Here is a 144,179-nt window from a genome sequence, read left to right on the forward strand (position 1 = left end):
CACCATGAATGCTGAACCATGACTGTTCTCTAGAAGATTACTATCCGTTTTGGTTTGTGAATAGCCATTTGTCTATCTGAAACCTTTTGTTGACTGGTTTTGAGGTGGGTTGACCCTGGCTGGATGCCAAATTCCTACCAAAGCTGCTCTATCATTTCCCTCAACTGCACAAGAAAGAAAATGTAATGAAAGGCTCACGGGTCAAGATAAGGACAGGGAAAGATAGCTTACGGGTAAAACAGACTCGAGGAAATTAGTTTCATTTGTTACCAATCAAATCAGAGTAAGATGATGAGAAATAAAACTGAATCTTAAAAACACCTTCTTGCCACCTCTCCCTTCTTCCTGGGCTTAACTTTACCCTGGATTTTCTCTATGGCCTCCCCTCCAGCAGCACAGGGGGATGGGGACTGGGGATTGGGGTCAGTTCATCATGTTTCTGCCACTCCTTTCTGCCCAGAGGACTCCTCACATTCTCACTCTGCTTCAGTGCAGGGTCCTTCCCATAGGAGACAGAACGCTACCAATGTGAGTCCTTCTTAGTATCTTAGTAAGATAAGAATATTAGAGGGGACTGTCCAAGGGACTCTTCAAAGCTAAGTCCGTATTCCAATTCTGACTGCTGTCATTGATCGAGATCTGTTTTTTTAACCAAGACCCTATAAGAATACCAGTGATCTTAGAGCTCGTAAACCTCACCATGGATGGGATCTGCACAATGTGCTGTGTCGACCACAGGTCTATCTAATACTGTATGCCTGGGGTTCCCAGCATCAGAAATAAGATTTTATAACTGGCTATCACTTTTTTTTGGCTACTAATGAATAGCTATCTTCTTTTAAATGCTTGTATATTTCTTATGGGGTGTGGAAGGAAAAGATACCTCCTCAGTGCAAAACGCCCTTCAGCTTCCCATTATGCGTACAAGAAAAATCTTACCTCTGTTTAGTAACCTGAACGAATTTAACCATTAAAGGTATATGTTATGTTAAAGTTATCATTAAAAAACACTTTTTCAACCCTCCCACACAGCATGATGAACTCTTATGATGAATTGCACATCCATAGTACACTTGCGAGCAGCACACATAGTAATATTGAACTGTGGCAAATACTACAGTGGGGTATTTCTCGAACCCGAAAACCACCTCCATTTTCCATAATGCAAGAAAATAAACCATTGCACTTCAGTGGAAAATTCACAACCAGGTCTTCAGTCTTTCTTTATATTTTTTTACTATTTGAAAATGAACAGCATGCTGAAGCTCCATTTTAACTGTTTTTCCTCACTAATTTGGCCTCATTTCACAAACGTAGACTGCTTGTGCCAAGATTTTATAGACTGCTTTTTCTTTCTCTCTCCACTGTGCCAATAAAAATGTTTTTCATTTGAAGTCACATATTTATTACTTTCAGTGTCACTTAAAGGAATAAATCTATTACAGAGTAAAGTGCAAGTCAATAAAGTAATGTATATACATCAAGCAAACTTTATATCAGCTAAGGTACTATGGTACAGAAAATAGAATTCTCTGAAATACATTGTAGAGTAATGTTTTTAACTGTAACTGTAAATTCCACGGTGAGCCAATAAAAGTGCGCTTTTATGCTCTAATAGATGTCAGTTTTTAAACACCCTAAGATTACTAAACCTGTTTTAACCTCATCCCTATAGAATTCCTCCTTTAAATTAAACAAGAAATATATTTTATCTATTTTCCCTTCAAAAATAAAGAAAAAAATCTGTATAGTTATTACAGCTTCCACAGAAGATCTGTAATGAAGACCTCTACCTCCTAATAGCTTTAGACTTACTGCAACTCTATGGCTACATAAAATAATTATCTGGAAGGCATCTGTAGAAGTAAAAGAAACATCCACAGCTACTCATGCAGAGTATCCTCTCCTATTTGTCTGGACAGCCCACTGAAAGTGAGAATGAGCTGCATTCAGGCCAGAACCTTACCTTAACAGAGTGATCTTTTGACTACCTAATGTGGTTGGCAGGAAGGTTTAACCATACGTTTTTCAAATGTTTTGATGGTAAATTAAAAAGCCCCAACAGCCAAGGAATCCATTTGGTGGACTGAACTCTCAGTGTGTGGGCTGACTGGTTGGCTAGACAATCTTCAGGCTGGCTTCTATCAAAAATTTTCATGGAACCATCATGCTGTCCATGCGAACACAATACAATCTGCAGTGGACAGTACAAGTGCATTTAAAAATAGGCAGATGAATATGTATACATATAGATTTCTAAACTATTATTATGGTCAAGAAGATTCACCTCAGTTCACTTCCATTGTCAGGCAGGCATTTTCTGTTCGTTTTTCATATAGAACCTCTCCGTGACTTCTTTAAAATAGAACATAAGGAATGCTAGGGAAGACTTGGGTATTGCTAATAGCTTCTCTCAGACAGACCATATGTCCATGCCACACCACACTGATTTCAGGCTTCTCGGGATGCTGTGAATCAGTAACTTTCTGGTCAAATGTGCTCAGTTCACATGCAAAATGGTGTTTTATTTGCATTTTATTACTCCCAGTTCTGTCAGATCATCCTTAAATCTGAAAGCCAAGCTACTTTTTTTTTCCAGCTCATGCATTTTCCAGGAGAAATGAGGTCTCTGATGATCTCATGGCTTGAAGAGATACTAATGTTGTCCTAGATAAAGTCTGCAACCTGTGCGATTATACAGAAGGTGGCAGATGAGGAGATTACACACATGAAGCCAAATATATTATGTCACTGGATTTCCACAGGTAAAACCACATGTCAAAACACATACCACCCCCCTTCCCCCCCAGCTTCAAAATTATGATCATAGCACATAAGAAAGTAAGAACTGACAACCAGATGTAAACCATCCTCCTTTTGGATTAGTACAAAGATCAAAAACAACAAAAAGAAACTGTAGAGCTTGCAAGATTTGCTCCCTTTAGATGTACAACAGGAATACTTAGATAAAGCAAAATCAGAAGTCTTTTTACCCAGTCACTTTTCTGACAAAGTCTTAGTAACAGTTTGTGTAGTTTGACAATGATCTGTGTAAGTTCATCAGGGTTTTTTTATAGTTGGGTTTTTTGGTTCTTTTTAATATGGCATTTAACACAGTGCCTCCTTTAATACAGAACATACTTTATGCCGTTACTGTTTCTAGTCCTTATGAACCATTCAGCTTCTTTAGACTGATGTACAAAGTCTGTAAGTACAACATACAATTCTTCAAAAAAACCCCAAACAACTAAAATTCATTTAACTGGTTAACATTATGGTAAGAGCTGAGGTAGGCAAGTGACTACAGATATGTGAATACTCAGCAGCTAACTTTCAAATATTATAAATACTGAGATTTTTTAATATTGAAGACAGTAGAAAACCAGAACTGTTTTTTACTCTTATCTGTCAGCTGAAGATGCTGCCAAGACTTTCAAGAGCCTGATGATATCGCAGTGAGACAGGTCAGAAGATTAACCAGCCAGACCAAATGGCTTTAAAAATGGACATTTTTTTCTTTCAGGAGAAAGAAGGCTGATTAATTTGCAGATGTAATTTCTAAAAGCAAGTATTCTGCTCTAATGTTCTGCTTCAACTATATCAGTCAAGCACAATTTGCTAGCAAAGACAATACATACAAACCGCTAGTGACAAAAAAGAATCAAAAAGATCCTCAGTCTCTACATATGCAGATACTCATCAGCTCTTCGCTGGAATGATTTGTGCTCAGCATTACTATTTGTGCTTTTCAGTTGTCCAGAAGCTCTGATCATTATTGTTACCACTTTTGTTAGTATGATCCAGAAGGAAATCATGCCTGCTTCAAACAGCAGACTACTTTAAAAAGAAAACATAGATAACTGATATAAGATCAGTATGATTAACCTCGCTTTACTGATTGTAATCTGAAGTACTACTAGATCTGTTTCAGGATGCTGAAAAAGCTAGAAATGAAGCCCATCTCAAAGCTCGGCCTGGGTGACAAAACTACCCTCTCTCATCAGTTTTTCTTTTAACTGTTGTTAGAACAAAGACTGACAACTGAAACCATGCTGACAGCTGCATCTGGTCTTCTGAATGATAACATACTGTTATTACACACTGGGGAACTGGGTAGCTAGTTGACTGGCTACACATTTCAAATTATTTGATCCCATATGAACTCGCTTTATAAGCCTTCACATCAGGATAGGGGAAGTTTGGGTATTACTAATTGATTTGTAATTAGAACAGAATATAATTTATGCAGTGCTACTGACTTACTCTGCATACACTGCCTTAAAACTTCCACTGATGACACCAGCTTACAGATCACCAGCTGACTTCGGGAAATAGCCTCGTTTAGTGGATATAAGATGTTCAGACTTTGAAATAGGCACACAGATACTTGCCAAAATATTTGACACCCATCTTCACAACTGTTCCTGGATTTTGACCTTAAACGCAAATCAGGACCTCAGTAGAGTGCTGGAGTTCCAGGGCATAAGTGGAGGGGAAATGTGAAGAATAGCCTGACCTATTTTGCCCTGCAGGCTGGGATGCTTTCAAAGTGCTGAAGCACAGATTTCTGAGAAGGAAGACACCACATCCCTAATCCTCATTTCAACCCTCAAATTCCAGACTGTGTTCGCTTAGAAGCAAATCTAAGAAAAGGGCTTCTACCAGCCCCAAGATAATTTCAGCTTTTTATAGGATCCCTCCCTTCCTGCCCTCCTGCAACTTGTCTGTGTTTAATCTTTCTCCTAATGCTGTCCCCTGAATTTGGTCACTGGCAAAGGTGGAGGCTGAGAAATTGTCATTCACTCCTGGGAGGAAAATGTTCACTTGTTTTAATTTTCTTACTGGATGACTCCAGTGCAGTGTTCAATTTCAGGCTAACACTTCATTTTCATTATGAAATAGACGTAAGATATTGGTCAGATCAGAAATGGAAACAAACCTCTGTATTATATATTTACAATGTTGATACTACAGTTATTGGCCTTGAATCTTCATTTTTCTTTTTAGAATTTCCAGTAGAAAAATTAGACCTTTTCTCCAGACGGAAAATTCTGCTTTCTGATCAAGTTTATTTCAAATTGTCAAAATTAAATCCACAGCATGCAGAGAAGTCTGTGTTCCAGAAAAGCACCTTCCCTAACTCAAGTACTTCTAATGACCATTTGGTTCACCTTTGTTCTCTTCCTCTATTTCACGAAGATGACGTGAGTAATGATTATTATATTAGCTCTGGTACCATGAATGCTACAACAGACTTGCAGCATAATTCTCTTCCTCCTTAGGGAAATGATATTTTTATTCACAGCACAAGAAAACCTAGTTTGTGGACAGAATTTTTTTTCCCCATTTCTGTTTCTTTATATGGTGTTTAAATGCAATAAATTTATTAGATAGACTAGCCAGCAGTTTCATAATCCTGTTCTGAGCCTACCAGAATTAATTACTGTTCACATAATACTATTCAGGAAGTACGTTTTAAAAAGCAGAATACTCATTATGGTATAATTTTCAAGGATGCCATCCACATGTTATAATTCCCAACAGTTATGGAGGTGGATGCTTGCATATTGCAAAAGGGCAAGATAGTTATTAGATGAGGAGTTATCCAGTAATGCCAGACAGTGAAATGTGTGGTCCTGTGTGAGGCATAGTTTTTCTCCCCCATCAGATCAGATTACACCTGCCCTGAGTGTATCAGTGTTATGCCAATGAGTGCAGATGAAGCTAAATAGCTGCAGAATGTATCTGAGCCCAGTGAAATGAATAACAGCATTGCCACTGGCTTCATACATCTTGTGTCTGGCCTTCAGTGTAGTCCTTTGCACAAAGTTTTGATTCCATTTCCTTGCCTCAAATAATCCAAGGTTCATAAAAAAGGCACACGAAAGTCTACTGATCTGGAGACCCCTTTATCAGCTTGTTTGCTGTTTAGTAAACAGTTCTCAGCATCCACCACTGATGGTTGGATACTTTGATAGTCTGATAGTTGCACTTACAGGTTGCAAAACTAGGGATTCCTTTTCATCTTGTTCAGCTTACTTTTAATACTGCACTTTTCTGTGGTCTGTCCCTCAACTACTGAAGAGGAAAACCTCAGATCTTGTTAATAAACAAATACAAACAGCTTTTGCAAGAACTTACTAGCACACCCTAGACTTCTTTATGATGGCTAAATTTATTGTCTAGATCAACACTGACAGGTTTTCTTTCACTAAAATCTCTCTAAGCTCTAAAAGTTAGCAAGTGCTGACTCAAGTCCTTTCTATTATGACAGCCTCACTGGTCTTCGTAAGTTTATCAGTGAAGCAAAAGGGTACTTAACCTACTTATATAGTACAAAATTTGGAACATGGCATCCATGGCATTCCTAGAGATGAATTGTTTGGATGAACTTTCAACAGATGGATTTCATGGGTTCAGAGAACTATTTCAATCATTGTAGAGATAAATGTATTTAAAGAAAGAAGCTTCCCAAGCAAGAAGCCTAGGAAACCCTTTTCTAGATCTGACAAAATTACAACAATTACTTAATTTGTATTTCTTATACAGACAAGTGATCATATTTGTCTTTATACAGGCCTTATCATTGTCTTTGAAATGTTATTCTTTTTATCACTACACAAATATTTGCAGATGATATCTGGGTGATATTTGGAGAAGAATACACACATTATTGGTTTTGGTTACAGAGACAAAAAAAGCCTTGAAGTAAATCAACATTTATATTCCCTTGTCACTTTTGTTTTGCACACTGCAACTATAGTGATACCCTTGAAAGAGCATCTACTGCACACCTGAAGAACTATATAGCTATTAATGACCAAAACACATTAATATCATTGGAAGGGGTAGGGAATATAAAACACTGTTACAGGAGAAGAGGTTGCCACAGTATTGGTGTATACCTAAATGTGACAAGATCTTCAGAGGCTATTAGGTTGATGCTGTATCATATTGAACAAAGTAAAGTTAGCCAGTGATGACTCATGTCCTTTCCATCATAACTTAATAAATTGGTACAGAAATTGTATTGATTTTCTTTGATAAGAGAGTAGATCTGAAATGTGAAAACCCAATGAAATATAAATTATGGAATCTGGACCATGTGTGATGATCTCATAACAGGGTGAAAAGTTCATCACTTGGAGAAAGTGTGCAAGACTGCAAAGATTCATTTTGACACTATCACAACAGGTTTGGGTTCTTTTTCGTTAAATAAAGTTTGACAAACTTCTCCTTGTAACGTTAGGATTCTCCGAAGCCTTGACACTAATCGTGGAAAGTTCTAATGTGGAATGCCTACTTTGTCATAAAGTAGAAAGTATTAATATGAAAGGAGTAATGTGAAAAGGACAACTTCAGTCAATACTACAGAATGAAGAAATATGAAAGAAAAACTAAGTATTTGCTGTTTTTAAATGAGACCTCGACAATCAGCTTCCAGATTCATTGCAATTAGAATCATGACATTAAAATTGATTTGAACTAAAAAGATTTTTTTCTGTAATAGTTTGCTCTGAATTTACTTTGTAGGGGATTTCAACCAATATGCCTCCACAGCCAGATGTTTCTACAGAGATTTATTCCTATAAAATCAATTTTCTTTTTTATAAAGCAGAACATTTTTGTTCAATTTCCATCAATAATGATTTTATTATTTTTTAAATAAAATTTGTGCCATGGATTTATTCACATTCACTACAGAGGAATCCATCCCTTTCCAGAAGGCTTGCTTCTGTTCTCCAGGACCTTGGACATTACAAATAAACATGCAGTGTGCATGCACAGGGGAAGCACCAGGGAAGATATGTGCAGAATATGGCTTTTAATACTTTAGATCTGCCAGTTACTCACCCCAAATTAAAGCAGACCACATAATTAAGTCCTGCATGCTTTCCTGAGAGATCACTAGCAGTTTTGGATGGATCATGTAGCTTGGGACAGTACCTAAGGAGAGACAAGAAAAACAAAATTTAAACTAAAAATTTATTTCCATTTAGATATTCCTACAGCAGTATTTGCAAATAATTTGCAAGTTTTCAAACATAACTTGCTGTTATTTTATTTTCCTTAATACGGATAGGAGAATTATTGAAGTACAGTATTTTACTCTATACGTAACTTAACTAATACCGTTTTCTGATGTTTTTAACAATTAGACAAAACCAAATTCCTGAGCTAATATAGCACCACAACATATCTGTAGCCAATTCTGCCAACTAAGACCACTACTTCTAGGACAGCTCTCATGCAGCCACTTGGCTGCAATCCCTTAGTCCATCTTACTAAGAAACACTCTCAGGTTTTCCATATCAGGCAGCTGGCACAGCCACAAACACTAAGATGTTTTGCATTTAATGATTTAATCAATCTTTCTCCCTGCTCAGAGACCAGAAACATGCATCTTGTATATTCAGAATTACTTTCTTCTTTCAACTATGGCAAAATAATCCTATATTGCCAGTGTTTTTCTAAAGGAAGGTTCTGTTATTAGCATTCTCTCTCTACAGACAAGAAAGAGGACCATGTGTAGAGAATTGCATGCAACAAACATTGGTGGAATAGAAGTCAGGACAATGAAGAGGGGTAAAATGGAGGTAAAGCAGTATCTAAAGATAGAAATAGTGAGAGATTATGACATACTGAAATGGATTTATCTCTATAAATGGGAAATTTAGTCTGAACGTGAATGTTTAAACAAGACATATGAAAGAAAGAAAAATCAAGAAATCCCTGAATAAAACTGGATGGTTCTGTTGTGAGTGGGGTTGCTCAACTTTAGTGCAAGACAGGAGAACATACTGGTCTCATGTAAAAATCTTGGCAGGAGGAAAAGGAGAATCTACAAAGAACGGAGGGGAAAGTAGCCTAATATTCATATTTTTGAGGAAATAATAACAGATAGGAATAAGAAAGTAGTAATTATGCATTTTTAAGTACAAAGGCACTTTCCTGCCACCATCCCTTGACCTCAAACAGGCACACTCTTGATCTTTTAATAATTTTATTAGTTATATGTATGTTAAGATTTTAGTTTCCAAAAATCCCCAACCCAACCGAAAAAGTACCAACAATCAAAAAAAGTACCAACACTATAAAAAGGCATGACTACCTATCATTAACCACTTGGCCAAAGTTAAGCTAAGATGATACGGCAATCTAACGTTCCTGATTGTATCAGATGTATCTTTAAAACTCTCTAAAATTCCAGAAAAAAATGTATACATATGACAAATGAAATGACCAATTATTTTCAGTTTTATGACTGAAGCAGCTATATAGAAGACAGGAATTACAGCTTTTTGCATTTTTTTGAGTCAGATAAACTCATGCTTCCAGCTAGATATGGTCTACAGATAGATATCATTTGACATTCAACCCTAGAGATTTGAAGGCATTCCAAGTTCAGAAACTCATGAAGCCATGGGCCAGCTTCTGCAATATAGTGTTTGACAAGAATCATTTTAACAAACAGATATCCTTAAGGTATTCCACGCATTTAAACACAGAGTATGTTTTGTTTAAGCCCCTTACATAGAGCTTTCATTGTAGTAAGTGTAACTGGCATTCTTGCCATGATGAGTATCCGTTTTGCTTAGGTTTAGCTAAGACAAAATATCCTGGGTGTTTGTTTTTGAAGTAGTATCCTGGGAAATATACCCTCTTGCAATAAAAATAACCTTTGCCAAACGTTCTCTAGGAACAGAATAATTTCCCCTTTCCTTTTGTAAATTTACACACATTTGTCCAGGTTTCTACTAATCAAACTTTTTATCTAGGAATTCTTATTTTTTACATTTCTAAATTTATTTTTGTTCTGCATGTCAGCAGTCCTCTTTCCTTCCTTCTTGAACAAAACTTTCCACTCTTGAAACAACTGAAGCTGTAACTCAACAATACAGTCTCACGAGATTATTCAGTCTTCTTTGAAAAGATGAAGGAAAAGCTACTGATAGAATTTCCAGAGAGGATGATATTGTATTTCATGGATGCTATCCATTAAACTAGCTACTGCTGGGCTTTGTGTGTGCATTGACTTTCCCCTTTCTCAAATGGTCCACTTCAGGAAGTTGCAGGGAGAAGGGAATGAAAAGAAAGGAGGAAAACACAACCATTTGGGATCAGTAGCATGTTCAGGTAGTAACAGTTGCCAAAGCTCCGTTTTGGGCAGAAGCATGAGAGCCAAGCCTTCAGAGTTCCTGGCATCCCTAATATTGATTAAACCTCATTGTGAATGCAAGAACAGTAGTTGTAACTGGCATTCCTGCTTCTGCAAGGTAGGGAGGATCACAAATAGCTTAACTCATGAAAAGAGACATCAGTATGTGTCAAGAAGAAAATGAATTCTGTTTCCTGCTGAATCAGCCACCTTATCGCTGCAGAGCTGAATTAGCAACAATTGACATCTGCAACTGAATTAATCCCAGCTTTCCAGGAATTAGAATCATGAAACAGCGAGGAGTCGCTGGCACGCTGCTACCTCTGTCTGCATTACTGAAAGTCGTAAGACCATGGTAGTTCTTACTGTGAAGGGAGACCTGTGATGAAGCTACTCCTTGTTAGAGAAGCAATCCCTTAAGGTGTAGGGAACCTTAACAAACTTGCACCTGGAAAACACTACCATTCATTTACTCAAGAAAATAAATCCATGGAGATCACCGGTTTAGTGTTACATTAGGTTAGAACAGCAGTATGATATTTGGTTTAGCTTATTCTGGAGCTTCAGGATCACAGCTTATTTAATTCCAGCCAGAGAACTAGATCATGTTAATGAGCCATACTGTCCAGTCTTTCAAACTAAATGCTAAAAGGCCAGTATACAAGGCATGGAACACTATAGGTATAGTAATGCAGGATACAAATGAAAGGTAATTATTTTACTGTGCAAATCCCGAGCATTTTCCTTCATTGGAATGCTAAAGTTTAGCCATGCTTGATCGAACAGGTCCATGCTTTTGCAGGTTTTGATTTATTTGCAGTTAGCTGCCAGCTGAGCTCCAAGTTTTTCACCACCTCACCCTACTCCTCTTTCTCAAGCTGTATTTATACAAACAAGCCATCTTCATTACAGAAACCTTTTACTTTAAACTGTATCCATACACAAAAAGTGCAAATGTACACAAATCTGAAACACTTTCTGCTCAAGCAGAAAGGCCAACATCCAGCTGCCCTGGGATCCAGTTGCCAGCAGCTGGCCAGAAAGACAGTAAGCCAGAAATGTGGAATTTTACAGGAACACCACTGCTCACCACCCCTTGTGCTTCCAGCAATGGGCAGCTTTTTGGAAGCCTCTGATTTGCAGGAGCTCTGGTTGAAACAAAGCCAGAGCTGTGAAGGACTTCTTTGTGCATGAAACATGTTTGTTTGTGGGGATGAAGGAGAAGACAAAGGTAGCAAGGGCAGCAGCACATAACTGTTAATCCTCCATACTAAAGCCTGAGAATTAGGATGATTCCTTCTTTGAAGGAATTTGATGATTATTCTTTGAAGGGAGCCTATAAGGATGCTGAGGAGGGACTCTTCATTAGGGACTGTAGTGGTAGGACAATGGGTTCAAACTTAAACAGGGGAAGTTTAGATTAGAGATAAGGAAGAAGTTCTTTACTGTTAGGTGGTGAGTCACTGGAATGGGTTGCCCAGGGAAGCTGTGAATGCTCCATCCCTGGCGGTGTTCAAGGCCGAGTTGGACAGAGCCCTTGATGACATGGTTTAGTGTGAGGTGTCCCTGTTCATGGCAGGAGTGTTGGAACTTGATAATCTTAAGGTCCTTTCCAACCCTAACTATTCTATAATTCTATGATACTTATAGAGCAGAATTAAAGATCTAAGCCACTGGATATGAAGTCCTCAGTGATTCTTCAGTTTCCTGTGGCTGTAGCCTGCTGTTTCACTACAGCCTGCAGGGTCTCAGACCTTGCCTCTCTCTCCTCGTATCTGGGTCAGAGAACTCATACTACAGAGTATCATCCCGGTTGTCCTCAGCCAGACATAAATGGAGCTTTTTCTTAGTGGAAACTTGAACTAGGATCAGATCTGGTGCCTGCGCATGAGGATGCCATGAGCTGGAGGCAATGTAAAATTTTCAAGCAACAAGTCTTTGCAAGGCCAGCAAGGAAATGCAGGTCAGAGATTCGGGGATTTGTTACTTCAGTTTATGTCCCAAAGAGACAGGCCTTGCCAGCCAGGAAGTTCAAGCAAGGTTGGGAAGCACCAGTGTAAGCTAACCTTCCTGTGACAGACTTCTTCTTCTAGGGAACTTTGGAGTGGCATTTAAAGGATAACAATTTTCTCCCAGGAACTATATTTTCTATTTTGAGGTTTTCTAAGTAGTATTGTTAATACTAGCAAGAATGGACTAGAATGGGTTAGCAAGAAAAACTTGAAACATTAGCTGCTGACATCCAACAGCCTGTGGAGCAACCCAAGACAATCTTGCTCCTGTATATTTCTGATGTCCCTTTCCCTCTGCTCTTGAATTTCTGTTTCAGTTAATTGTGACTCCATTAAATTACTGTCCACACAGTTCAGCCAGCAGACGTGAAAGACATCATCTCTGAACACACACTCATGTCTTGCACTGCAATTGTATTCCTCCAGGCCAGCAGGAACAGACTCAGTTACTTATATGAGGTAGATCTTGAGTAATGTAGCCAGCATCCGCATTGCCTCTTTCTTTGTTCTTGCTAACAAATTGCATGATTTGATCAGAACACATTAAGAAACAGAATAAGATTATAAACCAAAGGTGTTATGTTACTTTATGTTAGGTTGTGTTGTTATGTTGTTATGTTTTGCTTTGTTTTGTGCTACTCAGTGATTTGCACTAGAGCTACTTAGATAATCAACAAGTTGAGACACTAACAAAAACAAACACTGAGTGACAGGCAGGAGTCCTTGCTCTGCTTAAGAATCATTAAGTCCATCCCAGAGAAGGAGAGAGAAAGACATCCCTACCACTCACAGCTGCCAGAGAACTCTCACCTCTTTGGCTGACACGTAGATCCCATGTCTGAGCCTTAGGAGGCAGCAGAACCTGAAAGGAAAATAGACTTACTGGTGAATTGAGATGAAAAAGAACGGTGTGGCAAGGTACAAAGAAGGTTCTGTATGGGGCCATATCATTGCTATAGGAGATCAGCAAAGAGATCTCAGCAGCACTACAGAGTTGATTTCACAGCATTACAGGGTTTATGAAACATGATTCAAACATATCAGGAGGAGCAAGGAGGAGCTGCAGTCCTCACTGCCAGCAGAGTTAGATGTTCAAAGAAGAGGATCGAGGCAGGGTAACATAGCAGGATACTTGCAATAACAGTCATAGAATTATCAAATTGGGATAACAAGGTAAGGAGTAGAGGAACAGGATAAGCATTGGTAGAGCTGAGAAAAACTGAGAGAGGCATTGCAAGAAGTGCTTGGAAGGAAACATTCTCCTCAAAAGTTAACAAGCAATGTTCACTTTGTCTCTGACAGCCTAGATGGTCCCCTTCTGTGGGTAAGTACAAATACCTCCAATGACAAGAAGAAACAGGAAGACACAACCCACAGCTCAGATTTCACAGGGAAAGGAAGGATTCTGTCAGGCAACCTCTACTGCTGAGCAGACCTAGTAGTCAACAGTCTTTATTGGTTATCACATCTTCTTTTCAAATGTCTGAAAGCAGCTGAGAATGAAATAATGTGTGTCTGTGCCTAGCAGTCATACTTTAAGAAAGATTTTAGGAGAAAGTAACACTTTGACTAAAGAAGTACAATCTGTACTCCCTCTCACATGGTTAATGATTCACCAAAGCACTTGATCAACCCTCCTTGCAAACGTCTCCTCCTTGTTGTTGAAGTAGTAGTTAAGAGGAAGCAGGAAAAATCCTATCTGAAAAATTACTGAGTGAATCTCATGACATTCCTGAACAAAGTCTGCCTAGAAAGTCTATAGAAAGTTCCAGACGGTGAAGATTTTGATGAAATATATAAGCACAAAACAAGACTAGAGAATCACAAAGGTCACAGCAGAAAGCAAATGTTCAGTGCATCTTTCATGTGAGGTACAGTGGCAAGGCTTTCATAAATACTGCTGGTGTTTTTAATATACAGAGACCCCCACATCCAAATGAGGTTGTATCATCATCTCTGGTAGACAGGGAAAAGAGATGCTTGTGCTCTAAATTAATCTCCTGCAGTAGAGGCCACCTAGACTTTAAGCTGGCCATACATCTGACAAGAATATCGCTGTGCACTTGCTGCTACCCAGAGAAAGAAGTGGTTAGAAATCTGACTCAGCTGTGAATTCTGGTGAACCACTATTTTTATCCAGCAAGATTAAGTTGCTAACAGGAGCTGTTTTAAATTATGTCCTTGCCATAAATGTGTTTCTGTAATAAAGCTTTAGAGTTGTCAAAATGCTCATCTTGGCAGTTGTGTTCAAAACACAATTTACTTTCTCATTTTGGGACAGAACTGCTGCTCACTTCGAATTAGTATTTTGCATCTGGTTTGAGAATTAGGCTTCATTAATTAATGCACAGTTTCATTCTACTGATTAGTCTGATCCAAACCCAAGAAATATTAATAAATTGGGTCTGTAGCCATGAAGATTTTGATGAAGAACTAGCTTTAATGGGATTTTAAGGGGGGAGTGAAGGGGAGGACACATCAGGTTATTTTTGTAGATACAAGATAGCACAGTTTAAGAATGCTTAAAAAATCTGTGAACTTGCAATTTTTGTGCTAATATGTAAAAAAATGTCCTGTGGCCATTAAGAAAAACCATTTATCTAAAACATTTTGTTCTCTTTTTTTTTTTTTTTTTGTTCTTTTTATTTTAAAGCCACTTCTGCTATATGTTACATTTAAATGGATTATAATAGAAAGAAATTAAATTACTTTGGCCCTCCTTGGCAGAACTTGGCTTAACTGTCAGTCATACTGCATTGCACATACAGCCACAATGGCATTTTGCACTGTGCAATGCAGCACTATGCAGAAATACCTGAGTTAGCACTGAATTAGCTGGCTTCAGAGCTGGGCAGATTAAGGTGGGAATCATGCCATTCTAATTGGGGTATTGCAGTTCAAGCAAGCACACCTCGCTGTCCCCTGCTAGGTAGACCACTAACTTGCAAGTAGTTTGGGAATTTCTAAGGGGCATCGTATTTTACAGGCTAGATACTTGTTCTTAGACACTTGGATAATGAACAATGGTACATCTCCTTCCTTCTCTCCTTTCTCCTGCTCCACTTTTTATTTTGACTTCTATTAACTTTGTGGGTAAATGGTATCTTAGATGCTGTTAAAGAGGGGTGAAGTGAGCTTAAAATTTTTCTAATCACTTCCCTCCTCTAGTGCATCTTACATCTTCTCAAATGCTTTAAGCATCTGTACTGAATCCTTTTCCAGAACTACAGAATAAAAAAACCATTAAAAATATAATCCTATTATAGTCCCATGGAAATTGGCAGAAGCTAAATAGCTTAAACTACTTTTGGAAGCCAATAAGATACCAAATTGATAGAGCTCTAGCAAAGTTATTTAATAAATTATCCATGTGCAAGCCATTGCAAATGATAAATGTATACAATTCCTTTTCCTGCTTTCCTACTTTCAGTTGTATAACAGGGCAGCTTCAGAGAGAGCATCATCTAGGCTCATGGGCAAATGACATAAGAGTTTTACATATGAGTGGGAAAACTAAAAAGAAAATTAAAATAATCATTGCTGAGAAATGAAGTGCGCAAACAGCTGTAACTCAGATTTTAAACAGCTGTAACTCAGATTTTAAACAGCACTTCATGACAGCAATGTATAGAGCCCTATCACTCTGGTGAATGGCAAAATAGAGCCCAAAGGGCAACTATTACAACTTAAATTTCTTTTTTTCCCTTCTAGGCTTGTTCTGAAATTGACTAGTGACACTAAATAGTAATCAGATTTCAGACTGGCCAAAAGTGATATTTAAAGTGTTTAAAAAGCAATAACGAGAAACACATCAGCATTTAATGATCATATTTATTCACAAATTGATAGGCTAAAAACCATTAAGTTATCCAGTGATTTAGCTACCTTATGGAACTGCTCAAATTTACCCATTTTCTTTTGTGATTTGGCAAAAAATTGCCTTAGACTAAAAATTACCTTTGAAAAGCACCTAGCCCTGATTTGAAAATAACAATATTTTGAAAGCTTTATATTCAGCTGAACTATTCTCCTGATACTTTTGTATTCTTTAAATTAGGAAATAAAACCTTGCAATGTAGCTAAATTATGATGCTGGAGTGTCCTGGATTCAGCAGTAGCAGTCATTTTTCTCCTTCTTGGTAGCAGATGCAGTGTTGTGGTTTTGACTTTCAGCCTGGGAATGGTGCTGATAACACTGATGTTTTTAGTTACTGCTCAAATGTTTGGTCTGGTCAAAGGCTTTGTGAGCCTCATGCTCTGCCACGGAGGAGGGGAAGCTGGGAGGAAGCAGAGACAGGACACCTGACCCAAACTGACCAAAGAGGTATTCCACACCACAGCACATCATGCCCAGGGTGTAACTTAGAGTTACCCGGAAGGGCTAGGACTGCAGGGTTGAACTAGGTATCAGTCGGTGCTTGGTCGGACTGGGGGGGACGAGTTATCAGCTGGCGGGTGTTGAGGTGTCGCATTCTCTTCCCTTGTTATTTCCTTTATTATTATTGGTGGCAGCAGTAGTGATTTGCGTTATACCTTAGTTACTAAGCTGTTCTTATCTCAACCCGTGGGAGTTGCATTCTTTTGATTCTCCTTCCCATACCTCCAGGAGCAGGGGGAGGGCAAGAAGGGGGGGGAGTGAGTGAACGAGCTGCGTGGCTGGGTTTAAACCACAACATAGAGAAAAGACAGTCCACTTTTCAGAGTTGTTTCATGGATGTACGAGTTATCAGGATTTTGCAATAAACATTATAAACTTTTAATGCACTAGAAGTTATTAATATTTTGGTTGCCAGAACCTTGAACTATGCATAGCTAGGTTCTGAGTTACAATACAATTCTCGTAATTTGTTAAAATTCTAAATTGTTCAGTTGCTTCATAATGCCACTGTGTCTTATGTTCATACATTGCGGATTAAATCACACTATCAACAGAGTGAATGTATAATAAAGGCCATAAACCCAGTCCCAGAACTGAGTTCTGTTTCTATCATTTAGAAGGCCCAGATGAACAACTGCAAATTATGCAGTTGCCAGCTCTGGGAAGCAATTATTTTAAACTGAAAGTGAAATCACCATTTCCTGAAAAAATAAGTATGCTTCAACTGAAAGGGACAGGGAGAAGTAGACAGATTAATAGCTAGCTTCTTAGCTGGCACTACAGGAAGCACCTCTTAAGCAGCATCACAGGGCTTTGTGTTTTCTTTCTTCAGGACAGAAAGCAGCAAGTGGCTGCAAGTATGGTGAAGACAAGTCTGGAAAGTTTCTGCAGATAATTATGAAAATGCAGTTTGGTCTCAACACAACTGCACTTACTCTTTTTTTTTTTTTTCCTTTTTCCCAAAAGACTTTATTGATGAGATGTGCAGCAAAGATCAGCAGAATGCCAGGAACAGTCACTCTATGTACAATTTTGGCAAATAAAGCAGCATAAAGCATGTCAAAAAAGTGCTGCGTAATTTACTAAAGACAGAATTTGTTTTGTTTCCTTCTGCATGCTGCTGATTCCATGGCAAAAGAGATGGTGTTGTGGGTGACTGGAAAGTTTAGCAGTTTGAATATGAGTATTTTATTTCAATGTGGCTTTTGGAGCTGGCAAGCTAACAAAGTTTTGCAAAGGCATAAGAAAAAGATCTTTTCATTGCCTATGTGTGGTATTCAACATAAGATTCCCACCTATTTGGAGGGTTTCATCCCTGACTATCCATATGTCATTTTTGAGACAGGAGGAGACTTTACACTTGGGAAAACTTGTAACATCTTTCTAATTTTTCCCATCTTCTTTTGGTGGCACAACACTTGGCATCCAAGATGATTCAGACAAACTTGAAATCCCTCATATTTACAAGATAGGAGTAAGTTAAAAGCATATAGAGCTGAAAGGCTTTGATTACTGAACATGTTTTAAACTTCTCATTGAATTCATTACAAGTTTTGGTCATGCTCTTCTCTTTCTGCATACCATCAGCTTTACATGAAGAAAAGGTTGAATCTCAGGTGCCATGGGGATTTTCTCTGTTTCAGAATGTGCTGTACAGTACAACCAGTTTTAGCTCACAACTCAACTTGCCTACAAATGTAGAAAAAACTAATTATTGGCTCGGAAGCCTAAAATCCACATAGAAAAAAATCTGTATCAGTCACACAAATAACTGCTGTTAAATCTAAAAAGTTGGTAGCAAAGCACAACAGTGTTTGAAATAATTTCCCATTGCTATCTGAAAGTTTTTTTGGTAAGAAAGGTAGCTATGAAATTCATCATGTGTTTTGAAATCCATAGTAATCTGAGATGTACTGACTTCAAAATCTGGCTATAAACATCCAAAGGGAAAATATTTATCAGTACATCAAACATATATATATATATATATATACATGAACTCTAATAGAGTTCTGAGAAAGATAAGTTGACTGGCAAACCATCAAATGCATACGAGATGTCCTTTAAACCTATCCGTAACGATCTATCTCATCTTAAACGAAAGCATTCACAACCACACAAGTAATAAAAGAAATCTGCAAACTGTATTTGTAGAAAAAATCCTTAACAACGTGGCTTTGAAGAACAAAGTCTTCAAAGTGGTCCTTTGAAGAGGTCCAAAGAATCACCACAACACATTTTTAGTGACAGTAATGTGAATTTGACTACAGTACCTTCTAGGGCAGTGAGAGGAGGGAACTTTCCAGTACATATAGCAGTATCTATCTATACCTTTATATATGGCTATAGATCGATACATTAATAACATGGCAGTAGAACATTTCTATTCTTGCAAGGGAAAGCACAGACCAGGAAAGCCTACAGAGCCTTTGGCAGATAGGAAATCACAGGGACCCAGGTCTTGCTCGCACTCACCAGCCGGTAAGTTACTAACCCGGAACGACCCGAAAGCATGGGGCTGGACGGCAGCCGCCGCTCCGACAGCCTCAAGCCCGCGGCGGGAGGCGCCCGCCCCGACGGCAGCGAGCTGGCTGCCGCGCTCCGGCACCTTGGCAGCCCCCTTCTCAGCTCCGGCGGCCGGCAAAGAGGGGCGGCCGCTGGAGGGATGCCAGTCCCCTCTCCGCCTGAAACCAAGCTGCGGCACGGCAGGACCCGCGCCCCACGGCCCCGACACGGTGGGCGGGGTCTCCTCCCCTGCGGCGGGGGATCTGTCTCCGTCGGGGCCTGTCGGGGGGGGATGGCGGAGGCGGTCCCAGGCGCCCGCCTGGGCCGTCCCTCTGCTGGGGAGCAGATATAGGCAGGGCCACGCCAAAGAGGAGAAGTCGTGGCGGGAAGCGGTGCGGAGTCAGGCGGGAGAGCGAGCGAGCCTTCCTTCCTCACTGGCGGGCATCGGCCTGCCTTAAACGCTTCTTGGAGGGGAGCGGGACAGGCGCTATGGGGTCCGGAGGTGGGCTGGGGCTGGCGGCGGTGCTGGCTGCTGCCGTGCTGTGTGGGCCCGGGGGTCTCGCTGGGCGCGTCCTCAGCGGTGAGTGCCGGGGCTGGTGTGCTGCGGGAATGGGGCTTGGCATGGGGCCGGCTGCTGTCCGGCGTCGGTGCGGGGCCGGTATGGGGGATTCATCGCAGAGAGGAGCAGGAATCACGGAGGGGAACACCTGGGAGCGAACCCACTCGTTAAATGACCCACTCACTGGAGGCGAGCTGTGAAGTCTGCGGAGTGGAGCAGAGCTCCTGGCGCACCCCCTGCGCCTCGACAGGTCCCGGGAGGCTCCGGCAGCAGACCGGGCATAGGGCAGCCTCCGCTGGCCCCGCGAGGCCCTCCGAGGCTAGGGAGGTAGATGTTGACTCAGCTCCTACCGGTACGGGTTCCTCTCTTGTACAGGCAGAGTTTGGGATATGATTGATCGCCTGCATAGTGTAGCTCCGTTTTAATTATTTAAAAATACGCTACAGCGTCTTTCTGAGGAACGGCTATACATTGAGATTTGTTTGCATCTATACAGGAATGTTTTTTTCTTTGTTTATAAAACAACTAGAAGGAAAAAGCAAACTTCTAAGAGCATACATTGTAAATAGTTTTGTTATGTGCAGATGTGTCTACAACTGTCAAAACCGAGAGGAAGACAGAACTTCAGATATCTGTATCTAACATTTGAGCTTAGGTTTAACTGAAGAGCTGTGGGATCACATTGTGTGTTTCCAGCACACAGGTGCATATGTTTAGAAGCTGCTGATTTTTTATTTTTTATTTTTGCAAGTTGTGCTTTGGAGCAAACCCTGCAAGCTAGAGCTGACAGGCTGTTGGGGAGGCACATTGTATGTGCAAGCACATCCGTACGTTTGCCTTGAAACAAAGATTTGCACACTTGACTGCACTTGTTAACAAATTGTGTGGGTAAATCTTTTTATATATGTAAGAACATGCCTTTTTACAGACTGATTCCAGGGCAATGCACATGATATGTATACAGTTGTTTCAGAGGCTGTAACAGTAGTATGTCGAGAAATTATTTTATTTTTTATTTTATTTTTTTGTAGCAAACATTTGGTTCCTACATTCAGATAATTTTTGTAGTTGCTGTTGGAGTACAGTCACTGACGGTTTTGGTGATGTCTTACTTGAAGCAGGTTCCTGTGCAGAACCGAGATGTGATGTTGGGCTTTTGGTGACACTGTATCTTCTAGGAAGCAATAACTAAGTAGCAGTGCCTGAAGTGTACCCTGGAATATTTCATGTACCTCCGTTATGTGAATTATACAGCCATATATGATACAGCAAAGCTCTTAGTTTAACAATTTCTATGGATACTATGTAATACTGTTACTTCAATGAAAAGTGAAGATTACTCATCCACAAGATGCATTTTGCATTATTAGCCTCAGCGCAAGGGTCCATGTGTGGCTAGGGAAGTCCCGTCCATTTATTTTCCAGCTGAAGCAAACTGAGTAGATGTGCAGCTTTTTAAACAATGTGTAGTATATGTATTGTGCTTAGTCAAGCTGTTCCTAGATGCATATAAGGCTTTGGGGTTTTGAAAGGGTACAGGCTCTACCCCGTATTTCCCTGAAGCATTTCAAAGCATATGATGAGTCTCATGTCACTGTATTATGCAGCTAATACTTGGCTGTTAAAATATAGGAGAGGATTTTAAGCATCTTACAGAAGGCACCACGTATGTGCTATCAGGTATTAGCTGAAGTTGTATTCACTAGATAAAGATTCTTCAGATTATAACAGCCAAAGATAACTAGCATGCTTATGCCAGAATATCCTGACAGACTGGCAGGAGGACTTCTCCCCAACCACACACCCCTCCCAAGGGCCACACCCCTTTTCTGTCACATGCACATGGATGGGTCTACTACTAGTAGTAGAAATAGTAGTTTTGAATCATCGGGCAGTGTTTGCTGTCTGCCTGACTTCCGTCTGGTTTATCTGTCTGTATTGTAGAAGAACCATCAGTTTGGACTTAAGCAGGTTCTCATTTCAGATTTTTAAGTCTACATCTTAACAGACCTGTTCCTGACAAACTGCTGGTTTATACTTCAAAGATAATCTGGAATAAATAGAAATCTCGCTGTTCTCATTCCAAATAAATTAAATGTGTAATTCTTATTACTCACATTAAAAGTACACCCGAAATTGACTTGAGTGCTGATTGGACCTTGTGGAAAGCCCATTTACTGCAGAAAGTCTGTAGTAGGCCTAAATGCAAATTTGCAACCATTGTAACCACAGTGTCAAGAGAGCAGAGAAGGAAAGATCTAAGTTTTCAAAATACCGTTTCCTTAGGTAAAGATTTTCTGTTTCTTTTTTCAAAGCTTGTTAATTTTCCTAGGTTGTAATTTAGATGGTTATTGGCATCAAACAATTCACATTTAGGTGTTATTTTTTTTGTCATCTTTAATTTGGGAATTGTTGGAGAGAAGTAATACAAATGCCTTGTAATTTTTAGTGCAGTTAGGTAGATGTTTTGAGAGCAGTGCTTGCAAGCCTCCACATCAGAATATTTAGTGTTGCCAGAGAATTGATTCTTAAAGAAAAAAATCAAAGCAGGCTCAGGAGAAACTGCTGAGTCTGCCGTGCTGTCCCATGACATCACAATGAACATGAAGTGATGATAATGCAATTTGCAAAGATGCAATTACTTTAAGTATCTACTGGGCAGGAAAGATGCAAGCTAATCTTATTACTAATCATTTAACTGCCTATATATTAATCATAGATGTTATAGCTTAATGACTGCTGTTTGCTGTCTTTTTTATTTCTATGGGTTTTAAAATTGACTCTTTGTTACCGTTATTCATCACTGGCAGATTAAGAACTGTTACATTATTTTAAAGCAATAGGTATCTATTTTGGTGTAAAGTATTTGTGTGAAGTATTACATGAAGAAAAAAATTTGGTGAGCCATGAAACAGCAAGAGTTGCCCCTAAACTATAGGCTTACTTGCTGCAGTTGCCTTTAAGGATGCGGATATGTTCATTCGCACAGCTTATGACCAGATTTGAGTTGGTCATAAAATATTGTAAAGTAAGATAATTAAAGAATTATCTTTATTGGTAATGAATTGAATAGAGATAACAAACCCTTTCTTAAAAAGCACAATTTAAGTCAGTTCAATTGGCTTGGCCTGGTTATTACACCTGAATTTTGTCTGTCAGACTTTCAGTATGTTTGTGGATGAAACCTTCTACTGTTTTTGTTCAGTGGGTTTTGTTTGTTTGTTGGTTGGCATGGACTGTTAACTTTTAGCTACACTTACATTTGTAGCTCAGAATCTGAGAAAGTGTAATTTGAAAACACACTGCTAGTCTTATCTACAGGATACATATACGTTGTTGTGCATTGAACGTAACATTTTGTTGTGAATGGCCCGCATTAATTTCCATACTAGAAAAGCTTTTAATGAACATGCATGACCACATGGTACAGGAACTTTTTGTTCAGTTGTAGGTCTGAGAAATCATTAAATCTAATGACTGCTGGGAAGCTGGGCACTTAACTCCCCAGGATGTCTTTCTTAATTTGTCTCCTTATACACCTATTCTAAGCAGTGCCTGTCTGGGGACAAATCAATGATCTAGGTTCTTAAAGTGAAATAAAGCAATGACTCTTGAATATAATTCATAATTCTGCTAAACACAGCTTGCTGCTAGCTGGGAAATTCCATAATATACTGTGGAAAAACACTTTATATTAGGTAAAATGATATGACTCTTAGATAAGAATGCAGTTTTGATAACCAGAGATGCATGATGGTAGATAAATACTTGGAGGTTTTGGAAGACTGCTATGGGGTCTCCCAAGAGCCTTCTCTTCTCAAGCTTCAACAAGCCTTGAGTATAAAATTTTTGCAGGAAAACATGCTTTGGTTCATAAAGTGCTCTGTACAGCACTTTGAAACTATATTTGAAACTAATGGCTTTCTACTTGGAAATCTCTCATGAAGCAGGAAACAATGTATAGTACTAATGTGAAATAAGTAAGATGAAGCAATGCCTTGATAATTTCTACACTGTAATCCCATACTCATACCTGTCACTCATTAGCTGGAAATTATTTGAGCCTCTTGCTGAAGTAGTCCCTACTCTCACCACTCAGTGGGACCTTCAGTTCCAAGCAGTCTTAAGAAATAATGAGTCCTAACTAAAAAGTTGGCATGGCTCGAACTAAATCTAAATATAGCTGCAGTAAACAGCTAATCACTCTTGACTCACTTTATAAGCAATGAAGGAAAAAAAGAATAAATCACTATTTGTAGGTTGGGTTAATTTCACTTAAAAATAGGTCTGGAAAATACTGCAGCTACACCATAAAAATGCCTGTTTCTTTCATTTGTCTACACAGTGTGGTCAGGGATCCAGCTCAGCTACAGAGAGGTACATTGCGAATAAATTTTGGTGAGGATGAATCCCACTGTATATCTCAACAGTTCCGTCCCATACAGGGTTGTATACGTTACATGCATTAACCAATTATGCTTTACTTTCATTTGACTTTCATAATACAGGACCATTTACCTGAAGAGAAAAATATTCTTAATTCTCTTCCTCTCAAAGGTCCCTTCTGTTTTTGCCTTAAGTGAATTGTCACCACTTCTAAGATCCTATGTGGGTTGGGTTTTTTTTCCCCTAGTTTTTTAGTAGAAGGTGAATGAGCAAGAATTTGCCTGTTATTTTCATTTGAGCTTGAATTGTTGAAACACTGCAGAAAGATAGGCACTCTGTTGAAATCATGTACTAAGATGCATATAACTTGTTCCATCCAGGGAAACTTTAAGTCCATAAACCACAGAAATAAATATAATTTCACATCCATATATATAATTTTTACCTACATCTCATGGCAAATACAAGTATCTTGGTAACAAATCCATGAAAGTACACTTACTCAGAAAAAGGCATTCAAATTCCACTGAAAAACTATAAGAGAATGATGATGCCTGCTCTGGATGATGACTGATGAAGAATATATTTTAACGACTAAAGTTCTATGAACTTTGTCTAGAGACAAAACATGAGCAATCAGCAGGAACTGTCAGAAGTGCTTAAGTTTATGCCCGTGAGAAATCCTGTTGAGGGAGTTTGTTGAGGTATATAAAGTTAGGTATGTGTGAAAATGTCTGCTGGTTTGGAATAGGAGAGTAAGAATATTCCCTGCTCCCCTAGTAAGGTACATATTATTCTTAAACCATTCAGACTTGACAGTTTTTGTCAAGTCCATTCCACAACATGCTAACAACAACTTACTAGCTGTCATATTATGTCTGTCTTAAAAGTATCTGGGAAGCCTGTTCTGGTCTTTACAGCTACACAGAAAGCTACTGATGAAGGGATTTAATTTGCCAGTTTTGTCAGTGCTTGTGTCAGTATTTATCTCCCCCCCCATATGTACATAAAAATACAGCTGAAATGATGGAACACTCTTGTATGTCATTAGGCTATGATATATAGAAAAATTATGTTAGTGTTTGTGTATATAAGACTTTTGGTTTGTTTTTTTTTTTTTTCAGTCCTATGTGAATAATACACATCCTGGAGTAGTCTTGTAGATGTGTAGATCTACCTAACACATCATATTTCATCTCATTTTGAAAAAGCGCGGAGATTCCGTCCACATTTGGGTTTTGTCACTGGCTTGTCTGCTTAAATCTGTGGAAGTGAATAGTGTTATTTATACCAGTGAAGTGTTATACTTTGGGTAGTTTTTCATATTTTTTTTTAACATAATTTGTTGTCAGGGAAACTGAAGTCCTGAGTATGTATGTTTTTGTTTCATGTCCTACTCTCATGGTGACTTTTTTCCTCTTGCAAGTTGAGAAGATGCAGATTGTACCACGTTGAAACGCAAGTCTATCATCTCTGAGGATGCCAATGCTAAGGAGCTTGCATTGCTCACAGTGACAATGTTGCTAGACCATGCAAAGACAGGAGAAAAATATAGCTCTGACACCAGTCTGGGTTTCTTTTTAATATGGGAAAAGAGAAGGCAGATTGCTGTTCTTAGGGTGTTGTCTTAGCAGCTATGTTGGCATTTTTCATGAACCCCTAGGACAGTGCAGTAGTGGACTGGCCCCTTATAAAAACAAGTGGCTCTCTGCCATGATCAGCCCTGTGATATATATATACCAGTAAAGTTCACATGATCAGAAGAATGGAAAACTGCAATTAAGGAAAAGCTAAATGGATTTCAGGCTTTAAATTTATGATGTGCTAGATACCTGAAATGGAGCTGCTGCCAATAAGTGGGTATTTTTCACGTAGAAGAAAGGAAAACTGTCATGGTTTTACTGATCTGACTGGGGAGAAAAAAACTAGTACTTGGGAAACACTTGGTAGTTGGTGTTTTGTTTTTTTTCTGGGTTTTTTTTGATACTGAACTATCACTTGAATCAGTGACTAGAACGGTTTCATAAAAATGAATATTTATTTTCCAGTTGAAAACACCCTGTATTGATTTACCTAATTGAAATTGTATGTTTTCCTGGAAGGGTAATTATGGATGTCGAAGTGTTGATTAACCTCTAATGAGATTTAGACATCAAGCTACTTCTTTACAGCTCCATTATCATTGGCCTGAGATCCCTGCCATGTGTGCCAGGGATGAGAAGCTAACTAAAAAGTAAATGTGTGTATTATTTTCTTTGTTAAATGACTGAATAATCCTATCACTGCTTGGTGAAGATGGCAGCTTTTCATGTGGGCAGGTATTCAAGTTGCCAGCACATCAAGAACAAGCCTTTATCTGAAACACCACATCCCTGATTTTAAAAAACCAGACAAACTTGTCTGCTCTGGGGAAGACAAATCCTCCCAGCACTTTATTCAACATAACAAAAAGCTTACCTGTGTTTTGCAAGAGAAGGATTCCTGGCTTGCATCTTCCCAAGACTAGAACAGTGCAGGTTCTGAGCACATGGAGTCTTTAACAAACCTCCACCAAAAGAATCTATTTAGTTCAGTACTCGTCATCAGTGTTTATATGTAATTTTTTTAGCCATTTATTTTAGTAGCCAACTATCTTGCACCAATATGCAGGGAAGCTATAAGATTTCATTTTAATTGCATTTGCATTCAACCAGATGGCAAAATCTAGGTGTTAGTGATCAGCGATATTCTTTAACATTTAAATTAGCACTGCCCAATGCTCCTTTACAAACAGGCTTCCCTTTCTGATCACTTGGTTTTTGTAAAAATGTAGCTGTCCTGGATCTATTGAGAACAGCTGTGATTCAGAAATAACCAAGACAACTACTTGTCCTCAAAAGCACTTGGAAACACAACAGCATAACTAGCTAGTAAAGACCAACATACAGGGGTGAAAATTTGCTCTATTTCAGAAAAAAAAAAAGTGAAAATCGATTCCCATGGCAAAAGAGAAAGAAAACAGACTGGACTGGGACATGCTTCTTGTGTAGCTTCATATTCTGAATGACTACTAAATCTATGTATGAATGGTTTAATGCAGTACTTTCTTTTTACTTAAAACTTCCATCATGCCCTGTTTTCTCTGCAAGAGTTGCATGAATCCTAGAGATGGTTGTTTGGCTGGTGTCTGAAGACCTCTATCGTAATCTTTGCTAATTCACAAGATATGAATGGTTAATAGCTAAAGATAGTTTATCTGGCCTGTGACAGAGATAATACAAAGAATTTGCCTTTTACCTCTGATTTCACACATGCTGTCTATACATCTATAATTTTTACATGTTAATTCCTAAGAATTTATCAAGAAAGGGTCTCCCTTATGTCAAGTATTGTAAGAAGTCTGGCTGTGGATGAGTTTTGCTTAAGAGAGTTTGGAGCCAGCCTCTTAAACCATCTTAGACATTGTCTACATGATAATGACTGTATGATACGATGCATACAGGTTGTCTGTCTCTACACATGTATACCTGAAATAAAGCTACTTAATAGGCAAATTTGGTCATCAGTTATTTTATCTAAGCTCTTAAAAGGGACTTGAAACCTTTGAATGTTTTTCACAAAAAAAAAAATAGCTTCAAAGAAACTGATATGACAATTGAGCATAACCTCTAATCCAGAAAAAGTCGAAATTGATAACAAATGTATCTTGTCTGTCCGGGCTTGGTTTTTAGGAGTTTGGGAGGAAAAAAAAAAAAAATTAAGGTATGGAAGAGTTAGCTATGAAGATATTAGTACAGATAGATACAGGCTAACATAAGATCTGTATACCAGTTTGTATCTGAATGGCAAATTTGTGAACACACAGAATTCCTTAAGCTGCTCAGAAGCGTGAGCTGAGCAACATCTGTGATTTGAATATTGACTCAACTGGAGAATGATGTGTCTCAGTATTACAAATTTTGGTACAGAAGATGGCAATTTGCTTTTGTCATAATTGAAGGCAATATAATTATGAAATCTTACCACAGTAGTTTTTTTTTTAAACTCATATGAATCATCAGAAAAACCAAATTAAATTCAGTAGCTGGATACAAATATGATGCAGTAGAACATCAACTGCAGTAACATAATATAGCAAAACATGATCAGCAGCTGAACTCATAAAATCTGACTGGATGATACAAAGGTCAATTGACAAGATGCATCAGCTTTGAATCAAAATGTGATTAGGAAAATGTAATATCTTTTAGCCTCTTACTGACCATGTTCTGAAGTGCATTACTGGGCCTTGGCATGGAGCACCCAGTGACACAGAGGCAGGTGTAAACAAATTGTGCCCAGTGTCCTGTGTGTTGGTTATACAGCCTCGGAGGTCAGTGTCACCACACAAGCCCAACACCAAGGCAAGCAGAGAATAATTATCATAATGCAAGCAGAGAAATATCTGGCCAGTGGAAAATTTTGGTTAATTCACATAGATTTCTGTCTTACTATTATTTCATGATCACTTTCACTTAAGCCCTCCTATTTTTATTTTGTTACTTTATTTTCAGAGGCCTCCATCAGCATTATGCTGGCCTTTGGGACTCTGGTTAGTGTTAAATATTTCACATTTCTTTGTACCAAATGCTTCTCTGTTTTCTGCTGAACCCTTTATCTTGAGAAGAAGAAAGTTGCAGTGTGAAGACATAATGGACTTTCCTACATTTGTGCATTCCTTATTTCTTCACATATGCATTGCACATGCAGCAGCTATTCCCCTCTAATCTAGGTGGATGCTAATGGTAGCAGACTCTGGACCATTGGTTATTTTATGAAGTTAAAGAGGAAGAAGGATGGGATTTAGCAGCAGGGAGCTTATCGTCTATCTGACATGTTCAAAACTTTCAGCTGAATCATGTGTGTTACTCAAGATAGCCTTTGTGCCTCCATGGACCTTGGGGATGCAGTGGTTAGGATTGAGCCTGATGCTCTTAGGGAGATGAGTCTTTGAGCCTGGATGTTTTATCAGTAATTTTGCTTTGAAATGACATTTTGTTATAACTTCTGCCAAGACAGACTAAAGAACCTATTATTTCTGTTTAATGAAGCATCATTATTAAAACACAATGGAGACATAATTGATTGAAATAGTAGCTGAGAATTTGCTTATTTCTCCTTTTCTTGAAAGATTTTTTTTTCTTCCTGCAGAAATGTTTTAACCAAGTATCTAGTATTTCAGCTAAAAGCTATCTTTGCTTTAATGTTGATATCAAAACAGTATGAAGCAGCTCTGTGACATGCAAAGATGAAAACTAATTCGTATAGATGGAAATTGTAGCTAGCATTTCCTAGAGTACACTTGCTTTCTTCAGCTAATTGGATGGTGAGACAAAGTAAATGCAAGGGGTTTTCAGCCAGATCAGGTTCTCTGCAGTAGGCAGCTAGAGCTGCTAAGGCTGAGGGAAATGACCAAAGCTGTGTTGTATGGCTGGTGTTCACAGGAGGGATAGAAAGAACAAACCCAGAGACATTTCCATTAAGTACACTGGGGAGATCCAAACTTGCAGTTTTGGAAGCAGGAAAGACAGTAAGAATTAGATCTTACAAAACTAAATTTTTGGGTTTGTGCTGAAGCGAGGAGTAAATATAATAACATGCATTTTCATTTCTGGATAACCTGTGGTGAAACATTGTTTTCCTTCATGTTTTCTTCCATCTCAAGCATCACAGGGCAGATTTTGTGGATGGGTTGTAAATGCCTAACTTGCTAATATTTATTCCCATTGTATAGTATCTTAGCCTGATTCATTCTAATAATAGACTGGCTTACAAACATAATTTCTATTAAATTGTGACAGGAAAAAACAAATTCAATTTATTTAGTTGAAATAGCGAATGTTGCATTAGAATTAATGCTGGAGTCTTGTCTGCTGCAAGATGTTAGAAGGTAAAATAGTTAATAGTAAATGTTTCCATACTTAGCTTGTCTACTGTACAGTGTGGTCCATTATGTCATTTTTCATTGCCAAATTATTTCTGCTTTGTAGTTTAGAAATCAGTAGTGCAAGAAAGCTGTAAAAAATGAAGCTTGGAAACTTGACATCTCAACGTGTTCCGAGAAGAGCACTAAAATGTCAACTGATTTGCCAGCTATTAAGGCACAACTGCAGATTTCCATTAACACATTGAACTAGCTCTGCTACAGCAGATGAAAGTCCCCTTCAAAAGAAGAAAGAAAAGATTCAGACTAGGTCACTGCCTAAACACGGGGACTAAATTAAGTAGAACAGAAAGAAAATCACAGCTTCTTCCAGAAAGCTTACTACTCTGCATCACATACTAATTCACACTGGATTAATGCCAAATGTTTCTTGGTTTCTTGCTGGTGTCTCTGTTGTTTTGTAGAGGTATATTCTTGCACAAGTGACCAGCCTCTAAGAAGGAAATAATTTCTGTTGCCGCAGGCATAGAGAGCAGCAACTGAGAGAAGTAATTTAGGAGTTAGATTGTATGCAAATACTCACTTGTTCAATTCTTTCTCTTTGAAATACTTGATTTTAGAGTTTGGGCCTTCACATCTGCATTCAGTGACAAGCAGTGACACCTATTGAGCAGCTCTGCTGCCATTGTACATCACAAGTGCCTGTACTCCTCCCTGCTCTATACAGTCCCACGTGGTTTCCTCAGCTTGGTGTGAGTGATGGGAGTTGAGCCTTAACACCAGTGCAACTTCCATACCAGACCAGTATACAGCATAACTTATGGCTTATGGACAAAAGCCTTACAGCAGCTCAAACAGCACATGTCATTTGGCAACATGAGTCTCTCTGTGGCTGTGTGTGTTATGGATGGAAAACTAGCTATTTTCCCATGAGTTGGAGGCAAGCACAGAAACTGAGATAGGTAGTGGCCAGCCCACTCATCTCAGTGGATTGAGCATTCCTGCATAACTGAACGCATGACAGGGATACTTTGAGTTTCCTCATAACTTATTACTTGGTGTCAAGGAGGAGTGTGCGTACAGAATAAAAGGAATTGAAAGAGTTTATTTCTAAAAATTGCCTGGGAGATAAAAAGAACATGGCAGTGGATAAAGCATTCTCCATAAATCTGCATACAAATCTTGAATTAATGTTCTGAAGCCAATTTTTAGTTACATGGAGAGGTGTGGTCCCTTTTCCTTGTAAGCAATTAGTGTCATACATAATTCAGTGCTATCCTTTGGATGTTTGCATTGTTATGTGTACTCTGGCAATAAGCCATTGTCACTCACCCTGTGGAGAAGATAAAAATGTTGGTCAGCTCCATCTTCACTGTGCTCTCTATCCTGTCAATGAGACAGAGGTCCTGGGGAAAATAAATGATCATGTTAACAAAATTGGAATTGCAGCATTATAGATGAAGTGAATGAGCTGTGATTTCACATGCAGCTTTCATTCTTGCACCTACTACTTTTGAGTGTTTTGTTATCACTTTGTTTCTTTGATAATGGGGATATTTTTCTTTTTGTTTAAATAAGTCTTATGGAGAAATCCATTGTTTTATATACATCTCTAGCAAAGGGTCTTCCTTTGATTCTTCAGCTAAGACTATGGCTTTTACTACATTAGACTCATAAAAACATAAAATGGTTTGGTTTGGAAAGGACCTTAAGGTCATGTAGTCCCAACTCTCCTGCCATGGATAGGGACACCTCACATTAGACCATGTCACCCAAGGCTTTGTCCAACCTGGTGTTGAACACTGCCAGGGATGGAGCATTTACCAGTTCTTTGGGCAACCTCTTCCAGCACCTCACCACCTTTACAGTGAAGAACTTCTTCCTTATATCTAACCTGAGCTTCCCTGTTTCAGTTTAAACCCTACTGCCACAGTCCCTGGTGAAGTTATTCGTTGATAGCAAGACTTTAGCCTATATGGACAAAAGAAAATGGCAGGAAAGGATCTGGGACATACAGAACATTGTTAGGACATTTTCAGAGGAAGTCCAAATAGGTGCTGTCTTCCTGATCTCAGATCCTGGCTTTTCCATGGTTATGTGTGGTACAAACTTGTCCTTACATTAGTTTATTCTTGTTCCTGTGTTATTTTGGCAGACTAACTACCTATAAGTGACTCTTCAGATATCTGTCTGCCAAGCCTATGTAAGAATGAGGTGGTAAAGACACTTTTCTTACTGACATTCTCCCAGGTGAACTTTAATAGGGTATCATAAAGAATGGGTTTCAGAGATTTTTTTTTGTTCTTTTTTTTCAGCAAGATTCACAGTATCACAGTATGCGAGAGATTGGAAGGGACCTCAAAAGGTCATCTAGTCCAATCCCCCTGCCGGAGCAGGAACACCTAGATAAGGTTACACAGGAACGTGTCCAGGCGGGTTTTGAATGTCTCCAGAGAAGGAGACTCCACAACCTCTCTGGGCAGCCTGTTCCAGTGTTCTGTCACCCTCACTGAGAAGAAGTTTCTTCTCAAGTTTAAGTGGAACCAATGTTCCACTTAAGTGTTCCAGTTTGTACCCATTTTCCCTTGTCCTATCATTGTTTGCCACTGAGAAGAGCCTGGCTCCATCCTCGTGACACTCCCCCTTTATATATTTATATACACTAATAAGGTCACCCCTCAATCTCCTCTTCTCCAAACTATAGAGACCCAGCTCCCTCAGTCTTTCCTCATAAGGGAGATGCTCCACTCCCTTAATCATCTCTAGTTGCCCTGTGCTGGACTCTCTCCAGCAGGTCCCTGTCCTTCTTGAACTGAGGGGCCCAGAACTGGACACAGTATTCCAGATGAGGTCTTACCAGGGCAGAGTAGAGGGGAAGGAGGACCTCTCTCGACCTACTAACCACCCCCCTTCTAATACACCCCAGGATGCCATTGGCCTTCTTGGCCACAAGGGCACAGTGTCGGCTCATGGTCACCCTGTCGTCCACTAGGACCCCCAGGTCCCTCTCCCCTACACTGCTCTCTAACAGGTCATTCCCCAACCTATACTGGAACCTGGGGTTGTTCCTGCCCAGATGCAGGACTCTACACTTTCCTTTGTTATATTTCATCAAGTTATTCCCTGCCCAACTCTCCAGCCTGTCCAGGTCTCGCTGGATGGCAGCACAGCCTTCTGGCGTGTCAGCCACTCCTCCCAGCTTAGTGTCATCAGCAAACTTGCTGATAGATTACAAGAATTGTAGAAACCACTAGAAAACTAAATATAGTTTATCCCTACTGCCCCTATAGTTAAGCTTTCCATGATAAAAAGGGTGCCCAAAATAAGAGTTACTTTCAGATTTAGCTAAAAGCCATTAGCTAATCTTGTTTTTATGTTCCTATATTCATGCAGCTCTGATACAATCTCCTTATTCTCTGCAAATTCTTGAAACTATGCTCTGTGCGAATACAGAGAACTCTTCAGTCAAGTCTTGTGCTCTGTGCAGCCTGCTGTGGCAAGTATACTACTCATCATTAGTTACAAAAATGAAGCAACACTGAAGCAAGAAGAATTAACTTTATTGTGTCTTTTAGGATTTTTTTTTCCACTTCTATGTTTATTCTTTATGTATAGAAAACATTGGCTTAAAAAGCTTAAGTACAGCTTAAGCTATAGGATGATGCTGCTGTTTCCCAGTGACAAATTACTTCTCAAATTATTTCTATATTTATTTTTACTTTTTTTTTTTTTAATTTCAAGGTAAAGCAGGGTAAAACCCCTTCAAAAGTAAAGTCAAAGGGTTATTTGCATGAGTTCTGTATTGCTTAGGAATGGTTAGTTCTGGTTTGCTTAGGAATGGGGGATGAATGCAAGACTTTCAAATGCAAACCTGACATTGTATGAAAACATACTGTCCTTGCTGAATTTCCCAGTCAAATGATAAAATTTGTTGGTTTCTAAGTAATCTAGATAATGCCTGATAGTTCCTATTACTTTGCTATCTTTTAGTAATTCTTGGTTTACAAAAGAAACTCTTCTACTTCTCTAATGACAAGTTTGCATCCTGAAAAAACTTGATTTTACTTGATAGTTAGCTTATTTCCTTGCATTTAGAACCCTTCCCTGTCTCTAAATAAACATACTGCAGTTCAGTTGCAGCTGATAGGTGAGTTTGTTCATTCCACATCTTGTATATGTTGAATAAACTCTAGAGACTCCCACTAGTTGAAGATTATGATATTTTTTCCTTTTTGGGAAAAAGGCATGTGTCTTTCTCATCCAAAGAACTGGAAGGAATAAACATTACTTCCTCATTTGGCTTTTGATTCTTTCTACAGACATAACTCTGAAAGGCAAGGGGAAACTGGTGTGAATGCAGTAGATCTACTGCTTTCTGAAAGCATCACAGGGCTTCTTTACGGTGCCCAGTATTGTCATAGCTACTAGTATCTGGAGTTGTTTGCTGTGTTAAGGGATGTTAAGAGTGTGGCTGCCTCTTCCAGCACCTCCAGTCCCAGGACTCCCTCCTGTCTGGCTGCTGGTGCTCACCATCATACCCAGGCTCCCCCCTGAGCTGAGGAATGTGGATGCTGCTTTTGCATTTGCTGGTTCAACCAGTAGCAAAGCTGAGCAGGTATCACAGAGCCAGATGCACAGGCACCACACAGATTGCACAGACAAGGTGCTGCCTTCAACAGCACTCAGGTGAGGATCCCACATAAGCAGACAGCCAAATCCTCTCCTCCTCATCAGCTGGCAGAGATGGGTTGTCCCTAGGGAAGATGAGCATCCAGACACATACCCATGTGACTGGCCCCTTTCTCTCTATTCCTGCTTTGTTCTTCCCCACTCCCTAACTCTGCATAGCCTCTCAGTAGACTGCATAGTCCCACCAAACCCTGAACATCCTTATCAAGCTGCAAAATCCTGTTTGTCTTCAGTTTCTTGATAGCCCACCAATTAGTGTGTCTGATGAGGTTTTTTCTTTTTCTTTTTTTTTTTTTTTTCTTTTGGGTGGGGGGTGGAGGTGTTTTTTTGTTTGTTGGTTTTTTGTTTGGTTTTTTGTTTGTTTGTTTTTTTTCTTCTGTTATGTTTTCCTGTTTGGTTTGTGCCTGTACATTTTGTTTCTTTGTATTCTTTTTTTCACTTAGAAAGCCATTGACCAGATAGCTTACAGGGGCAGACACTCTGGTTCCATGCAGCCTTAGAGACATGATAGCAAAGAGTAGCTGTGAGGTCCTCCTGAATACAGCCTCTCAAGATTAGGTACCAAAATCAAGAAACTGCTAGCTTCTCGATGCCACTAAAATTGGGAAATTTAAGTACTTTTTTTCTGATCAAATAAAAGTGGAGTTGGTCCATTAATATGAAATAGTTAAGAAAATACCCTTCAAACAGATACTTACTTTAACAGAGGGGCCTGATGGTACAGTCATTAAAGTAGAGAATATTTTTCTAGAAGTTAGTGGGAGTCTTTAGTGCCTTTCACAGGCCTTGGGAAGAAAGCCATGGATTTCTGTGAACGGTATGATATTTGCAATTTAAATTGAAGCTGAATTTTTCAGCAGTGTTGCTGTCATAAGTCCTTTCAGACAGGGTCATAAGAAAAAACCTACTGTCCTCCATCACTGTATACATGTTGTGCTATATATATATATATATATATAATTATTTTTTCCCCAGTTGTGAAATTTGTTACTATGCTCTAAACACTCTCCTATTTATATTTTTCAGGTCAAAAGGTGTGCTATGGTGACTTCAAGCGTTCTTGTTACAAGTTAGCTTATTTCCAGGACTTGTCTAGACGTGTGGGCTTTCAGGAGGCCCGCCAAGCTTGTGAATTTGATGGTGGGTCTTTACTGAGCTTGGAAAGTGAAGCTGAACAGCAACTAATAGAACACATGTTGCAAAACCTCACTAAATCAGGCGCTGGGATTTCTGATGGTGATTTCTGGATTGGGTTGTGGAGAAGCAGTGATGGACAAGCCACCTCAAGTGCTTGCCCTGACCTCTACCAGTGGGCTGATGGAAGTATTTCACCATTCAGGTAAGTGTGTAAAACTGCTTATTAAGAAGGTTTCATGGAACAAAAGGGAGAGTGAAATGCCTAGCAAGTCAAGTCTTCTAGAAAGAAGCTTATAGACTTGCTGCCCCACAAAGTTAGTGGCATCCCTCCTTGACTTCTCCAGATAAAGGGGAGCTGGCAACCAGGGTTTTGAATTTGAAGTGGTGAAAGTATGTCATAATGCTGCTTCAGCCTACAATTCTCTTTACTCACATCTCATGGGTTTGCCTCTGAAAGGCTTTTGGAGTTTTTTCTGCTACACACAGGGTCTTCAGGATGCAGTCTGAAAGCAGGAAGACAAATTGTGCAAGACTGGCCACCTTGAATCAGGGTGTCAGCCACCAAGTAAATTGTGCATGTTACTTACTGTAAATTGCTCTGTTTCTGCCCTGTGTTTTGAAAAGCCTTTAATTTCCTGAGTAAGCCAAAGGCCAGAGTAGCAGCAGTTCACAGGACTTGGGACAATGGGCCATTTAAGAGAGTCAGATAAGAAGAAAAACAGCAGAGCAGCAGGGTGTTATTTCTGCAGAGGTGCTTTGACTGGACAGAGCTTTTGGTTTTTAAAATTCAGAGATGTGGAGCCCAGGCTGTAAACTCCTTTCACAGAGGAAATGCAGCATATCTTGGAAGAGGATTGAGCCACTGGGGCTGGCACATCTTCTCTGATGTAATCTCCTTTCCTTGGTGTCCTGATGAACTTTACTGTCAAAATTTGAAAGTTTGTCTTTGTGTACTGCTAGAAATTGGTATACAGATGAACCTTCCTGTGGAAGTGAAGCCTGTGTTGTGATGTATCATCAGCCAACTGCAAACCCTGGTCTGGGAGGGCCATACCTTTATCAATGGAATGATGATAGATGTAACATGAAGCACAATTTTATCTGCAAGTATGGTCCAGGTAGGTGAAACTAAAGTTATATTTCACAGGTGGGACACTTTCTTAGAAAAACAATTGCTCTTTTTTGTGAGGGAATGTCTTGTGGCCTGTTGTACTGATTCCTTTGGTGTGCGGGTGCCTGAGCTAGCATTAACAGGGGATATAATATGTAAAATCTAGTGATAATTTAAACAAACCTATCTGAACCCAATTAGAATGTTTCAAAGTTTTCTTCACTATCATGCATTCCCAGGTTTACTTTGCTGTAACTCATTCACTAGTTATTTTATTCTCCACAGAGTGATTTAACTGGCCATTTTCTCCTTCCCTTTCTTGCTGTCAAGTAGGATGAGCAAGACATCTTTTGGTCCTACTGTAAAAAAAAAAAAAAAAAAAATGAGGAAGAAAAAGACATTGTCCTTGTAGGTGCAGACTTTCGTTATTTTATACCAACTTACGTTTGTAATGTAATTTGTTTGTTTCAACTTAACGTTTGTTTCAAAATGTTTTGGCTAAAGGAATGAAGTTCTGAACAGCGGGAAGAAAATTCTGCATTCATGCATGCATTTCATAGATATGAAAAGCAGATGCACACTAGTTGAGATGGTGACAGAAAAAGCCAGATCTTAGGCAGTTTGGCTGTACTTGCAGGCGTGACATGGGTTCTGTATATGTCATTAGAGGAAATGTGAACTATAAACTAGAACTATGTGCAAACAGAAGGACCTGAAAAGTAAACTTTCAAGCTGGGCCTGAAATAGTTTCTACTTTTGGTGGTACAGTAAATTAAAACATGTTTATCAGCAGGATCATGAAAATATTTTCAAATAATTTATACTGTGTCTGCTTTTAAAAAATTGAGCTGAAAGTCAGAATTCATGTGAAATCCTACCCTTAGCAGTGATTTGACCTATATAATTCTGCAGTTTCATACCTGCTTTCTCTATGCTCGTGATCTAGCAATAATCACACTCTCTGTAGAGATCTGTCTGTAGAGGTCCAGGCTATTTTCTTCCTCGAATTTTGGTGGGTAGATAGCTTTCTCATAGTCTAATATCTTAATGAAGATATTAACAGTAATTAATAGTGCAAGTAACTATTAAATACTTGGAAGGCTTGATATACCTACACATTTTACCCCCATCACCCAAATATGTTACTAGTGACTGTCACTATCTTATGGTAATCGATAATTATCTTAGTCACATAGGCCATTCAAGGAACTGTGACATATGCAATTTATTACTTTTGCAACTGACCACAATTTTTTTGAATAAAAACACAATTAAAATGCTTTAGGCTGTTAAACTAATGGCATTTTTATATCAGAAAATACAGGTTTGACTAACTAAAGGGCTCAGTTTCAAGTATATTTCATATCTTTAAAACCAAACAAATTTAAATGAATTAATCATCCTGTAATAACAAGTTACTTACCATTCTGGTTGAGATATGACAAATAATTGTGTTTTTCTATTGCTTTCACAACCTCAAAAAAATGTCAGGTATTTTGGATTTGCAGAAAACCAAGTGATAAAAGAAACAATGAAAATAAATTTTTATTTCTTTCACTATGCATAAGTAGATTGCGAGGGTGTAATGACACATATAAGGCAAACAACATATAGGTAGATTATTATGACTGGCATTGTTATGCAGCTAAATACAGTACTACTGAATTGTAGCTATTTATTTCTCAAGTTGCTGGAATTTCTGCTCTTTAGCAAAACAGACTGTTCTCTAGAAATTTATTTTTTTATCACATGGAGGGGTGCATTAATATATATAAGTAGGTACATGGTTTCCCATTCACTGCCTGAAGAAAGTTCCATAATATTTGTAAGCAAATGTAATTTCCTATATAAACCCTAGTGAGACTTACAAGTGACTTTTTTCCCTTGCCCCAAATTACTGTAATGGCTTCAGTGTCAACCATTTGCAGTACTAAATGCATCCATTTTACTAGGAGTATGAAAGTGCTACATGCATGTTGATTTTCACTTTGTTACCTGAGTATATTATTTTTCACAGCTTTTCTGTCCATTTTGAGTATACAGTATACCAGGCACAGGCCAAAACAGAGGTTGTAAGTGACCATGATTAAATTGCATCTAGTTGTATTGGTAGGAAGCTGAAGAGCAGTGCTCATTAGGCAGTCTTACTGAGTAGCAACTAGATTTTTCTAAGCCTTTCTTATAGTCCCTTGACAGCATTTACTGTTGCAATGTTCAGTCTGGCTTTAAATCATATTAATCATTCATCAATCTTAAATTTAATTATAGGTTGGTAATTGCAACCACTGTTAGTTCTTGACCAGCTCCTGTAGGCTTGATTATATAACCAAATAAAAAATTCACCTCCTCTTCTGCTGTCTAGAGCCAGCAACTCAGTTCTTTGTGGTATTTTGATATCTTCCTTTGTATATGGCCAAATATAGTCAGTTCTTACCAGAGTAGATGAAATAATTGTCTTTGTTCTAGTAGTCTTTATTGCTTCCTTGATTTCTCCCAGCATTCTATGTTTATCAGGACACTTGGAACTGCAAGCTCATAGCACTATTATGTTAATATAATCCTATGATAAAGGAATGGTACTGAAACAGTCATTCAGTTTTCAATGGTATGCCCAATATGAAGTAATGAATTCTGTTGCCTTTGTAAACTTTTAGTTGTAACAATAGCCATCAGTAAACTTGCAAGCCTCTGTAATATAGCTCAAAGACATCAATTGGTTCTCCAGTTTCTGATGCATTACAAGAAATGATAGGATCATTTATCTTCTGTGATTTAATTTCCTTATATAATGTATTAGAACCAATTGCCCATGATTTGTATTTTCGGCCACCTATTGCAAACCCAAGCTGCACGAAGATGACATTTAACCTCACAAACCTGTGCTGCTATGTTTTGCTTCCTAGCCAACATTCTGTAAGCATTATTTTGGAAATGTGAATAAGATTTAAGTATTAATTAAGAACACTTCTTTTCCTATACTGTTTTAGGATTGTCTGCACAGATGAAACTTTGAATATGTTAGGAGTTTTATTCAGCACAAGAAATTAAGAGATTGATTTAATCAGCAACCTAGCACAGGTGACCAAGAATTGGAACCAGAATAAGCTATAGTTATTTTCTAAGGAGCACAAAAGTATGAACTAGAAGTGATGTGGCACTAGTTTGCAGATAAGTGTTTGGTAAGCAGATTAAATGCTGAAGAATTAAGCAATTATTGATTTGGGGAATGTATCTATTTCTGTGATACTGCATGCAACATAATGAAAATATCTGTCTTAATACAAGCAGTTTTCACGCTTCAACTTTCCATTTCAATATCGATTTAACAGATACTGTCTTAGAAAAAGAGTTAAGAGACAGAGCGGAGCCAGATTACGGTAAGAAATTTTGAAACATTAAGTTGAATTGCAATGGTAAATACATACTTACAGTGATAGCTTACAAGAACCTCAATTACTCAAGTTTTACAGCCCATAGTTTAGAACTAGAACATAGGAAAAATGAATCCTTTAGAGGGCAATATCAACAAATATATGGCTGGTGTTCAGAATAGCACTGCTCATAATTCTTGTTCCAGATGTACTCCCAGTTTTGCAATAAAATGATGTTTATGTGTTTATATCCAGCAGTTTAAAAAAAAATATTGCTTTTCCAATTTAAATTAAGATGTAATTACTATTAATTTATTTAACAACATAAAAGCCATATTTTTTACTCACTAAAATATCTGGTATCATTTTCAGATATTTTTCCAACAGTGCCATCAGGAAATCCTTATGACACAAGCAAACCAGAAGATCAGTATCATGTTATTGCTACTGAAACAGGTAATGTGATCATATGAGTTTAGTATTCTGGTAAAAATATTAACAGTGGACTCAGTTAAATTAATATTTGACAATTTCCATTATTGTCAGGGGGGAAGAAGTCGTCTATTTCCCCAGAAAATGCCCTGAAAATGTACACTCTTGAATAACATTTCAAGAGTTTTAATCAGTCATCTTTGTAACTGTGGAAACAGATCATTTCCGTGTCTCTGCTTACTTTGATATAAAGCTACAGTCTAGCAGTCCTTGAAATCTGCACTATTGTTTCTGACCTGGTTAGTCTCTGTCAAGATCCAAGATTTCACTAGTATTCACCCAGCTATGGGGCATCTCCTTCTGGGCTGTCGTAACCAGTACTTTGCCTCTCCATCTCCTCCCCGCCTCTTCCCCAGCATGTGTGACAAACATACAGTGCATCTATTATCTTTTATATCTGATAACCAAGGCTCACAAAAAAAGGCACAAATTAATCTTTCCTAACAGGGCATGAATTTTTAAGTTATCTGCAGGGTAGGCATTGTGCCGTACCTATCCCAAGTACCCTGTGTTTTAAGGAACACCACATGCTAAGAGGACATAAGTGCCTTGCTGAAATTTCTATCAGAGATGACACTTGGTATTTTGAGAGTGGATATCCACTGCCTAGGAGCCTTGCTGTAATGCTCCTAGCTACTTTATTTAGCAATTTCTGTCCTGAGTGGAGTCCTGAGTTTCAAGAGTTACAGCATGGCCTTAATTCAAGGAGTTGAATATCTCTAAGGAGCTACTCAGGATTTTACGGGATTACACCATGGGATTAGGGAAAGGTGATGCTCCATTTTCACACTGGTTGGTTGGATATGAGCCAGTTTCCCATTATTTGTAACTCCAGAGGAATGGATATACTGATGAGCTGTATTTTGAAATCAATAACGATATCTATAAAAACCATGCAAAGACTCAAACAAAACCAACCTGAACATTCAGATTTAGTCTTGCTAGTGAAAATATGTTCAAACAGGACAATGTGTAAGAAAGTCTCCACAATTTGCACGTTATATGTATACTGTTAAACATGGGCATATTAGTTATTGAAAAATGGTCCTTTTGGCAGTTGCAGACCTCATCATCTATTGCAGGCAGATAACAGTCTCAGTTTGGACCATTTCCCACTCCTTTTGTCCAGGGACCTATAGAGCCCTGGCTTTAGCTCTCTCCTAGTTAGTCAAGGAGAGTGTATGTTAGTCAAGGAGAGCAGGGATGTTAGTGTATGTTAGTCAAGGGGAGTAGAGAGACAAGAGCAGGGTTTATTCCTCTTGTGGTCCTGCATGGGTGGGAATCCAACATGTAAGGGCAGCTGAGTAGACAGATATGTGGACTGTAAAAATAATAGGCTGTGAAATATACTCTTAAAATACTTGAATTTTCAATTACAAAATTGGAAGTCTTTCATGGATGCATATTGAAAACGTCAGAGTTAATGTTTCCTTAAGATATGTTTTGCATGTCACTGAAGGAGTACTGTTTTATTCTTGATAGTGCCAAGTTATGGTTTCGAAGGAACGTATAAATGTTCTTTTGTTTAATATATTTCTGATACTTTACTCCAGAGTTTTACTCACATGGTTAAGAGTATTTCAACATGGGAGGCATTAATGAGAACTTTTGTCTTGTAGGTATAATTCCAAATCTAATTTATGTTGTAATACCCACTATACCACTACTGCTGTTGATACTGGTGGCTTTTGGGACTTGCTGTTTCCAGATGCTTCATAAAAGGTAAAATATATTAATCCATAATAGTTTTATATCACAGAATTCATGTTTCCATTGGCAAGCTATTCATACTGAAAGGCTGCTTACATCTGTCCCCAAATATGCAAATAAGCATCTTTTAATCTATTAAAATCCAAGTAGTTTACTGCTGTTACAGATTAATATTCACCTTCAGGCTTTTCTACAAAATGCTGAAATAGTTCCATGTTCTCAAAGTATATTGCCATTAGGACTTTACCTGTTTCTGAAGAAGATATCTTTGCTGAACATTTGATAGGCTGAGCTACTACCAGCACTTTTACTTACCCTCTTCCACCATGACTGCAACCGATAGAGCGTCTGGGCTGTGGGAAATAGCGGTGGGGTCCTCACTGACACAGGGTAAACTCAAGGACTCACCTCACTTTGACCTAAAGTCCAGTTTGTTCCAAGGATAAACCTAAGGGGCCTGCAGCTGCTTAATGTTGTTTCAGTGTGCATACCATACGAAAAACAGATGGACCACTGGAGCAGACAAATTGAAAACAAAAAGCAAAAATATGTTTTGAGCCACACACCAGTGCAACTCCTTTGTACATAATGTGTCTGCCAAAGAAAATGTGTAAATATATATGTGTACATAGATGAAATATCAAACAGATATATATAGGAAACACTTCAGCTTATGAAACAGGATACGTATTGATTCATGCTTTAAAATTCTTTTTCTCTTTCTCAAAATATAATATACCAAGATACGATAACATATTTTTTTTCCTCTGAACTCATCTTTCTGAAACTTTCAAGGGTGCTTTTTATGCTGCAGATTTTTTTTCCAGAAGCATTCTCAAGGTAATATAATCCAGAAAAGTCTAAACTGAAATATATTTTATGGATAAACACCTCTTTGGCAAAATAGCAAGATTCACAAACTGTTCTTCTTGAAGAGCAGGAATATTAGTAAGGAATACAATATCACTTTTTTTAGGAAATCAGAAAATAAAGTTTCCTCCTTACTTTTAGTCTTTTTTTTTTCTGTGTGCTTTTTATTTAGTATTTTCTGTAAACAGCTGAAACACATTTTGGGTGAAAAAACACTCTAGATGTCAGGTCATCTTGTATCTTTATGAGGGTATAGTGATCACAGCACTCCTTAGTAATGTGTCTGTTTGGAATAAGTAATTGTAAAGAAAAGATGTTATGAGGTCTCCTTCATAAACTAGATTGTGTCTTTATTTTATGCACTTTCCTATAAAGAAGAGGAGAAAATGTGCACTTTCCAACGTGTTTTATGGCAGTCAAATTTATGCTTGTGAAAGCATGCCCCCTCAACACTGGGGCTGTAGAAGGCCAGAAACTCAAAGGAAAAAGAGTAGTAAAGGAATCATATGTATAACAGCAGAAATTATTTAAGTATTCTAAATCTGGAACCATTATAACCGTGGACCTGGATTTCTTGGTAAGTATGACATACATGTTCATACCTTTTCTGGCAGCTCCTTCTCTCCCCAGAAAAGGTTCAGCTTTCAACTCTTCCTGGGAAAACAGTGAGAGTTATGGCCCACTGAAATCAATAGAAATAGTAGTGTTGACTTCACTGGGCTTTGATCAGGCCTATTTGATGCTATAGCAGGTCATCCAGAAGTAATTAAACTAAACTTCTAAGACTTAAAAATTTTATGACACATACTGGAAATTCAGCTTTGAAAATTGCATGTTTTCTGTTAGCTGATTAGTTTGGTAGATCAAATGGTACAAAAATCAGAGAGAAAATTCTTAAAATCAAACCAGGTTTGGTTTGTGGTTGTGGATTTTTTAATGTGTGCATTCCCCCTCCCTTCCAAGTTTTCATTTTGGGTTGCACCAGAGTTTTTAATTAAAGATAAACAAAATTTACTTTAAAATTCATTTAAGTCAAAAGATGATATTCTGGTATCACTGGAAATGAAGTATTTTGGTTTTTATCTGTTGAGAGAGAACTTTGTTTTTTTAAAAAAAATATTTTCCCATCTGTTTTCAGTACTATTTCCATGTATAACCTACCTTGTCAATCATTTTGGTTCACCACAGATGCCCAGTTCTTGGGCAAAAAGCAAATAAAAAAAAAGAGGCACTTGAACTTATCAGCTGGATGCTATAGAGCTTTAGGAAAGGGATTTTGTCCTGCTGGGAAAGGAGGGATCCCCAACTGTCAAAATGAACCTGACTTCTCATTCTTTTTTAGGCTTCCACAACATGGTGACCTTTCCTCTGAAAGCCACAATCCATGGCCAACCAGGACATGCCTAGCTTGAAAGGTCATGACTAATTTTGCCTAGTGTTGGGCTCTTAAAGGGTAGTAATAAGGCAAAGCAAAACATCACCCCTGTAGCTAGTAGAAATGATCAGCTCATTCATTCTTAGATGCTCTCCCTTTCATTTCTTCCAGGGAAGCAAGGAGAAACTGCTTCAAAGACCCATCTCCATTATCATCTGAATGCCTTGCAGAAAGTTTAAATTCCAACCTGGTATATTTCTCAGTTTTATGATTGCATTTTATGGTCAAAGCAGCAATATAATCAAGCTATTTATTGCATCTTCCTTACCTTTCTTACTAAAACCTATTTTCTGAACCGTATGTATAGCTGTTGAAAATCAGTGTAGGTTTGCTGAAGATAAACTCATTTTGTACAGCTAAAGTTCTGATCCAAGGTATTTAGAAACTGTTCCTGCAATGTGGCAAGGAATCTCCATTCAAAGCATTTAATCATTAATCTACACAGTATGCCTGCTTTTGCTGTATTGGTCTGGAAGGAAGTAGTGAATTTGTTTCATAAAGAAAGAAGTGCGGAAACTACTTAATTCATTGCAATTGCTTTGTTTATAGCATTGTGGCCTGATCTAAAGTCCACTGAAACCAATGGAGTTTTTTCAATTACTCCAATGGGCTCAGGTACTTAATGCATTACTTTGTAGGGCTTCAGAGGTAAGTGTGGGGGGACTAGAAATTACTGTTCTGTCCAGTTCCCTCAAAGTATATTTAAAATCAACTCAGACTCACGTTTACAACCAGCAAAAGGAGTAAAACTGAATGTGTAAGACTGCTGGGATCTTGACTCTCAGGTTTACATCCTACAGAATTATATAGAGCTACTTCTTCTCCTCTGGTTTTTATTTAATTAGGGAAAAAGAAATCACTGTGAAATATTCTGGCCAGAGACTAAAAGATTTTGATTGAAATACAGCTGCAGTTGCTCACAAAGAGCATCTTCAGTAGACTGCAGTGCACTGTCACCTACCCTCTAAGTGAGGGGAAAGGGTGTGATGTACTTGTCACAGCAGGGATGCTAGACATATGGAAAGACTAGCGTCAGTTTACAGAGTACTTCAGGGCTCCCTGTAAAGGCTAGAGTGAACACTTTTGCAGTATTGCAGAGCAAGTAATTTTGTAAATAGTTTAATCTTTTTTTAATTAAAAAACCCCAAACAAACAAACACAGAAACTACTATTGACAGTTTTGAATGAAAACTGGCCTAAGAAAGCTTTCTACCAGTCATTCATTGCCAGAAGTCTGATTCATGTGCCATTACTTCATTAGAAGCTAGGTCAAGCCCTGAAGGAAGCTGTACCAGTATGCACTGGAACCCATGAGCGTACCGCAGTCATGGTGTGCAGCTCCACGATGTGAATGCGCAGGGTTGCTGTAGCTCCCTGGGGTGGGTGGGCTGCACCCTTGGCACATCCAGTGTGGGTTCGCGTGCTACTGTCCCACGTACACCCCTCAGAACAGGGAAGTGCCCAGCCTTCCACCACCCTGGTCAAATAGTGTCTGCAACCATCTTGTGAGAAGATCACCATGTATGAGTAAGTGTGGTTGAACATGCACTGAAAAACCCAAATGTGACATGTCAGTTCTGTTCCTGGGAGCAGCGCAGCTGAGAAGGGTGGTCTGCTAACTTTGGTAATAGTTGCTTACCTTAACCCACCACGATGGTGCTATGCTGGGTGCAGCATGGGCATGACCCTTTTGTTGTTCCCGCATGGGGAACCTATGCAATGAAAGCAACAAAGATGTCCTCCAAATAGGGGGTGGAATACCCAGGTTTGATCGCAAACCGGAATCAGGACTGCAAAGACATGCATGCACTGAAAATACTTTATCTTTTCTTTTTCAGTAAAGGAAGAACAAAAACCAGTCCAAACCAGTCCACACTATGGATTTCAAAGACGCCTAGGAAGGACAGTAGCATGGAGGTATAATGACTTACTGACTGAAAACAAAGCAAAAATAACATTCTGCAGTCAGGCTGTATTATGTTGTCAAAGAACATTAGCTTGGAATGGCTTGAAAATGCAAAGGATCTACAAGAATGAACTGTAAGCTCCCCCTTGAGGCAAATCATTTTTATATAATGTTTGATTATTGATTCAGTAACGAAATATGCCATGCTAAATAAAGGGTATGTGTTTATTTTGCTAAGAGATGTAAGTTAGCTAGTTGTGAGCAATGAAATGAACAGAGTGTTTGAAGTTTTTATGGGGAAATATCTACAATGTATATCAGTTTTAAGACTGTTTGTAGTTAAACAGACCCTTTGTTTCCTTTAGTCTTTCATGCATTGTAACCTAGATGATGTACTGTAAATGGAACTGACAATTTTACAGTGTAACAATTATTTATCTTTGCATAAATGTTTGATACAAAATATTTGTTTAGTATTTATTTGCACACTTAACACAGTTTTTGAGCCTCAGGGACACAAATTATTAAGTATTAATATGGCCGCTAGCAGAGGTAGCCACCATGTTGTGATAACAATCTGATGTGGCAACATTAAGGATTCATGAAAGTCACTTGATGTCATATAATGAATTCAGAGAATGTCTGTAACTTTTTGACATAGTGGCCCAGGGTTAACATAAATAACTTGACAAGTGATACCTCATTAATGAGGTGTCCTTTGAAGACAGCCATTAGTTGTTATTTAAGTAAAATGCTTTTTACTTTTACAAAAGAAAAGAAAAATCACAATGGACATGAGTTTAAGATGAAAATTACTTGTTTGAGTAAATCTATGTGAAAAAGACATTAAGGTTCATTTAAATACAGCTAATAGTTTGTTAGGAATAATGTAAAGTTGGATCGAAGAAGACAAATGGATGTTCTTGGACATGGTACTAATAGATTGATTCAAACATTACTGAGACTTAGCTAGAAAAGTGTTAATTATGTTAATTGACAGACAGATTTAAAGGTAACCTTGATGCACGGAAGGTTTTAAGAATTATTATTAACATTACTAATGTCCATTCTCTTTGGTTCTTTAAGAGCTTTCTGAGCCGTAAGAGAGGTTTTACTAGTCATTAGGAGCAGATCTTGGGGTGGCAGCAATAGCACTCTGGCTGATTTGTTGGTGACAGTCTGGTACTATAGCAGCAAATTAAGAGGTCTTCTGCAGTTGCAGCAGGAGTTCAAGAGCACAAGTTCAAGCCAGCTGGTTTTACATTAACACAGATTCAAAACTGACACTGGGTGGAAGTTGGGGAGAGACAAACAGAAGCAAAACTGTATTGCTGTTTGGATTGCCTAAGCTGTACTAGCTGATGCTGATCACAGCTTTGACTTCAGAGACAAATGTGTATCAATTTCTCTGCGTAAAGAAAAAAAAAAAAAGTAAAGCTCAATGCCAGTAAGACTAATGGTATTCATGCTATTGCTGAAGTGCTTTTGGAAGCATTTTAAAGTTACTGTTATGCCCTGTTTTAACTTGCTTTTTGAAGAAGCTGTCTTCTGTATTCAGTTTAAGTATTGCTATTACTACTTCAAGTATTCTGTAGTTTTTCCAATCACTCACAACTTCTTTGCTCAGTCCCCTACTTCAATTTCTTTTGTAGTGATTGTAAATAGAGAGAAAATACTATGATTCTGTACCAAGATCAGAACTGGTTTTATATCTATTTATTTATTTTTTAAGTGTTGCTTAAGTCAAGTGAGGACAAGAGATTCATCTTTCCTGGGAACATTTGTGGTAAAAAACTTAGCTCTTTTTTATGGTCTTGAAGGATTAACTCCCTTTAACACATTCCCTTCTCTGAATCTCTTCCAAATGACAGCAGTAGGTGAGGCAAGGAACAGAAGGATGAACAGTAAACCATAGCTAGTCCTCAGATGGGTGGCATGGCTTCACTCTGGTATTTTACAAACTTTATACTCCCACCACCCCTATTTTCTCATGGGAAGAGAATTTTTATTATTTTTCTATTTTGCAAGAATCATTTGAGAGAGCAACTTGATTCCTTCTTTAATCTTTTAACCTTTTTGGGTGCAAGCAAGTGTAAGTCAGTATCAAGCTTCTGATCTCTCTTTCAAAGCATTTTGGAAGAGCGACTGGAAAATAATCCATGCAGCCCACATGTTCCAAACCAGTAATGACTGGTTTCTCCGCAAGTTAATGTGCAAGCCACTGAAGTCATGGATGTTGAACGAAGGCTAGAATGTGGTTGTTATGTTATTTTTATATAGACATAAGTTAGATGAAATAAAAAAAATATTTTTAGTCATACTAGTCTATATTACATACAAATTTCTATGCCAGTTTATAATAAGAAATTTTTTATTCTGATGGGATGATTTATTAATGTAAACCTCAGAATACATTTATGCTTTGCATTTTCCGAACCAAAAATATGTGCATATAGAAATATATTACTGTTGGAAAGGACCTTAAGATCATCTTGTTCCAACCTCCCTGCCATGGGTAGGAGCACCTCACCAAATCAATTTACACTGGTGGCAAAATGCACTTGATTTTCAGTGGCTCTTTTCAAGTGAAGGAGAGTAACAGGAGAAGCAATAGTCCACCATGAAACCTAGGATTAACAGCTTTGACATTTTAATGTTAAAAGCTGCATTGTTTATATGCAAAAAGGTGTCTAAAATACCTTTTATTTTCTTTCTGGCTTAATTACAGCTGTCTGTCTTCCTTGTGGTCACAGATGTGTTGATAAACATTTTGGTTTGGGCCTAGTCCTCTAACGCTTATGAAGACCTGAAAACAGTTTGGGACTTGTTATTTATTTTATCAATGACTGCCAACCTGTGTTTGTAAGCTAGCCTTTTGTTCCAAGCACTTCATATCTGCATTTAGTGTTGTAAGCACCAAGTGTGGGAGCTCCTTAAAAAATCATACATCTATGTGTGTATCTGTACTTATATATACACAATGAGTTAGAATGCATTTTGTATTTTCATGTAGTACTTTGGAATTAATATATTAAATATCCTACACTAGTCTAAACCAGAAATAAATGAAATGCATCATATTACACAAACATTAAAACATGATTGCATTTAAGGCATTTCAACAAATAGATGTTTATATTTTAATAGAAACCTACTTAGAAAAGAGCTCAAGAAGATGAAGTCAACCATCATATTCTTTCCTTTTCGGAATGTTGTAATGGGCTATCATGATAGTTTTTAAACAAAGCACGAACTCAGTATTTAAAGTCGCCAGTACAGAGAAGCATATTGAAGGAACTCTATTACCTTTTATTCACTAGAAATAGCTGGTACTCATTATTGTCAGATGTTTTTAAAAGACATTACTGTTTGTAAGAGGATGTTGTAGTATTGCGAGTCTCTGCTTGGATGTACACAAGTGCATATCTATAAATGCTTGACTAATTGCCAAAGCACTTTCCTAAAAAGAAAACTAAAAAGCTATGTTCAATCCTTATTTAACTCTTATTAATTCCAACACATTACACAAGAGAGAACTTTTGGCTTACATTCAATTTATTCATTAGAAAGCAGCATGATATATGATCAGTCTTTGTGCAAAATCCATAAATCTCATTCCAGAGCTTTTTGTAATAGACAAAACAAGAAATTCCAGGAGCCCAGTTTAAACAGATAACATACCTTTGTTTTGATGAGTGGTGAGATTACTGAGAAGAGTTGACTATTCATTGGAATGGAAATATACATTGAAAAATACAGTGTAAAACATAAAAACGTGTATTGTTTGGCCTGGAATTAACAATCTAGACCATTTTTCAAAAAAGCATTTGCAATTTACAAACTTCTTTTATTTTACTGCCCATGGTTTGTAAAGCCCTTCACTGTGCATTTAATACACTCATGTTCAAAGAAACCGTTTCCTCCTGGTCTCATAGAAAAAGTAAAATGATAAAACTGTTTGTTAACAAAATCATAGCATCTGTTTTGGAATATTACTCTCAATTGGTAATGGAGTTCTCAATTAGTAATGTTTTCCTCCCTGAAATTTAAATATTTATTCAGTTTCTCTAATTGTGAGGTTGAAATGCCTGTCTAGTTTACATCATTATCTAATGGCTTATTTTCAACCTTGAAGTTCTATTTTTATCATTTAATAATATCATGCTAATAGATAATGTCTTTGATCCAGTCCACAAACATGGTGACTCGAACATACACTCCTGGTCGTTTGGAAAGTGCACACTTGTAGCCAAATGATGTTACACCAACCAAAAACCATTTGTCCCTGTGTTCAAATGTCAGAGGGCCACCTGAATCTCCCTGCAATAGGAAATTCAGAAGTTAAAAGTGAACACTGAATTCTGAAGCAGAACCTGTTTATGCTGTCTTGTTTGTGTTGATCCTTAATTGTAGACATTGTATACCTGTTTGTCTTGGGCACCAGGAGCGAGATATGAATACTTGCATGTGGAAGAATTCTTGAGATAGATAATAAAATTTATTTTTTTTATTTATTTTTTTCTTATTTTTTATTTTTTTTTAAGAATATGATTTTAAGCTCTTATCAGTCTTTCAGTACAGGACTGGGTTCCAAATTATTTTTCTGCTTCTTACTTTTACATTTAGCCTTTAATCTTTCACAAAGCCTAGGTAAATGTGTAGGATTATTTTTTAATTAAACCTATTCAGCCAACATGCAGTTATATTCTTTGTCACCCCAGACTTTCTGAAACTTCAGATTTAGAGAAAAAATTGCAGTATTACCAGAATAGGAGGTGTCCTTTTCTCAAGGACATCAGCTGAACTTCTCAATAGTTTAACAGATGTAGCATTGCAATTGAATGTGGAAGACCAAATTTGATTCATCCCAGAGCCCAAGTAGGTGATGAATCAGCCATGAGTGCCTTGTTTTGATGAGAAGGAAAGCAATGACTATATTTTTGTTGTCTATCAAGTTAGTTGGGTATTGTGTATCCAGTATTATCTCTGTCTTTTCATAGCCATGTGAATGAATCTTTATGGGAGAGTTCTGCAAAGACTTGAGCATTAAAAGACTTCTGCCCATAACTCTAGAGTGTCTGCAAATGTTCAAATGCTGTGACAGCAGCCTAAAGGCTGACGCACTAGTAGGACTTGTTCATCTTTGCTCATGGTTGAATGGTCATTGATCACAATGCCGGTCACTTCTACTCTATGTCATCTTGTGTGCCAAGCTGATTTTTTTTATTATGAGGTTCAGAAGGAAAAAAGGAAAGAGGAAAGCCACAGAGGCTGAAGGAATGGCAAGTAAATTTGGGCTTGCATACACTCCTAGACTAAACTAGCCAAAGCCACTGTACCTGATGAAGTCTTAGGTCATGAGGGCAAGGCAGTTGCAATTACATGGGAGAGTTCCTCATTAGACTTGATGAGACTCAGCCAGTCTCCATGCCATAGACTCCATATTGTTGGAAGAAAAAGTATGTGACAGCCAGCTCCGACTAAATCCTCAAAGAGAAGCAATGTGCTCTAACCAGAGCTGGAATGGGTAAAACTAGGTTCCCAGGAAGAGAACAATGCAGAAAGGCAACCTCTCCAAAATACTGTGGCATCTACCTACACAAGGTCTCCAGAGTCTACAGATTCTGGGAAAAATCATCATTGATCTCTCCCTTCATGAAGCATTTCTGAGACTTCAGTCTATTTGGTATTTGTTTCTCTGTACTCTGCTTTTCCTTAAGCATGTCCTTTTCTTCATGGAATTACTAAGGAGGAATTATTCAAGGCTTAGTGAAAGCTTAGTGCAGAAAATTTCCAGTCCTCGTATTTATCTCCCTCCAAGGCTGTTTATGTCAAGATGAGAAAAAATTGCTTTTTATCTTTTCAACTTTTATCCTGATAGAGTATCAAATAGGCAAAATACTGTGAATAGAAATTACATTGGTGAAAAGTGATTGTCCTGCTTTTAATGATTGGAGGATCAAGGAGCATTTTATTCAGTAATGAGGTGTGGTGTATGCTAGTATGAAATGAGTCACTTGTATTTACCTGACAAGAATCTACTCCTCCTTTGTCATATCCTGCACAGATCATATTATTAGTAATATTATATTCTGGCATCTGTTGTTGACATTTTTCATTTGAAATGAGAGGGACCTCTGCTTCTTGCAACACATCTGAAGTGGGACCTGATGAAAATACAAAGTACAGTTACCTGCTGTAATAAATATGTACATCCTGCTCAGAATTCTGATGGCTTTTTTCCTGTTCCAGTGTGCCGGGCATGCTATGGAGCACCAGGAAACTGGCTCACTGCTTATAAGCCTGTAACACAGTCACTGATTGAACAGTGCTCATTAACTGAATCTTATCTTTCACTTGTGTAATGGGACTGAATTTGGTTATAATTAAATCAGGATTACTAAAATCAATGACTATGAACTCACTGTGGGGAGTTATAAGGAATAATAAAGGGTTTAGGAGCTTGGATTATCCTTACTATTCATCATGTAACTTTGAGTATTTAAACTTTTAAAATTTTAAATGCAATTTTATTCTGAAAATGTAGAAGTGAATTCATACAATAACTGTGGAACTGAAATGGCATGTTTATTGTTTCACAGAGACTTCAAATCTGGAGTATATGATATACAAACAGAACATACATTTCACAATACAGTCAGTGTGCTTGTCTTCTGGGGAAAACTGCATATTGTCAGAAAGACTAATTTTCCTCCTCCCCCACCCAATACCTGGAAATAGGATGTATGTATTCCATGTTGAGAAAAGTTGTCATCATAAATTCTAAGGGGCTGCAATAAGGTTTTTTTCATGATTCAATTATCTTAGGTATGTATATATTTTTAAACAAGTAAGTTATAATTTATTTTGCTTTGGTGAAGAAGCAGTGGAGGGGGATAGTTCCCAAATTTTTATATGGGGGAGTATCTCTTTAAATTATTTGACTTCAGCAACCCCTGTGGAATCAGGAGCAAGCTTTCCTTCATGACTTCATGCCTATCATAATTTTCCAAGCAAATGACCCACCTTCACTCATAACAGTACCCCAGCCAGCAATGGAGCAGTTAATTCCTGGTAAAAACTGTTGATTTTTTTCTGGTAAGCAGATAGGTTGTATATAATCTGTGAATAAGAAACAAGCAATCCATTTCAACCTTTTCCCTGTAGTCAGGTTTTTATAAAGTCACATAAGAAAATGTTCATTAATTCAAACCTGCTTTCTGGGCAAGATAACCAGGAAGTACTGGACTGCCTCCAGAATGATTAGGTTGAAAAAAAATGTACTACCTCCCCATCACCCTCATGTGCTTAACACAGAGTTTTGTATAATAGAGTAAATCTGCTTTATGGGAAAAGAACAACTCACCTGTATATTGCACTTCGTATTGCAGGTGCATGAGAGCAATATCACTATCTTTTGTAGATTTCATGTAATGAGGATTTATAATTATTTGGTCAATGTTTTGAACTACTGTTGAAGGCTGTGTCATATCTGATTGGTCATACAAACCAAGAACTGCTTTCCACTGAGATGGTTTTAATTGCCTCCTAGAAGTTGCAAGGAATATTCACAATTATGAATGATTAATGAAAGTTTTGAAAAATATGTTAGGTAAAATGCTAATTTTTAACCTCATGGTAATTCATAGCATTTGCACATTTTGTCAAAATAAATAGAATGTAGCAGAAGTGCTTACAATTTTGGCATAGTAATGCTATCTTAAATATCCAGACTCTAGAAGTACATGGTCGATTTTTACGTTAGGCTTATAATGCATTATGTATGAAGAATTAATCAGACAGTAGTGCAGAGGAGGAAAATGCATTAACTAAATTACTCTGTCTTTTTAAACACTGTGAAAAATATTGCTGACTGCCCACCAGGCAATTAATATTGGTCCCAGGTAGAAAATTATTATGGAATATCCAAAGAATAGTAGGCATAAAATGTCATTAGGAATGCTGTAGCTCATAGACTCAGAAAACTGATCTTTAATTTTTTAATCTAAATAATAAAAAAGTAAAAATATGATATAATCTGCATTTTTTTTTTGCTGCAATATGAATGCTACTTTTAGGCTGCCTTTATGTTAAAGAACTTAATTGTTTGCTATTTGTTAATCAACTGGTTCATAGTTTCAAAAATATGTTTTCAGCCTGATTGTTGTACTGAATTGGTTTGACACCAAGAGGTTATCTTGTTCTAAACTACTAGTATTTAAGTTGAATGTTCAGGATTAAGTTGTGAAACTACAAGCTCCCACTTGGGAAAATGCCAGTAAAGTCAAGATGATAAAATGACATTTAAGTGAAAATAGAAAGGTGATTTAAGGGAAACAACCCCAGGTTCCAGTATAGGTTAGGGAACGACCTATTAGAGAGCAGTGTAGGGGAGAGGGACCCGGGGGGCCTAGTGCACGACAGGATGACCATGAGCCGATACTGTGCCCTTGTGGCCAAGAAGGCCAATGGCATCCTGGGGTGTATTAGAAGGGGGTGGTTAGTAGGTCGAGAGAGGTCCTCCTTCCCCTCTACTCTGCCCTGGTGAGACCTCATCTGGAATATTGTGTCCAGTTCTGGGCCCCTCAGTTCAAGAAGGACAAGGACCTGCTGGAGAGAGTGCAGCGCAGGGCAACTAAGATGATTAAGGGAATGGAGCATCTCCCTTATGAGGAAAGACTGAGGGAGCTGGGTCTCTATAGTTTGGAGAAGAGGAGATTGAGGGGTGACCTTATTAGTCAGTTCCAGTACAAACTGGAACACAAGAGGTTCCACTTAAACTTGAGAAGAAACTTCTTCTCAGTGAGGGTGACGGAACACTGGAACAGGCTGCCCAGGGAGGTTGTGGAGTCTTCTTCTCTGGAGACATTCAAAACCCGCCTGGACACGTTCCTGTGTAACCTTATCTAGGTGTTCCTGCTCCGGCAGGGGGATTGGACTAGATGATCTTCTGAGGTCCCTTCTAATCTCTAGCATACTGTGATACTGTGATATTGTGAAAAGGAAGTAAGAAGACAGGTGTGGATTTATTGTGTAAAAACTAAGAGGGGCCTGATCCTTCTCATTTCAGTGTCTTTGTGTGGAATATGTCTCTCTGGAATATAGCTCCTGTCAGCCAATGAGGCATCATTAATGTATTGGCATAGTCTCCACTGCCTTACTACTTAGTTATTTATAGTGAAAGTTCAACTGTAATTTTGAATATTAATATTTCTTTTTTTGCTATTCCATTTTCTAGGTGTCTTCCTCAGCACTTGTTTTTATTATAGATGTTATGGAAGCAAACCCTAGAAAATATTTTCATATGCATCACTTCTTACTTCTTTGAATAGTGCAAATAACACCATCTAGAGGATATCCAATATTGCCTATGGACATAAATCAAGATTCATGCACAGTAAATCTTATCAATCTGTGATAATGTACAGTAGGAACAGCCAATACTGAGTTTACCTTTCTAAGATATGATGTCATCCTTTCTATCACTGGCAGAGATTCAACTCATTAATGGAAGATCACATTAATTATGGGTTAAGTGCAAATTCTCAGTATTAATACCATATACTTAAAGTGCAATTCTTCACTGTTCAGAAAATGCTGCTTAGTTTCCACGATTCTCTGCTTTAAAGTAAGGACTAAGGGTTTACCAGAAAGTAAAGAAGCCTTTAGCTAAGCCCAAAAGTGATTCAAACCAGTAATTAAACAGTGAGCTAGTTGCTTATTTTTTATATTGGTGCAAAAAAATTATTCATAATATGATGCCTCGTTAGTGAACCTGCACACAATAAATGTTTCATTATCATTAAAATAAAAAAGACATGGTATGGATATCATGTCTGTCTCAGCTGGTTGGAAAGATTCCCTAGAGTCATTGGAGAGAAAGCAGCACTTGTGAATTTATATCCATTTCATGCTAAAGTAAACATCTAGAAGAATGCCTTAGAAAGTGTCACACCACAGTGATTTCAGTATGATCCTTTGAAAGAGTGTTTTGCTCTATACAGGATTGATCGATAGCTCAGGTCATACTTTAACCCAGCCTTACTGACAACTGTCCACCACTTGGATACTTGAATGCTGTGAGAGTATCAGAATGTGTTAGCTTCAGAGTACAATAAACATTACCCATATACACAGTGTGCTGCTGTCACCAGCCATTCATCATTGACAAGGGAAGCTCCACAAACAGGTCTGGAATTAAAATGGAGTGAAACTATCCAAGGCCAAGCCTCTCTCCTGGCATCACTTCCACCTACAATCCTTGTTCCGTAGCTCTGAGTTACCAGATATTTCCCACAAGCTAAAAATAAACAATAAAAAAGGCAGCTTTTTAGGGGGATATAGCATGTTTTATTAGACTAGCTAATATTGTTGGAAAAATTGGCTTTGTAGGATCGAAACTGCTATTCAAAAATATTGTTACTGTGGAAAAAAAAAGAGATTTTATAGCAGAAATCAAGATACAACTTTATAACTTGGATTTAGACGTGTTATTTCCTCAGACCTTCTGGATTTTTTATATGTGTTTTCAGAATAGTACCATCTCTAGTGTATACTTAACACTGTAAACAAGCAAAGACTTTAAATTTTCCTGTGTTTATATCATTACGAGTATAGCTTTTATAGTCCCTTCCCTAACCTTTCAATTCAAACTATAAACATTAGGCTTTATGGACTGAACAATTTAATTTCTATGTGAAATATTCCTGGGGTATGTCTACTTACGTTTATTGTTGCATTGCAGATGAACCACCCAGTTGTTCAAACAGAATTCTCTAGAATGAAAATGCAATTAAATCACAGATACCTGCACACCAACAAACACTATATGACTGTCAAGTATACATACATACACATTTCTATATAAATGTCTATAAGCATATATATACTTACACACTTCTCTGTATAAATACATTATCAGTATAACTGTTAAATAAATTTATCCAAAGTTTTAATTATATTATAATTATAAATACACAACATTATATATTGTACTGTATGTACATATTCCTCTTCAATGGACACTGAATTCATATATTTTACAAAAACAAAAGTAGACACCCCTTGTTTTTTAGGGAAGTGAGTCATCTGTGACAGATTCTCAATTAAATTGTAACTGTTTGTGGTATTTTTTCTGTATTTTGAGATGTTTTTAATACCTTACCACTAGAGATCAGTGTGACCAAAGAATTTAAGAGGACAGTTTGATATCATTGTATCTTTACTAAGGTTATAATGCACTGTAAAATATATAGCTGCATTTAAAAGGTTAGAAGTTATTTAGCAGAGATATAAAGCCAGAGTCAACCACAGAGTCAATCACAGATCAAAACTACTCAAGCATTTTTGATACCCGGAGGTTTTAAGATTATCTTCATAACTTGTAATGAATCTGAACACTTCAGACAGTATGTGTACTAGCAATTTAAATCTGATACACATAGAAATATATCAAAGGAAAAAAAAAGTCTGCCAATGGCTAGCTTACAATATCCATCCTTATATGATTTTTAAATAGAAAAGGGGAAGATATTATAGGTATTATATATCCCTCATTATGTTTGCTGTAAAATTTTATTATAATGTATGATGTAACCCAGCATTTTCACAATGGCATAGTGGTGCAAGAAGAACAAGTGGAAACTGTAACCACCCCCCCCACATTCGCAATTAAATCTTCGCTACAATGGCATAAGGATGAGATATGCCTCCAGCCCTGAAAGTCACAAAAAGCAATTTTTCCCTTCAAGATAGATTCATAATTTTAAACTAATTTAACAAATTACAATTTGTAGTCAAGTCTATATCGACTTCATAAGGGTATCCCTTGGTAGTAAGACAAACATCAAAGAGGACAACCAGAAATGCATAAATCCACAAGAAATCAATACAATTTTCTGCATAACATAGGAACTAAATACTTTTGACCAAGCTCCTCCCATAAACTCTAAAAGAATGGTTGGTACTGTGTATTATCTTCTTTATCTGATCCTACGTTTTGTCTTAGGTAGATGCATAAACAAACCAAAATAATATCCAATAAGTCAGATTTGTCCCCATTTCTTTTTACATGGAAACAGGGAGTCACATGTATTGAGAGTCTTTTTCCCACCACCAGTACCTACTGATTGCTTTAGTAGAAATTACTTTATGCCTCTCAGAGTGCTCTCTAAGAAGCAGCATGCTGGTCAGAAATTTGGTATAGCTGGGAAATCTGAGAGTATGATCTTCACTTAGGACTGACAAAAGCAATTATACCTCTGGAATCTGCTCACATATATCTGCAAGGAAGGATTTCTCCCTGTTACAAAACTATTCTGCCAAGGATATACATTGCCTAAGGACATGAGAGAGCAGTTTTGTTGTCTCTACCACCACAGCTTTCAAGTTTTATCATATAAGTGCCCTCCTTTAGTTCAACGATAGTTACACTTGAATAAAGACCAAAGACAATGTGAGAAATAAATTTTATAATTTAATGAATTTGGGGTTTTCTTAATTATCAGTATGTATGATATTGCTACCATTCATTACATGTACAAAAAGTATGTGAATCTCTAACAGTTTCACCCTGTAAAATGATTCCTACCAGCTGTCCAGATGAAACATGGTAGAAGATACCTATTTTTGCAACAGAAGTACATCTAAGATAAATGAACTTATTCCATTTCCTCCTGAATTAATCACTTTTTAGTGTTTAATAGATATTAACAGAAGACATCTTTAGATCATTACCACTTTTTAAGATCTCTTGTGGCAATGCTGGTTTAGCCATCCACTCAAGAGGAAAAAAATAGATTGCAATGATATTCCATTAGTTGAAAATACTTTCACCACCAGTGAGAATGATAACTTCTGTGGACAACAGGGTGACCAGGAGCCGACACTGTGCCCTTGTGGCCAATAAGGCCAATGGCATCCTGGGTTGTATTAGAAGGGGGGTGGTTAGTAGGTCGAGAGAGGTCCTCCTTCCCCTCTACTCAGCCCTGGTGAGACCTCATCTGGAATATTGTGTCCAGTTCTGGGCCCCTCAGTTTAAGAAGGACAGGGACCTGCTGGAGAGAGTCCAGCGCAGGGCAACTAAGATGATTAAGGGAGTGGAGCATCTCCCTTATGAGGAAAGACTGAGGGAGCTGGGTCTCTATAGTTTGGAGAAGAGGAGACTGAGGGGTGACCTTATTAGTGTATATAAATATATAAAGGGGGAGTGTCACGAGGATGGAGCCAGGCTCTTCTCAGTGGCAAACAATGATAGGACAAGGGGCAACGGGTACAAACTGGAACACAAGAGGTTCCACTTAAACTTGAGAAGAAACTTCTTCTCAGTGAGGGTGACAGAACACTGGAACAGGCTGCCCAGGGGGGTTGTGGAGTCTCCTTCTCTGGAGACATTCAAAACCCGCCTGGACACGTTCCTGTGTAACCTTATCTAGGTGTTCCTGCTCCGGCAGGGGGATTGGACTAGATGATCTTTTGAGGTCCCTTCCAATCTCTAACATACTGTGATACTGTGAACTGTTTAGGATTAACAGGTTATAATAAGAACATAAACTGTATCTCTTTAAAAATATTTTTTTTTACTATAGATAAAACATGGCATAGAAAATTAAGAATTCTCTCCTGCTTCGTTACTACATGGTATGTCTATAAAGGAAATGTGAAAGAACACAGACTCGTTCCATCCTCAACATGTTTTCAGCATTTTAGCAATTAGGCAGTAATTTTCTACCTCAGTGCCTTTGGTAGGATTCCAGAAAAATGTGTATAATAACCCCTCCTATAAGCAGAAAGACAGTAATTGAAGTAATTGTGTATATTTTACTTTTTAATTTGAGGATGGCAAGCCTTTCTGCTTCTGGAGGTAAATTCCAGAATTTCCTGAGAATATAATCCTGTTCAAACATTACATTTTCATTTTATCTACAAGAAACTACAAGTCTGTACGACCCTTCAGAATCACTACAGGTGTTATTTGGACTGAAAGAGATCAGAATATAATTGACAGTATGCTAAAGTTCATTTCATGACAATGATCCACATCTAAAGGTGGAGACACATTCAGAAGTCATTTATGAGTGGGACCAATTTGCCTAAATAAAGATACCTGTCTGTTAATTGCTTACCTTAGCAATCCACACGTAGTCCTAAATCCAATAACGTCAATGGAGTATAGAGTGTGACAGTATTTCAAGAAATGCCTTGATGAACCTAGTATGACAACTACTAGGTAACTATGGGCATATGCCACTCCATTTTAATTCTCCCACTATATTATATATTTATAATTTAGAGATCTCTAGATAAGAAATGTTGGGTTTTTTAAATAGCAGTATTTATTGCTTCCACATTAAATATATAAAGACTTCACATAAGGTTGTACTGACTGATAGCTAAAAATGTAGCAAGTACCTCTCTTAATTATTCAAAAAAGGAAGGGGGAAGAAAGAGTTTCCCAATGTTACACAGAATTCAGTAGTAGAAAAAGAATAAAACCTAGATATGTTTATGGTCCAGACCTCATACAGAGGATACTCTTGGATAAACTTCAGCTTGAAATCAGTGTATAAATGATTGCCACCACACTTTAAGTTGTTCTTTGTATGAGGAAGAAACCGCACTCTACCCACCTTTTTGTAAATATTAGACTGTTATTAGTTGCTTTGTCAATGTTGACAAATGGGCCATCTGCAGTGAATAATACTGTCGACGACACATTTGCATCCCTGGAAGGGAAAGACAAACATGCATATTTTTAGATATTTTTATGTGGAGGAATATTTGCAAAATTATTGCAGTACCAATTCTTACATATATGGAGCTAAAACTCAGTATGCAAAACAGAACAGAAATAGCTGAGCCTTGAAATATCACAGTTTTGGGTTTTTTTTTTGAGGGGGCAATTACATCGATACTATATATCTATGTCTAGAGAAGAAATTAAGCTGTATTTTATATAAATAAGAATCTAATGGAATAAATGCTACCTTCCTTAGAAGCTGAGTTTCAAGAGTTAAGGATTGGTTGAAATAAAATAACTGGGGAATAAGTCAAGCATACCATGTTTGCTAGTGAACAAGAAAGTTCTTCTGAAGTGGGGGGCTATTCCTTGACTATTTGTTGTTTGGAAGAACAGCCTTTGAAGAGTTCTGTGTACTATTGCTGAGATTTATTTTTTTTTTTTTTACACTTAGAACCCATACCCAGATTTATTTTATAGCACATTCAGCATCATATACTTTATGACACTGCATATGACCAGCTTGGAACATATACCCAAGAAACATTTGCTTTCTCTTGAAGAAAAGGGGGGTGTGGGGGTGTGGGGTGGGGTGTGTGTTGGGGGGGATTATAAATGCAGTCAGACTAATTTATTTTTTTTTGGGGGGAAACAGCCTATTCCCATCTGACTCTTTAGCCAAACATATCTCAGGAGCAAGAGAACCATTTGTGCAGGTTGAATACACAGAGAGTACCTGCCTACCCAGGAAGTACCTTCTCTTCAGTACATTTCATTCTCCTGTAAAGTATGAAGTCCAGAATCTGCCTGCAAATCTGCTGTGTATGAAGAGTAAGACTAGACATAGGAGAAAGGAGATGCTCAATAGCCCCGCTGTGGCATTATGGGAGCTATGTGACCCACCATACTGGAAAAGCCATTATTGCAATGTTGCTCAACCTAGAAATGACAAAGTCCACTTAATTCTGTCTCTAGATATATAGACATATATAGACAGTCTGGGCACTCTAGTCTAGTGTACAGATTTTTTTCAATGTAAAACACTAATACGTACTTCAGAGATTACCCTGGAATCTTGGGGCTCCCTGGGGAAACTTTTAAATGGTCTCGGAGAGTGGTAAAGTGACAACCCAGGTAGGTGAAGTGAAATTCTACTATAAGGAACTTTGCTGAGATCAGTCTAATCGCTGATGTATGAAAAGTGCAAATGTGTGAAAAAAGCACCAAGTTGTTTCTTGAGAATGTTAGTAAGCAGAAGCTTTTGTCAATGTAAAAAATGAACATGCTACCAGGAAAAGCTTAGCGTATGTACATTTATGAATATTGCTGGCTTATATTTTCCGTGGCACATTATACCAGGAAACCTTCCAATTCATAGCTTCCACCAGCCTAACAATACTTATGAAAATCTCTCATCTTACCTCAGCATCTTTCTTGGTCTTTTTTGCAGCAAAGACTGAGCAAACCTTTTTTCATGCTGCTTCTTTTTCTTTTTCTTTCTTTTTTTTTTTAAATTAATGCTGACATTTCTGTTCTACAGTTCGGAACTTCTCTGAGCTTTTCTGTAGCCACAGGGGCTTTATTAAGGTTTCTGAAATAAAATCTAAGCCCTTTCTTTGAGAAAACCTTTGATAATTTCATTTGGTTTCTTAGTGCGCTGAAGCCCACAATACTGGAAATCAAAATCTCTAAGCTTTATGAATGACTAAATCAACCTGCTACTCTTTAACTTATTGGAAAATGATGAGAGTTAAGCATTTCTGTAAATATAAGAAATCAAACATTTTTTTTGGAGATATTCAGTTTAGTAACAAGAATATAGTTTCCACAGCTTTTTAATTTCTGTTAATAAAAATGATCTTATAGAAATCTTGCAGGTTGTGACACAAATGGTCTTTTAAGACACTAGCCTAGGCGTTCAGGAACCCTCATTCAATTCAACATGCTCACTAGGCAAAACTTACAGAAAAAATACAGAATAGTCTTAGAAGTTTCTTGCACAGAGATATCTGTTACTAAATGTCTCAGATATGATTGGTCTTCATGTACCTAAATACTGCATGAATCACTATGATTTCATTCTTTAACAGTCTCAGATGTGTTCAGGAAAAATAAAAAGTAGCAAATGTTGGGAAAGAATCAGGTGGTGTGGTACCATGTTGAAAAAAATATACAGAATAAGGCTAGAAGTCCAACTGTCCAGCTGTCTGATAGCTACAATTCTTTTCTCTGTTAATAAAAAAAACAAAACCAACCAACAAGCAACAACAAAGCCCCACATTTCTTGTTTGAAGAAAATACAATCATGCATTTTGTAATTTACTGTTTAGTTATCAAGCTGTGGGATGTTTGCAGCAGTGTTTCAGTTTCCCCTGCTGATTTTCTGACAGTAAAAGAAACAATGAAGAATAGTAGCAAGTTACAAATAATGAACACTTTCTTTTGCATTAAAGTTTTTTTTCCACAAAGATTCATATGAAGAGCTGCTGTTTTCTAAATGCTTGAATGCACCCAATTTTTTATGAAAATTTGCAAATTATAAATAAAAGTAATTTCTCTATACTTTCCAGGTTTGAAATGAAGACTCTTAAACAACGGGTGTAAGCCAAGCTTGATGGCAATGTCTGATCCTAAGTGAAGCTCTGAACCTACAAATTCAAAAAGAATCATTGAGATTCCTCCTTTGGCTTTCAGGTCAAAGTACACATTATTACTTGGTGACAGCTGAAATGAAATTAAACCTGTTACCAAATTATTAGGATCTCAATGCTTACAAACACAGCCCAAACACTCTGAGTACCCGGTTCTTTCTTATATTGAGCACATGGTTCTCATTGGCTCTACAGCACAGTAAGACCATGTTATCTGTTTATTATAGAATCATAGAATTGCAGAGTAGTTAGGGTTGGAAAGGACCTTAAGATCATCTAGTTCCAACCCCCTGCCATGGGCAGTGACACCTCACACTAAACCATGCAACCCAAGACTCTGTCCAGCCTGGCCTTGAACACTGCCAGGGATGGAGCATTCACAACCTCCCTGGACAACCTATTCCAGTGCCTCACCACCCTAACAGGAAAGAATTTCCTCCTTATATCCAATCTAAACTTCCCCTGTTTAATTTTTAACCCATTACCCCTTGTCCTATCACTACAGTCCCTAATGAAAAGTCCCTCCCCAGCATCCCTATATGCCCCCTTCAAATACTGGAATTATCCTAATTTATCCATCAGCTTTATTTATTTATTTTTCTGCATAGATTTTTGGAAATCATTCTTACCACTTTCAGGCCCTATGTTTTATTCTCATCACACTGGAGAACCTGGGTCTGACAGCCAAAGACAGGATTTTCTGAGCTGCCACAAGGAGCTTAGCATGTAGCTACTACTGACAATTCATAAGTGGGGAGGATGAAAATCTAATTGACCTGGAAATCTCAAGCAAAACCTTTTATTCTAATGAACTCATTTCCTTCTCAAGAATTTTGTGAGTTCATGAAGAAAATAGACTGCAGAGTTGGGAGCAAGGCCTATACTCTCAGTCTTTGTTGGACTTTTGGATATGGCAACATTGCAAGGTCTACCCCCATTCCCAGGTACAATTCAATAAACACATGGATGGCTCTGGTTCCAGAGAGAGAAGCTTGTTTCACACCACACCAGTATAATTCTGAAAAGCTCAAGTTATTATTTTGTTGGTTCAAGGAAAAGCGATCCTAACAATACTCAGATTTTAAGTGTTGTCAGATGCACACAGTTACAAGTCTACGATGAGCAAAGGAGCTTGTTCAGGTTTCTCAAGAGCATCAATTTGTGCACCTGGCACCCCAGACTCATTAAAAATATTTGTAAATGATTTGCCTCAGCTATATTTTGTAGCTGAACACATAGGCATACCTCCAGATTTGCTTCCTGTATAGCACACACCACAAATGTGACAGTCACGTATTTGAAAAATGGAGGCAAAAGGATTCACATGTGTGATGTATTAGAATCTGTGTGGAACATTGCACTTTCTAGCCCAGCTACATAATCAGGATATACTAGAGGAGTCCTACCATTTTAGTCCTTTTCATGAATTAAACAGTAAATGAAACTAGCAAATGTATAAGCAATTGTGCAAAAGTAAATTGTCCTAGATGAGCCTTAGCTTCTTTCTTTAACAAACATGATTTTAGGTAATTATTCAGTATAGGTGCATGAGCTATACCCTACTTGAGACCTGTTATTATAAACATCCATTTAGTAATAAATATTGTGTCACAGTTATTAATAAATGTGCTGCTACAGGAGGATTCATGGAAGGCAGAAATAGCACGATGCTTACAGGGGTTTTATATAGCTGTATATATGAGAATTTTATCCCGGACTGTAGGACCAGTGACAACAGTAGCACTCAGGATATGACAATATGATGCAATTTCAGTTTAAAAATACTTTCTCTTGACAATCAAAATATGTAATAAACTGAGAAACTGAATTAAAAAGAAGTAACTAGGAAACTTAATAGGAATGGGTTTTTTTCAATAAGTGTATCTATTTTATAGATACACACTAAAATGCATTGACACAGAATGTTATGGAGACAAAAGCATAAGTAATTTTTGAAAGGTAATAAAAGTACCATAGGAGACAAAGTTCACTGAAGCCTATCAAATATAAAAATAGAAAGGAAACCAGCAGACTACAAAATTACTATTGTCCAGAATTTATAGAGGGAAAAGAGTTAGGCAGGGGGGAGAAAGAATTAGAGGAAGAAAGCTACTGGCCACTGTGAAGGACAATGTGTTGACTAGAACATTTAGTCATTAGTTCTTATATGCGTGTGTAAATGAGATCACAATGTACATAAATTACAACCGGGATTTGTGTATGCGGGTATCTGATATTTACATTAATGCAGTACCTACCCAAAGGGAATAATCTAAAACAACGAGTCAGCACACATTCATCTAATGATTAAAGTATTTTCAAATAGCACTTGGATATTTTTCTGAGTCCTAATTCTGTGATTTCTACAATTAATTTATCAGAAGGGAATTTGCAGGCATCCTACTTTGGACAGAGCCCAGCAAAATGAATTGCAAGCTTAGAATTTAATTTGATTATTACTTGGATGAGTGACATTCCCTAAAAACGTCAGCACTGGCAGAAAGCTATTTATTATTCAGTGAACGGCAGTGAATTTTCAGTTATATACTTCCGTCCTCCATTGAAATATACCTCAAGAGAAATACAGTTTGCTCTCCCAATAGCTCATGTCTAACGATAGTTATGAAACGTATTTGGAACCCAGTAGCAGAATACCCAAGTGATTATCTTGAATTTACTTAAAATGAATATTAATATGATGGCAGAACAGCCAAGGCTGCTGCTTACTCCAGCTTTACTCTTGAGTCATTCTCATACACGTGAAGACGAAAATGATGATGTAAAGTGCAAAAGACTAATATCTCCACATTAGTCTCACAGTGTTTTCCAGCATATATCCTCATGCCTAATCTGCCATATTCAGAGTCATCAATCTTTTAATGAATGCCATCAAAATAGGGTTTGCAATAGTTATGAAGTTGTTAGCATACCAAGCAGATCACTTACTACAGAAAAATATACTTGCCCTTTTCTTGAATGGTAAAGACACCAGTAAAATGATGAAGAAAACACCAATATGCAGAGTAAACAAATTTGCAAATAAGTTACAAAGACAATGAATATTTTCACTCACCCGAATCCCAGAAGCTGGCAAACACTATCTGAAATCATTTCATTCCAACCATCTGCACATGTCAGGTACCATGTCTTCCCAATCCTGGCCTGTACCAGCCCTTCAGTGCTTAGAGAACCATTAAACAATCTCACTGTAGACCAAAATGGACAGAAGCATTTTAGCTGGCTCGTAAATGACCCTCCCTCTTCACACCCCCATTGCTCCTCCTGGCCCAAGCAAGCAGAAATGTAATATAAACAGATTTAAAAAAAAAAAAAAAAGAAGAAAAAGATTAAAATACATTTCAATGGTAAGAAACCCAGCATCTCCAAGATGTTGTGTTCCCACAGGAAGGAAATGTTATTGCTATCTCCTTCTATATTTCTGCCACAGGAGGGTTTCACACCCTGCATTTTGCAAATGCCTGACAAATAGACAATAAACAGTATATTTTCCATCAACTCTAACCAATGTTTTTTCTTAGCTATCACTATGTAATTTTCAGATACTGTGTGAAGCTCTAACTACACGATGCTTAGTGAAACTGATTGGAAATGAGGTTACAACCAGAGCTGACAGAAAAATTAGATTTTCCAGTTCCAATTGCTTTGAGAATATTCACTGTTTTCATTGAAGCTTTAGTTAAAACACACTCACACACACAAACAATAAAAGTTCCCTGAAAACCATTTGTTAAATGTCAGTTGTCCAGAAAACCTTTTGCCATCAAAATATTTCAACAAAAATGTGAAGCATATCCACTACAGTAAAAAAAAAAAACAACAACAAAAAAAAGATTGTTAGGAATACCTCTTTGACATCCACAGTGCATGAATGAAAGAGCTGATAGTGATTAATCAATGGTAACCCTCAGTCATAAGAAATTTTTTGAGCAGTCTTGAAAAATTTCAAAATCTCCACATTACAAGAATTCTCCAAATTTCTTTTGACACCCCTTCTCTCTTCTTCTGCTTGAACTATAATTCCTTTTCTCCTCATCAGATCCATATTCTTCTCCAAATACATTGTTAGTAAGGAGTAAGAGAATTATTTAGCACTCAACAACTGCTTCATTCAAGTGCCATATATTCTGAGAATTTTGCAAGGGAAAAGTTATAATTTTCTTTGCAGTTCCTGAGAAGTTTCAGAAGTTTTAGAATTTGAAAACATCAGCTTATCTAGTTCAAATTGTCACTTCTCATAAGAAATTGAAATTGGATCAAGAAAAATGAGCAAGACTTTTGGACACTGAAGAGATTCGATGTGAAGATGTCTAACTGAATTTTTATTTTATTTTAAGGCTTAAATTGATTCAGCCAGAGTTTGAATTAAAGGAGACTTTGGAAACAATTCTCCCAGTTCTTTAATGTGAGGTAATTTGTTATGAAGTAACAGACAATCTATGGCAAAATAAATCTTTGGGAATATGTACATCATGTTAGTTTGGGTGATGGTTACCTTATTCATCTCTTCTTTAGCAATGACTGGAAAAAAAACATTCAAGTCTTCTTTGCTTAAGAAGCAGCTGAAGTCAATTTTATTTCATGCATTTTAAAGGAAGACTATCTTTGCAACAAAATAGCTAATTGCTCTATTGTGAAGAGTGAATCTGTGCCTTTGGACATACACATATGTGTACATATATTTATATAGGTCATATACAGAAATATATGAGGTTTTATATATATATATAATTTTTGCATATGCATTTATATATGCATGTAAAAGATGTTTAAATCAATGAGAATTGTCAGCATACATCCAAGGATCTATCTGGTCCCTAGCAGTCCTCTTTGAAACAAGGGAAGATGATGCTGTACTAAGCTAAAAAGCCCACTTACTGCTTCATAATAAATTGCCAGAACCACCACATTGTCAGAAACATCAATATAAATTTCTGTGCTAGGCCCAACATGCTTTTAATGTCAGTTTTACATTTAACTTACTGTGGAGAGAATGCTATTTCCATGTAATGTGATATGAGGTCACATACTTATTGTACACCTACATTTTGGAAGTAACAGTTTTACACAGGGATTAAGCAGCATCATCCATTTGTCTGCTTGTAGCAACATGCACACCTACAATGGATGGTGCTTTTGCAGCTGTACCATCCTTTCATCCTACGTCAGTGTTTCCACAAGATGAAGTCTATGCAGGCTGGAGGGTGCCATGCGCTGTAGTTTGGCTTCACACTCACAAGACTGTCTGGGAATTTCCATCAAGAAATAGAACTTCACTGCAGAATTTATACTGCTTTGAAACTCAAATTAATTACAGCAAAAAGTGATAGAATTTGGGAATAAAAATGGATACAGGAGGAAAACATGTAATGAGTTTTCATCTCATTTTGGGATGTTATAAGCAGACACGGTTTTAAGGACAGAGAACTTCCTACCTCTTCCAGATATCTTCATCAGCTTATATACACTCTCTCAGAAAAGCAACCTTATTTTTTTGGTCCAACAAAGTCAATGAGCTACTACTGCGTAAACTGGCATGGTCTGCATGCAGCTGCAGTAGTTTACACTTTCTGAGGTTTTGTGGATGTTTTCCTGCATAATTCCTGCTAAATACACATGCACTCCTTCTCTTTGAAAGAAACCTTACTGCACTTTGCTTCATCAGAGCCATCTTCACACTGAGGTAGGTTGTCACAAAGGTTATGAAATGGTATGCAATCCCCACTGCCACACTGATGCTCGTCAATTGCACAAGCTCCTGAAGGAAAACAGGAAAGGAAATTTAATTGGTAATTGCAAAAAAGGTTGATGTTCATTGGAGATCATACAGTTCACCTGAAAGAAAAGTCGAGTACACAGAACCTTTGGTTTCCTTTCTTATCCATTCCTTTTTCAAAATAAAGATTATTTTGAGATAAATAGAAGCTAATTAAGAGTAGACTCTATTGCATTATACTTTGTAGCATCTGGTTTAGTTAATATTGCTCCATTAGTAATGTTCTGTTACATGTAATACATTTTGGAGGGATGAGAAAAATCAAATCCTGGCCAAATCTTGTCAAAAGTGACAAATGGTTTCAAGTTTCAGATGTTGAGTACTTTCACTAAGGTTCTGAGACCTTAAAGTATGTTAATTCAAACATACAAGAGGCATTGAAACCAAGTATCTCCTTTCAGAACTTGCCTGGGAAGAAAGGTGGAAAAGACAAAAGTAACAGGAATGAATGAGAAAAGCATTCACATAAGTAGGATTAAGCTACTTCAGTATCAGTTATGTAACAAAAGCAGATCAAACAGAGAGTAAAAATAAAGTTAATTTTTTTTCCAAGGCCAAAGTGTATTTTTAATGGCTCCATTGCATACATTTACAGGAAATCACAGAGTCATAAACTTAAATTCTGTAGAAAAAATTGTTTATTCTCTTTATTTTCCTTCCTGGACTTACTAACTGAAACATTTAAACATCTAGAAATCTCATTTAGAGCAAGGTAATTGTTTTGCTTCTGAATTTTTAGTATCAATCTAAAATGATTCATTCATCAGACAGTATGGCCTATTGTACAATATGGAAGCAAAATGATATGGTTATAAAAGGCCTTAACCAGAATTTTCACAATATCAGTGGTCATAACTGACGCCAGATTTTCTGTAGAATTTATTGGTCAGGGTTTTTTATTATATTCCATACATTCCAAAACTATTAATGTTCAAATTATGCTTCCTTTTTAAAAATCAATATTTCATAGAAAATTAAAATATGAGGAAAAATCTGCTTTTCTTTTCAAAATTACTTTATTTACTGACAATCCTTTTACCCTTGGGCCTGCATGCTAATGATAATAGTCTCTGTCCTTTGGCTGAAAAGATCATGTATAAGCATCATTCTTTTGCAAATGGAACTTCTTAATATATTTAACCAGAACTGGCAATGGCCACTTGGAGAAGTCTGCTAAGTTTAATTTTTGTTTTACAACAAAATATGGGCAAAGCTGGCTCAGCAAATATGCTGAACCACTAAAAAAAGGCATAGTGTTGGACTGTGCATATGTGATAAGAAGGCGGAATAAGAAGCAGCAAAATGGTCTTATGTCTGTATAAATCTACCTCTCAGTCTTTCACAGCAGGATTAAATGTAGTTGATTTTAAAAAGATAAATCAATAGTTAATATTTTTATTTTTAAGATTAAGAAAAATATTGCTGTTAATCCATACAAAAGATGCAGCTGGCTAAACATGCTGGGAGCCACTTGCCTTTATGATGTTTAAAGTATGAAAGAGAGTATAGATTCTTGTTGACTTTCTGTTAATGTAAACAAATGGTATTTCACACATGTCTGAATACATACTGCTTTTTCTTTCTTTTCTTTTTTTCCGTTGTCAGACTTCCATAGAGGTAATACAAAGCTTTTAAATAATTCCAACAAGATTTGGCATAGAGTTAGTGTATTTGTCCTGCTAAGCATATTGCTGTCCCATGTACTTTAGTGTTTGGCTTCATTTTGCAAGTTTTTGGAGAGCTGATTGCTGTATTACTTATATGTATGTCAAGTCTAATTGCAGTCCCCAACAAAACCTGAGACTTTTAGAAGGGGACTGGCTGGGACTAGAAACTCTGCTGTCCAAATATTTAAAAGACTAACTCTTCTCAGATCCTTCACAAGCTGAGGACCAAACTTTTGAAGGTGCAAGGAGGACTGTATTGCAAACATTAATCAGAGTTACATGTACATTTTTCTTTTCTAGTGGATGTAATTGATAATAAATATTTCACAAATGCATTTAAAAACACATTAGTGACATCCTCAAGTGAGTCACAAAGTGATCTTCTTTTCTGGGGCTTGTATACAGAACAGTTTGTATTTGCATTCTAAACATTTGAATAGCTTTTGGTCAAAATAGTGAGTCATTTTTTCACATAATATTACACAGTTTTTCATAGGATACAGACATTGGTCCAGTTACAATAAAGAAACAAAAATGTCACTTTTCATGCTAGAAAGCAAATTACAGCTGGATAGCTACCAGGCTTTTTCTCTTTAAATTTTTCATATTTCTGTTAAGGACTGAGGGTCAACTTCCACTCTCCACTTTTTCTCAAATGTCTTTGAACAGCAGTATAACCTCTTAAATACATGGGTTCATATGCTTACCTAGATGGTAACCAGTAGTAAAGTTCGCAAGAAATCCCTTCTTCGTTGTAGATTTGTCCGTAAGGAGGATTACTGTCATCTGATTTGTTGTAGAGAAGACATCTGGCCATGGGTCTTGTCCTGTATATACAGCTTTTCTCCAGGAGAACGTGGATATATTTAAGCTACTTTTGTTCTTATGTATTTCAAAATGTTTTGGGTTCAAAAGCAAGTACTACTACCCCATGTATACAGCTATTCCCCCAAACACAACTGCTATCAGACTGCAATGATCAAGCTAAACCCCAAATTTGACATAACATTATAAAAAAGTAAGGTTCATCTAAGAGATTATGCTTCTGTTTGTCCACACAAATGAGCAAGCTTATTTATGAAGAAGTTAATTTTGTTTGGATTGCATAGAAAGCTAAGTGTGTGCAAACATTTAGGAAATATGATGTCACATAGATTATGTTTTCTCAAGTTTTCCTCCTAATTTCTGAGATCCCAAAATATGAAGAAATGTTGAATAACATTAGAGAGTTAATTTCCTTTATGTTATTTCCAACAGTTTGCTCTAGCTGTCTGATTATGTTAATTTTGTATGCTATGCTGTTACTTGCCCAAAAGTAAGGACTTTGGTCCTCTGCCATCTCTGACTTCAACTACATCATAAACATTTTCCAGATCAAAAAACTGAAAATGAAGTTGAATGTTTTTTCCATTTTCAGCATTTAAGTACCACACACCTAGAAAATAATAACACACACATAAAAAATCATCTTTTCAGCTGTTGCATTTACAAATAATTCTGGTTGAAGGATTTGGGGGAAAAACACAACTGTATTAAATTATTAAGATCATCCAAGAGATATAGAAGACTAAATCTTATCTTTAAAAGCAACTTATGCTGTCAAGACCCAAAATTCTATTGACTCTCATCTCTAAAACACTTTTGAAAACTGTATTTAGGTTCTTAAGACACACCCATGCATTTTTTTACCATTCATTACAACTGTGAGTTTCCCTAAAGCAGCAAAGCTAACTCTTTTGTAACTGTGAAAATGTGACAGTCTTGTCACTGAAGATTTATTTGATAGTAAGATAATTTCTATAATCAGTCACAGAAGCCTGCCTTTCAAGTGAGATGTTGTTTTTAGAGTAGAAGTGTTTCCTTCTGTTGAGACTATGCTTTACAATATTTAATCTATGTAAGTGTGGATGCTATCAAAATCTTAAAAGAAAAGAAAAGAAAAGAAAAGAAAAGAGAAAAGAAAAGAAAAGAAAAGAAAAGAAAAGAAAAGAAAAGAAAAGAAAAGAAAAGAGAAAAGAAAAGAAAAGAAAAGAAAAGAAAAGAAAAGAAAAGAAAAGAAAAGAAAAGAAGAAAAGAAAAGAAAAGAAAAGAAAAGAAAAGAAAAGAAAAGAAAAGAAAAGAAAAGAAAAGAAAAGAAAAGAAAAGAAAAGAAAAGAAAAGAGAAAAAGAAATCAAACCCAATTGTTTTATAATCTGTTCAGGGAATGTAAAACATTTTCTCAGTAGTAGGAATCTCATTTGGGAACTTGTGAAATTAATACCTGGAAATCAGCTATAACTCAAATGAGACAGAAACACAAAATTACAACCTTTGTTATTAGCAACACAACACAGTTCTCTAGTGAAAGGTGAAGTGATAAATAATTAACATGTCATTAACAAGTAATGACAGAGTTCTGTTCCTTGTTTTATCCATCAACAGCACATAGTGTACCACCTCATAACATTTTAATTTTTGCCAGCTGTAGCTTAATCTATATCAAGTAGCATCAGTACAGTAACGATGTTTTTCTTAGAGCTTGGTTTGGGTTGAAAGGGACCTTAAAGACTATTTCCAACCCTCCCCCTGCTATGGGCAGAGATACTTTCCACCAGACCAGGTTGCTCCAGGCCCCATTCAGTCTGGTTTTGAGCACTTCAAGGGATGGGGCATCTGACAGTTCTTGGAGCAATCTGTTATAGTGTCTCACCACCCTCACAGTAAAGAATTTCTTCCCTATACTTAATATAAATCTACCCTCTTTCAGTTTAAAGCCATTACCCCTTGTCCTATCACTACTTATATAAAGTCCCTCTCTAACTTCCAGGTACTGAAAGGATGCAATAATTTCTCCCCAGAACCTTCCCTTCTCCAGGTTGAACAAGCCAAACTCTCTCAGCCTGTCTTCATAGGGGAGATGCTCCTGCCCTCTGATCATCAATACTTTTCACCAGTGTGTTAAGAAACACTCTATAAAGAGAGGATCCTTTGCAAAACGCATACACACATTCTTTGGCCCTAGAAAAGCTTAACTATTTAACAGAAGAGATGATGACATTAACCTGGCAGATATGTTGAGGTATAATGGTAAAATGGGGATGTTCAGCACCTTGTCTGTTGTTACATTGACATAAAGATATTTGACATAATAGGCATGACAGAACTGGCCTGTCTGAACCCATTCCAAAGGATTATGCTGGTCTTCATCACTTTTTAATCAACTGGAACATGATCCCTTAACTTCTGCTAAAAGCCACAGTCAAAAGATCCCATTGTATATAGCTTAGATTTTTTTGCTTGATGGCATTTGACTTAGGAAAGCAGATTTAGTATGCCTACTTTTTATATAGCTAAACTTTTTTCAGAAAAGTTGGAGAAGAATGACTTACAAGAAGCTTGATTAGGGTAATTGTTTGGAAAGTTTTCAGAGCTGAAAGTATTGTTTGGCTCCCAGAGTTCAACTGGCCCTCCACAGTCAGCTGTAAAAGAAAAGATTTCAAAAACGTAATAGCCTATTGCTTACTTTTACAAACTGTTGTTAAAAAGATAGCTAAAAAAAAATAATTTTATGAAGAGGAAATTTAAGCTAACTTCATCACTGTAAGGGTAAGAGTTGCAGTGCTATTGATATAGAGCCTGAACAATGAGTTGTGAGAAGCCAACACTCTGGTAAGGCCACTGAGCATTGAATAAATAAGGTTTCTAAGAAATTCACTGTTCTTATTAGTTACAGTGTCTAAGACCTGCTGACACATGCAGTTGGTGCTGTAGTGTTACAGCTATAGTTCTTATATTGCTATTTGTGAAGTGCTAGTGCCCAGATACACAACTGTATTCATGATCATGCCATAAGAAGTCTTCCCAGTTAGTTAGGGGAAGTACATAGTCTGTCTTTCATTTGGTGATTATTGGTCTGCTGTCCACATGGCAGAAAAAATAATAGAATAATGTGATACATTCTTTAATAAATTATAATAAACTGTATAATTTACTATTACATTAATAGAAAAGCTAGAAAATATCAAAGAAACAGATGAAAGTTCCCCCCCCCAAAATATAACCTATATATGCACTTAGCTTTTATGCCTTGCTTATTATCTGATTCATCTTCTTTCAGCATTACCTGATAGCCGAGTATAAGCTCATTTTGACATGTAGCAAATAAGCTTTATAGCAAAAAACCCATTACACTGTCATTTTGATTTCATCGGGACCCAAAAACTTTTACAGTTAAACCTTGGAAATGGTAAAAGTGGCCATTTGCTTTTTCTTTGAAACAACTGATCCATAAGAACTCCTTATTTATTATTTTCTTATTGACATCTTTATCATGAAACATGCATATGCGCTTATGCATAAAAACAAATAAAATGTATTTACAAGCAAATATTGTAGATATGTATGTACAGATACATGTACTCACACAGACAGCTAATTGTACTTTATTTACTCAATATTCTCTTTCAATATATAGTTTAGATGGCAGTTTACATCCAAAATATGCAGCTTCCCGTTCCCAAACTTCACTTCATGTTGAGAAATATTATTTATTTTTAGTTCAGAAGTACCATCTTAATGAACTTTGGTGTTTTCCCACTTCTTTTGTTTACAATTACTTTATTAAAAAATAAACAGTGCTCCTTCAGGAATTAGGAGTTAAGGTGAAAGAAATTTACTTTTTTAAAATTTTGCTTTTTGCTTGTTTATTCTTTGAATTAAAATTGATTTCTTGTTTTTTTTAACTTTCAGAATTTGGCTAAACTTCAACACTTCCCCCTGCCCCCGCATTATGGCTGAAATTTTGTGTTTCATTGTGCCTTATCAGTATTTCATAATCTGAACCACTTGGTTGGAGACAGCATAATCTTCAAGTCCTACTGAGTTTGCCCATTGAATCACGCTGCATGGAAGCTCCTATATATACAAGAAAGATTTCAACTTTATCACTTCATCATGACAACCATGCCACAGAACTTTCTACTTCACCGCATCACTCCTGGCAAGAAAAAGACTCTTGTAAGGAAAAGGAGCTGCTAACAATCACACACTGATTAACAAGTATATTATGTATATAGCTCACAATGAGGACTATCTGTAAATACAATTAACAACAAATATATATTATATTGGCTTTTTTAATAGAATGTTATTGCATGTACAAATAGACACAACTATTCTAAAGCTGCATGAAAAACATATGACTCCTAGTCAGCATAATCTCATAACGTGAGCAGAACATACACAACTTTCTTAATAGAAGAACAGGTGCAATTTATGATGAAATCTGCTCTCGTGTTGACCACATGTAAGCCACATTAATAATGATCTTTTCTTACATGGAAAAACTAGAAATAATTTATTTTACTAATGCATGGAAAAATGTTTTAATAATTTCTGGTGATCTTTAAATACAAGTTTATATGGAGTTATTCATATAGCTGTCACTTATTAGAAATCAAATAGTAATCAGCACAAATGGTTTTTTCATTGAGCATAATAGACAATTTTTCTCAGCACTGAAGAAAATGACATATGACTTATTCATAAAGAAAATCCTCTGTGCATCAGCCAAGATTTTAATTTATTTTGACATATACATCTTAAGTGTGTAATCTACACTGTAATTTCCACACTGTTTTTTGTGTTAAAAGACAGGTTATAAATGAATATGAAGATGAAAGCAGACTTTGTTTTAGATGAAAGTGTAAGCTGACAGTCTTGTGCAAAAGACAAAAGCAAATCCAGCTTCTCTATCGCACCACCAAAGATTTGGTTTTACTTTTCGATGAGCTTTGGTGGCAGTGTGAATGATACCAGTGCCTCTTACTAAAGCTCTAAGTCTAGCAGAAGAAATTGGCTTAGCTCACATTCTTTCATCTCTTGTTTATAGACATGATGTTTGTATTGAAACCATTAGTGTTAGAAAGCTTGCACCACATCCATCAAAGTACTTTCATGCTTCTTTGAAGATGACTGATAGCATTCACTGTTTTTTAGCAGGTTACAGACAGCATATACATAGCACACCTCAATAAAGTTATGGAAACAAGTTAGTTTTTCCGCAGCAACAGCTTAGCCTGAGCTATTGTATCATATAGAACAGTATGGATCCTCTCTAATCTGCTTGAAAAGGATGCTACGTGACCACTTCCGTCTTTTGAATATTAAAACTTGATCACCACATTTGGGGTAGAGCCCCGTAGTTTGAGTGACATTTCTCTTGTGTTTTAACAGCAGCACTCAGCAACTATTTACCACAGGGTCATAATACCACTAATCATTAGACTGATGCTAACTTGTTAGGTGTGTTTACCCACAGCACCTGAAAGATGGCTGGAGGTGGCAGACATCAACACCTCTCCATTGTATTACTTTTATGAAAATTGCAATTAAATTCCAAAACCGACTTTGATGATTTATGACTGAAATTACTAGTGTTTTTTAAATATAATTTTGCTGACAGAGACATCTTATTGAACTCTACTTTCCCATGTCTCAAAATGGAGCTCCAAAACCAGAATTTTGCTCTTATATTTAGAAGGTTTTGGTTTATTATCTGTCCTGATGCAGTAGATTTAAAGGTGATAGATTTGATAGAATGAAAATATTAGTATACAGTACTTCAACATAAATACAATGCAAACAGTTTTTTTCTATTATTTCAATTTTAGACCATTTTTATTTACTATATGCTGTCAAGAGAGCAACTAGTTGTGCTTTTTAAGTGACAGTAAATCCAATAGGAGGCAATCCTGAAGCATACTCACTGTCTGGTTTGATTTGAAGCCACCTGTGAGTAGGTCTTTTGTAGAAATCTCTTTTTTATTATTCTTCTTTCACACAAATTACAAAGCCCTATCAGATCTTTTAATGCTTCCACAGGTTCTATTTATATTTGTACCAGTTTTTGCTTTGAATGTGTGTGGACCTGGTTAACATCGTATGCAATTTTTAATTCACCATTTTAGGTATATTTTCCAGATATATAATGATGGCAACAGGTATTTTTGTATATTTTTCTCAGTGAGATTCTGCTAACTAGCTCTGTGAAACTGGCATGTTTTGAGGAAGCTTACATGTCTGTGCTTTCCTCTAAATGACTCTGAAATTTGATGGGTCTGGATCAAGCTATATAACCTGTTTGGAGAAGTGCATATGCACTTTAGGTAACAACGTTTCACATTCCATTAACTTCTACTTGACTTGGAGCTGATGGCACCTATGAACAAACAAAATAAGCTCTCCTCTTATTTCCTTCTCCTTCCCTGAACCTGGGATTTGGAAGAGGTGAAAAGAAAATAGTGAGATGAAACGAGATCAAGCAGAAAAAAAGCCCTATCCATTATTACTAGGTCAATCACTTATTCATCACTCCTGCCTTACTAGTAGTTAGCAAAAGCAAATTTGAAGAAATCAGGCTTCGGTTTTGAGAGATTCAATAATTTATGCATATCTTGAAATCTCTCATTAGATAAGAAAGTGGAAAGAGTCCCTTGATTGTTTTCTGGGTTGGTTTTTTTTTTTTTGGTCCACTCATTTCCTCCAAAACCAGAACTAACTGCCATGGTATTCTTTCTGTTTCCCTATTTGGATTTTTATAAAGCAAATATTACTTTATTTTATGTAATCAGATACAGTAGGAATAACTATATGGCCAAATATATATTGGAAAGAGCTCATTCATTGTGATAATATCTCCATTTTAGGTATTAGACATTCATGTAGATCATGCTCCACTCTTAAAACATTCTTGCACTATTTTATAGACTCATTCCCCTAAATGTGGGAGTTTTCAGTGTGCATGTGTTCTCAGACCTCGGCAAATCGAGACCTCTAGTGATATTTTCACGTGACTTTGCTCATTCTCTTGTTATCCTGCTACATTACTTATCATTCAAATATAGAGGTCATAATCTTCCTTCTTTTTCATCTTCCTTTCTCTTCAGTGGCTTTCTGGCAGCTTTACTAATTAAAGCTTTTAAAGACAATTTAATTATTCCATTATTCTCCAGGCTTCAAGCTTTGGAATATACTGTACTGATATTAGCTTAAGCTGTGAATCTACCAGACCTGTTACTATCAACAAAGTTATAGGCAGAGAATCTGACCCCTAGTATGTTATCCTGAAGATAATTTTATAATGCTGAAGAGAGATTTTTATAAAACTGAAGGCAGAAAATTCTGAATTGCTCATACCAAAATACTAATAGGAAATGGCAATCAACTAACTGTAATTTAGTGTTTACTTACTAGGACCTGAAGGGACAGCAGTAACAGATGGAATCACACTTGGCTCTACATAAATACTATCATTACACTTCCCCTTTGTCAGGCCAATATCATCCACAGCAATATCACTGAGACCGGGTCTTTTAAAAGCATCAAAAATAACCTGAAAAAAAACCAGAATTTTATATTTTAATTAAATATTTTTCACCTTCCTATGCTGAAACATTTTGTCTTTCTTGATTGCTCTTATTTCCACTGTAACCTACACTGGTCCACCACTCAAAGAAGGGCATCAAGGAGAAAACAGAATTCCTTGCAAAAAAAATCCAGCACATGCCAACCGAGTAAATCATTCTTAAGACTGCAGGAACTCTTCATATAAATGATGAACATGATTCAGTAACTTTACTTTTATATATAAATATATGCAATTTTTGAAATGCAAATTATGTATCAGCTGTCAGTCCAAACTTCTGATCCAATGGCATATCTCTGTGAAAAATTGAAATTGATCTCATTTGTTAATATCCACAGATCTAAAGTAACCCTGCTACCAAGGAATTTGTGTTGGTGAAATACAGCTAGGTACAGTACTCTTCCTGAGATCATAAAACACACAAATCCAATGCAGCCAGGTCACAGATGCATTTACTTCCTCAGATAGTAAATGTCTCTTTCTGGCAGCGCTTTTGCGTCAATCAAAACTACTATGGCAAGGCAAGCCACCCGAAATGCCTATAAAAAGAAATAGTTTTCAATAGAGAGTTGCTGAAGGAATTATCTAGCAGAAGTCTCCTCCTTTTTGCTTACAGATAGATCTGTTTGGTTGTTAACCATGCAGCACCAAATACATTTTCATCTGGAACACACTTTCAGTGTGTGATTCTCCAATCAATTAGTGAAAGTACTGCTTCAGATTCTGAAGTCATTTAATTTAAATATTCTCATGCCTGAATGCTTCACATCACATTCACTATTGAGATTATAACCTCCACTTCAGATTTTGATAGGCTTTAAACACCCTTGTTTTATGGAAATCTCTCTGTTGTGATAACACTGATTGTCCCATGACATTGCTAAGGTTTTCTGTTTTCCAGAAAAGTAATACTTCAAATTCCAGAGTAGTGAAGAAGGAAGTGGGATGGCAATTCAAATGGGGACTCTAGTCTTCTGCATGCTAGCATGTATTAGTAAATAGTACTAGATATTATATTTGGAGCTGTGGATTATTGGGTTAATTTAGCAGAAAATTCTGATATCGGTTTAGCTAAAATAAATTTTAAAAAGAATTAGTAATATTGCAAACCTTAAAATCAGACGATTCATTTAAAGTTATTTGTCCATAATTCCAGTTTTTCCCATAGTTTCCTTTTTTCTCAAAAATGATCTTTTCCAAACCATGCACATTACTTATGCTCACTCTTAAACAATAAACATTATCACCATACATGAAATACCTAGAGGGATAGAGGCAATTTTGGTGTTATTAGAACAAAGTGAGTTTTCATGAAAAAAAAAAATCAAGCTTCTTATAAATGGTTTTATGGAATTAGGACAAATTTGTAGTTAGCATGAAAATAAAATTAATCATATGTTTAGATTATACCTGGAAGTTTTACTTGGTACTGGCTATATTTTCTGCAGAGACCTAGCTAAGCTTCATTACAAGAAATATTTCAGGGATTCTTAATGTAATTTCTGTATAGAAGTGAATATTTGATCCAGGGTGAAAAAGAAAATACGTCAAAATTAACTGCAAGAATCAAACTTATAAAAGAGTCAAAGTTGCAGGCCTGGAGTTGAGACAGACCATGGAAATACAAACAGAAACAGGTGTGTATTCCTGGCACACTGATTTGGATTAATAATATGTATGAAGAAGGCTATTTGGTTTTATTCTTAAGCAAAGTATATATTTAAGTGTTATGTAGGAATACCAAAAGCTTAGACAAGATAAATTTGAAGAGTTCAAAGGCAGACTCAGAATCCGGACTCTCTCTTCTCTGTATGCATGTCCTATGGGTGTTGAAATATAAAATCCTGCAAGATAATGAGGACATTTTAGTCAGAATTACAGACTTTTTTTTTTAATGAGGGTTTTTACATTTTAAATAATAATAATAATTATTATTATTATTATTATAATATCAAGCACAAGTAGTGTTCCATGACTTGAAAGATTTCTGACACAATAAATCTGAATGATTATCACCAGTTATATTCATCAGTCAATGGCAGATTAAAATGAGCTTTTAAGCTTGTTGGACGCTCCACAGAACTAGACATGAAATGGGAAATTAGTCCTTTTAAAGGCAGTGGGAGATCTGCCTTTTATTTAGTGAGGGCAGAAATTCACATGAGCAATTTCTATTTAGTTTATAAAAATGTCTCCCAGTTTGCATTGCTTGTGATTTTACAGAAGAATTTCCTGGCATGTTTATAAATTGTTTTACACATAAAATTTTTCATGCAAAATATGGGTTGTATATTGAAGGGGTGAGAGAATGACTACATGAATATTTCATACCAAGGTGAATCATTTTAAACAAGAAAATTGGGGGTTTAAGTTTTTCTGAGTTAATCCCTTGCAGCTGGGAATTTGGACTTCTGCTGCCATATGGAAATATAATTTGAGTCCAAGCTACGGAAGCACTGTGATTTGTCACAGGAAAAGCAAAATTAGGCAGAGTTAAAAGTCCTAAAATAAAATCCTTGTTTTATTGACATAATGAATATAATCTTAGATTTTATCCTATAGATCTTTTGATTGGTCTATCACATAACATATGCAAATATTATATTCACAGATCCTAAAAATAAATGCAATGATATAATTTAAATTATATATACACTATTCTGTAATTTATACTTCTAGATTAGCTAGCTTTTTCATGTGGGATGTTAAAGTATCTGACAATTAGTCTGAAATCTGAACCAGGCCTTTTACTTCATGTGCTGACTTAGAAAGCATGCATTCTTGCATAGAATACATATAGTCATTGCAAGAGCCAAATTAATGTAATTAGTTTTAGCTGGACTGACAAATCAGCTGAGAAAGACTGGGCTTTGTTTTGAAACAGGAAAAACCTTTCGGAGTCTAATTCTGAGATAAGCAGTCATTATAGACATATAGTCATTATATTAAATCTGATTCATATCAGTATGTCTCTAATTGAAGCACATGTTTGATATGATCACTTACAATTAAGTTGTTTCGCTATGGCAGTTGCTGGAGTGTTTGTGTTTTTTATACGTGTTTTAAATTATTTTAAAATAATTTAGTATTTTAATTAATTCATTAATTCATTAAATAAATAATTTAAATAATTCAGTGTTTTTTGTACATTTTTTAAATTATTGTGTTTGGTGTGCAGTTCTAACTGAGGACACAAGTGCCCTCTGTATCCTGCAGGTCAACTTTATGTTAGATCACAATTATTCCGTGACAACCATGAGGATGTCACCTGTAGACAGGGATGAAATAGAAGTGATTTCCCTTGAAGGTAACTATGCTTGCTTTTTTCCTTAAGGTAAACATGCAGTTATTTGACCTATAAAACTGTTACATAATAGAAATCCCTTTCTCAGATAAGGCACTTTGTCATACTGTTAACATTGACACTTCAATACTTCACACTTTAATCCCTTTATATATTTCTTTATTTCTTCTTTTGGTTTTGGTACATTTCCACAAGATGGCAACCAGCAGCATAAAACATTTTGTCTGGTGGCCCTGACTCACTTTTATGGCAGAATAAAATTACATCTTGATAATACCACTATGAAGAATCCATTGTATAGTGATATAACATAAACTAAATCAAGTTTTTCCTTTTTATCTGCAAGCAACTTGTATTTGATCTTACCTGACATATTGCCAAATGTATGATCAAAATCAGGACCAGTCATAGGGGGAAAAGTAGGACCCTGAATTCTCTCCCAGTCTGAATCATCATCTAAATCTTGTATCCAATAACAAAAGCTTTCTTCAAAAGTGCAATTGATTTTCTCATAATCTGGGAAAAAGAACCTCTAGTAAACAAAAATGACAGAGATGTGAAGTACTTTCACAGAATTATGCAAGGTGACAAGTATTTTTAAATCTGTTTGAAAACTGGAGCTCAGTGACTCAATTTTGTCTATGCAATGCAGCATAATTACTCAAATAAATTTGCCATTTGTACTTGTTAACAAAGCTCTATTGCTGAAGGTGGTTCTACATGCTCTTCCATTCATTCATCAGCCTTCTTTTTTGATCCTTCACCAGTAATGTGTTGTGGGAACAAGAGAGGACCCTTTGCTTAGTTAACACAGAGGGCTAACCCTGTTCTTTTCCTCTTTTCTTTGCCAAGGCCTGGATTGCTTCAGCTGAAAGGGCCCACCACCAGAGCTGAGTGCTCACATGAGTGCTGTGTTCCATGTACCAGGGATGCTCGTCTCCATGTCCTTGTCCTTCACTCCCTCTTTGCTCACATGTATTTACTGCAACATCCTAATCAGTTAACTTCTTATGATATTTTGCTCAATGTCTTTTCATGGTGCCCTGGAGAGCAGGTCTGCCCCCAGTAAGGGCTTCCACATGGCAAGAGCTTGCCGGCACTCTGGATATTTCCTGAATCATTTCCCTTCCCAGTCACATTCCCTATTCATATCCTGCTCAAAATTTAGCAGCTGAAGAAGCCTTCACTTGTCCAATCTGCATGCAAATTTTTCCTCAACTACCAAAAACCACCAATTCATGAGTCACATTGCTTTTCCTTTGGTTGTCACTGTAGATTTATTGCATCTGGACTTATTTCCAGTGCCCATTTATTGAAGCAGGAATTTTCCTGAATGTTAATTTTGCCTTTTGGAACAACTACTTGTGGCAACAATTCAGGCCATCAGAAACCCTGGTGAGCAGATACTGTCAGGTGATAACAGAATAATGATCAGTGTCAGTGATTCAACAGTGCTCATTAGTGAACAAACTAACTGAGAAGAATCTGATGGAGATATGGCTCAATTAACTTTGTAAGGCATCACCCTACTGCTAGATACAGGCCTGAAAAATTGTGGACTGAAATCAACAATTTTATCTTTAAAATAGTATGAAATTTCACAAAGTGAATCTAATTAGTAGTCTGCGGCCAGAAAATACTGCTTCGCTTTTCATCTCTATTTTGTCAAATTGAAAATACACTTTCACCAGGCTCTCAGGATAAAAAAAACCCACACACACACTGAAGTGTAAAACCACACACACAAGAAGAACACTTACTGTTTAGTTCATTTGCATTAAATGTAGAGTATGTTGCATTAAAGCCATTGTAATTTTCAGAATAATCTGATATAAACTGCGCTGTAGCCTCATGAGAAAAAATGTAAATTGTCTCAGGATTAGTCCCTGACAGAGAAGCTGTGGACAAATAAAGAATCATATAGTCAGAGAGAAAACAATCCCATGACATTAAAAACCCTCAGTGCTGTCATAAAAATATAGTTGATTAGCTTTTTGAGTCTTAAAGAATGCTTTCCCTCTCATACTATGATCCTGCCTACAGTACCTTGATAACTCTGAAGGCATTTAGTAGCTTGGCTACCATGTAAGTATTCTGCATATCCCATCTCTCATATCTCTTACAGTACGCATATTCAATACTACAAATTTCATGCCCATGGTTATTATACCGTAAAAGTTTTCAAAATTTACAGGTATGCACTCTGAAACTCTAGAATCACAGGACTGATAACATAATTTTGTTATGCTGAGCTCGTAATGAATTTCGGGGAACATCACCGTACTCCCAGCAGTTTCAGTTTACATGCTTTCATTTGATGTTACTGTGTGTGATGTTACATGTTCTTCTGGCAATATACTTCCCATGAAAAATGGACACCACAAGACCATGGCTCTGATCAAGTTATCAAATAGTTCAAATAAGATTTAAACCCAAGCAGATTTCTTAACATATTAGGGAATCACTTATCTGGTCACTTTGTATACTAAATGTATACTAAATGTATACTAGATGTATACTAAATGTATAATAAATATATACTAGATGTATACTAAATGTATACAAAGTATGCATATATGTATACTGAGATGAATTGCCTAACAGGGTAACTACCCAGATGCATTCTTCTATTTAAACATACTCATGCTGGTTTTTTCCACTCCAAAATGCTTATTTTGCCACTTAGATTTTATTAATGGAAAATTAGTATTAGCTCAAAAATAACCTTACCTCTTAAAATCTTGTTCTGTCCTATACCTTCAAAAATATTTAAATTGTCTGCATATTTTTGTGTTTCGAAGGAAGTGAAGTTCAATTTAATGGATAGCCCTTGAGGCACGCTAAGATAACAAGAGAAAAATAAATCTCAACACTTAAATTCATGTTCCAGTCATTATTTATTTATTTATTTATTTATTTATTTATTTATTTATTTACTTACTTATTTTAACTGCAGTAAGCTCATTGTGATTCAATGATGTTAAATTCAGAAATAATGTGAAATTACATTAATCAAGATTACTAACTTATCTGGTTAATTTTTAGTTTGTAAAATTACCAAAGGAACGGGGCATAAACCTTTTGTAACAGTATAACTACTCCTTTACTTACTGTAGGTAACTGTATTTTGGGAACTGAATCTTCTAAACTCTAGAATGAGATATTCATATGAACAGCTTTTTATGTTTTGGATTTTTTTAGGGTTGGGGTTTTTTTCCCCTTCTGCATTTCATTAATCTACAGTTACTTTTTAATACACTAGTAATAGGTAACATCTCACTACTCAGGGAGACTTCCTAAGGTCAGAGGATTGATATCATGGTATCAATAAGAACAACAACAAATTAAAATCTCTCTCCTGAAAGTACAAAATAATGTCTCTTATGACAAAACAAGGATTTGCATGAAGATTTAAAGTTCTCAAACCCACTGTTTGGGAACATATTATCAAACCTAACCATCACCCAATAAGTTTAATAACAAAAGTCAGTTTAACCAAAGTATAAAAAATGTTGGGGTTATTTTGCTGATGCTATGTTCTTTCCATAAGCTATATTTAACCAGTTCTCCCATTGCCTTTCCAATAAGCATATCTAGTAGTCCAAATTCTAAAACTCTATCATCACAGTCCATTTCCATTTAGCTTCCTATACCATGACTTGTTTTCCGGAATTGAGAGACCCAGTGAAAGGTAGCTTTTCAACAGCAGCCTGCTGGTGCTTACCAGTACTGATTAGTACAGGAGCATGAAGCAAACATTTGAGTATTTGTATTTGCACTTTTTTTGGTTATATATTTCTCTATAGGGAAACAACATCTGCGGTTTGTAAAGGCTAAAACATAAAGTTGAAAGGAAGCTAATGTTTCAGGGAAATATTAAGCATACTGTTCTTTTAAAAGGAGAAGAAATTACATCTTCATATGGGGAGGAGTAAAATGGGATGAAAATATACAAGATTTTCCTAAAGGTAATGAGGAAATCCTTCTATACAAAGAAAGGCACAAGAGAAATAAAATCTTGGATGTAATGTAGAATGACTTTTAATACAAACACACTCTAATATGGGTAATAAAAATAATGGGACAAAATCTCTCCTATTTATTAATAGAAAATCTCAAAAGTTCCCTCATAGAAACAATTCTGCTTAAAAGGGAGACGAAATTTGAGTGCCACATGGAGTTTTTTATGCCTTTACTGTCAGTGTTGCCAGATTTTTTTGAAAGCAGATAACTGGAAATTAAAGCCAAATGGATGTTTTTGTCATTGATTGATATGTAATAACATAAATTTGCAGCACCTGTACTATATTAGTTGCATAAATCCTTCCAAAAATAAGTTTTTGTTAGCTACATGCCTGGTGCAGCTATCTACCTAATACAATGCTTTATGCAGCTATAGCAGTGTTTTAAGCAAAATTAACATCTTAGAAGTAAGTAGTACAGTTGAGACGATTAAATTACCATGTTTAAATTCTGTGACCACAAATTGAGGAACATGCTTATATCCTGAAGAATAAAATTTTGTGCTTTTCCTGTGACACACCTATTTCTCAAAACCCAAAGTCCCCAGTAATAATTGGTGAACAGTATTGCTGAAGGTGAGAAGGAACAGATGTATTCAACAGAAAGAAAAACATGACTTTTTTTTTGAAAATGAAAGACCTGAACAAACTCAAAGGCTAGCACTTTCAAAGGAGCCCTGGAAATGAAATGTCCAAATTTTATCCAGTTTTAAAGATATTTCCTTAATCTCCTTTGAAACTTTTCTACCAAACCAATACTTCTCAGAATCAAAGAATAGCCATTGTTACAAAGCCATAATAAGAATTACTGCCTTTCAAAGCATTAACTTCTGAATTGGCAGTCATTGTAGGGATTTTCAGGAGCTTCTAGGTTGCAATCATCTAACTTAATTTAGATGTGTACTTTAGAATGAGATTTATCACATACTATGGCTATCTTTTTTCTCCCTGGTCTATGAAGTAGATCTAGAATGTCAAAGTCAAATAGCTGTCCCTCCATGTAGGTATAGATTCTCAATTAAATCAATTCCACTTCTTGTGCCTAGGCTTAAAAGGCATTTGGTGCTATTATGTCACGTAATACTCATGCACTTTTAAAACATATTCTTAAATTACTTAGAAGCAAAGGTGCTGTTAACTCCCAGAAAAGCATACCCATAAATGACAAGGGAATTCTTGAAAATTCCATCTATTAGTAACAGTTATATCATATAAACCCATTATCTAAAGACTAGCATTTACTGTAATACTTTGAAACAAATATCTTGCAATTATTTTGAATTATGTGATTTATTTTGAGCTTAAAAATATATTCTTGTGCATGTATACAATACACAAGATTTCTCAAAATCATGCCTAAGATTTTTTTTATGTGGGAAAATTATTGATATATTTGTGGGGTTTAGGTATGTAAGTTTTTAAATAAAAGTTATGTAAATATAAAGGAGAAAATGCTATTACATATTTTCTATACCGGGTGTTTGGGAATACAAACAAATGGCATAAAATTGATGTGCAGGAAACAATATCACTTCATAATAAAAAAAGCAAGGTAGAAAATTATAGGAAGATAGCTTACAGTATAATCCATTGGCAAATGGTGTTTGCATTATATGGTTTTGGATAATTCATAGAGTGAAAAAACCCAGAGGAATCAGTCAACATAAATTTTCCATCACAAACTGCAGCTGTAAAGATACAGTGAAGCACATTTGTCAAAATGCTGTTCGAAAAACAGAATCAGAGCCAAAGTAAGAGTGAACTTAAACACTGGTTTACCTGTATTAACTTGGAAATGATTTGTAAGCAACAATGGGAAGACAAAGTAAAACACACGACAAACTTACTCCCACTTAAAATTTCTATGGCTATTTGATCTCAAAGTACTATAGGAGAAGAAAAGCAGTACAGATAATTTACTTTAAAATTAGAGACTCTCTAACTAATCCAAACTAGTCCAAGCCAAATACTTCAAATTCAAGTTAGACTCAATTAATCCAAATCTCTTTCTTTGGTTTTATTTTATACATGTGTAAGGAAACAGGACCTTGCCTTTGCAGTTCTCATCTACAGCTACTTTAAATCAGGAAACTGTGTTTACACTACCAGAAACAATATGATATTATGTGGATAAAAGCAAGAAAGGATATGGTTGACTATTGTTATCTCTGCTTCTATGATATTCCTCATCCCTCGCTTTGTATATTACTGAATACTCAAAAGAGGTAAGTGGGTATCCCAAGTTTCCTGCAAGCTATTGAATTCATTCACCTGAGGTAAATGTCATCCATCATCATATAGTTTTTCAAAAGCTTTTATTAGTTTGGTCTCCTTGGTGCTGCTAGTCCATTCTACACACATTCTTCAGTTTATAAAACTGTTATTTAAAAAAAAATCTTTTTAAGCCTCAGCAAGATTAGAAACATTGATTCTTGTAGAGTTGCTTTTTTTCAGCAGGCACAAAAGCACTGATGAAACTTTTGCTGCATCTCTTGAACATTAAGAATAAGTCTAATGTTTTTTCTTCAGTTATTCAAATAGAGCTTTCAAATAAGAATAAAATCAGTACCATACATGATTACCCAGAGAGGTAAGGACAAGTTCATCAATTTGAGGCAGATAATCAGAAATTAGATAGAGTTTTTCATTAACATCAGAAATGAAATCCTACCTATAATGACTATCCAAATTATGAATAATCAATCATATTGGTAATTAAATGGAAATTTTATTGAGTGTAGTCCTCCTGTGGGAAATGCTATATAAAATGACAAATTGGGGCTCCTTGGCTGTTCATTTTCTAAGTGTAAAATTCTTTCTGACTACCAGTGTAGCAAACACATCATAAAAATCAAGCTTTGTTTTAGTCAGGCTTAGGCATGTACTGTTAATAAAGACAGTGCAGAATGAACTTTAATAATGATGATATGTCTAATGCATGAGCTGGAATACAGAACACATAACATTTTAAATACATAGAGAAAAAGACCCATGAAAGAGAGTTACTATTCTATATAACCCTTTTTTTTCAGAAAAAGCTACAGCTTTAGAGCCGAGTATTGGTATAGAAGTATTTTTTCTTTCCATTTGAATTCATGTGTTTACCAATGGACTGATATTTACAACCACTTCCCATTGAGAAGAATAAAATCAGTGTAGGAAGAAGGAAAGTGCCCAGTTTGTTATTAATGAAGTATGCAAAAAAGTGCTACTGTTATCAAGTGGTTAGCTATACACATCCTGAGCTAAAAAGGAGTTTATAGCACTGTCAGCAATAAAAATACATATAGCGTATTGCTGTAATAAAATTGATAAAAGTTTGCTGTAGTCAAAAATTCATTTCTGCTTTTCTTGTTTCATCTTATTTATTTCTTCTTATATCTTAAGAGACAGTAAGCAACTTGCAACAGGACAGCAAGATTCAGGCAAAGGTCCTTAGGCTGCTCATCCAGAGTCTAGCAATAGCTACTTCTGAGTGTCTCAGGAATGAGCAGGAAGATAGCTGGGACTGGCGTTACATCTCTCTGCCTTTTTCTAGAAGGTGTATAGAATGGAAACATTTGTTCTCTACCTCCACTCAGCCTTTCAAAAGCAAAAAAAAAAACCCCAAACCTCGGCATGTTACCCAGGTCTTGTGGAGATCTATGTCCCAGGTACATAATGCCAGGTTGGTTGGGCCTTTGAGCAACCCTGTGTAGTGGAAGTGTCCCTGCCCATGGCAGGGGAGTTGGAACTAGGTCCCTTCCAATGCAGGATTCCATTCCATGTTTCTATGATTCTGTTTCCTTGAAGAACTTCCTAGAAGTTCCTTGTTACAGAAACAGGTGTGGTCTAAGACGGGAAGAAGTCATTATACTTCTGCCTCCTCCTGGAGCCCTGAGGAAAAGCTTATTTGTTCTGCTAATCAGACAGGAGACATCTTTTGTAGGAACCACTTTCCCTGCTTCCCCATCATGCACGTTGCTGTACATCCCTGTTTACTTATGTTACATACAGGGCACATTAGGAAGACTTAATCCTGTTATCCTTGAATTGAAGGGAGAAGCTCCCCAAACTGCTCAGATCAAGCCCACATATTTCACTTGACAGGACCTTTCTCTGCCAAGGGCAGTACATTTCTTCCTGACTTACATATGATTGATCTCTTATTACTGTAGTGCTGTGAGGTAGGTAATCACAAAACATTAGCCTAGACATATGATAACTGCAAAGAAAGTCTGCAGAGAGAAACACCTCCTGTGGTCAGCCTCCAGTCTCCCTTTCCTCACACTTAGGCTCCGCATGGCTGTTTTCAGCAATGCTAGTCATTATTAATAGATGCTGTTCAGACTTCCACATTACTCTAAAGATCCTTTCATTTAAATTGCCAACCGCACTTTTGCAATACCTTTTGTTACTGCACTGCATTGCAGAGCCACAAAGAAACCTTTTAAGGTAATTTTAATTAATAAACCCAAAGAAATGAAGGTTTTCAGTTGCCTGAATCTCTGCTGAGTATCTGAGATTATACTGAATTCAGTCTAATGCAGGGGAAAAAACCCTATTAAAATTAATCCTTGCATCCTATATTTTAAAGCTACTAACATATTCTAAAATCAGAATTACTAGAGGGAATAATCATCAAGATGAAAAAACAAACCAAGTTGTTTAAAGGGCAGCAACTTTGTTATGTGCAAGAGCACTTATAGCATGAAACATGAATTGGCTGTAAATATCATTGTGAAACTCTGAAACACTCCTGAAAATCTAGGCCATTTTAGCTTTTATATGACTGTATTGTTAGTCTAGGCTTTGGACATAAATTAAATATCAAAGAGGTGGAAAAATTGGCAGGCATCCCAAACACGCATACTGCTTATTGCCACTCATTCCACTGGTTTTGCAAAGTCTGCTAAAAATCTTAAATATATAAATTTAGAAAAGCTCTGAGTTTTTGGATGGAAAATTTTAAGACTGAAAAAGTAAGAGTCATGGAGCAACAATTTGTCCTCCAACCAGAATTGCGTTTCTGAAAGGTTATGAGCTGAAGCTGAGAAACTAATGGTAGCTGAATGAATTGCTTGGAAATACCAGGCACCAGTGAAGATGAACACAGGCACATCATCCAACTCCCTGAAGTGGACTGTAACTGTAGCTGGTTTCCTTCTGACAGTCTGTCTACTTTTACTTGTATGCACATTCCTTAAATTTCCAGTTCAGTTGTGCATATTCTTTAATGACTGTTAAAATGCTGATTAAGAAATAATACCCTCAGTTACAAAGGAGCAAGGCTTTCACAATTTATGTATGGTAGACATTCAGGGAGATACCTGAATTGAATCCAAAAGCCATGAGCTATGCCTCAACTGAAAATGTCTACTCAAGCACAATTCATAACTTAAGCCACTGTGTAGCCTCCAGGGCAGAGCTAAGTCATTTCTACAGAGCTCTGACTGCAAGTAGGTGAGCTTATTTTTGTCTGTATCTACCAATGTAAACATCAGTTAAATCCTTTCCTATGTAGCAGGCCTGACTGTAACATCTTTAATAAAACGTGAGCAAAACTTGTGCCTGAAAAGCAGTCATTTTGATGAGATATATAATACTACTTCTTAACTATCTGGAACTTTTTATTTCGCTTATCTAAAATAAAAAATAAAAAATAATCTATAAAATAAAATAAATAAAATACCAAGCAAAATTCATGTCTCAAAACAACTGTATGATGGTAGAAATGAATGACTGAGTAACTGTTTGTGGCTGTACCACCTTAATGCTTGCAGTGGAACAAAGGTCTAGCTGAGTTTATTTTAGGACATTCTGATTTCCTCAGCTGTGAAGGGACCTGCTCAGAGCCCATCGTTGTTATGATCTAGCTGGATGCGGCTGTTACGCTAAATAAACATTTGGATGTGTTTCAGTGGATATTCTACTGAAATATTTTGATGGATATTTTCCCCAGACTTTAAGCTCAGTCTCCCTTCTGAGTTGGCTGCCCTCAGAAAAATGAAGGTAATGGGCAGGTCTGCGATTTTCTCTGAAGAAATTTCCACTTCTGGCAGAAGGGGTCAGTCTGTCACCAGCCTTCAGAAACGAGCTGGCAGCTTGTTTTAAAAAATTGGTCTTTTACTTGCTCGTTTGTTTTCAAACCAGAGCCCAGCATTTTATGTTTCGGAAAGCTCAGACCAGACTGCCCTCACCATTACTCTCAGGAAAGCTCAGAAGGCGTTCTCACAGCAGAAGGGAATAAGCTTCCATATTTCTAGCAACAAATTCTATATTTAAAAGAAAAAAACCCACAAAACAAAACAAACAAACAAACAAAAAAAACAAACCAAAACCGAAAAAAAACCACACCCCCCCGCACACCCACACCCCCCCCCCCCGCCAAAAAAAAAACCCAACAAACAACCCTACCAAATAATGCACTCGGAGTTAATTGCTCCATTGTCTCCTAAAACATCTGCGAAGTTCTCTGCATTAAAACTTTACAGGCTTTTAACCGAGGCTGTGCAGATCAATGCAGACAACATTAACCTACACCCCTTCCTGTGTACCAAAAAGCTGCACACAAGCTTTGGTAGGCAGCAACCTAGTCAGATTGCTTGGTACAGCTTCATATTGTTTACACAGAGCAATGGCTGCTCTGCACAAAAAGGTGCTCAGGGAAACTAGCCAATCAGGTATGAAAATAAACCCACTGGCACTGAAGGATATAAACTTTTTCCATTAAAAATAAATCAGGTGTCAGGTTTGTAAGGTTTTCACAGGAAGGTTGAGGTTGGAAGGGACCTCCGGAGGTCATCTATCCCAGCCTCCTGCTCAAACAAGGCCACCTAGAGCTCCTTGCCCAGATTTTTACATCATCATCACCGAGGTGACAGCAACTCAAACATTCATGTCAAAGTCATATAGGCACTCCCATTTCCTGACACTGTGTAGTGAGATGCAAGTGGGTAGCAAACACAGAGAGTTATCCTGCCAGGGCTACATCCTGCTGTGGCGGCAGCAGTCATGTTCACCCGCTCTAACTACAAAATGCTGCCAGGACCTGACCCATCTAAGTTTCTGGATGTACAGTATCGATGTAGCTGACTATACACAGAAAAAGCTATTTGCAGTGTTTTGTATGACAATATTAATGCTGGAAACAAAAAAGAAAACTCTCTTCTGGCTCCAAATATGCAGTTAGGGGGTTTCTGATACTAGGTAATGTGGATTTGTATCTTTACAGGGTCATAATTTTAATTTATTTTGTATGAATATTATTTGATATTACTGGTACACAACTTTATATGAAATGTCTATATTATTTCATCATTTTTGTTCAATTTATATATATTATTAATATTTATGTAGCAAGAAGTTATGTCTATATTGTATATTAATATAGTCAGATTGTAATATTTCTTCATTAGTTAAAAAGCATATTCTTAATTAATGAGAAGTTAAAGAAATTTGTTTCTATTTACAACATAAAGATTATAAGAATCACTCTAGTTAATATTTTTGTAGAATTGATTTCTTTAGAAAACACTGTGCAATTTATTGCCTATAAACTATTTACTAACTACTGACAGGTTTAAGCATGTTTTAAAAGACTTATTTACAGGGATTTACATTCTTACCACATCTTTTTTCAGATTCATCAGAACCATCCGGGCAGTCCGAGATTCCATCACAAAATAAATCATTTCTAATGCAGGTTACACCATCATCACAAAGTTCAGCAGGTGGCAAACATTCAGCTGAAATAATAAAGAAAATAGCAATAACAGCAGAGCAGTAATGCAGTTTCACTACCAAGGAAAATTGACTTACCTCTGGTTACTTTAGCACAAATCAAATCACCCACTCTATTGTGTTTTACAAAACTGAATTTTCAGAAGCCTGGAATGAAATATCACACACTAAAAAGATAAATTTGGCACAGAATGGAGGAAGTTCTCAGAATTGACATAGTTTTTGAAACTAAGCTTGAAGTAGGGCTGGGAGAAAATTTCCATGAATTCCCATTTACTTCCTCCACAGAAATAAACTATCTTATACAATATAATAGATGATATTTTCCTCTTGAATAACATGAGAAAATTGTACTTTGGTTTAAATACGAGTGAAAAATCTCTGGGTTTAGCTGAATACAATTTAGTTTCTTCAACTTTCAATTTCTCCAACTTATCATAAATAATTTTGGTTTTTAACCAGCATATCTGGAAAATTAAAGACTAAGACTGGATTTCAGAATACTAGGAATATCAGAAACCCTATTCTTTTCAGATTTTCAAACTAAATTTGTAAGTTCAGAGAAAATTTCTTCAAAAATAATACATGAGCTGGTCCTTAAAATTGTGGAATCTCAGGATCAGTGCTTTCTTAGAGCATAAATGTTCATCCACTGCAAATATTATCTTTTAGTCTTTCGATTACTTTGGTCTTAGACATCTGTAGAATTCAAGCAGGTCCTATTAAAGTGAACAAAAATATGCAGCTAAAATGAGCTTTGTATTACTACTAATGTCAAAATTCTTGATAATTGCATTAAATTCCATGGAAACTATTCACCTGGTATTATTCACATAGTTTCTTTACTTTGGTAAATGCAAACTGGAAAATTTCAACATTGTAAGAATGAATGCCATTAAAATTGCACTTGCAAAAGTGAAAATGAAAAATATTAATTTGCAAAACTGAAATAGAAGCCTCTAAGCATTATTGCTTGATTTATTTCTTTCATAAAACTATAAGTTCTGTTATCCAATTAACTAGATGTTTGTATAGTATTGTATATCAGTGTAAGTGACAAAGACTGAAATTGGTTTGGATGTATTTGGAAGTATTGTAGCATTTCAAAATGCTTTAGAAAACACTTCCAGTGCTAGCAATGAAGGCAGTGTAGAGAAAAAGAGCTGCCATTTTGCATTCAATTGGTAATCAAAGCAAACCATACTTTAGTCAAGTGTTAGAGACACAGTGCCAAAGAACGAATTGCCACATATGAACAGAGACGAAACTGCATTCTAGACCCAGAGCAGAAACCTAGACAATGAGCAATGAATATGTTTTGCACAAGCCCAATATGCAAGAAAACATTGTTTACATACAACATGATTGAGTCCAATTTATTCTTACACTCAGAAAACTAAACAGTATTGCCACCTACTGGATAAAGAGAAATTAACATTTTCTAGTTAGATATTTTGATTTTTATTTTTTTTAAACAGATTATCCTGAAGTGCAATGTAATTGCTATACTCGACTACAAAATGGCAGTAAATATATTAGATCCATTTGAAAATGCTTATAAATAACGTATGCTTTGGCATTTAATAACAGCTTTTTCATTTGTTTGGTTTTTTTTGTTAAAGCCTCAAGAAACAATAGGAAACAAAAATGACTATGAATGTCAATATATATATATCAACACACACACACATATTATTTTTGTAGAATGTACAGTCTTATAAGTCCCTTCTCTTTGAAGAGGTCTTCTTTGTCAAATCAAAGGTAATGTGGGATGTGAGGGATGTGAGAACTTAATGATGTAAGAAGAGGTTGCACAAAAACAGTGTATTCTAAGTGATTCTAAGATCTCAGACTATTTCATATAAACTCCCTGCTTCTCCCCATACACAGTTACCTACCTGCAGCTGTTGAGGGCTTGTTTGTAGTGAGCTGTCCTGAACCTGGGAAAATACAACCCAAGTTTAGAACTCTCCTTCTTGCTCTCTGGGAGCCCTTCTGTAGTTGCTTAGGCAGAACTAAGCAGCAGCTAATCTGCTCTTACATCTACACTATTTGCTATATCCCCAAATCCCAGCTTATGTAATGGTATAGTAGCCCAGCTTGAGTGGCCTTGATCCTGAAGGCCAAGTGTCATAATAAACATAAGAAAAATAATGTTGAATCCAAGTGTATTTTAAAATTCATTCTTTTAGCTCTAGTCACATGTTTTACACTAACTTCAAAAGACCTTTTTTTCTTGTCTGTTAGTTTTTTCAGTTAAAGTGACAACAATTCTTTCTTGTCTTCCTCTGGTATGTAAAAGTTCTGACCTGAAGTTGGTGTGAAGGAGCTTGTAGTTAGACTCACGGGATCTGTTGAATCTGAAACTGAAAAGTTAAAACAACTTCAATATTAGTACTAAAATATATATTTTTTTATAAATAACTCCACAAATTGCTCAATAAATCAATTATTGCTGTGTGAGGAGAGGAGCCTCAAACTATCTAGTATTTGTATATTTACATATATACATGCATAATTGCACATGAACAAATACCTAGGTACATAGGTAGATTTGTGTTAGTGATAGTAAACTGCAAAACACTCTGGAAAAATGGAATGCTCATTTGTGATGGCTCCAACACAACTTCAATTTAGTGGTGCTTTTAATAGCAATCACTGAGGATCCCCCTGCTGTTTCCACTTCCAAACAGTCTTTCTTTTCCTCTTTGAATTTGCATTAGCACCCCTGTTTACTATTTTCACTTTCTACATAGACTTAAATATGAGAGTAGGATGGTGATGTACTCAGCTCAAAAAGATCCCTATGTCACTACAGTTAATTCATCTTATCCCTTAGTTTATAGGATGAAAAGCAAGAAGGAATAAAGTGAGAGACATAGTAAGGCCTCTGTAGTTTGTTTCTATCAGTTTTTCTGGCAGAAGTTGCTGATCATCAGACATCACACTTTTGTTAGATGTTCCTGCTCTCCCAAACCTAGAAGTGCACAAACTTGCATGAGGACTTCCTATCAATTTTCTATTAAAGCATGCTTATCTAGCAAACACCATTAAGCTAAGCTAGGTCACTATGTATTAAATGGATTACAAAGCATACTATGTCAGCAAGTTTAAGAACACAGTTCCTCTGGCAGAGAGAGAGGAGAGTCCAGCAGAAGGTGCAGGGAGTGTGCAGCTGGACAGACTGTTCTCAGTTACATTCAGAAAAGGAAGCTTGATTCATACCTTCACAGTAGTTGTCAAAGTGTTATATACATATACACAGACATATACGTTATATACCTATACATGTGTTTAGTTACCTAACTGTCTAAATAGTGTCTAAAGGATCACTATTTTGGAAGGAATTAAACATGCAAAGGCCTAAAACATGGATACCTGCAGAAGCAAGCAGTTCTAACAGAACAATTATCAGGTAGCTATGTCTTGAAGACTGTTGAAAGAGATCTGGATTGCTACAGGCACTCCCAATAGTGCACTTACAAGTTGACAGCAAAAAACATGCAAGAAAAAGCATAAGAAGGTGACAGAAGCATCAGTGGTATAAGCACAAATCAAAAATGTTCAATTACTGTGCGATCTCACAAAAGTAACACATAAGGTGGTTAAGGATGGTTTTAGGGTCAACAGAGCCAAAACCCAAGCATCCAGGAGATGTAAACATACCACATACGTTAACACTTGGGTATATTGTGGAGTGAAAAAGGAAGAACAAGGAAGCAGACACTGTTAGCAGGCACAAAAATGACCCCAGGCAAACCCAAGACCAAAGGGAGGAAAAGGAATCCACACCAGGAACATTTTCCTTCCAGCCTGGGGTGCTGACAACTCCTAGCTCCCTTCCTCTGTCCTTCCTCTGTCACTTTCTCTCCCCCCCCCAGGAGCAGGAATAAGCTGCAGTAGTTATACACCTTGGACTCTACATGTTAGTAGGCCCATAACTAATAACAATTCTTTCTTCATTATGGCTATAATTAGATTATCAACAAGTACTTGGCTCCTATATTCATAGGTGCATATCTTTAGCTCACATAAGTTGCACAAAGCTCCTGGTCTTGCACACTGTCCTGGAAAATTCGTACATGATAATTTGTACGCAGTTTGAACATGGCAACCCTACCTGTATCTACAAAGCATCTACTGTATTATTCAGCTGTCTGGCTGACTTTTGGTGGGTTTGTGCTCTGTAAATTTGTGAGATCAAGATGTGTCTGCTTCATATTGTCATAAGACTTCCAGTAGTAGTGAAAGGAAAATCAATCAATCAACATTTCCCAGTATATTCATAAACACAGCATAAGAGTAGGACTCCCCAGTCTCATCTACCTGCTTAAATCTACAAAAACTTCAGCTTGCAACTCAGCTGGTTGGTGGAGACTCAGCTTTTCTATTTATCCAGTAATTAAGCTCCCAGAGCTTTTGTACACACTCCAGATCTCTGCTTTCTCAAATGGTCAAAAATGATGGGGGGTGGATAACAATCACTGAATGGACCCTCTTTTTCAAGACCCAACTACAGCCAAGGCACCTTTACTAAGTTATACCAGCTGAACAGCAAGTTTTATGTTTCTTCATGTTGTACTGGTGACAAAAAAAATAGTTTCTGTTTATTGAAAGATACTGACCTGAAGTTAGCGGCATCATTGTAGTAAGATTTTCAGCAGTTACTGGAAAAAAGCAAATTCATTATAAATTCTTTTTATAGCATTGTATCACCATTTGTACAACTCAAAGAAAGGAAATTAAAAAATATCAATCAGATGTGACTATTTCTTTTGAATCGTTAGCAGTGTCCCAACTCCCTCATTATGATCACCTTACCCTGTTCCCAGTCTTTTCTCAAACTCTATGATCTTCCTAAGGAAGACAGGTTTATACCAACACCTTTCATGCCTCAATCCCAGTTCACTGTATTGCATATAAAAGGTCTTCATCTGGGAAATATCTGTCTTGGCATTTTTTTATACTATGCAGATTTTCAGAGCACCTGTGTCTTATAAAACATTATTTAGATCAGATAAATGAGTTAAAATCAACCTGGGATAATTTGCAAGAAAGTAAGTTACTTTTAATCACTGTGCAAACCATGATTTCAATCAAGCCACACCTGTGTTGTAGTTCTCTCCCTCTCTGAAATAGGAATAAGGCTTGAAGAACACATTGAGATATAGGATGCAAAAGTGCCATATACGATTATAAATGTTAATTAGTTATGGTTGTTATTTCATTCAAGCACTGCAGATGGAATGGACAGATGATATCTCAAATGAAAAGGGGATTTTAATGATCCACAGCAAGAAAAGTTTAACTACTCCAAAGTTCATCAATAGATATACAACCTTTTAAAAAGCTCTTTATAATTCTTTTTGGTGGCATTTTTAAAGTGCAATGAGCAATCACTTTCCACAGTGATGTGCAGGTATTCACAACAACTTTGGAAATGTGGTACAAATAGTAAAGAAAAATAAAGATGCCAAGACTCTGAATTTAGCTTTCAAACATCTGATATACTTAGCAAAAAATGTGCATTTTAGAATAGAGTAAGAGACATTGCACATCAGAGATCCCACCCCTCATAAAGCAATCAGCTGCTACTTAATAGTATCACCAGCATGTCTTCAGATGTCAGCTAATCAACTTCCACTTCAAAGGATTCAAGTTATTTTTTATCCTCATCCTCAGTAAAGGTCTGGTTTGAAGCTTTTGGGGATAAAACCAAGGAATCCCATTGACCTTGTTTGGCTTCTACACAGGCTTTGATATATTTTCTAGTACTTACATAAAATCACTATATTTGTATATCTGCAAAATTTAAAACTACTTAAAAGCCACATTCTTTTTCTTCTATTTACATTTTACATATGCTTTAGAGCAATATGAGGTCAATTCCTTGGGCATGCTTCTCCAGAAGCCACACTCTACTTGGTATGTTCTGACTGACATCTTTTCAATAAATGAGTCTTCACTCACTGTAAGGCTGAGCCCTTTTCTTACTCTTTAGAGAAACAAAACTGAGTTTATTTATGAAACAACACTGTTGAGGCTTAATTGCTTTAATTTGAGTGATAATGAAATCACAAATATTATACTACATTAAAGAGATGAAATCGAGTGATTTTCCCTGAGAAATCACTACTTTATCTTTACTGCCTCCTTAATGAACGTACCCCATGCTGACATACTTTCTAACTGACAAAGTTGTAAATGGTTCATTTAGCTGTTACTGTAAGCTCTCTAATGGTGAAGGAGTGCACGCATGACCATAAGTAACAATCTCTTTGCTGGTTGGGAGTGTAAATTTTCATTCCTGTTACCTGCAGTTCTCAATAACTTATATAGAGAAAAAAAATGTTTACCAGTCTTACCTGTGACTTGTATGCTGTTCACATCAATTTTCAGTGTCTGAGTAAGATTAGTTTTATTTGAGTTGATATGCAAAACCAGCTCATTTTTTACTTTCTCAACTGTTATCATGTGGCTAAAATAAAGGGTGAAAATCACAACAACACTAGCAATACAAAAGAGAGAAGGTTATTAGTTAGGCAAGCTAATGACGTAAATTTGCTATATGACTTATCACCTAGATAATATTTCATTCCAACACAGGTTCCATTTGTAAAGTCAGACTATCTGTAAGTTTTGGCTGGCAAAGATCACACATGAAGAAACACCTCTTGATTATCACTAGATCTGAACATTGAAGAAACAGGGTTTTTTCTTTATCTGCTCTTATTTTCACAGTGGAAAAAAAAACAACCCACCAACATTTATATCAACTGCTGCAACAGAGATGAATTTTTAATAAACTGAAGAAGTAGGTTTATTGTTATTCAACAGGCCTTCTAGATTAAGCCCTAAAATATTTATGGTAAACCTTGAAGTGTCATGAAAATTATGTAATATATTCATGATGCAAAACTATAATACAGAGTGAACACTTCTATAAAGCAAACATCATCTGTGGATTCTGCATCTGTGAGGATCTGCTGTACGACTGAATAGATTCTCATAGGGAAACAGTAATGGCTAAAAGCACAGATGTTTTTAAATCAGTGATTAAACTACATCTGACTTCTAAGGCACCTGAGTTCTATCCAGAGTGTTTTCTGTTTGCTCTCTCCCATTCCTTCTACATACTATTATTAAGTTTTATATTTATAGCTAGACTAAGGTAGTGTCAAACTATGATGCTTGCTGAAGTTTTATGTAAATATAGGTACAAACTTTGAATTGTTAAGCATGTATACTACCCGATTGCAACTCACTCAGGAGTGGTTTTGATAAGAGGAGATTAATCCTGCCATTTTGCTGATCATAGTTCACAGTTTGCAATATATGGAAAAACTCTCCTCTTTAATTTCTTACATGCCTCTGATAATCTCTTGGCCATGTGAGCAAAAAAAAGCTTTTATTGCTACCCTTGTGACTCAGCAGAGTTTTAAGGGTGATGTAACAATGAGATTGCCCAAAGGGGCAAACATTTTAAATGAAGAGTCAACTAGAAAAAAACTTCTGAGACAAAATAATACTTCAAGTATTATTGCAAAGAAGAAATGAAGACAGATCCTTACTGGTGTATTCAAAGCCATATCCAACATTCACTGACATCAGATTTTTCTGTGATTTCTGTGATATTTGTGTTAAGGTACTGGGTGGAATTGATTTTACTCAATACAGATGTTTACAGCGCAGATATCTACATTCCCGTTGTAGATGATGGAAAAAAAATAAGCTATTCTTTGGCATAAACTACCTCCTCCTAAAAAGGGCATCTAGATTGACCAGACGAGAAAATTCTAGAAACCCATGTCTTGAATATAGAGTCTTGAGCAACTAGCTCAGAGATGTCTCCATCTTTGATGCCCAGATTTTGATAGGAATAGTCTTATTCTGTGTGCAGAAACTAAATTGTGCACTACTCCAATCAAAAGATTGCTCTAATTCACATGTGCTTCCTATTTTCAACATACATGTATTCATGGTTGGCTAATACCCTTTTTTGTTTTGCAAGCACGGTCATTCAAATGAACTAGCACCTCTGAATATTTATCCATTTTATGTATTTACAGAAAACATTGGTATCACAAGAGCAGCTGGTATCACAGAATTGCATCATCTGCTGTCACAAGAGTTCATATTTCTTTAATTTTGTTCTCTCACCTATAAAACAACTAATTATATAATTAATTTCTTGACGTATTCCAGTTCTACAGCCTTAATCTTTTTGTTCTCTGCTTTGTTTGCCTATCATAGTGTGTCATTAGGCCTTCCTTTAATAAAACTTAAGTTGCTAATGACAACGTCAGATCTGCCCCTCAATCTATGTAACTTTGCACAAGCAAGCTAAGAACAAACAGATACTCTTTAATTTCTAGCTAATTTCCTACCTACTTTCTTGTCCATCTTTCTGTCCATCTTTACTGTCTATCTTTCCCATTTTTCTTCCTAAATTGACAGTCTCAGAGACTATAACTTCTTTCTTTTTTTTTTTTCTTCTAATCCCAAAGGATGTTTTTGGAGGAAAGATACGTCTTGAAGCTTCATGTGTGCTTTAGAAAGCCTTGCCCAATCTCTAAAGATGTATTTTCATATCTATTCACTGTCTACATAACTTTATAAATTAATAACATCATCGTCTCTTGCCCACTTTGTCATTTGCCATTACCGAGTCTCTGGCTTCTTGAATTTTTCAAGGCCATCTTCAGATTTCCTGTAGAAAAAAAAAAAAACCACAACCCAAAAACCTATAACACAAAACAGCACAAAAGCATACAATTCCCCTTGAGTTTATAATGTTGTGGATAATGTGGAAGCATGTTCTGAAACTGTTTGATAATAGAAGACAATATTACAAATGTTTTGCTGAATCAGGACCTTATTAAGAACAGACATCACTGCATATACTGGTCTTTTTTGCCAGCTGCATTCATCAGGGCAACAAACATAATAGGATAATGAAAAACAAGGTCAAACAAGACTAAATAAATAAGGCAGATCTTACTGTACCTATTTTATGGACTCTTTAGGACTTACAGGGTATAGCTTTACCTGTGTCAGATGCTAGCCTCACTTGGCAACACCCTAAGGAATAACAGCTAAGTGAATACAGGTCTGTAAGGACAGAAGTGTATTTCCATTCATTTCAGCTTATGCCAGCAGATCTCTAACCTGAATTAGATGCAAGGGCCAGCAATCCTGCAAACACAGCACAACTAATAAATCTTGAGGGGAGGAAAATTTTTCGATTCTCTAAAATACAGAAATTTTGTGAGCTGGTCTTAGGGTGCAGCCTGTCTGGTTTGGTCAAGACACAGCTATACAGGAGTTTGTGAATGAAGTTTGCTCAAGGAAACACAATGGTGTCAAACTTCCAACAGCAGCACTTGGAAGACATAAGACATGAAAGAAATAATACCAGGTGTTTCCAAAGATCTCTTGAAAAGCAAGGTATTGGTAAGCACTCCTGAGATAAATACCTAAGTGAGGACCTTGATGTTTATTTGCAAACTATACCTACTTGAACTGGGAAATTTCACATCTCTCAAATTCATTTTTCAGATCACTTGCTTGAAAAACTTCTTGTACCTATATGGGAAAGAGAAATCTTGAGCAAATACAGGAAGTAAAAATACACCCAATTGCACATTGCATTTGTGGTTTTAATACTAAATAAATTTTCCATCCCAAATCTAGACTACAGAAGCAAACTTCCTCTTTGATGCTTCACTGATTTTCACAAATAAGGAATACACTGAAGTCTGAAGGGTTAGGACTTGAAATATCTTATTTTAGAGAGGGGAAAAAAGCCATCAACAGCAGGTCATGTTAGGAAATTAATGTACCTACAATGCTTTTGAATTAGCCAGAGACCAATAGGTTCTTACCAGTTGTTCAACATCAAAGGCAAGGACTTTGAAATCAGCTGATGATCTGTTTTGCAAAGCAGGGGTGAATGATGTCCCAGAGAGTATTTTAAACATTCCCATGTAGCCATGTGTATTCCCATTTGCCTTGGCTAGATAATTAAAATAAAATTCAATGTTTTGAATTACATAGAAATAAATTAAAAACATTATATTAGATTTTATTCTACACAGATCAACAACACAATAAGTTTTAGCTTTCTGTTTTCTTTGCAACCAGAGGTGTTTTACCTAGTGCTGATTTCAAAAAAGTGATAGAAATTTTTCAATGTTTACAATAGTTACAACTATAAACATAATTTAATGAATACTATTTCTCCTTAGTTCTCATTACTTTCAATTCTGTTTCAAATGCTGGTTTCCAGAAGCAGTGTAAATGGGTAAAGGGGACAATGTTATGCCCAGCTGTGTCTGACACAAGGGACAAAGATACAGGGGAAGAACAATACTTAGTGAATTATGAGGAGGTTTTGTGTTTTGGATTAAAAATTCTAAGAACTACTACTCCACACTTCCTTTTAAATGCTGCTCATTTTTTATGTAAAAGTATTCTGGTTTTGATGACAACACTGGAAACACTAGTGTCAGAATAGTTAAACTATATTTGACCTGACATTTCTTACCAATACATGCATAAAGTGCACGGAGAATTTATGAGGAAACTAGATAACTGGTCCTTACAGCAAATTTCATCTTGATTTTTAATATGCTACTGCATATGAGTCATATATAAAGCAATTCATTATACATTAAAAATATTTCCTCACTGTGTAACACACAGGGAATTTTCAGAATTAATGTGGTTGGTTGATTGATAGAAAAATGCTTTTAGCATACCAGTTACAGTACCATTGGTATTTGTAGATTGTGAAGGCATTAATATCAAGAAGTTATCACAATTTTTAAGATAAAAGCAAATAACTAATAAATACTGTGATAAACATCTTATAATGGAAAGCACAGCCTAGTGACACAATTTGCTATCAACTAGTAACAGCAGACTACTAAGGACTTCTTTGAAAGCCATTTATCCTTCCAACAATTGCAAATCTGTTAAATCTGTTTAAATAAATGTTTCTAAAGAGCAAAGGCCTTTTTCCTATATGTCAAATATATTTTTTATTTTTTATAATTTTATTTGTACATTATTAAATTATTGCTATGTTCTAAATAGACAACATACCATCATTACCTTTAAGCTCATTGTGTTTTATTGTGTGATAGTATTCTGGTAAGAGGGGAAGAAACTCAGTAGGGAAAACAAATTTTAAAATCTGGAATGAAAATCAATAGCAATTGAAAGAATAAACATGAGTATTCTGACAAAGGTGTTTTTTTTTTTTAAATATGGTTTACTGTAGTTTAGTCTTCTTGTTCTTCAGTATGAAATAGTATGGACTTTTGGTTAATGACTGCCCAAAAAATTTCCTTCACACTATTTCAAAATATCACTTTGCTATTAGCTCTGAGGGTTTCACAGACCTAAATATATTTCTTTCCAAACAAAAATTTAGATCACAGAAGGGTTGAGGTTGGAAGAAAGCTCTGTAGGTCATTTGATCCAACCCCGCTGCTCAAGCAAGGCCACCTACAGGTGGCTGGCCCAGATCATGTCCAGACAGCTTTTGCACATCTTCAAGGATGGAGAGCTCCACAATCTGATCAGTGCTTCACTGAACTCTCTCCAGTAACTCCATATCTCTCCTATGCTGAGGAGCCCAGAACTGGACACAATACTCCAGATGTGGCCTTATCAGGACACATCTAATATATATCCACAAGATCTTTAAATCAACATTTCAGTTCCATTTGAAAATCATGACATTTTTTAAAGATAGTTTACTTTGACTCTTAGTAGCTTGATTCTATCACGTTCTAAGTATTGGCTAAATGTTAAGAGCAACTATCTTTACTGTCTAATGTAGGATCTCTCTCACATTAATAGACGACTTTAAAATATGGTGGGTTTTTTATATAAAAAATGAAAGATTCCAAGAGATGCAGAACACAGAATTATCATTGTCCTTCTGAATCAAACCCCATAAATGATTGTCATATTACCTTGTGTAGTTGATGGTTACAACTGAATAACCAAAGCTTTGTAGCTTGGATTGCATTCCAGGGGTCTCACCCAAATTCTAAACCATGAAAATTATTTTCTATGGTTTCGAGACATGCTTCAGATGCTTCTATTTTTGTCTATTTTTTTCACATTGATTTCCAGGGGAGAGGAGGAAAACAAATATCTCCAACCTCTCTTCCCCCTGCATGAAAAGCATGGCATGAAATATGAAAAATAATCACAATGACACCACCACTGACTTCAAAGTCTGAACGTCTACTGAAGAACTCCTGGAAAGATTAAAGGTTGGCTGCTTACCTCGTTCTAACTCCCGGACTGACAACCATGAGAGAACAATCAATCCAACACAAACACACACAAAACCTGCAATGAGAGAAGCAAACAAAATTTCATAGTAACTAAGAGAAACATGTTTCTTGTCAGATGCTTTTTGCAGCTTCATTTCTGACTTGAAGGCTCTACAAATTAAAGGCTGACAAAAGACACAACCTAAAACAGAGGGTAATAATCCACATGAACAGATATTTATAGGAGGTGCTTGTAAACTAATTACACCATAAAACGTCACTGACATAGGTTGTTACAACATTCCTGAACAGTCATACTCATGCACAAGATATGCAAATGTGAAGAAATCACTTCAGAACAGAAGGACTTATGTCTCAAATAAAGAATAAGCAAAACCACAGAAATCTAAGGTTGATCAGTAGATTTGCACTATTTCTTGTAATCTGATATTTTTAACTGAAAATTCATGCAGAATACCAGTGTCAGATTTACTTCTTGTACAGGTTTTTTGCTAATTCTTCACAAATGCAGTTATGAGGACCACAGAGAAAGTTGTATCTTTCATTATTCTGCTTGAAAAAATTCTTTAAAAGTAATTTGTTTTATATAGGAAAGGCTGGCGAATTAGTTGTTTAGTACTGTGCCAATAGCTGAGCGCTGACCAGTAATTCAGCAATAAAAATCTGATCTGCGTAAGGCATGGTTCTTTGACCACATATCTGAGGAACTAACCAAAGAAGACATTATGAAATGTATGCTTCTTTTATATTTTCTTGCCAGGCATAAAAGTGCCAGGGGATGCAAGCCCTTGATAAAGTTAAAGCAGTATGGATAGCCAGTGCTGCATCCTTAATGATGGAAAAATAAATTAAACAAAAAATGTACTATCCACTCCAAAACTTTCAGTTACAAATTTAATCTGTCAAAATTTTTGAGTAAATCAGCTCCAGAAGAGTAAAATCATACTGATTTTATGTTTCATATCCTGTGAGATACTGTTTGTGACTCTGGATCAGAGATCCTAAATCCAAATTTATGGTATGGCATTCCTTAGTTCTGACAGAGCTGGAGATTCTGAGCAGACCAACCACATTCACAATCTTTGGACAAGAGAGGCTCTAGCTACCTGTAAATTGACAGAAATTGAGATAGTAAAAGTTGGGAAGAACTTAGAAAAGATCAAAATAAGACTCCTGCATGATATACAAGTTCTTTGCCCAGTCTTTGAGAACTGCTATGTTTGAAAGCATCTTCCACACAACTGATCAGACTTAAAGCACTCTAAAGCACGATCAAAATCTTGGCCTGACAGTAGATGCTTTAATTTAGTGCGTTATCATAACACGATGTATGAAATTCTGTAATATTTCCCATTACTGACAATAAAAAGTGATTTATTTAAAATCAAAGCTTTTAAAACAAAATTTTTAGAACAAAATTCGGGGCAGCTAAATCATACTGCCCTTGCAGAGCAAGAGTAAACGAAGTCCTGCAAATGGATGCAAGCTTGGAATCATCAGATGAATTAGAGTAAGAATTGTTTTTCTATATACTGTGTATGATACACATATATATGACCATAAATGTCCATCTTTTTATATATATATACACTGATGAGCATATAAAAGCAGACTAATTTCAAACTCCTCTGTGAGGAATGGCCAGGGTTGTTCTGTGCCAGACACAGCTGGTTCCAGCCAGATCCAATGGATCCACCACAGGCACCATGCCCAGATGTGAGAGGAAAATTGTAAGAAACACACTGTGAGCACCGCAGGGAGAGTGGCAGGAGGCGAAGAGGTGATCTGGGCACCCCAGCAGGGATCCCTGGCAGCCCCTGGAGTTACTACACTGAAGCAGATGTTTCCCTGTAGCCCATAGAGAGACCATGGTGGTGCAGTTACCCACACTGCAGTCATGGAGGACCTCACCCTGGAGCGGGAGCATATTTTGTGAAGGAAATGCAGTCTGTCGAGAGCCCAGGCTGGAGCAGGTTTATTCTGAAGGACTGCAACCCATGGGAAAGATCCACAGCAGAGCAGGGGCAGAATGTGAGGAGGAAGGATTGGCAGAGAGGACCTCTTATGGACTGACCATAATCCTCCCAGTTGCCATTTGCTTGCACAACTTGGGGATGTCAGTAAATTAGATTATTTTTCCCCAGGCTATCGGTTTTGCCTCTGATGGTAACAGCCTTTATCCCTGTCTTTACCTTGGCCCATGAGCTTTCCTTTCCTGTTTTCTCTCCTGTTCTGTGAAGGAGTAGAAAGTGAAGAAAAGGCGGGGTGGATACCTGGAAGCTAGCCAAGGCTGTATCACTGCAATCATCCATGCTGAATGAAACAATACTAGTCTTATTCCTAACAGGTCATTTTCCATTACAAATCTGAGGAGTTTTGCACAGATGGGTTTTGGATTCTTTTATCATATTTCGCATAATTTAAGTAGTTGCATCATTGACATTGTATATCTCTAGTAAAAGATACAACACTATTACTCAAAGATGTCACTGCATTTTGAAATTCTGATTTTACGCCCTAAAGGTGAAGTGATTAACCAGAGAAGTGAAAGTTGTGGACATTTACAGTTCAGTTCTTTTTCTAGCACTGGCATGTGATAGTGGAGTCGCACATGCACTCATACATATTGATTACACTCTGGCCAAGGACATAATAACAGCATGGGTAGTTTCCAGCTAAATTTGGGACTCCAAAAATGAACTCATTTGCTAAACAATTCTAGCTGGTAACAAGGTCATGGTACTGCTCAAGCCAGAACTAACTGAAATTAGATCAGGCTGTTCAGGGCCATGTCCAAGCAAGTTCTCATTACCTCAAAGGGGAAAAACCACCTGTTCCATCATTGAGTACCTGCAGAGTGACTTTTCTTTTTTTTTCCTTATGTTTTATTTGAATTTCAGTTGCTGTAATTTGTGTTTATTTCTTCTTGGGCTTTCACTATGCAATTCTGAGAAGAGTCTGGATTCATCTTTTCTACAATCATCCCTTAGGTAGCTGAAGGCAGAAATTAGACGCCCATACCTAGACACTCCTACCAGCTTCTCAGCCCCCAGCCAGTGCTGGTACATACAATCATTCCATCCCAGGTTCAGGATTTTGTACTGGTGGAACTTGGTTGAACTTTATGGGGTTTATGTCAGGCCATTTCTACATCTCAATGACAAGTACATCCTGTAACTGAAAATTTGCCTCTAGCCATTAACTTCACTTGCTTCTACTCTTTTATTTCTCACTTAGTTACTTGTCTTCTGGTTCATTCTCCTTCTGAAGTCTTGGATGTATATTTTTTTATTTTGCTTGTAATTCTAAAATTTATTTTTTGCCTTCATTTCCTCTATATACTGATAGGACTTTTGAAAGTTAGATTTGGTTGGTTTGCCAAATGACAAAACTGATGAAATGGTATGATCCGTTCAGGAAAAGATATTAACTGATGTTACTACCCAATTAGAGAGAATTTCCATCTACTGCAAGTTGTGAGTATTCACTGGTCATGAACAGCCTACAGTACAGAAATTATTCACTGCAGAAAATAACATAAAATTAAAAATAATAAACTCACTATTCAATCTACTGGCAAAAAAATCACAAATAGAAAACGAAAGAAATACACTGAATGTTATTTTCCAAGTTCTAGTATGACGATACTGCTTGTGAACTGCATGATAAAACAATTAAACCATGATTTAAAAACACTTTAAATGGTACAAAGGCAAATACTCTATTAGTGTGTTCAAAAAACAGAGAAATATGGCAACTAATTTAAGTATTGCTAATTGATTTTTTTTAATTATAACTGTATTCATACTAGTGAGATATGAGATTAGACAGTTCTTAAAGACATAGGTTATTGAAGTGGTAGAAGCCTAACAGACTCAAATTTTAGTTCACATTGCATCCACACCTGCAGCTTTCTTATGGCAGCTGTTTTCCATTGTCTAAGTGATTGGTCCCTTTTGCTATGCAGACTTCTACAGAGGGAGGCGAAAACCAAATCAACGGATCAGCAGTGAAAGTGCAGGAACAGACTATGAGTTCATTTTATTACATCATAAAGAGAAGTTAAAAAGGGAATTCATATGGAAGCACAACTTCTCACTAATGCAATATTTAAAAATTCCAAACCCTGCATATTGATTACCTTTAACTCTTCCAACTGCATGTACTGATGATGAAGAAGATAGATGGTAGTGGTCAGTCAGCTGTTAAACTTTATATGAAATGAAAGACATGGACTTAATATGCTAAATTAGTCATCAGAGTTTTTAGTAGTTAAAAATATAAGATTCTTTGTATAACCCCTTATTTAATATTTCTTGACTTAGTGGCATAATATATATATGTGTTATTCTCTTTTCAAATATCTCCTCATGCATATTTGACCCAGCAAGACATAGGCTGTCAGAGGAGTCATGACTTAGGAGAGGATCACATAGTCTTTCTATACACCCTATTTTCACCTGTTTCCAGGATGATCCAACTTGCAAGAATTGCTGAATATTTAGTTTTCCAGGATGGTATTTCTTATTCTGAGGTTCTTATACAAGGGCACACATGGGAAAGAATGTCTTAACTCAGCTGATAACACTGCATGGTAAAGTAAGCAGGTAAAAGACAAAGGTCAAGATGAAGCAGCAACATTATTGCTGCTGTGGTTGATTTAATGTAAAAGCCAGTGTGGAGCAGTAGCTGAAAACAGCAGTAAATTTTCCACAATGTAATAGTTTCTATGAATAAAAGCAATTACAGCAATAGTATTGTGCATACAGATTTGTGCCTTACAGGCCAATATGGAGGCATAGAAAAGAAAAGTAAAATGGCAGGAGAATGGTTCTCCTCTGTCTTCCTTATCTTTTATTATAAATGATAGAATAAATGCAAAGTTTTTTTGCTACACTAGACACACAGATTTTGTTAGTATATATTTGCTTCTAAAGAAGCTTTGGAATAAAAATTTAGCAGCTGTTTGCATGTTAAAGAAACACAAAACACAAAAAAGAAAAAAAGAAAAAAAAAGACTTAGATATGGGGTAGTCTAACCTCTTTCCATCCTATATAAACCATTTAATGATACTGACAGACTCTGCAAAGTATGGGGGGAAAACACTGGTTTTAAATATCCAGAAATTGTCATTAAAATGCATCTTCATCTTGTTGTGTAGTCTCCAACAATCTTTCCCAAGGTTGTTCATAATAATTAGCAAACTGTTAATTTTCATATATATTCAAACATAAGTGTTTCTATCCTGTACAATCAATACTACGAAGACCAAGATACTTTGTTCATAAGCCTTTGAAATGATTTGGGAAATTTGTATGTGAAATCCAACTTGGTTTTATGAAACATTTCTACTTCTGTGTAGCTGTGTTACGGATGTGACAGGACTCTTAACTGACTGAAACTCTGAAAGGCAGACCATAAGAAACAGACCCTCAAATATCTCCATTATTATGCCATTTGTTACCACCTCACTGGGTTAATTATGGTCTACAATATCATCCAGAGCAAAGAAAAATCAGATATACAGAAAATACGTAGTTTAAAGGAGAAGCAGTAGTGTACCAGAAATCCTTGGAGTTCATAGTGCAGAAAATCAGGAGAAAGCTGAGACAAAAGAATCATAGAATCATAGAACAGTTAGGGTTGGAAAGGACCTTAAGATCATCAAGTTCCAAACCCCCTGCCATGGGCAGGGACACCTCACACTAAGCCATGTCACCCAAGGCTCTGTCCAACCTGGCCTTGAACACCGCCTGGGATGGAGCATTCACAGCTTCCTTGGGCAACCCATTCCAGTGCCTCACCACCCTTACAGTAAAGAATTTCTTCCTTATATCCAATCTAAACTTCCCCTGTTTAATTTTTAACCCATTACCCCTTGTCCTATCACTACAGTCCCTAATGAAGGGCCCCTCACCAGCATCCCTATAGGCCCCCTTCAGATACTGGAAGGCTGCTATGAGGTCCCCACACAGCTTTCTCTTCTCCAGGCTGAACATCCCCAACTTTCTCAGCCTGTCTTCTGTATGGGAGCTAAAAGAGCACTGATAAGCATTTACTTAGTGCTCAGAGTGTCAAATGTAAGCATAAGCTTGCTCTCTCTAAATGCACATATTACAAAACATTTTGACAGCATGACTTTTTTTATATTAAAATTACTCTGCACATCCTTCCAAAGACATTCAGTGTTGGTCTTGCTCCTTTCCTTTTGAAATTTGTGGTAAAGCCTTCAATAGAAGCTCAGCCTGACTTATAGAAGAAATACATCAGTGCAGAATCCTTTGAAAAATCCCCCTTTACACATAACACCAGGACAGCAATTAAGTTTGTTTTGGAGGAAAGGGATCATCGTACTCCATCTTTCAAGATCCCACAAACAAAATAACACATATCAAGTTATATCACTAAATTATTCACACTAGAATAAGAAATCACTCTTATTTTCTTGTCGTCTGTAATTGAGCCACAGGCTAGACCTCTGCGACATTTCATTTAGCTTCTTGCAGCAAATTAACTTTTCCTATTGGACATTTGACAAGATGTTTGAGAAATAAAATAATGTACAATGGTTTCTAAATTTTTTTTTTTTCATTATAATGATTTTAACAGCAATTGACAGATAACACAGAAGGACAAGGAAAATGCTCTTGGATATTGAAAATGAGGTCAACTAGGCATGTAATTACTTTCTCAAAGGTTCATATAATTGGACTTGTCTATTTGAACAGGAGTTCAAATTTTGGTCATTGTGTTCATATTGTTCCTCCTTACCCATTTTAAGTGCTACAAAAATAAGACTCTCTTTCAAACCCATTTAAATTCTCCCAAAATGCTGAATCATAAAATGTTTTATAACTTTCTACTGTTAAAACTATTGATGACTTCTTTATTTTAATGTCTATCCAAAATGGGAAGAAAACACCTGATAACAAATATAACAGAACACATGAAATATTAACGATATTTGGAATTGCATAGCTTTTTTGTATAACAAGCTTTCAGCTTCAATTTGTCTCTGTTTAAAAATCAAAATTGCCACTATAAACACAACAAAAACCAGAAAACTGAGACACAGAACTACTCTGCATAGGGGATTTACATACAAATGCAAATCAACTGACAGATTTGATATGCTCTGGAGAAAAAAATAAACCAAAAACCAAATAATCAAAACCTCACCAAAACAAAACATAAAGAGAAAATCAATTTGAAATGTGGCAGAGTAAAAAAACTACTAGAAACTGGCCAAAGGACAATGCTGTCAAAAAACTGCCCTTAAAAAATTCCCTGTATATAAGACCAATATTTTTGATTTGATACAATATTCTTTCCCTCAGGGGAAGAGAGACAGGGAATGGGAAGGGGATGCTTCAATATGAATCTACAAGAAAATATTTTAAAGTCCACAAATACATCAGCATTTTAGCTTGTATTGATCTTTCTTACTTTTGCTATGTAATTATACAAGAGTTTTAGCATTTTCAGCTAACAAAGATGTCAATTATTAAAATAGAAACATCAAAAACCTGTAATCATTATACAGTCTATAAAACCCATGATTTTTCCCAACTTTTCATAAGGAACCCACTTTGAATAAATTTACCTTTAAAAATGTGTCTTATTAAGTATTAGCCTTGCAAGTGGATTGGAGATCCTCTTCTTCATTTACATATAGAAGCAATGAAACATTACAGAAGTGGAACCAAGCTGGTAATTCTATTGATAAAAAAGAATGTAATTACCTCTCTCATACCTCTGCCAATTCTTTAAACTATAAATGGAAAACTCAACTATTTTCAGTCACAAAATAATCTTAAATTGGGAGGTTGAGTTGCACGTATATTCTAAGGCATCATTTTTTGCATACAACAATATCACAAGTTTGCCTGTCACTACCAACGGTAAAAAAAAAAAAAAAAAAAAAAGAGTCCATATATATTTAAAGTTACTGGAGTTATTGTCTTGGGAAAAAAAAAGCATTTTAGAACAGTCTGCTAGAAACTGGCCTCCAAGGCTGCTTTGGAGGAACAATGACCCATAGCTCCAACATTTTTTCAGAGATTCAGAGTGCCAGTTTAGGTAGGCAGGGCAACAGAGATGTAACATTCAGAATCTGGAAATGAAGAATTAGCAGACTCCCACAACTTTTATAACAAATATTAAGCTCAAGTTTCTTTTTATTTTTTTCCAGAACTAACAAAGAACAGTCATGATAGAGGAGTGTTTCTGAAAGAACAGGCATGAAAATTAAATGTTTGTTGTTTTTTTTTTTCCTTATTTCTTAAATAAAATGCTTTCCTACACTGTAGCAAACACCTGACTTCCTTCAATAAGCCTGAAGTATGATTTGGGGGCACAAATGTTCTGCCTGTATCAGTATGTGTTTTCCTTCCCTTTCCACCCCCTCTCTCCCCATAATATTTATTCTTTGTTATCTTCAAAAATTAATCTTTGAGATCACGTTTATCCAAGAGAAAAAGGAGGTCATAAATTATAGCTAAATTGTGGTATCACATGCATTTTTCTAGTGTTTTCAAAAAAACTATTTTCACTGCAGGTACATGTGATCACATGAATACCCAAATACAAAGGGCAATTTTTCAAAGTGATTTAGTAAAATGACTATTAAATGGTGTAATAATGCAACTATACAAGCAATAATATTTATACAAACTGCTAAAAGGTTAAAAATAAAAGGATAATGAAACTATAAATAGCATTCGTTACTATTGCATAATTTCTCCTGTTTTCTTTTGGCTAGAAATTATGTGAAACAAATTAAAATGCTTAGAGATATTTTTGTTTGAAAATTATTTCTAAACTGTTTTCTAAAAAGGCGTGAAAATAAGATGCTTTCAAAACAGACAGGATAATTAATAGCATTTTTACTGTTAAAGCTGGGAGGAGCAGGTATAACTCAGGAAAAAGATCCTGGGAGAATTAGCAGCTGTCTGAAGTCTTCAGCTGAGTGCACGGTGGAGGCTAAGAGAGAAAAGAAAATATTGAGGGTGCCATTAGGGGGTTAATGGCAACAGTAAAGAGGACATCAGTGAAATTTACTTAAAGCTACCAAAAGCCCTTGGGGCATCCTCATCTTGAGTGCAGCTTCTGATGAATTTGCTGTTTCTGAAGGATAACAGAGCAGACTCAGGGAAGGTGCAAAGGAGGGTGACTGAAGTTATTCGGTTTGATAGTAAGGTTTCTGCATGCTTCCTAAGCAGCATCTCCCATTAAGAGCTAGATTATCCTATGGGGATTACCTGGATAGATGAGCCATTTGTCTGACAAAGTTGCCTTGTGTATTTTTTTAGAAGCCTACTTTATACACATGTATTGTGTTGCTTTATTTTCTAAATACAAGTCCAGCAATGGTCCCAAGTTTACATATTTCCTGAGCCTTCAACAGAATTTGGATTATCATGACTTTGTGAAGAGTAAGAAACATGTTCGCCTTTAAACTTTTGTATGGAAAACTCAATGCAGCTACTAAATTTGTCAGAGCACTACGTTTGCCTGTAATGCTTGAGCCTGGTTGCATTGATCTGGTCCCTTCTTAGTTGAGGAGTGCTCTGCTTATGAAATGGTGCTCAAAATTTCTGAATGTGACTTTCTCAAAATGAATGCCACCTCTGTAGTACAGCTGAATATGAACAAGCAAATTCACACCCAGTGACTCATCTTGACACAGAGAGGTGCCATTGCCCTTCTGTTGACACCTGCACTCACAAACAGTATCAAGGAATTACAAAGGTTCACGTATCTCTCCCCAGTAAGATTATTTACAAGCACTTATAATATTTCTTATTGCTAAACATCATATTACATGGCATGGAATATCTGTCTGACCAATCTGTACCAGCTGACCTGACTTTGCCCCTGCCTAATTTCTTGGCCACCCCCTCCTACTCACTGTGGGGTCAGAGTGCAAAAACAGAGAAACCTTTGGCACTGTGCAAGAATTGTTCAGCAATAGCCAAAGTGTTTTAGCTGCAAATACAAAACACAGACCCATACAGGCTGCTATGAAGAAAGTTAACTCCACCCCAGCCAGACCCAGTACAATAGATAAAAATAACATTACTTAATATAATGATGTAATATACTGAGTAAATAAATAACCATGGAGTTGATATGATAATCATTACATCTAATACAGTGATATGAAGAACACACGTTCGTGACAGTTGGTGACACTCTGGCTACTAAATGACAAGAAAAAAAGAGGAAAAAACAAAAAAGAAGAAAGTTATTACTTTAACAGTTAACACTATTAATGTAGTAGGGAATTTTAACCTCCTACAGAGGGAATTCTTAACTAACAGCACAATTCTGAAAAGTTTCAAGAAAATATGAACTCCTGCATCAACAAATCTCACAGTGAGACCAAAACTGTCATGCCAGATCTTTATTTTATCATCTTAAGCACTAATTTGGAATTACCTAAATCTATATAGGGGAAACTCATAAGTTTATAGGCTGTAAATTATGTGGTACTTTGCCGTTCGGCTATTTATTCTGACCTTTTTACTTATGGAGAACTCCAGTTCACCTCTTTCTGATATCTCCACTATTTCCTTATTATCTTGCTTCCAGTTAGCCTAACCTAATGGTGTATGACACAGGATTGCTGTTGTGTACTTAATGTTGTGGCCCTTATATGTGCTAAGACACTCAATCTACCTCCTTGTTCAATTTTATGGCATTTTGTATAAGATAACAAGAAGTGTGGAACAACAATGATGATATTTGAAGAATATAGTTATCCAGAGTATAAAAATGATTGCATGATAGAAATCTCTACGTTATACTACACTAAAGTTTACTAGACCTGCAGTAAAAAGTGGTGGCCAAGACCCATATTATGGTTGACATAAGTCCAGATATTTTGTTATTTTCAGGGTATTAGATCTGATCTCATCTGAAAAATGAACTAGAGCATTTTCTGAAATTATGTTCCCATATATCTTATTCTAAATAAGTTCTAAATAATTTCCATGATGTGCAAAAAAAGGCAACATAGAGAAAATAACAAAACATTACCAAATATCACTAACATCTGAAAAGCAGATGGTTGAAGTGCTTCAGGTACTCTTTATTTGTGAACGGTATTAATTTTAATGAGTATGTCTGCTTCTTAAGTTGCAGACCCTGTCAGAATTGATATTTTGTGAAAATTTATGACTGTGCTACTTAAAATTATTTCACCTTCAATAAGAACTGAAATTTTTACATGTATTTTTTAGGACCCCATATTCAAAAAGACTTGTTTCTGGACTATGTTCCCTCTGCCACTTTTCCTTTTTGTTTACCTCTAAGCTTTTTTCTTTTTCCTTTTTGTACTCTGCCAAAGTGGACAGTGAGAAAAATTTAGAAAATTATTTTCACATTTTACAAGGATAATAACATATTCTTGTATTCACAGGCTAACTCTCTTTAATTGCTTTACTTAGTATTTGAATCATTCTTTTGTTAATTCACTTAAATAATTCCTTTTTTTTTTTTCAAAGAAACATCTAAGAGTAAGTACTCATAATAAAGACAGTAAAGAGTTGCATGATTTTAAAACTTAAAATGTCCAAGACTACACAAGTTATATATTTTGAAAAGAAGAAAGGCAGGCAAACAAGGCAAGGCTAGGCAAGTCAAGGGGATAAAAAAAATAAAGGCATATACCTCCCTGGATCAAATTTATTCTCCAGGAGATCTCCCATTTCTGTAGTCTTAGCTCTGTGATTCTTGAATAAAATAGAAGAGTATACTTCCTTCAAATACTTATTTAGACAATTTAATTTTGAATTAGACGTTAGGGCTTCAGTTAACACAATACAATTAACACAATACGATATCCAGAAGAAAACAATTATTAATCACACTTGCTTCTGATTCTTTTACAAGCAGAATACTCATTCAGCTTCAAAAAAGTTTTTGTAAGTTCATATGCTCCCCTTTTGCTAGAGGAAAAGGTCTGAAACCTGTGAATCTTAATATTGTGGATGAAGGAAGAATCTATGTCCTATTATCTACAAGAATCCAGAAATATGGTCTAAATAAACTTTCCATGACTGTATATAGAGATGTGTTTTTAACATTTCTGACAGGAATTTTACTAGTATAGGTTACAACATGTATACAGGTTCAGCTGGATAAAGAAACCTGTTTCAAGACATGAATATTATGACAGTGCACAAAGTCTGCCTAATCCTCTTTCTGGTAAATCCATATGAGAACAGAAAAAAAAAGTCTCTATCTTATTTGCTTTATGGAATAATGTATATAATAGAATATAAGATATTCTTACTCTTAATTTTAATGGAAATATATTCTGCAATTTTGGAGACAAAAAAAGCTGAAACACTTCAAAGGCATTTCACATGTTAAAAAAAACTTCACATATTCATTCATAATATCTAACAAAAAGACTTTGTATTTTGTTTTCTCTGAGAGTAAAACCAGTTTGTGTTGAGCTACTGTTCAGCAAAGAAAGGCAGTTCTGGCAGGTCTTTTTCACAGTTATAGGTAGTAACTGGTTTATAACTGGTTTCAATTAACTCCACTTTCCATCTTAAAATAGACTGTTGTGAGGCTTACAGGATACGATATAATATGATATGATAACACACAAGACAGTTTCAGCCTCTGAAAACAAGTGACCTCAAAGAGAATTTAACATAATCTCAGTAGTATCCAGGAAAATGGAATGCAGAACACAATAAAAAATATAATATTAACCCTAGTTTTGTAAATACATTGTTGTAATAGAGTGCAGCCAAATATTTCCTCTTTTTTTGTCTGGATGTGTCACAGTAGGAATCTGAGGAAATACATATCATCTTATCTATTCCTAACTTTTAACGTTCACTTTTATTAATGTAAAATCTACACACCACAAGCTAGTGCTACCACCAAGCTCAAAATCTATTTTCTGGGAAGTCGTAGGCTAAAATGTTGATTTGACCATTAAGTCAATATTAAAGTCAACCAACCAAACACCCTCACTCTTGCAACAAAATGCTCAGACAAAAAACAGAGGGGGTTAGTTAAAAATTTTTCACACAGGCCAATATGTACTACTGAGAGAATGGGACAGGTGAAGATAATTTTAGGTAGCGAAGTATTTGCAACTAGAAATATTCTTACATTAGCACAGCTGGCGAAGACCAGAAAGCACTTTCATTGTGTTCTGTTGTTGTGGTGGTAGCAGCCATGGACTTCTGAGTGCAGTGGACATACAGACTAAAAGTTAATGGCATTATTATAGCTGCAGTTCTTATAGTAAGGAACTTCTCTTTTTGCGCTGTTTAGAAAAGCTTTTGGAAATAACCTTTATTTGGGATGGGGTGTGAGAAAATAGGAGACTGAGTAAAAAACTGCTATAAGCTACTCAGCCTGGGACAGAGTGAAGAATAGCAAGTCATGTAGGAGCTGCCTCTGGGTGGGCTAAGACACAAGAGTGGATATCACATTGTTGCATCCTTAAATAAGTGCTTCTCGGTTAGAATTCTTTCCCAAGTCTGTGGCTCTCAGCACTTTCTTTCATCAAGGGGCTGTGGCATTCTTATTCCATCTGAAAAAAAAAAAAAAAAAAAGCAGGGCTATTGCAAGCTCTGAATTTAGGGTTGCATTCCCATTACTGCACCAAAGAAAGAATCGTATTCCCTCTCTTATTAAACCAAAACTAAAAGCTGCAAGAAATTGCTGTACTTTTTGAAAGCTTCTGCTCATGTGGCATATTCTTTCACTAGAGTCCCTTTTTGCATAGAAAGGCATATTTATTTATTCTACTGAACAATCTTCTGGGAGAAAATTCAATCATTTCAGCTTATTTAGCAGAGTAGAAAGAACACACTGGATTTTCTTTTCTTATTTTAGTTTTATTGTTGTGGGGTTTTACAAAGTATAAATTACTTGAATTTTTCTTCATTCTCCTTTACATATCAGGCAGAAATTTGATTACATCTCTGTCATTATGAGCAGAGTAAATGCATAATGCCAAGACCACAATTGTAACAGTCTTTTTTTAGGGCTTGTTTAATGCATTGACTCTCTTTTTAGTTACCTGGATTGTTTACCATCTTCCCTAGGCAATAATCAGCTGTGAGAAGAACGTCTGTTTATTAAAGTGGATTTAAATGAATCTAGACTAAAGTATTTTTTATCTTCTGTACCCCCAGATCCTCTTGATAAAACCTTTACCTTGAAGTATTGATAACTAAAACTTAGAGGATGTAAAAATTGAAGCTAACTTTGGGTGACTATTTTTATATATATATAAATCAAAATAAAACACAGAATGAAAAAACACCAGAACTTTCTGGCTCTGAGCGCATACTTGACTGAGAGAGCAGACAAAGCTACACATACCTTATTTTTCCTGAAAAATACCTGTGCCATCTATTGTGGGATAGGCCTCATTTTTGTCAATGAGAAAGTAAGTTCTTGACAGTTGTAATATTGGGTAATAAACCACTTTATTAAGGTTGTGTGGGAATATTTTTATCTATCTATCTATCTATCTATCTATCTATCTATCATCTAGCTATCTCTATATCTATATACACAATACATATAAAGAAATAAATCATTAAAACTGTATATATTTAAAATAATAATAAGAAAGTATATATTAATAGTATTCGCTAGAAGTCCATCCAAATATATTTTTACTTTGTAATACAGTATCTACTCAAACATTACCCACTATTAATTAGGACTGTAGGGACATGCCTTTCTTTCTTGAGCATATATATGTCATTTCAAATGAGTTAAGAACAACAGCTATCTGTCTACAGATACAGAGTATAATTCTTCAGCAGACTTCAGCAGTTAATCACATTTGCCGTGAGCGAAAAACTGTGTGGCCATGACAATGACACTATGCACCTACATAGATGAGGTTGCAGAAGCAGAGCCTAAGATCTTGATTCAGAAGAGCACATAAGCTCACACCTATCTGCAAATATGTCCTTAAGCCTCACTGACACAGAAACAAAAAAGTTGAAATTATTTTGTGACCTTGAACATCATAACAGACACAGCATATTGCAAGATAGCACTTCACTCATAAGATCTCTAGACATTACCATAATAAAAGCAAGCAACTCTGATTTCAGACAATGGGTAGCAATTGTTAACCTACGATCTAACATCCTTCTTTTCAGGATGTAATTTGATCTGAAAAAAAACAAATGCAGAAAAATAAAAGGAATCCATCTGCACCTTCAAGGTAGTGACTGATCTTGATACTGAATGTTTGTTCTTCTGGATATTTTTTCTTCAGGTATGTACACTCTTGAATACAAATGATAATAATTCTAGTGAGAATGGAAAAAGATAGATCTCTGATTAAAACAGTACAAAATTTGTCAGTAAAACCAGCTAAAACAGGGAAAAGAAAAATCAAGGGAAAGTGGTTAAGGTCTTCAAAGAAGAAACTGTACAGTTCAGAGCTCACACTGAAAGAAATATTATTACTTATAGAAGGAAGGAAAACATTAGATAAAGGCAACTGTATAGCTTGACATGAAAAAACACCCAATGTTGTGTGAGTAAAATCTACCCACTTGCTTAGGACTGATTTTGATGTCATCAACAAAAGGAAAGAAGACAATCAGATGTAATGAAAAGGTCATACAGGCTTCATGTTGCATGTTTTCTCTTTTAAAATGTTTTAAGTAAAGGAAACGAGTAATGCACAGGAATAAAGCCTATCACCAAATTTAATAAGTAAAGCACTTGCAAACTTAGCCTTAAGTTAGCTGATGAGGAGAAGAGCATTGAGGCATTTTACTGCACAACTCTGGAGCAAATTTAATTAAAAAAAAAAAAAAGAGAGAGAGATATGCCATGTCTCTTAGAAAATGAGCTACTATAGTTGGTATGGTATGCTGGAAAGCTGATTTTATGAGTCAGAAACAGCACACAGAGATGAGCGAGGTTTGCCCTTTGCTAAAATTAAAATTGTACTGATTTTTTTTTAAGTTTATGTAAGGAAATAGGTACTTCATAGAATCATAAAATAGTATTTGTCTTTAGCCATTTGAAAGCTTGTAAATGATAATGCATAGCTTTAATATGGTTTTTAATGTAAGAAAAGGATATAAAGTATAGCTCAAACTTTTGCTAGAAAACACAAAACTTACAGTCTTACTACTGTTCCTCCTAAATTCCTTAGTCCACATGGGGCTTACCTGAAAGGGCTCAGAGAGCTATCAGTGATATACTAGAGGTTATTTGTTCGGGCTCTGAATGTCTCCTTGGAAAGGCATCTAGGGTTCCCCCCTGAAAAACTTAAACATTAAAGGTCATGCTGTTACATATGTTCTCGGTAAAGAGTGGATGAGTAGAAGGTCCTACAGGAAAGCACAAACAAGTGTTCCCCCATGCCTTTTTTTTCTGTTTTAAGATCTTTTTTCAGCCTTTGAAAACCAGGAGGAAAAGGTACTTTTCCCATAGGCAGATAACATATTCTTATAGAAATTTAAAATTTGGATTAAAATAAGAGCCTGCCTAATCACAGCCAACTACATCAACAATGCATTAGTGGCTTTATAGGCCAAAAAAAATTAAAAAAATAAAAATCAACCCATAGGCAAAACTCCTCTATGACTTTTACAACTCACTTTACTGATCAAAAGCCAAAATGATGGCACACTTCTTAGCTCTAAAATTCATGAAAAGTGTGGATATGGATGCTGACAGACAGTGGGAATGAGCAGAAATGCATTAAGTCATGTAGTATGCAAACGAGGGAGGAAGACTACGAGCAGTCAGTTGTACTCCACTCACCTTTTTATAGGCTAGAATCCCCTTGGATCTCAAACAGAAGACTATTGCTATATTCATCAACAACATAACCTGCTTTCAAACTTCACACAGAACCTGACATATGTCATATTCATACTTCAAAAAAAAAGATTGAACTCTTATAAAAATTGAGCCCTATTCTTGGATTGTGTTCCTCTAAAAACACCAGATGAGAATTCAGGACCAGAAACTTTATGCAGAATAGAAAAGAAAAGCTGAGGATATTATAATAGTGCAATTTTACAGGAAGCTTCTCGCTGTTCAATAAATTTGAAATAAAAAAAGGCATTTGATTGGAATAAAAAAGGCAATGATCATTCGCAGAAGTTCTGCACATTAGTGCAACTCCAGGTGAGTATTTAACATTTCTGGAAAACTAAAACTTTCCTATTTTTCAATTTCAGAGCTTCCTAGGTTAAAAATAACCCCCCTTGTTCAATTTGCCCCTGCCCCCCCCCCCCCTTGGAAAACATATAGGTATCAGGAGGCAGCCACTTTGTTTACTAACTTATTGTTTTCACATTATTCCTATTTTAACTTACACAAATAAGTTTTCTTGTAGGCTTATAGCTTATTTTCTGCAAGATTTTTGAGTCTTACTGGTGAGGTTTTATACTACTGTGTGAACCACTAAGATTTCTGCACTGTGCTACAGTAGTTACAATGACAATCTCTTCTGTTTAACATTCATAGTGATGCTTCACTGCATAGTGAAGTTGATATTACAAATACTAAACAGACGTTTGGCTCTAGCAAGTACGCTCTGCTTACTGTACACCATTTCAGTAGCGACTATTTTGGAACCTGCCTGACAGCAGCCTGTTTTCAGACAAGTTGAGATGTATCTCTCTAAAAGCCCTCTTTTATTAAAAGAGGTTCATCTACTCAGACTTTAGGCTCATGGTATGTCAAAGGAATTTTTCCAAGAACTGAAAGCTTCTAAACCTTTTCTTCATTATCATGCATCTATATTACAATTTCAGAGATTTTCCCCAGAAAAATACACACCAGAAAGCGTCAAACATTTTTTGCAAATTTTCTGCATGCAAATTTTACTTGCTAAATTTCTATTATTTCTTATTCATTCCCCAATTACTTCAGTCTAGTTAATAATTACAGTTACTTCAGTGATATTATGCTCTTGTCTTTAATACTAATTAAAAATCAGAAATTTAATCAATGCATTTATTTTTCATAGTACTTTATGCTGTGATGATTATACTTTAAGTATACATGAAAATTTAAAAATTCTTTAATAAACAGAAAAAGATGAACATAAAATTAAATGTTAATTAAAATTATCCCTTATTTCATGGTGTAAATCTAATATTCCCCAATAAATTATTAATTGATTTAATCTAATTTTTCTTATCTCTTCTACAGAGACACAGAACACAGCACGTGATTTGCTCATATGGCCTGCCAACATCAAAGTGTACCCAGGTAGGTGATCCAGGAGATTCTGGTGCTAATGAATAGAGAGATAGCTTAAGTAGCACAGATAAAGGAGATAAGAGATAAAATCAGGATCTATATTCAGGATCAATGCAGTGGATTATACAGGGTACCAGAGCTGGGCAGCCCTGCAAGCACCCTGAATCGTTCGTTGTTCCCTTGAATTTGGGCATCACAGTATGCAAAGTAACTGAACTAATTATAGAGTGTGTCCTCCAAATATAGTAAAAGACAACTTTAGCTTTCAATTGTTAAAGTGTTTCTGGAGAGAGTCAGTCTATCATGCTTTGTAGAGTCAATATGATATTAGAGCTAAATAAAAAGTTGAGTTAAAAACAACACTGTTGAATATTTTGTGTCTGTGTTGATCTCATTTAGACTTGGCTTTTTGCCTGGTCATTTCTTGGTGCCCAGTGGGAAACATCGAGGAGGCTGATGCATCAGCTTTCACTATCTGCAAACTAAGAAGGAAAAAAAACCAGACCAATTTCATGACACAAAGTCCAAAGTGATAGTGAAGGCAAAAGGTTCCAAATGCTATTACCCACTGTCAGAAATGGATCTTTAAAAGCAGATAAAAGGTGATCATGTCCCTAAACTAAAACAAACCAGGGGATGACAGGAAAAGATATTTATAGGGAAGGAAAGGAAAGTGCTTTGATTTGGAATCAGGCCATAAGGAAGACTGCAGCTAAGGATAATTCATTTTACAAGCTTTCCAAGGTTGTATTAGCCCTCTAGCAATTTTAACAACCAAAATGTTCTTTTCTGGACCTGTGGGTTCAGCTTCATTAGGGGATTGTTTGTTTTGGGGTTGTTTTGGTTTGTTTTGGTTTGTTTTTTCACACTGGCATTTATATAGCAATCACGCAAAATGGATAAATACAGGTAATCAGGCTACCCGTTCTAGTATCTGGAAGGATCAGCTAAGCTTAAGAGTGTAGCTTTTTTAGAAATAGCCCACTGGTTTTTTTTTTAGGAATTTCAGCAACTTTTATAAATCCAGTTAGTTATAGTTGGAAATCATTAATGGGCCTGATCCGAAGCCCACTGGACTGGGGAGAAATGCATACTGCCATCATCATTGCTGCCATCACTGATGTCAGCTAGTTATGAAGTTAGATCCAGGAGACCACAGAATGGTGATTATATTAAAAAAAAAATAAATCACATTTGCATTTGAATGCTGCAGTACCACATATTTAGAAGTTAATTAAAATCTAAATTCACTGTAAATACTCCAGATTTCAGCAGTATTTTATCCAAATACAACTTCTCTAAAAACATACCTAACTAAAAAAAACATGTTTCAGAATAATGTTTCTAACACTGGAATGCCTATTGTTCAGTTCCTGTATTTATGAAAGTGTCAGCTTAATTTTGAACTTTTTTCAATATTTAAAAAGCAGCTGAGCCACATTAAAAATCTCTACATTATTTTGACTAATCCATCTACTTAAAAACCAGTGAAGTTTAGTTCCATGTTTTAAAAAGTGTTTAAATAGGATGAGCTGGTGGTCAACTTGAGAAGTTTTGAAATATCTTGCGTGTTTATGAATAATAAACAAATTCAGTTTTGAGGGAAACTTATTGCCACAACAGTTGTAATATTAAGGGAAAATTAAACCTGATTCATAATTTTAGCTTTGATTCAGTAAAGCATGCAAACATATGCTTAAAGCTAAGCATGTTCTATCATACTTTGCTTAATCCTGTCTGTAACATGCAGCCTACATGAAAGACAAAATTTAAACAAAGAACATGCAAAGAAAAGGGATGCTGCAGCATAAGATTTCAAGTATGAGTTTACACCTTTGGAGAAGATGGATAGGGGAAGTGGAAATCTGTCAAGAAAACTAAGGTACTAGTAGATAGCGATATGATGATGGTGGCCTTAAAGACCCATCTGAAAACAAAGATCATATGCGAAGTGTTTGGTGTGGTTTCTTTTTAATGTAAAGATGGCACCTGGAAAGACAAGAAACAAAAGTTTATGTCATAGTCAGGGATGTCATGAACTTTACTACAGGCATAGACCTGGTAATGTGAAGAACAAAGGGAGTAAAAAAATTTTCACACTTAGGAATTTCTGTTGAGCCAGGGAGACTATACACAGGTGAAAATAATGTTAGTGCTTAAAAATACACTTGTAAGGGAAGATGTGCAAATGAAAAGAACAAAGGAGTAAATATTACTTTTTTATCAGAAATTCCAGCCATGTTCATGTGGCTGAAGAAGTAAATGTTAACAAGACAGAGAAAAGGCCTCAGCCTGAAATATGGAGGAACAAAACAGGTTATACAGTAGTTCAGATAAATCAGATGTTTCCAGCTAGCTGGATCTGAGGAATTTTTTTTAAGGTACTTAAAGAACCCAAGACACCTCTCGAAAGGAACCTTAAAACACAAATGCTAAATAACTACAGAAGGACTGCCGGGTAATATATTTACAAATAAGGAAGAAAGAACTGGTTAAACCCCACAAATCTATCAGTGCAGATTGAACTCCCAGGACAAACATCCAAAAAGCAACAGAAGAAATACTCCAAATAGTTGTAAGCATCCTAAATGAAGATGTTAGGAAAACAGAGAAGTTAGAACATGGACCTTTCAAGAACAATTAGCTCAGAACAAACTCATAGTTTTCTTATTTTTCTTTACCCTAGGATGGCAGAGGGTATAGACTGGGTTGGTCAGTCTGATATTTGGACTTCAACAGACTTCTGGTTCTGTTTTACATGAAAATTTTTCATAATAATGTTTTGGTGGATGCAAAGCTTTTGAAAATTCATTCTCAGAGTGCTGCTATCAGTGGTCTGGTAACTGGAAGAATGCCTGTGAAAGGGTTCCATGAGGGTTACATTTAAGAAGAATCAACTGCTTAATAGTTTTATGTAAATGTGGTTGTATATACAAAAAAACTTAAAATACAGACATTTTATTCTCCTGCTTCTTTCTGATTAGCTTCAAATAAAAATATTTTTGCTATTTATCTGAGATAGTGTCTACTGTGCTTTGTCCAGTGGCTACAAGATTAAAATCTTAAAAAGCTGAATAAGCTTTAAAAGACAAATTTAGTTCATTTTTATTTTGCATTGATTTGTAATCTTGCATTGGAATATTTTGCAGATTAATCTTATAACAAAAACCAAACCAACAACAAAAAAAACCCCAAAAAACCAAAAAAAGCCAACAACAGCAAAACAAAACAAACCAACCAACCCCAAGGTCCCAAATAAGGCTCTTCACTATTTATATTAAAACACTGACTTGAAAATTTCAGTCCCGTGCCCGTATGTTTTGCTGGAAGTGCCCCCAAGGCACTGCTTTGAAAATACGCCTCTTTCAAAGTGCTGAAGGAAAAACTAAGCCTTACCTCTGTGAAGGGCTAATCTGACCACCGGAGGGCAGTGCTGCTCTTCACCAATCTCATTTTTTTCTTCCGTTATTTGGAAGGAAAAAAGGACCAGCGTAGCAAACCTGGGTTTCAGGGTGCAGCTCTGAAAAGTGCACTTTACTGCTTGCTGTTTTTAGTGTTGCACGAGCAGTTTAGAATAGGGAAAGCACAGAAGCGTTCCCACAGTAAACTGTGTTCTGGACATAGTTAATTAACCAGCAGGTAGGCAGCTATACATTACACATGTATACTTTCCGGGGATGCTTCAACAATTCAGTTTTGTCCTGGTATTGGCTACATGGAGTCTATGCAACTTTCACTGAAATAATAGATCACAGTTTGAGCCACAAAAAAACAGAGGAATTTAACAATAAACTATATTTATAAAAGTGACAGCTTCTGAGCACTGTTGTTGCCGTTTTATTGTTATTGTTACAGTTATGAAATTTTAGAAAGCTGATGCAAACAAACTTCGTGGCTGAGAAAAGTTGCAGTTACCAGAAATTGTTCTGCTATGCTTTAAGCATTACATTTTGTTGTCTGAGTAGTTACCAAAATTGTTTGGTTTCTTTCATTCACTTGGATATTGACAATCACATGTGCTATGTGAGAACAATTCTGCATCTTGATAAAGTGATTGCCTTTTCCTAAAAAGATCAGGAAAACAACACATGCCATATGGCTGAATGAACATCTTGGGTATGAATCTTTCAGGAATGCAAGTGCCTATGTATCTGCAAGATTCACTTCCTATTCAAATCCTTGAAAACAAAGGAACATACCAATAAAAATTGAGATCATGTTGCAATCTTTCTCTTTAATAAAAATTAAAAAGTATTAAGATTTTTTTCTTCAGCACTAATTCTCGCCTTCAGTACTGCATATTAGGATAAGAGAAGCAATTCTTAGGCTCTGCTTTACCAGTAAGTGTGTAAACACTACTATTTTATCAACTTCAAATGTGTGAATGGAGGTGCAGCTCAGGCTTTTTCTGAAAAATGAAGTTTCAAAAGCCCAGGAATTACCAAAAACAAGATGGTGACATCTTGTTTCCCAGAGAAGTTGTGGATGCCCCACCCCTGAAAGTATTTAGGTCCAGGTTGGATGAGCTTTGAGCAACCTGTCTTACTGGAAGGTGTCCCTGCCCATGGCAGCAGGATTGGAATCAGATGAGATTTAAGGTCCTTTCTAACCCAAACCATTCTACGAATCTACGATCTCCAGTGTGGTGCTGATTTTATGCAGAATTTAATGTAGTCTTCTCTGCAGGATTTTTAACAAAATCCAACCAAGTTCATCAACAGTGGTAGATGGGAAACAAAGTTGAATATGACAGAGAAGATTTCTATGTAGGTCATTATTTCTGGGCAGAACATAATGAGAGCTGTCCTGGGAAAAGAGTTATGGTCCTGAAACTTTGATCCAGTTACAAAGGTTTGAAAAAAGGATTTTAAGCTGTTTATGAACTGATAGCCCTAGTTAGTTTGCTTGTTTAATTGCAAAATTAAATTGCTGCTTAAAAAAATGTCTAGGTAGAATTTCTCAAATAAAGATAAGTGAATCCAGTTGTACTCTCCCTACATCTGTTTGCTTCCTGTTTTCCACTCACTCTTGCTCATACTGTCACTTTTAAAAGGCTTTCGGTACTGAAACTGCAACTCCCTGTTAGATAACTGGAAGAGTCCCTCTAGATTTGTTGATTTTGTTTGTATCCTCTGAGCTTCTTACAGCTGCAGAGGCAAAACCTGGTCTGGTATTAAATTAGGACAAGTTTCGCATAGTAATGGCAAGGCCCAAGTGTCAACTTGGTTTATCTACCAGCACCTTTATATTGGCCCTTTCCAGCCTGCTCCCCCTAGCCTCATCTCAATTCTAATAAAATTACTGTCTCTTCCAAATGTATTGACTTTTATTTATTTTTAGCTTCACAAAAAAAATTCACTCTTATTTCCCATGTTTTTTCCATTTGCATGTTTTTGTAATGTTGGACTACAATCAGAAGCCAGGAGAAGAAAGTCAGATACTTCATAAGGAATTCTTCTATTTCATACTCTTACTGCAAAGGGGTTTTTAGCTGACAGGATCAAGTTAATTAGTACATAAGAAAACTGAGCTCACTTCTTTTAACCTTTGAACAAGAACCATGGAGAAGTAAATTGCCACAAATTATCTGCAAAATGTCCTTGATAACTCAGATGCTAGTGATACCATCAAGACCAAGGGCTTTGATTTGAAGGAAAATAAGAAGAAAAATAGCTGTCAGTTTATAAATAGTATCCCTGTAACTCATGATATCTACTTGTGTCTTTTTCTTACTCTTCTATTGCTTCAGCCTTATTTTAAATTAGGGTCCGATTTTCTTGCAATAAAGGCAAGTGGAATTTGTTGATATAGCTGTAGGTTCCACTAGCACACAAATTTCGTGTACACTGATTTCCCTGTCTTCATCTCTTACTGAGTATGCTGTGCTATGCCTTTTGTATCAGAATTTGATGTGACTTGGAAGTAAATGTGTTAATCTTTTTTACTTATTACTCTACATGCATGGCAGTATACACTGTTAAAAATCTTGTTATGGCTGGATGGGACCACACCTTATATACAGAGCCAAGAATTTATTGTTAGCCTCATAAAGTCTTAGCACTCTAATGAAACTGAAGCAGTAGTTAATCCAGTTACAAAATACTAACACTTGTAGTTCAAATTAGCAAAAAAAAAAAAAAATACCCTCACGGACTATAATACCCTTCCAACAACTGTACAAGACAACTTACCAGTTATCTATGCCTCTAATGTGTTATGCTAACCTTTCCTCTGGCTGCTAGGGTCAATGGTAGCAGTTTTCTTAAAGCAGAGAGATGCAGAGTGACATCAGATCCCAAATTCCTCTTAAGGGACTGATAATGGTGGATTTTCTTTTCACCACCTGCTCCCCTCCACTGCTTCTAGGGAAGGAATGAAAGCTACTCTGCAGCCTCCTATGCCCTTATAGGCCATTTGTCCAGCAAGGACTACCTGGGGCTGTCAGCCCCTTCCCCGGCAGCACTCTCAGATCTGGAGTTCAGACAGGCTGGGCAATGGGCATTTGACCACGGGGTGCCTGGTAAACCCAGCTCAGCCTAGCTCAGGCCAAAGGCAGCCCAGCCTAGCCCTGCACAAGCAGCTCAATGCAAATAACAGCCATAACAAAACGATACCACTCATAGTTCTAAGCGGGTTATGTGAGGTTTTCCTAAGGCCTGCCTAGAAATGACTGTTGCCATTTTTTTGTGTGTGCTGTTTCTAAATAAAATGTGTACTTTATGATAATACATTCAGGTAAAAGAATTTTTCATTTGCTACAGTAAGAAAATATTCTGTTCCAAATACAAAGTATGCCTATTTTAATTACTGGAGTAATCATTAGAACACCAACCCACTCTAATGGTTTCTAGAAACCAGAAGAAAACCTGAAGAAACACCAGAGGTACCTCATTTTATGTTGGAAAATTATTTTTGCTGAAATTAATAGATAAAGTAGAATGGAAAAAAAAAAAGTATCTTTTAAACTCACTGTGATTATTTACCTTTTGCAAAGGAGCAGGAAGAGCTTTTTTTCCACAGTCAGGCTACTCCCATCAGAGGAAGCAGAAGATTTACATATTGAAAATCATAGCTTATATTGTATTTTTTAAGGAAGTCCTTAGAAGATAAGATTTTGCATGTATGGTCAGTAATGAATCTAGAATAATAAATTAGCTCAGACTGGAATGTGTTTCTCTTACTTAAGTAACACTATTTAACTTGGGAAAACTTTCTTTCCCTTTCCCCTTCCTTTCTTCCTCCTCCAAAATCATTCCATGAAGGACTACAAGTCATCCATGTAGGATTCCCTCTCTGATGGGAAGATCAATCACTGCGATACCACTAAGTATGTAAAAAACTTTTACTTCGACCAACCTTTGGCCACTGCAGGAAGAATAAAAATCTTTCATCTGTATAAATGCAGCAGGTACAAACTGCCTGTGAATATGTATACACTAAAAATTAATAGAAAGGTTTCAGAAGCATAGACAGAGAGTCTTCTAAATATAGTCAAGAGATAACAAAAACGGACTCATCTTAATATCAGACTGTGAAGAAAAGCTATGCTGGCACTGCCCAAGGTAGCACACACCTGCAGCTCCTGTCACAGAAGTTACAGGTAGTCATTGACCAGCTCTTGTTCCAGCTTTCTGGGGTCAGAGTTTTCTGGGCCAGTTATGATACCTCAGTTACAGATTACTGTATTTGAATACTAGTTCTAAAATGGCTTTGTTTTTGAAGAGGCTCAAGTGGCTATCTGTCATTCTTTCAGACACTTCCAAAGCATCTGAGGCTAATGCATTACATATAGGCCCTTCTACGTCGTCTATAGAAGAACAGAATGTCCTTCTGAATTCCTATTTGAATAGAGAAAGCATTATAATAGCTAACAATTTCTTTGGCAGTTTTCACTTTATTTTGTTTCATTTCAAACCACAGATGCAGAAAATGGAACTGTGTAGGACAGAATACTTTTCCCACTAGACTCTGGGAAGCATGGTACTTTAACTGAGGGACCACTGGAAGATAAAAGCTGTTTGTCTATCACTGCAGTAAAAAAAAGAATGCTCTCTTAAGCACTCAGCAAGAATGTGCTGATAATTGAGCTATCCTTTGATAAAGTACCTTCTCTTATAACCTCCACTCAAAAGACCATTAGCAATATAAAGTTCACATGAGTTGATAAAATTCACAAACAACTACCTACATTTTTCATGCAAAATGAAAGATGATACATCTTCTGAAACGCTTGCTAACTATCTTTGGCTTTTCAGGTTGTGATATCTATTAGTGTGAGCATTTTGACTTTAATTACAAATTTAGCACAGTCTACCACTTACAGAATTTCAGGCATTTTCCCTCAGCTGGTCCAGCCAAACTTCTAAGCTGAAAGGTATAAACACATCAAGTGAGCCAAAAAGCTTTTGAAGCAGATCCAACAGCAGTCAGACTGCTGAGGCTTTCACGCTACCTGGAGCGATGAAGGGGAGGTAGAAGAAGAATGCCATCAGCTAGGGAACCATTTTGCTCATAAATATGTGAGGTAGAAATCAAAGAACTTGTCAGAAAATTCATGAATATAAGAAACGAATTAAGGAATTCATGTCTTAGACTAGTCAGTATAAAGGGAATTGAGACACTGTTTATCTTGTTTGGCTTTATTTTTGCTAATGAGTCCATAAAATAATGCTTAAATTACAGTGTAAATTGTCCTCTAAATTCAGGATATTCAAATGGCCCATGAATGCTCTTTAAAATAGACCTCACATTCCTCTGCTGCATAGACAGTATTGTGTTCCAAACAAATAATAATAATACTATGAATTTTCGTATTTTTATGAATTTCATATTACTTATCATTAGTAGCAAGAGCCATGGGGTCAGTAAAGTTGTTAATGATTGCTGCATTCATAGACCAGGTGCAAAGGCAAGATAAGGAGCCCTTGGAACATCTGCTTTCAGACTGCTATTGTACAAATTTGAGCAAAGGTTGGCATATCATGTAAAATTCTGAGTCTGAGCAAATCACACTTTCTCTATTATTCACAATCTGTTTTAAGTCAAGACCAGCAGCTCAGAGTGAATTTGATATTTTTAGGCTTGGCCTGAGATGTATATTATTTATAAATATCTTACTCAAGAATTTCTAAAGTGAACAAGTTTAAAAATAATGCTGAAGGTCTGGCCCACCCCTCTTCCCACCCCCTCTCCCATACACAGGTTACTATGTGATTTCAGAAAAGAGTGTGACCTCTCATCATATCATTATTTGATCAGGTAATAAATACAGCTAGCTCAGAAACTCAAGTCTGTCACAATTCTCAGTGATTATGTTCTGTATGTTAAAATAATAGCAAACCATTTTAATGTGTATTGGTGATACACCAAAAGCTATGCTCTTCTCTTAGTCCCTATACATTCTTCACATCTGAGTATCTCAGAGCACCTTTGATTTAAGTCTTATACCCATGAACAGTTATATTTCTCTCTTTCTAGCCCTCCCCTATGATCCTGAAAGAGATACATATTTCTGGGAATAATTGTTTTATCAGTGTTAACCATCACCTATATTACTATAGTTATTTTCATCTTTAATTATGGGCCAAGATCCCATTGTAGTAAACACTGTGCAAATACAGGAGTTCCAAAACTATAAAAAGCTCTGGGCTAAGTGTGAGACTGTCAATAATGACAGACATAGGAAAATGAAGAGAAAATGAGACATTTTGTTCCGCTTAATATATATTGATGGCAACAGACTAAGATCTTAATACTTATAAACAGAGTTGGTTGCAGAGTTGGGTATCAAAGTATAAGGCTGCAGAGGAGTTGCTATTCTAGCAAATAAACATTATAGAGATTTTTCAAAGAAAGAAAAGCAAGCTGAAAAATATCCGAAGCCCAGAAAAATACTTAAAACTATTGAGACTTTTTTTTTTCTCCATACCACAGGATTATTCTTTGTTTTCAGCAGTGAATTTAATAGAGATTAATAGCATAAACAAAACCTCCCATGATACCAGAAGTTACTCTCCGTGAGAAATGAAGCAGGAAAAACAACCCTTAAAGTGATGCATTATTATTTCTGGGTCACACTTGCAGGGAGGATATTCAAAATACTGCTCTGCACAATCAGATTATGGGATCAATAGAGATTTTTTCTGCATTCTTTCCTGAGTCAGCTTTGCCTAATAAACAACTCTGAAACTACCATTCCTGCAGTTTCAGCTGGGAATCAGACTGTCTGGATGGTGCATTTTTGGATCAGTCCTAATAACTATATTTCTACATATACATACAATTGCACTTAAGCAATCCCATCTCATTCAAACAAAACTTTACTTTCAGTGGGGATTAATTAACCAACAAAGGTTAATTCTGCAAGGTACACTGGGCAGCTGAAATGCTTATTGGTCTGTATCTTCCCTGGTTTAGCTTTTGAAAAAATATTTTAATGAAATTGACCCACCCACTTCTCAAAATGAAATGATGTCTGGATCAAAACCACTTCTGCTTTAGAGCCTTTTGGAACATATCTGGTAGAATGGAAACAAAATTTGATGCATTTGACCTAACTACACAGAAAACATACAGTATGGGAAAAATTCAGTCTGTAGGGAGATAATCACATTCACTGTGCTAGCAATTGTACTAAGATATAGTACATTCAAGGTTAAAGAAATGAACAATCAGATTCAGAAAGTACTGACTTGATATCATTCATCATTTTTTCATACCTGCTTCTTCAGAGCAGCTTATAGCCTTGTGGTAAGCAGAAACAGAAAAGGTAGTAAACCAGACAAATATACACAGAGATGAAGAAATAAAGCATGTTTAGACTGAGTTGGCAAATATAATAGACATAGAAAACAGTCATGGGAGAAAGAAACTAGGGAAAGGGAAAAAAAAAAAAGGAAAATGTCTTCTGATAATAAGAACTTGAGCAGCTGTCCATTTCTTATTTCATTGCAACTAATGGCAGAAGGCTTACAAAAAATTCAGCCCAACAGTTCCAGCACTATAGTACAAACATCACTAACGGTACAAAACCTGTGAAAATAATTTGTGACTCCCCACCAGACCCTGATATTGCCACTGTGGCTACTAACACTGTGGCTAAAATTATGATGAAGCTGCAGTTCAGTGGTTTTTCATGTTGAGAAAAAGTGCAGTTTTAAACAATTTCTGTATGTAGACTCATGCTGGGAAAATATTCAAGGAAAAATTAACTCATAGGTATTTTGAAAGATGTGACAGAGGATTTGCAGTACTTACTGCACAGTTATGTTTTAATAAGCATATTACAATCTACTTGCAGACTTCCTTCTACTTGAGAATTAAATTTTTCTTCCTACATTTAACAAAATTCTGATCCTTTCTTTTCTTCTCAATGTAGTTTATTAAGACAGCATGAGACTCCATAATGGAACATACCAAAGAAATTACTGTTTTCTTATTTAAACAATTACCTCAGAGATTGTCTCCTTAGTTTGGGAAATTGGCTTTTATACACTGTTATCTTAGCTAGATGATTCAGACCTGCAGAAGATCATGGTGTTACTACCCAATGAACCCTCCTTGGACAAAGGGATATTGCCTTTAGTGATTCCAACAAATACGGAAGCATTATGTTCTGTATCAATATCATAGGTCAGTCTTTGAAATAAAATATATCATAGATGATTATTTTTTTTTTGTGGGAGGACAAACTGGTATTTTTGTACCATTAACTTTCCATAAACTGTTAATTATTATCAACTGTTTAAAGACCTAAATCATATTTTTGCCTGTCAGCCAATTCCAGCAGAAAGGGGAAGATTAGCTCAGAGAAAGGTTTTTTTTATTTTGTTGCAATGCAATTGGTTAAGTGATATAAAAAAATAGAATTGCTGAATTTAATTTTATTTTCTTTTTTGTTGTTGCTGTTTTGGTTTTTTATTTGTTTGTTTTAACGATTTTTCCTGGTAATAGTAGCAAAAAAATTGTAGCACAAAAAAATAAATTTTATCCTGTGGATGGCGCTCCTGGACTGTCAGAAAACTAGAGACTTGAGAACTATGCCTTTGATGAAATTTTATAGGAAAATTCAAATTTGTTTGTTCCATACCCAAAATATATTCAGAAGGCAAGACCTGAATAGCCAAGGTACTCTTAAAATGACTTTAAATGCTCTTTATTAAATGCAGTTTTTATAACCTCAGCACCCAGTCAAACATTTACAGGTAAGTTCAACAAATACAGTATTTCATCTGATAAATGAGAAACTAAATCTGCTAGAGAAGCAGCAGAGAGATATTATTACAATTCCAGAATCGTTTATATTGTATATGATTAAAGCAAGAGTCCTGGAGCGAGCTCCTGTTCCAGAAAACAATACAAGGAATACAAGAAAGAATGCATATGGATAGCCCTATATTTTCCCTTTTGCCTGGCCTAAAATAAAATTCCCTTGTCCTTTGGGGTGGCCAGGGTCTCTAGCCTTTCCTTGGATGCTGAAGAAGAAGCACTTAAGGACAAGCAAATTAAAAGAGACAATTTCCACAAAATAAATTAGCAATAATTCGAACATAACTGTTTGATATTAATCAGCAGGCAAGAAGTAATGACTTCATCTCTGTCTATATCGTTAGGTGGATTCACAGAGTAAGAAGTGATTCACAGAGTAAGCAGAAAATACTGGCTGCGGAGGAAGACTCCACATATACTTCATGTGAATGTCTTTCTCAAGCCTCCTGTGCTTGTAACTAGAGTTAAAAGAAACCACATTTGAAGACTGGACTTCATGTCTTCCATCACATATACTACAATTCCTCTTCCTTTTTCCATTTTTCTCACACAAGCAACATCATATTAAACAGCTACTGCATATTACTGCTGTTGCCACATCCATTCAGGGTAGGCAAAAGTAGGTAGCTCTGTTCTGTTAATAAGTTTTTCTTTAGAAAGCATGCAGCATTCAGAGGTTACATCCCCCCCAGCTCAAACTAACTGCTGTGACAAATAGGATCATTTACAGGACAGTAAATAACCACAGTCTTGTAGCTATTTGCTGCATCTAAGTGATAAATTTTAATGTCCTAAATAAAGACAGTCTATAATCTGTGTAAACAACCTGTAAATCAAGATAATGAGTAGCCAAATAAAATTGCTAGTCCTTTGGTGAAAAATATCTTGAAATAAAGAATGCAGAAAAAATAATGAGTGTCATCTCTGCAAGGAATAGTATAAAACAATTTAATAATTAAGACTCTAAGGTCATGCTGGGAGTGACTGATCAAAAGTTACACTTTTGTGAGAGCTCTGTGAATGGGCATGTTAAACTTCCTTGCTGCACAAGTTAAAGTTTGCTAAAAGAGTTCAAGCTCGAAATGGTATTCATCCTAGATGCTACTCCAGGAAAATCCATGCTTCAGTACCAGCCAAACAGTGTTTATTTGCTTTAGATAAGTATCAGTTTGTAAGAATTACCAGATTCCTTGTAGGTATAATAATATTTCCTCCAAATAAAGAGATGCAGCCAAGTTAGAATACCTGTGCCATAGTGCATATTCATACTACAAATACAACTTAACTTTAAAAAATTATTAAGTTTCATATCTTCAACAAAACATGTTTCTTATTCTTAGAAATTCAATTAAGCCAAGTGTGCTGAAGACAATATCTCAACAGGCTAGGACTTTGTGAAGAATGAAAAGTAACATTTTTTTCAAGAAGGCATTTTTAGTTCACAGCTAGCCTAGCAAATAGGAATTGCATTACTTAAATACCAAACTCCATTTTATCAGCTATTGATGACATCATATAAGGCAGTTCTTTCAATACCCCTCACAGAAATTTTCAACATACTTCAATATTACTGCCTGCTTCAAACAGATCTTTACTAAAGCATTTAAGGTACCTTCACAGGTGCACCAGAAGTATGATTTCTTTCAAGAAACTTTTACTAAAACCCTATCCACTTCAAGGTCTCAGTCAGTCATTTCAGACCAGAAGATTCATCACTTGTCCTTTGAATATATCATACCAAATATCTTCTTGAACGCCAGACTGCCATTCTGAGCATAACACTCTCTAGTAGAAAGGCCAAAACCAAACTGGCTTAAATAATTTGTTCTATGACAGATCTTAAGAGAATTACAGTGAGTATTTGGTTGTTACCCTGTAGAAGCTACCAGGCATCTCTGGCACTAATGGCAGCCACATCCCTTTGGCAGTATCTGCTCAACAAATACTTTCTATTCAATTGCATTTCAAGTACACTGCTTGCAAGATATCAGATTCTAGGTGAGATGCAGTTGCCTTAAGCTACAAAGATGGTATAAAGCACTGTACACCTTCTTCTTGATCAGGCAGGGGTGTGTCTATTGTTAAACACCAGCATCCTCAGGGGTAATGTCACTATTTCTTACATGGTGCGAAAAGAGCACACAGCAGTCCGCACAATATATTTCTTTTTCCTGAAAGGTCTTCCTCCACCCTGAGCTCATGCTATGAGGTGCTTTCTCTGTCAGTGATGAAGGGAGGGCAGTCCAGTGCTTTCATGTTTTCTGAAGACTGTCAGAAGCAGCTGCCTGTGTCAGGGTTGTTTGCCATAGCCCACAGTTATCATAGCAAACTCATACCAAGGTGGATCCAGTCATGTCTTTAGGAAGTGTATACACTATGATGAGATCTCTCAGGAAAGATGACTGAGGTAGAGAACATCACTATCATTTCTGTGAATAGGTAGTTCCTATTTGCAAGCCTTTCCTTAGAAAAACCTTGCTCTCACTTTGAAGGTGACTTAACAGATATGTTTGTTATAGCATGTTTAGTCGAGTGCAAGTACAAAGAATATAGATCCACAGAAGCTGGAGACTATCTCTTAAGGAGAAAGGGGAAAAAAAAGGGTACATCCAGCTCACAGTGCAGGGGGTATGGCACAGAGGACATGAAAACCATCAGCTGTCTGGCACCAGCAGCAAGTTCTGAGTTTCAGCAGAGAAAGGGAATTCACTTCTGTGTAAATATATCCATTACAGGTTTGAGGCTGTTTGAGACAGAGTACTAAATATGTCTGTGATACAACACAGCAGTAATTGGAGTTACTGAGACTTTAATGGAATTATACAAAAAGCAAGCGCTTACTCTTTTTCCAGGAAGGAAAATACAATTTTCCCCGTAGAACCCAGGCAGCACAAATTTGGAGGAGAAAGCTAATGACTTTCAAAAATGAATGTGTTTCCTCAGCAGTGTTAAGGCTTCTATTCAGACCAAGCTGTGCTGACTGTCAGTGGGATAACTAATAAGTGGGTATTTTATGATACCCATATGGCTAGGGCATTTTACTGATGCTATCTGAGACCACTAACTTGTTAAAAGGGAATGGTGGTGTTTTGCTGTTGAACTCCACTTCTCTTAAACTGACTAATATTACTGGCTGCCTACAGTATGCTATGTTATGAACAGTCAGACGCAGAAGCGAATTGCCATGCCTAATCTTCCTAAAATCAAGATTTTTCACCCTTTCCTTGGTCATTTTTCTGTATTTTGATCATAATTTCTAATTCTGTTCTTAGTGTAGGCCTTATCTCTACTGGTTAATTGATATTAGTGAGTAATCCATAAGAGTGTAGTCTAAATCTGGTAGCTTTGTAATTTATTCTGACACTGCTTTTCTAACTACCACTTGATGGAAACCTACTTTTGTGCCAGATTTCTTCTGAATTTTGAATGGGATAAATCATAAAAAAAAAAAAAAAAGCAGATAAAGAAATTCCTCACTCGGCTCAAAATTAATTTTAGGATTAGAGAATGGGGTTCATTCTCTTGCATATACTGTTGTAGTCCTACAACTGCAGAGTAGAAATTCTGCATTCTCAATTAAACCTCATGGTCAGATCCTAAAAGAAAATAATAAGAGACTTTCAGAGAGCATAGATGCCGAGAAGAGTGCTTCGTGGATATGTGACAGAGAGAAAAGAAGATAAATGAAAGTGACGAACAAAGTATAACCTTTTTAAACATATTTTACTTTATTGTGTTTAGTAGTTATCGAAAAGGAAGCGCATAGCTAACCAGAGAAAATTCTGGAGCTATAAGAAAATATGAAAATGCAGCCAACTCACAACTCTATTTCTGACATAAATGCTCACCTGAAGCAGCAATTCTGTAGTGCTGTGGATGCAAAGTTATGAGCTATGAAAAAAGTGGTATATTTTACTTAAGTTTCCAGTAAAGCAGTTGAAGTTGGATAAATGATGTTGTATACGCTATGTCAGGCCACAGTGATGTTTGCATTCTAAAAGCTGAACTAAGAGAAATTATTAGTAAAACTGCAGTAGCCAGAGCAGGTCACTGAGCAAACAGTGACTAGGGAGGGGGTAGCAAGGAACAACTGGCAGAGTAGAAAATGGCTAACCAAACATGACGGAAGTGTGAGAGGTAAGGAATAGGTGACAGAAGAGAAACAGCTCACAGCATAGGATCAGCTGCATCTTATATAAGGGCTTGCCAGGCAAAACCTTGAGAACAGCAAACTATGAATGAGATGAATACTCCATAATCAAAAGAAAGCAACCAGCTGATTTAGCAGTTGCCTTATAATCTCATTAGAGAAGTATACTGTGAAATAGTTACAGCTACTGTGTATAAGATAGTTATCTTATGGATCTACTTTCAGATTGTTTTCCTTTTCTCTAGTTGATAAAATAGAGAAAGTTAAGTCAACTGGTTGACATTAGTAAGCAGAGAAAATCAGCTCAGTGAAACCAGAGTGTAATTCATTTTTCCTGAAGTTTCAAGATGAGGTCTGAACTGTCATTTTATTAACCCTGTCTTAAAGCAACATCCTTGTCCTGATTCCTACACATCAGCCCTAACAGGCTGAGCTTGCTTATATTTGTCAAATAGAAGTGTGATTGGGATGAGTGTTAGGAATGTGGTTTTAGGGGAAGTTTAAATTGTGGTAAATATTCTCTAGCAATGTAGGAACAAAGATGGCTAAGATCTAAAAGAAAACAGAACAGTTGCATCTTTTTTAGCTATAGAGAGTAAACCTTTAGGAATAGAAATATATATTATGGGCCTGGTTAAACTGTACAAATTAAACTATCTTGTTCAAGCATGGCAAGACCCTGTTCTCCCAGAAAACAACTGGTTCAATGCACATAAGCTATAAACTCCCTGTGGAAAGAAGGCAGCTAGTAATGGCTAACAATTACTTCAGCATACTCTTGGTCACTTTTTCCTTTAGGCATTTCAGAAAATGATAGGGAGAGGAATGCAAGATGGATGAACTGTCTTAGTGATTACAGCTGGTGCTTAGTTGTCATCCTTCCAAAGGGTCCAGTAGCCTCTATCACCGTGTTTGTTCTCAGCATGAAAAAAGAGGGGCTGCCAAGCACCTAGAAAGGATAACAGCTGTGAGCAGCTACCATTTTTGGCAAAAAAAAATAGCTGTTAGCAGAACATAAGGTATCTTTGAACAGGCAGAAAACAAGATCAATTGTCCTGATGACATGGGAGCTAGCCTATGGAGACCACAGGTTAGGCACCCAAAAATAAAGTAGGCAGACTGAAAGGAAACCTTTTCCACTGCACTGTTCAGTAATTTTACAGCCTTTCACAACTCTAGTTTGAAATATGTTAGTGGAGAAAGAGTGAATCCAGCCATTTCTCATTAAAATTCTTTGATGAACAGAAATAAAGTCAGAAGTGTATCTTGAAGGTTGTTTTCCTGCTTGGTTAATGACCATTTGTGCTTTCTTAAGTAGCATAGTCCAGATTTCAGGAGTCAGTGTGAACACTGCTGGTATTCCGGTACATAAGTCCACAGCTAGGAAACTTTTTCCTCTCCCAGCCTGTGGTACTCCGTATTTCAGTGCTCTTCAGCCTTTCACACAGAAAAACAGTTGACATTACATCCCTTACAATTTTGTTGTTGTTCTGCTTGAATTAGCACGTGTTGTGGTTTAAGTCCAGCTGGTAACTCAGAATTACGCAGCCGTTTGCTCACCCTCTCTTTTCCCCCATCCTCCAGGTGAGATGGGGAGGAGAACTGAAAAATGTAAACCTCATGGGTTGAGATAAGAACAGTCCAGTAATTAAAATACAATATAAAACTATTACCACCACCAATAATAATAATGACAAGGAAAATAATGAGGGGATAAAAACATAATATAAAACTAAAAAGGAAAAGAAAAAAACCCACAATAATAAACACAAGTGATGCAAAATTGCTTACCACTCGCTGACAGACACTGAGCTTAACCCGAGAAGCAATCTGGTCCTTCCGGGTAACTCCCCTCCCCGTGTTTATACTGGGCATGATGTGCTGTAGTATGGAATACCCCTTTGGCTACTTTGGGTCAGGTGTTCTGCCTCTGCTTCCTCCCAGCTTCCCACGCTCATCCTCACTGGCAGAGCATGAGAAACTGAAAAGTCCTTGATTGGGGTAAGCAACAACTAAAACACTGATGCGTTATCAGCATTCTCCGACTAAAGCCAAAACACAGCACTGCACCAGCTACTAGGAAGGAGAAAAATAACTTCCAACTGAACCCAGGACAGCACAGGTTTAAACCACTTGCTTTGGAAACATGCTGCTTACTCTCATCAGTAGGTAGCACTGTTTAGCTTTGTATTTGAGACCTTTATAGAGAAAGGTTGCAATCTGAGGGCACACCTATGACTGAAATATGTGAAATTTCATCCATAACAACATGTATCCATAACAACT

At 36.5% G+C, this 144,179-nt stretch overlaps 3 protein-coding genes across 6 annotated transcripts; 1 reads left to right on the forward strand and 2 right to left on the reverse strand.

Annotated features, from left to right (window-relative positions):
* Nucleotides 1-7,850: 7,850 nt before the first annotated feature.
* LOC133219403 (uncharacterized protein DKFZp434B061-like) lies at nucleotides 7,851-19,499 on the reverse strand. The gene is made up of 3 exons (XM_061366722.1): nucleotides 19,490-19,499; nucleotides 19,044-19,389; nucleotides 7,851-7,947 (listed from the first exon to the last, which is right to left on the reverse strand). Exons 1-3 carry the CDS (start codon nucleotides 19,497-19,499, stop codon nucleotides 7,851-7,853), a joined length of 453 nt encoding a protein of 150 aa, XP_061222706.1.
* On the forward strand, nucleotides 19,486-47,087 carry CHODL (chondrolectin). Of its 4 annotated transcripts, none has more exons than XM_061366714.1 (8): nucleotides 19,486-19,634; nucleotides 35,617-35,929; nucleotides 36,688-36,845; nucleotides 40,168-40,215; nucleotides 40,582-40,665; nucleotides 42,321-42,423; nucleotides 44,624-44,696; nucleotides 46,555-47,087. In XM_061366714.1, the coding sequence occupies exons 1-7, from the start codon at nucleotides 19,544-19,546 to the stop codon at nucleotides 44,691-44,693; spliced, it is 867 nt and encodes a 288-aa protein (XP_061222698.1). In that variant the 5' UTR covers nucleotides 19,486-19,543; the 3' UTR covers nucleotides 44,694-44,696; nucleotides 46,555-47,087. The 4 variants fall into 4 exon arrangements, with proteins under 4 accessions (XP_061222698.1, XP_061222697.1, XP_061222699.1 ...); XM_061366713.1 differs by lacking the exon at nucleotides 44,624-44,696 and adding an exon at nucleotides 44,828-44,906; XM_061366715.1 differs by lacking the exon at nucleotides 46,555-47,087 and adding an exon at nucleotides 44,828-44,906.
* A 3,388-nt stretch (nucleotides 47,088-50,475) lies between these two features.
* TMPRSS15 (transmembrane serine protease 15) lies at nucleotides 50,476-107,383 on the reverse strand. The gene is made up of 28 exons (XM_061366716.1): nucleotides 107,228-107,383; nucleotides 104,809-104,939; nucleotides 104,442-104,509; nucleotides 103,590-103,634; nucleotides 101,290-101,432; nucleotides 99,550-99,591; nucleotides 97,234-97,290; nucleotides 96,823-96,864; nucleotides 94,810-94,929; nucleotides 88,782-88,890; nucleotides 85,911-86,020; nucleotides 84,941-85,078; nucleotides 83,547-83,696; nucleotides 81,618-81,720; nucleotides 80,987-81,137; nucleotides 79,702-79,843; nucleotides 74,841-74,930; nucleotides 72,781-72,906; nucleotides 72,179-72,310; nucleotides 69,676-69,786; nucleotides 67,084-67,216; nucleotides 61,250-61,345; nucleotides 57,348-57,397; nucleotides 56,748-56,922; nucleotides 53,989-54,170; nucleotides 53,649-53,744; nucleotides 52,650-52,789; nucleotides 50,476-50,942 (listed from the first exon to the last, which is right to left on the reverse strand). Exons 1-28 carry the CDS (start codon nucleotides 107,370-107,372, stop codon nucleotides 50,787-50,789), a joined length of 3,183 nt encoding a protein of 1,060 aa, XP_061222700.1. The 5' UTR covers nucleotides 107,373-107,383; the 3' UTR covers nucleotides 50,476-50,786.
* Nucleotides 107,384-144,179: the final 36,796 nt, after the last annotated feature.

Source organism: Neopsephotus bourkii, unplaced genomic scaffold (assembly GCF_033783945.1).
Source record: "Neopsephotus bourkii isolate Nb327-2 ecotype Australia unplaced genomic scaffold, CSIRO-AGI_Nbou_v1 NB_1350, whole genome shotgun sequence".
Lineage (NCBI taxonomy): Eukaryota > Metazoa > Chordata > Aves > Psittaciformes > Psittacidae > Neopsephotus > Neopsephotus bourkii.

Excerpts from the sequence above, each read along its gene's own strand:
- LOC133219403 (XM_061366722.1), bottom strand. Across the intron at positions 7,948-19,043 it reads ATGCTTTCGGGTCGTTCCGG|GTACTGTCCCAAGCTACATG; the intron begins GTTAGTAACTTA and ends GTCTCTCCTTAG.
- CHODL (XM_061366712.1), top strand. The coding sequence starts at position 19,544 with ATGGGGTCCGGAGGTGGGCTGGGGCTGGCGGCGGTGCTGGCTGCTGCC. Across the intron at positions 35,930-36,687 it reads GGAAGTATTTCACCATTCAG|AAATTGGTATACAGATGAAC; the intron begins GTAAGTGTGTAA and ends GTGTACTGCTAG. Across the intron at positions 42,424-46,554 it reads TTCCAGATGCTTCATAAAAG|TAAAGGAAGAACAAAAACCA; the intron begins GTAAAATATATT and ends TTTCTTTTTCAG.
- TMPRSS15 (XM_061366716.1), bottom strand. The coding sequence starts at position 107,372 with ATGAAGCTGCAAAAAGCATCTGACAAGAAACATGTTTCTCTTAGTTAC. Across the intron at positions 104,940-107,227 it reads AGTCCGGGAGTTAGAACGAG|CCAAGGCAAATGGGAATACA; the intron begins GTAAGCAGCCAA and ends TTAATTATCTAG. Across the intron at positions 72,907-74,840 it reads TTACCCTAATCAAGCTTCTT|GTGTGTGGTACTTAAATGCT; the intron begins GTAAGTCATTCT and ends ATTATTTTCTAG.